Source organism: Hypanus sabinus, chromosome 6, assembly GCF_030144855.1.
Source record: "Hypanus sabinus isolate sHypSab1 chromosome 6, sHypSab1.hap1, whole genome shotgun sequence".
NCBI lineage: Eukaryota > Metazoa > Chordata > Chondrichthyes > Myliobatiformes > Dasyatidae > Hypanus > Hypanus sabinus.
The window spans coordinates 55004720-55148898 of record NC_082711.1 but is presented as its reverse complement, the minus strand read 5'-3'; the positions used below and the strand labels follow the sequence as shown (position 1 = coordinate 55148898).

At 40.3% G+C, this 144179-nt stretch overlaps 2 protein-coding genes across 5 annotated transcripts in view; one reads left to right on the top strand and one right to left on the bottom strand.

The window, feature by feature from the left end:
- Positions 1–44395, bottom strand: part of hacd1 (3-hydroxyacyl-CoA dehydratase 1) — a 72440-nt gene extending 28045 nt beyond the window's left edge. The window contains exons 1-5 of the mRNA XM_059972163.1: positions 44218–44395; positions 18089–18206; positions 17974–17992; positions 17800–17888; positions 16351–16472 (exon numbers count right to left, since the gene is read on the bottom strand). Coding sequence (XP_059828146.1) covers positions 16351–16472; positions 17800–17888; positions 17974–17992; positions 18089–18206; positions 44218–44330 — 461 coding nt within the window. The 5' untranslated portion in view covers positions 44331–44395. The remainder of the gene's footprint in view (positions 1–16350; positions 16473–17799; positions 17889–17973; positions 17993–18088; positions 18207–44217) is intronic.
- A 37070-nt stretch (positions 44396–81465) lies between these two features.
- Positions 81466–141415, top strand: LOC132395478 (signal transducing adapter molecule 1-like). Of its 4 annotated transcripts, none has more exons than XM_059972160.1 (15): positions 81466–81829; positions 109069–109153; positions 110979–111054; positions 112742–112837; positions 119203–119238; positions 119320–119466; positions 119622–119712; positions 120356–120545; positions 120813–120907; positions 121150–121238; positions 121624–121711; positions 129253–129307; positions 131802–131955; positions 132413–132588; positions 138687–141415. In XM_059972160.1, the coding sequence occupies exons 1-15, from the start codon at positions 81790–81792 to the stop codon at positions 138883–138885; spliced, it is 1617 nt and encodes a 538-aa protein (XP_059828143.1). In that variant the 5' UTR covers positions 81466–81789; the 3' UTR covers positions 138886–141415. The 4 variants fall into 4 exon arrangements, with proteins under 4 accessions (XP_059828143.1, XP_059828141.1, XP_059828145.1 ...); XM_059972158.1 differs by having other exon boundaries at positions 132410–132588; positions 138687–141406; XM_059972162.1 differs by lacking the exon at positions 119203–119238 and having other exon boundaries at positions 138687–141409.
- The last annotated feature ends 2764 nt before the right edge of the window (positions 141416–144179 follow it).

Below are 144179 nucleotides of genomic sequence, written 5' to 3'. Positions count from 1 at the left end.
TGCCGCCATCAAAGGAAATTAGGAGAAAATGGGGAATTAACGTTCGGGACCATGACAATAGCCCCCCACCACCAGGTGAACCACCAGGCTTGTCCAGATTGTCTTGATGGAAATCTCAGATGAGAGAAGGGTCCAGGATAAAGGGGCGGGGAATCCAGGTGCGCTTCTCAGGACTGTATCCCTCCCAATCAACCAGGTACTGGAGGCCCCTGCCACAGTGGCGCACATCCAGAATTCACTGGACTGTGTAAGCTGGGTAGCCGTCAATGATCTAGGACAGCGGAGGGTGTTCGGCAGGAGGGCACAAAGAGCTGACAGATACAGGTTTCCGTTGGGAGATGTGGAATGTGGGATGAATGTGCATGGGTCTGGGCAGTTTGAGACTGACCACCGAGGGGTTAATGATGCTCTCAATTTCGAATGGCCTGAGTTTCTTGGATTCATTCTTGAGGGGGATGTCTTTTAAAGAGAGCCAAACCTTCTGACCAGGCCAATAATTAGGTGCAGGAATTCGGTGGCAATTGGCAATCCTCCAGTTGCAGTCTGCTGAGGGGAGCAGGGCCGCGCGTGCATCCTTCCAGATCTTGCGGCACCAGTGGAGATGGGCCTGAACAGAAGGCACAGCAATGTCATCTTCATGGGCAGGAAACAGAGGGGTTTGATAACCGAGGGAGCATTCAAAGGGAGACATTGCGATCGTGGTGCTGACCAGGGAGTTGTGGGCATACTCCACACAAGTGAGATCGGTGCTCCAGGATGAGGGGTTGTTGGCGGTTATGCAGCGCAGTGCTGCTTCCAAATCTTGGTTTGCTCGTTCTGTTTGACCATTAGTCTGCGGATGGAAACCTGACTTACTGAGGCTCCAAGGGCTTGACGAAAAGATTTCCAAACTTGTGAGATGAATTGGGGACCCGGTCAGAAATAATGTCAGAGGGAATTCCATGAAGGCAGAAGACATAATGTACAAGGAGGCTGGCTGTCTCACGGGCTGTAGGGAGTTTGGGAAGAGCTATGAAGTGCTCAGCTTTGGAGAAGCAATCCATCACGGCGAGTACGGCAGTGTTCCCATGTGAAGAGGGTAGTCCAGTAACAAAATCCAGAGCAATGTGGGACCAAGGGTGGCTAGGGACAGCTAGGGACAAAGCAACCCAGCAGGTGGTTGATGGGAGGCTTTTCCATGGGCACAAACAGAACAGGCAAAGATAAAGGAATGGGTGTCAGTGTCCATGGAGGGCCACCAGAAATGTCTCTTCAGAAGGGACAGAGTTCAGTCGATTCCGGGATGGCAGGTGAAACAAGAAGTGTGCCCCCACTGGAGAACCTGAGACCGAGCTGAATCAGGCACAAAGAGGCGACTGGGGGGTCCATTGCCTGGGTCCAGTTGAGTCTCTCTGACTATGGATTTGATCTCCCAGGTGAGGGCAGCCACCACACAGGATGGTGGAAGGATGGTCTTGGGGTTGGGAAGGCCCTCCTCAGAGACATATTGAAGCGAGGACGATAGATAAGTATGACTCTGAAACGGCAAAAAAAAATAATGCCCAGCAGGCTTGGTGGGAATTCAGGTGTTTGGTGATTTGGATATAGGCGAGGTTCTTGGGGTCTGTCCAGATGATGAATGGATGTTCAGCTCCCTCCAGCCAGTGCCTCCACTCCTCCAAAGTGAGTTTGACAGCCAGTAACTCCCGGTTCCCAACATCGTAGTCCCGTTCGGCAGGGGATTGGCGGCAAGAGAAGAAGGCGCACGGATGGAGTTTTTGGTCTGGGCTGGAGAGTTGGGAGAGGACCGCTCCCACACTAGAGTCGGAGGCATCGACTTCCACAATGAATTGATGAGAGAGGTCTGGTCGGACCACGACTGGAGCAGAGGTGAAATGCCTCCTCAACTCTGAGAAGGTGGAGTCCGCTTCGGGGGTCCAGTGGAAGGGGGTTGCAGGAGAGGTGAGTTGAGTAAGGGGCACTGCCACCCGGCTGTAATCCCTGATGAAGTGACGGTAGAAGTTTTCGAACCCCAGAAATCACTGGAGTTGTTTGAGCGTCGTGGGTTTTGGCCACTCCGTCACTGCCCAGATCTTTTCTGGATCCGCCCTCACTTGCCCGCTCTCAATGATGTACCCAAGGAAACTGACAGAACGGGCATGGAACTCGCATTTCTCTGCCTTAACAAATAGCTTGTTCTCCCAAAGCCTCTGAAGAAACTGATGGACATGGTGGGTGTGTTCCTGAAGACTGTGGGAGAAGATTAAGATGTCGTCCAGATAGACAAAAACAAAACAGTTAATAAAGTCCCTAAGGACATCATTTACCAGGGCTTGGAAGACGGCAGGGGCATTGATGAGACCAGATGGCATGACCAGATATTCAAAATGATCAAAGGGGGTGTTAAAAGGGTGTTCCATTCATCTCCCTCACTATCCTGACCAGGTGATAGGCATTCTGTAGATCCAATTTAGAGAAAATTGTGGCTCCGTAAAGGGGCTCGAAAGCAGAGCTGATAAGGGGCAGGGGATACTTATTCTTTATGGTGATGCTGTTCAGACCACAGAAATCAAAGCAGGGGTGCAGTGAGCCGTCTTTCTTCCCCACAAAGAAAAAAAACTGCACCTACAGGGGACAATTAGGGTCGAATAATACCAGCCGCAAGAGAGTCACTTAGGTAAGTCTCCACTGCTTTCCTTTCTGGTCGGGACAGGTTATACAGCTGACTGGTGGGTAGAGGGACTCTGGGGAGGTCAATTGCACAATCATAAGGGCAATGTGGAAGCAGGGAAAGAGCCTGTTCTTTGTTAAACACTTCCCCCAGATCGTGATACTCTACTGGAACCTTGGACAAGTTGGGGGTTTCAGAGGCGGACGAGGTCGTGGTGAACTTTACTGGGGAAAGGGCTGATTGTAGACAAGTGGAGTGACAGAACAGACTCCAGCTGACTATCTTCCTGGTGGACCAGTCAACATGGGGGTTATGACAGCTTAACCAGAGGTAACCAAGAACTATAGGAGCTTGAGGAGAGGAAATTAAATTGAATCGTACCTGTTCCCAATGATTTCTGGAGAGAAGATGAGACAGGGGTGGTGTGCAGTGTGTAACTTGGGCCAGTCGTCTACCATCCAGTGCCCGGGCTTCCAAGGGGTACTTATTGGCTCATGAGGAATTCTGGCCTGGAAAGCTAAGTTTTCATCCGAAAGGTTTCCCTCAGCGCTGGAGTCCACTAGTGCTAACAGAGGCAGGGACTGTTGGTTGTAACACAAAGTGGCTTGAAGCTGCATCTGGGGTCGGGGGACAGAAGGGAATGTTGTCTGGCTCGGTGCTGAAGTAAAACTTAGAAGACTTATCTTGACATGAAGAGACTGAGTTTCACAGGTAATTCTCGGTACTGAAGCAAAGCTTAGAACACACAGTTCTAAGCAGCAGGAAACATTAATTTCCACACAGCCAAAACCAACGATCTGCAACTAGTGATTGTAAAACCGAGGTTCTTATGCTGCAGGTCTTGATGAAAACCAGGTGTGTCGCCAAAGGAAATTAGGAGAAAATAGGGAATCGGGACTGTGACACATCTACCCCAACTAATCAACTCCTCACACAAATGCAATTTGACCTTTTTCCCAGATACATTGCAACATTTTTCATTAATCCAATAAAGGACTTGAATGAAAACATACAGCAACCATGGCACCACTTGCCTAAGCCATCTTTTGGTAGCAAATTGTGGCTCAATAATATATCAAAACGCTCATACAGTGCTCTCATCATTTACTTTCTGCTTTGTGGAACAACTTTAATCAAATTACTTCAAACATATATGTATATTTTAAGACATCTTTAATTCATGCAATACCTTCCAATCCTATTCCTTAATTATGAAGTATTCATGCACCTTTTCATCATATTTTCATGAAATTAATGCAGTAATTTCTCAAGGCTTGACTATTTTACTAACTGCATTCTGTGTTATGTATACCTGAAAATACTTCTGCCTATCATTAATTGGCAAATTGCATAACTGCTGATTGCCTAAAACTCTCCTTCTTAATCTATTCCACTGAAATCTTTTCTTTCTCCTCATTTTATATTTATAGTCCAAATGTATGTACACTCTTCTACCCACTCACAGTCACAACAATACTCAAAAAGATCTAAGAACACAAAACAGAAAAGCCAAGAGAGAGCAACAGCAAAAAATTAGTCCCAGATGAAAAAGGCAAGTTCCTGCTTGGAATATTACAGTTACCATTAGGGAATTGGGAAGCACAGCACAGCACCTGGCCCTGCCACAAGGTCAATGTAATGTCATACCAGACAAGTAAAATTTTCCCACTGATACTTCTTCATAGAAGTGCTCTATAAATAAAGCTCCTCAGTAAAATTTTTATATTTAATTTGCAAACATTACAAACCTTCTTAAAATTATATTATTTACCAATTAGCAACCATAGTGCTACTAAATATAGCACATTAAACAATGTTTTGCAAATGTGTTCTCCCAGTTAAAACATGCAGATGTAATCATTTGCGAAGAAAGTCTAGTGTAACAGTAATACTTCAGACTGCCTCAGAGGCTCAGAAGAAATGTTTGAAGTGCATTCCATGACCAAAACAGATGGTCTTTAAAATGGCAGCAGCTTAACATGAAACTTGAAGGACTACTATTTCAAGAGCTAATTACCAGAACCATCATGTGGCAAGCTTTCACAAATCCACATTATTTTGAGTCTTAACATATACACATCTATTATAAAAGACAAACAACATACATCATAATTTAAGTGATCAAATCTTGGAAAATTATTGCATCACTTCATAAATACAGCAAGTTCATTCAAATTAGTTCAGATACGTCTACTCTAACTTTTTTGTACATGACAAACTTACTTTGTAGGCATTGCAATATTGTGTGTGGGAAGTGATTTAAATTGTGCTGCAAAACCTTTTCAAATGAATGCTCTGTAATTAGTTTACTGCATTTGATAACAGATTATAATACATTGGAGGTTCTGATATTCATGTTTAATTTGTCATTACTTTCTCGATCATTCTCTTAGATACTGGTTACAAAGCATTCATCTAAAAAGAATAACATTGGTGCATTCCCAGTGGGTGGCAAAGAGGAGATACATCTCTACCAAAGGAGGTGTAAGGCATTTCTGCCTTTGGCTAGCCTGGAAGTCACCCTTGGACAAGGCGTAGTACCTGATCAGGTCATGTGAAGCCATGGGAGCAGGAGGTGGATGGTCGTATGAACAGCTGGTGCATATCACAAGTGCTGGTTTTATGACCACTGATACCAGGTTGACCACCTCTGAAGAGTATTGATAATGGCTGGGGTCACCTGTCTTGAAACGACACTGCCCAGAAAAAGGTAACGGCAAACTATTTCTGTAGAAATATTTGGCAGGAATAATCATATGACACTTTGCATAACGATGACATTGCCAGTAGTTATATCATGCATTACTGATCATCTAAAATTTTTTGTTATCTTCCAAAGTTCCAATTCTGAAACAATTAACAATTAATAAATGCAGGCTATTCATTTCCAAGATCTACTACCTAATTTATTCATAACTCTGATATCTTATTAGTTCTCAATACCTAAAAACATTGCATCCCCTAACTTAATCCATTCTCCCACTAACGAGTCTCCTCTTTCACCAACCTTCGCTAAACAGCTTTACTTTGTTCTGGATAACACTGATTTGCAACCATTCTGCCAATGTGCACAAGTTGCCTTTCATACCTTGTGCTAACTACTTCTCAGCCTCAGATCTCCTTTGGCTCTTGAATTCTACCTCTTACTTTGATGACTTTTTCTTTACTTAATCAAGTATAGAGAGCAAGGTCTTTTTTAATGGAAAATGCTGTTGCTTTTCCTCTTCTGTCATATCCATGGAGTCAACTCTGGTAAGTATCCATATACCCTTCTCACCATGCATGCTTGAAAGTATATGTGACAAAAACCAATAATATTTCTTGCATGCCTACACTTACACCTACACTTCTTCATTTATTTAAAAAAAAAGTAGGAGAACAATAAATTATCTTGGCATCTCTAAACAGAAGAGCCAAAGGGCATATAAATCACAGTGACAAGTAGATTAAAGAAGTTGTTTTCAAACATCAGCTACCGATTGGGACTGTGTGAAGATGTAGCTCACTCAGATTCCCCAAATGAGCACATAGGGCATCAGTTCACTGCAGTTTGGCATTTGAAGAGCAGCCAAACGTGAATCAGGAGTGAGAGAAGCCACAGCTCATTCAGATTCACCAGTTGAGCACACAAAGCATTGATTCGCGGGAGCTTGGGATTTGAACAATGCAAATTAGTGATCAGGATTGATGGCAAGAATAAATAAAAAGGTAGGGGTAAGTGGTGTGACCATTGTTGGAGTGGTTATTCGAGGCTTTAGCTCTTCGAGGCTTCGGCAAGTAGAGAAGACAAAAAAACTGTGGATAGATTTTTTTCCCCCCAGGTTATTTATTGTTTCCTTCTATATATTTGCACAGTTAGAACAGTAGGGATGTGAGGCAAGGCAGTTGAATGCTTCCCATGTGGGAAGGCAGGGAGACCTTCACGTGCAAGAAGTGCATCCAGCCGCAGTTTCTAACTCCTTGTTGGGAGGCTGAGGGGATGATAGATTGGGTATAAAGAGAGGTAGTTACACCCAAGGAGCAGGACACAGGAGACAGGTAGGAAGGGGAAAGAGGTTAAATGGCCAGTGCAGAATACTCCTGTGGCCATCTCCCTCAACATCAGGTATACTACTTCGGACTCTGTTGGAGGAGTGGGATAATCAAGCAAAGTAGAGTCATAGTGGTCAGCTCACTGGCGCTGAGTCTAACTGTGAGGCAAAAGGGAAAGGGGAGTGGGAAAAGAGGTGAGCTGTGGTGAAAGGTGGTTCTGTGTATGAGAATGAGACTCCCAGATGGTATATTGCCTCCTGGGTTTCATGGTCTGGAACATCTCAGCATTCTTGAGTGGAACGCCAGAGCTCATGGTCCACATAGGTATCAATTCCATAGGTAGGAAGAGTGACAAGATTCTGCAAAGTGAGTTCAGAGAGTTAGCTGCTATGTTAAAGGGCAGGACTTCCAGGGTTGTGATCTCTGGATTGCTACCCATGCCATGTGCTAGTGAAGCCAGAACTAGGAAAATCATACAGTTAAACACATGGCTAAGGATTTGGTGTAGGAGGGAGAGCATCAGATTGTTAGATCATTGGGCTCTCTTCCAGGGAAGGTGGGACCTGTATAAAAGAGACAGTTTGCACCAACACTGGATGGGGACTAATATCCTATTTGGTAGGTTTGCTAGCACTGCACGGTAGTGGGGTTTAAACTAGAATTGCAGGGGAATAAAAACCAGAGTGTCAGAACAGATAGTACAGAAGTTGAGGAGACAAATGCTGTTAAGACCTCAGAGAAAGTCAGTAATCATAAAATTGACATGGTGTAGATAATCTTCTGAGCTGTGTATATTTCAATACAAGCATTACAGGAAAGGCAGATGAGCTCAGGGCATGGATCAACACCTGGACTTATGACATTGTAGCCATCAGTGAGACTTGGTTGCAGGAGGGGCTCTAAACATAAACCAGGAAATTATAGGCTGGTGAGCCTGATATCAGAAGTGGGAAAGTTATTGGAAGATATTCTATGTACTTAGAATATGTGAGTATTTAGATAGAGAGGGACTAATTAGGGATTGTCAATATGGCTTTATGCGTGGTGTGTCGCTTCTAACCAATGTTATAAAGTTTTTTGAGGAAGTTACCAGGGAAGTTGATAAAGGCCAGGCAGTGGATACTATCTACGTGGACTTTAGCAAGGCATTTGACAAGGTCCCATATGGGAGGTTGGTCAGGAAGGTTCAGTCACTTGGCATTAATGATAAGGTAGTAAATTGGATTAGACATTGGGTCTGTGAGGGAAGCCAGAGAATGGTAGTAGTTGGCTCCATCTCTGACAGGAGGCTTGTAATTAGTAAAGTGGCACAGGGATCATTGCTGGGTCATTATGTCAGCGATCTGGATGATAATGTGATTTATTGGATCAGAAAATTTGCAGATAACACCAAGGTTGGTGGTGTACTGGACAGTGAGGAAGACCATCAAGGCTTGCTGTAGGATCTGGACCTGCTGGAAAAATGGGGTGAAAAATGGCTGATGGAATTTAATGCAGCCAAATGCAAGGTGTTACACTTTGGTAGGACCAACCAGGGTTGGTCTTACACAGTGAATGGTAGGGCATTGAGGAGTGTGGTAGAACAAATGGATCTGAGAATACAGGGCAATGATTTATTGAATGTGGCAGCACAGGTAGATATAATTGTAAAAAAAGCTTTTGGCATATGGGACTGAGTACAAGAGATGTGATGTTATGTTAAAGTTGCATAAGACATTGTTGAGTCTTAATTCAGAGTATTGTGTGCCATTTTGGTCACCTACCTACAGGAATGATGTAAATAAGGTTGAAAGAGTACAGAGCAAGTTTACAAAAATGGTGTGAGGACTTGAGTTAGAAGACTGAATAGGTTAGGACTTCATACTTTGGTACATAGAAAATTGAGAGGAGATTTGGTAGAGGTGTTCAAAATTATGGGGGGTATTGATAGTCTAAATGCAAGCAGGCTTTTTCCAGAGGCTGGGTGGGACGACAACAAGAGATCATGGTTTATGGATTAAGGGTGAAATGTTTAAGGGGAACATAAGGGGAAAACCTCTTCTCTCGGGATAACAAGCTGCCAGCTCAAATGTTGCATGCAAGCTTGATTTCAACATTTAAGAGAAGATTGGATAGGTACATAGATGGGAGGGGTATGGAGGACTATGATCCGGGTACAGGTCGATGGGTCTAGGCTGTTTAAATCATTCAGCATGGACTAGATGGGCTGAAAGGCCTGCTTCTGTGCTGTACTTTTTTTTTATTATTCTACTGCTCTACATCTTTGAAAATACAATAACTCATCCTTGATGATAGTGACCATAAATGATGTAATTTATACAAGATCATGCAGGTACAAGTGGCTTTGGTTTAATTATCGAGCAATACAGTGCAGTGTAGGCCCTTCCAGCCACACCACAATCTGATTAATCCTAACCCGATCACAGGAAAAATTATAGTCACCAATTAACCTACAGTCTCTGCACTGTGGGAGAAAACCAGAGCACCCAGGAAAATCCCATGCATTCCAAGGGGAGGATGTACAGTCCTTACAGAATGGCACTGGAATTGAACTCCATAATGCCGGAGCTGTTATAGCATCATGCTAACCCCTAAGCTACGATGGTGGCTACCATTTAGAGAAGAAGATTTTTGGTGCAATGTATTTTACTTAAAATTAGCCTGTCCCACCTGGAAAGTGGGATCTCATATGCCAGGTTGCTATTTATAGATTTTAGTTTGGCATTTAACATAATCATAAACTGTTGGCAAAACTGACCTCACTGTGTCTCAACGCCTCCCTTTGTAATTGGATCCCAGACTTCTTAACAGAAAGACCACAGTCAGTCCATTTGGGCAGCAACGTCTCTTGTCCTATCACGCTGAGCACTGGCGCTCCCCAGGGGCATGTGCTCAACCAGCTGTTCACACTGCTGATGCATGACTGTGTTGCAGGATTCAGCTCAAACTGTGTCATCAAGTTTTCAAATGACACAACAGTGGTTGACCTCATCAACAATTACGAAGTTTCGGAGCACAGAGAGATAATGGAATGACAAGTGTGAGAACAACAACCCAAGTCTCAAAATGGAGAAAAACAAGGAACTTTGTGAACTTTAGGAAGGTGCAGATGAACAATCCTCCTCTGTGTATACTTGGCTACTCCATGGACAGAGTTAAGTGCATTGGGAGTTCGCATCATAGATGACTTCACTTGGTCCCTCAATATCACTTCCCTGAACAAGGAGGCGGCACAGCAATGCATCCACTTCCTGAGGAGATTGAGGCGTGAGGCTCCTCCCCCCTCATCTTAACTGAGTTTTACAGTATATGATTGAGAGCATCCTGACAAGCTGGAGAGAGACAAGAATGGACAGGATGGGAAACAGTTTCTTCCCTTGGACTGCTGAGCTTCTGAACTCCCTGCACATTGCATCTGAAGTGTCACTGGATAACTTATACTGTGCCCTGCAATATTTAACTTATGCACTTTACTTTGTTTAATTATGTGTAATTCATGTGTAAATTTAATTCTTACTTCCCCAAGCTATTGTGTGTTATGTGTACTACTGTGCTTTGCACCCTGGTTCGGAGAAGCGTTGTCTCATTTGGTGGTACACATGTATGTAGTTAAATGACAATAAACTTGACAACATAAAGTTTGCATAAGGACTTTGCATCCATAGCTCCTGAAGTGCTTTACAGATGATACCATTCCTAGCCATAAAACAGCAAATGTTACATTGATTCATCAATAACTTCTTTATCATTCCAGTTCTTGTCATAACTCGTTTTTCTTACTATGTATGCAGAATTATCCTTCAATATTGCAACAACGTACAATCTCCCCATTCCGCTCTTTCTACCGCTCCCCATTTCAATAAATAATGCTTCTGAAAACTACTCATTCATTCCTAATGCAAGCTCATTCACACATTTTTCCCACGGAAATGTAACAAATGCATATTTCAATTAACTGTATCACATTATTCCAGCCATAAACATTCTTTCCATGCAGGGAACTGTTAATCATGCATTTCTTGCAAGTTTATTATTTGCCTGTTCAGCTCCATAAATAGTTAATGTTAATTGATTAATCTCCAAACATCGTCATTTTGAGCCTTTCAGTTTAACTTTATCAGTTCCATCTGTTTTATTTTTCTTCAGTATTTTTAGTAATATTATGCCAAGTTTCCAACACATTCTGATTTGGCTACTGTTATTTTGAAGTGGTGATAGAATGGGTGCTGCCTTTTGGAATTTGCTCAATGTCGGCATAGAATGTAGGCTCCTAGCCACTGTGAGGAAACACCTCTACCAGCTGTACCTTTGTGCTGCCCTGTTCCCTTGTTTCCTTTGCTGTATTCCCACTCTCTACCTGTCCTCAATTCAGACCAGTTAAAATGTTACAGCATTTTCAGTCATTTTCACATCTTCAAAGGACAACACCATTTGACTGAAAGAGGAGACCATAAGATGTCTCAGTTGTGAGCATTCCCATTATACAAGAAAATGTATAAGGCAATCAATAATATATTTATCTTCAACTCCTCCTTCCATTCTCCAGCCAACATCGACACCATCAGTAAATGACAGTAGCCACTTAACCTTAACAACCAGTACATCTTTGGGATGGGGCAGGAAACTGAAGCATCTAGGGCAAGCTAATCTGGTCACAATGAGAACATACAAACTCTAGACAGTAGCAGAGGTCAGGACCACACCCAAGTTTCTAAGCTATGCAGAACAACTTTGCCACTCAATACCCAATTAATCAGATCCCATTCAGACTATACTCCCATCCTCAACATCTTCACTGCTTATCTTCATCGCAAATTTTTCCCGTTTTTTTTCTAATTCACAACTAGTGATCAAACTGTCAGTTGCACCTTGTAACTAAATGGGGTAGCATTATTGAGGATATCTTTGTTACAAAGCAAATATCACCAATACTAGATTTCAAATGTAGTAATAGATGTCATCAGCAAAATAAGAGACTTTATTGCAAGCCAAGATAAAAAAAAACCTTAGCTAATTTGAAATTAGTGAAATCTATTTCACCAAAAATGAAAGGCTGCTCAATGGTTTTAATGAAATACAGAGATCAGAACAGGTCAGATAACCAGATTGTTAAGAACTGAATTTTGATATCCTCCTCACAGATGTATGCTTAAAATTTTGCATGGCTAATTCTGCTCATTTTTTATTATGTTCCAGTTTTCTCCTCTGAAGATGGCACTTCGAGCCTAGGATTTAATTCTATAACTAGATGTAATAATTTAGAACTTTGGCCTAGCAGCCCAGCTGAGAACGATCATAACAGCAGCTAAAAGTCACTATATATTGATCTGCTAACTGCAATAGATTAGAGTGACTGCAATACAAAAAATATAACTTATGACTTTTATATAGAAACACAGCACAGGAAATACATTACCTACTAGGAAACGAGGGACAGAAATGATTTCTAATAGTGAGCCACATTAATATTTTTACTTTTCTCCAATAATCTGAGGAGAATTGCAAAGTAACTTCTATTAGATATACAGCCTACTTGGAAGAAAATGAATACATTAAAAGGCTGAATTTATTCTCACTAGATTTGCCTTTGTAAAGAAGAGTCATATTAAACGTAAATATATCTTTGAAAGTCCGGCTGAAACTCAACGCCCACCCAGATTGCTGATTGCACTGAAAATGAAATCTATAGTTACTGGTGTTTAAATATGTATTTAATGTATTGACAGTTGAAAGTCTACTTAATTCATAACATCAGAATTAAGTTTAATAATAAAGTTCAAAATTGGGATCAAAATAGCATAACAATATAGTAAGCTTTCTTTGGAAGCCTACAACGATGCCAAGCTTTTTGCAGTTAAGTCTTCCATTCAACAGTAGTGGGCCTTTCCGTCTGAAATTTTCCAGTGTCATACTTTTCTCTCCCTGTAGGACTTGAAATTTAAATTATGAACAGAAAATCCAAAATATATTCAACAGGTCAGGCGCATTTGTGTAGAGAGAATGAGTTAACTTTCTAGGTCAATCACCCTTTGTTAGGTCTAAAAAAAGGACAGTACAAATGTGTTTAGATTGCAGAGATCTGGAAAGTTGGAGAAAACAGAGGGGATATCTCTCATAGGGTTTGGACAAGATTTGTCTGGGTAACAACTACTTTTGTTGATGGCAGTGAGGTGGTAAGATTAAACAAGGTAACAGGAGTAAACAATTCTACTTCTGAGTCTGCTATGCTATTAACAAGATCATGACTGATCCAATTTTAGTACCAACCCCACCTTCTTCATTCTGCAGCTATCAATTCATTTGTAGTTCAAACATCTGACTACATTCATTGACCTAGCCCCTCAGCTCTCTCTGTAGAAAAGCATTCCAAAGATGTATGAACATAACACAGTACAGTACAGTAACAGGCACAGGCATTTTGGCTCATAGTGTTGTGCTGATCTAATTAAACCAGTAATTAAAAGGTCAGCACAACGTTATGGGCTGAAGGACCTGTAATGTTCTATCCCTGTGTTCAAATGCTGAACTAATCCCTTCTGCCGAGACATTGCCCGTATCCTTCCAGTAATGCATGAGATTCTGCCGATGTGGAAATCTAGAGCAACACACTTAAAACGCTGGAAGAACTCAGCAAGTCAGGCAGCACCTATGGAGGGAAATGAACAATGATTCAGATCAAGACCCTTCATGAGGACTGAAAAGTAAGGGGTCAGAATGAAAAAGGTGGGTGAATCTAAGAGAAGAGGGGAAGGCAGGTGGGTGGGAGAGGAGGGATAAGATGGAATGATGCGAAAATCTAGGATGTGGGAGGAGGAAGAGTAAAGCGCTTACAGAAGAATCTGACAGAAGAGGGCAGGAAACAATGCATTAAAGAGGAAGAAGGTGGGGAACCAGTGGAAGGTGATGGCCATCTAGCAAGGGCAGAGGAGAACAGAAGGCACAAGGGTACCACCAGAACAAAGAACAGCAAAGCTTAGAGATTCTGGGAGGGAGAAAAAGCAAAGGAAACAGGGAAATCTGTTACTGCTACTGGAGAAATCATTGATAAGGCCATAAGGTTGGAGACAACCAAAACCAACTATAAGCTGTTGCTCCTTCACCCTGCATCTGGCCTTATTGTGGCAGTAGAGAGGCCATGGATGGATATATGCCATGTGTGAATGAGAAGTGGAATTGAAATAGGTGGCCGTTGGGATATCCTGGCTGTTGAAGCGGACAGGACGATGTCTCAATATTATTACCAATGTAGAGGAGACTCACATGAAGTGCTGTCTTATCTACACAGGACCCTGAATGGTGGCAAAGGAGGTGGTGTCAAGATTTTTAGCAACTGCGGAATCTCTTGCTTCTGTGTAAAATAGTTATCCACAACCCTTTTGCACCGTAAATGTGGTACTTAACATTTCAACCCTGGGGGAAACAAATGCCAGCTACTCTATCAATTCTTCTCATAATCTTAAATCCTCTCTGCTCAGATCTCAGCTCAGCTCTGACTGCTACAGAGAAAACAACTCGTTTGTCTAACCTCTCCTGATAGCACATCTCCAAGAGCTTCTTTGCCACTTGTGTGAGACTCCACTGTTGATAGTTTCCAAGATTATCCCCATGTCCTTTCTTGAATGACAGAAGAACCTCGGGGACCTTATCAATGACTAGAGAGGACACGAAGGTCATGGCCAAGGCCCCAGCAATTTCAGCTATTGGTTCTCTCAATAAATGGGTGTACATCCTATCAGGTCCTGGAGACTTCCTTACATTTTTCCTCTTTAATAGATCCAACATTAACTAATCCCTCATCTCAAAATGCCCTAGCACATTAGCATGTGGAGAAAAGCAACAATGAAGAAAATCCTCCTCTGCTCTGAAATGGATGACCCCTTAATTCAAAGCTTTTTGAGCTCTAGATAACTCAGGAAAATGGAATCTCCTCTGCCTCGAAATTGTCAATCTCCTCAGAATCATACATTTCAAGCTCTCCCTCTCATTGTGCTGTACCTCAACAAGCATAGTCTAACCCTGCTCTATTAACCACTTTATCAGGTAATCATGTCAGTGTACCTACCCTACACAACCATCAAAAGTACACAATTTCTTAATGGAGGTTGTTCGAGGAAGGTACACTAGTTTGATTCCTTAAATAAAGGGGTTGATGTATACTTGTTGAAGTGTAGCACAATATGTGTTGACCTTGAAATGCAGAGCAAAGCAGTTGATGGAATTTTTACATAAAATAGAATGGTAGTGAGATTACACATGGAGCGATGCAATCTCATTATTATTCCCTTTTATTTAAAATTTCCATCAAGGGCTTTATGCTGCACCCAACAGTTCCACTACTTTATCTGTTTTTCTCTCTCTGGTGGCATCTGAAGTGATTGTTACTTAGATAAGTTTGGTCTCCCTCTATCATACACCTACGACTCAGAACACACTTATCTTCGTCATTGTATTCTAGCAGTTTCTAGAGTAGGTTAAATGGTCAGCACAACATTGTCAGCCAAAGGGCCTGCAATGTGCTGTATATTTCCATGTTCATTATTCCTCATTCTGATGAAAGATCACTGACCTGAAATGTTGACACTTTTTCCACTCTCCACAGCTCTGGCCAGAGTATGTGCGACACCTTTAATTTTTTGGTTGAGAAATACCCTCTATTTGAATCATCTGTTTCTCTTTATGAACACGCACCAACAACACAATTCTGTATACAAAAAGTTCAGTCTTTTTATAGCTATATTGAAACTGTATAAAGTTTTAACCTATTTTATTGGTTATATGCAAATATGATCTTTAGAGTAGATATAATGCATTCATACATGATTTCATTTCACAATGCTCCTATTATAATTAGCATTTTACTCATCTTATTATGAGCAATTCCACTATATCACTTTTTAAGCCTAAAATTTAAAAGATGGATTTTTACAACTGTGACATTTTGTCTTTAGTCCAACTTAAACTATCTTCATTCATTTCAGGGATGTAAAAGAAAGAATAATATTATGCCAATTCCCGGATCAATAGAATGGTTTGAAAATAATCTATGCAATATTGTTTTGCGCTGAATTACTCACGCAAAGAAAAACTTGTTTGTCTGAACAAAATATTTCTGGTTCCAAGGAAAACTCTTTGCTTACAATTCACAATCCAGGCATAAGGTGTGAAAGGATTGCATTTATTAATATAAAAGAGTAAAGCAAGTTAGCTGTTAAATAATTCACTGTTCCTACAATTAATAAATGGAGGTTGACAGCTATAATTTTCTTACAGATTTGAGACATATATTCACACAAATTGATCCTTGAGTAATTCTAAATAAACCATTTCAGCAAAAAGAAATTCAAAGGACTCACAGCAATACATGAAGGATATTACAACTGTATAGCTGTCTCACCTCTATATCACTCAATAATAATAAAGCCATTTTAGCAGAAAGCTATTCTGTAAGCATCCCTGATGAAATGTCAGAAATAATCTAAAATTCCATTTGAAAGAAAACAGGTGCAGGTTAAGCAATTTCAGCTCATGACTCTCACATAACGTAGCTACTTCCTTTTACTTCACAACAGCTAGGGCTCCATTAGTAACTGCAGCATCCAGCATAACACATGCAAACCTTTACTTCACACACATCGCAAAGCTTTGCATACATCATCACTTTCTCCCACCTGGCCCATTTAATGAAGTAAGGCAAATGGTTGAGCAGATTGAATGTGTAATAAGAATATCGGGTAATCTCTGTCACTGCCCAAGTGACCAGGAAAAGAACGACACTCTCTTCATTCTGTATCTGCAGATTTTTATATGAAAAGAAATACAAGTTCAGCTAGAAATCATGTAAACGAGGAAGGATTTATTTCTATATTGAGAAATTAGTAACTTGAAAGAAATATTGGTACATAAATTAAATCACTTGCAAAGCGTATGCCACCAAAATCATAATTTCAGCACATTATACTGAATGTGCTGATGTTGTAACATTTCACTTCATATGCTGAATGCTTCCATAATTATATTTACTTAATTCAATCAAAAAGATTTAAGTTTAGCAAATGTCGGAAATGCTCAGTGAGTAAGGCAGCATCTGTGGAAAGAGAAACAGTTTATAATTTAGGTTGAAGATCTTTTATTAAAACTGGGAAAGAGAAAATAAACATTAGTTTTAAACTGCAAAATGAGAGCAGGAACAGGGAGGTGAAAGGGATTATTTGGGATAGGATGAGGCCAGGGTTGATGTGAGCTTAAGTTGTGGTCGATAGGATAACGGTGGTAATTACAGTGTAATGAATACAGATAAAGGAAGGCAGAACTTTACAACATGCAGAACTAGTGACCATCCCAGCTGGACAAGCTGAGCTATTGGAGAGGATACAAACAAAAATGGCCTACTCTAATATAGGTAGACAAAGTAAGTTACTTAAAGTTATAGAATTTGATAGAGTCCAGAAGAGTGCAATGTGCCTAGATGGAGGATGAACTGTTGCTCCTTGAGCTTATTTTGGGTCTCACTATAACAGTGCAGAAGGCCGCAGACAGATGGTTCACAGAGAGATTCTGCATCTCTTTCCCAATCTGACAGTCGCAGTTTATTAACTGATACATGAATGATACAAAACTTGGAAGTGTAAATGATACAAAATTCAAGAAGGATAAAAATTTACTGCTTCAAGATAAAGTACTTCTTCCCCAAAAGCACATAAGATCCTAGCCTAAAAATAAGCATAGGAATAAGGAAATCACAATGAATATTTGTGAAAGATTATTTGGATTAGTGTCCAGTTCAATGCTCCATATAAGAAAGGAGGTCTTAAGAAATGGTGGAGAAACTGAATGGATTTCCCTTGTAAAAGCCCAACATGAACTTGATGAGCTATTTTTTCTCCACCTATCCTACGATCCTGTAAACCACAAGAGCACTGCTTTGAAACTAAGATTCATAAAATATGGCCCTGACCTACGGAAGTAGTGTTATACCAACAGTAAGGAACAGAAGTGGAGCATGCTTGTCTCTGAAGCAGTAATTCACATCTGCTTCCTTTTCTTCCACTGAACAGCAGAACCACAAGTAGCAGGGGCAGGACTAACAGGCAATTCAGTTCTTAACAAGTTAAACTTACAGGTCTTATACTGTGAACAACAAGCCACACCATGAAAATCCTGGACAGGACTTGGACCCCAGTAACAAGCACTGAAGTTCGTACTATACCTAGAAAAAGAATGAAAAATAACTATAAATTTAATTATAACAAAGTTCCATATTAAATACAATATCAACTCTACAAGTTACTTACCTATTCCACAGTGCACAATCTGAGGAGTAGCAAAAGAAACAAAGAATAAACTTAGTGCAAACAGATAAAATAGGTACTACAAAAGCCAGCAGCAAACGGCAACAACAAGCTTTACCTCTAGCAATGCAAAAGTCTGGAAGAACTTGAGTGTCTTTTGTATATTCCTGTACAATCCCTTGTGTGTTCTTTTTTGGTAAGAAAAACGTATCATGGCCACAGCCAGTACCAGCCACCTTGCAAGAGAATGACATTAATATATAAATAAGCAGCATGGTAGAATTTTGAAAAGAATAACACTGTTTTCCTTTTCTGAAACTAATAGCTGATAGGAGAAGAATTACACTGTAGTGAGAATGTAATATCACATTACAAACACATTCTATTATGGCATCCTAAGTTTCAGAAAAGGTCTCCAAATAAAAGCAGTAATCATAAAAGCATACAGCATGTTGGCAACTATATTTATATTTGGGGTGGAAGCAAGAAGCAATGATTCATATTAATAGGAGTAGAAAAGCTCTTAGCTTAATTGTTAATTTGCCAGTGACCCATTACTGCTGAACTGTGGTTAAGAAGGCATATGGTGTATTGGCCTTCATCAATCATGGAATTGAATTTAGGAGCCGAGAGGTAATGTTGCAGCTATATAGGGCCCTGGTCAGACCCTACTCAGAGTACTGTGCTCACTTCTGATTGCCTCACTACAGGAAGGATGTGGAAGCCATAGAAGGGTGCAGAGGAGACTTACAAGGATGTTGCCTGGATTGGGGAGCATGAGTGAACTTGGCCTTTTCTCCTCGGAGTGACGGAGGATGAGAGGTGACCTGATAGAGGTGTAGAAGATGATGAGAGGCATTGATCATGAGGATAGTCAGAGGCTTTTTCTCAGGGCTGTAATGGTTGCTACAAGAGGACACAGGTTTAAGGTGCTGGGAAGTAGGTACAGAGGAGATGTCAGGGGTAAGATATTTTACTCAGAGAGTGGTGAGTGCATGGAATGGACTGCCAGCAATGGTGGTGAAGGCAGATGCCATAGGGTCTTTTAAGAGACTTTTGGATAGGTACATGGAGCTTAGAAAAATAGAGGGCTATGGGTAAGCATAGTAATTTCTAAGGTTGGGACATGTTCAGCACAACTTTGTGGGCCAAAGGGCCTGTGTTGTGCTGTAAGTTTTCTATGCTTCTATGTAACTTGAATAAATCACAAGGTTTCTTATTGCTTCAGTTGACAGTGATTGATGTAATTGCTTCAAAATCTTCTCTTTGCAATACACTTCAAGAAGAAAAACAGAGTATATACTCACAATAAGTAACATGTAACAAGTACTTCTCATTTCAATAGAAAATAGTGATAATACACATCATTAGAACTTAAACTGACAGCAAACTAAGCCAGAGCATTTCAAAATCTACCTCAATTTTCAATGCGCCACCACAAATCTCAGAGTTAAAATTCCACAAAACCACCTGCTTGGACTCTGGTGATGTTGGACTATGGATTTTTCAGACTTCATGTAAAATTCCAAGAATCTTTAATTCACTTGAAAAAGATAGATTGTGACACAATAGCATTCCAGTGATACAGCCAAGCTAAAAAGAGGACAGCTGACAGTACTAAACAAGTTTAAAGGAAGCACAGGAATGACCTTGTGCAGGAATGAGCAGGAAAGGGAGCGTGCGCAGTGACTGGGAGGGAAGGAGTGGAAGCTGAGTCCCACTGAGGGGAAGGAGAGCACTGTCATTGGAAATTGGATGGAGCCAGGGTGAGTGGAAACTGTGTCATCCAGTCACTCGTATGCCAAATTGTCAGGATTTCCAAATGGTCATATGGCAGGTTATTAGAGTTCTGCTGTGCTGTGCTTTCTAAAGACATAATGGTTTGGCCTGACCTCCTTCTGCTTATAGCTGAAGCCTAAGAAGAATCCAACTGAAACCACATCAATATCACAACTCAGAAATAAACACAAATGTGGTCAAATAAAAGTTCAAAGTACATTCATTATACCTTGAGATTCGGCTTCTTATAGGCAGCCATAAAGCAAAAAAAAAACACAAGAGAACCCTTCAAAGAAGAAAACCGCCAAAACTCAATGTGGAGGAAACAATTGTCCAATAATTAACGTAAGCAAATAACATTCAGAACTGAAGTTCATGAAAGTGAGTCCACAGCCACAAAGCCAATCATCATTGAGCCGATCCAGGAGCCCATTATTTAGAGGTCACAGCCTCAGTTCAATGCGGAAATGAGTAAACCTCACAGAGTGCCGAGCTGAAGGTTGGCCCCAACTCCCTTATCTTTTCAATCTGGCCTGGTGCTTAAATTGGCCGGGGCGCAGGACATTCCTTGTTTGTTGGGCCCAGGCCCGGACCCCACTAACTCGACTCTGCCTCACCTCATATGCATCCATGTACAATCCAGCAATGGTCAGACACTAGCCCTTTCCCCGCTCTCGGGCCTGGGCCCTGCCGCCTTGACTTGGCCTGTACCCGCCACACTGCAGCCATGCTGCACCTTCCAGACTTCAGTTCACACTACAAAAATGTCAGGTCGTACAACTGCAAAAGGAATGTTACAGGCTATTGATTGCAGTGATCAGTTCCAAGAAAAAATGTGATTAATAAAGTAGTTAGTAGTTTTGTCTGCTGTCAGCAAGTTATAGCTGGGCTTCACCAGCACCACCTGACACCGAATATCCACAGAAGCTGCTAATCTTATTCAAATACATATGGAATGGTAAAGGAAGATTTACAACACTGCTGTCTGGAAGAAAATACTGAAATGATGAAAAGAATGCACCTTCATAATAAGACTGTCTCCAAGAAAAGACAAAGGATCTTAACAACATCCCTTTCTTCCACATGGAACACAACCCTACTGCTCAGATTGAAATAATAGTGTTCAGAAGAAACACCAGTGTTTTAATACTATCAGTTTGTACTCCTTCCCCATACATTATCCAAGACTAACTTTCCTCTTGCACAATGCCCTCACATCAACTTTCTCCACCTTGGTTGATGTGCTTCATTGTACCTACCTCCAAATAGTGCCATGATACAATTTCACCCAATTGCTTAGGACTGTCACCAGTCATTCCTTTGAGAGAAAAAGTATAAACATATTGCCACAAAACCGCAGAGCACATTTTATGAAGGCACTCTTACCCGATACTTCAAAAACATAGCCTGGTAAAAATCTGTGCAACACTTACAGTGTCATCAGGTCGATTTGCCTGTTCTCCAAATAGGAACTGTAGATTCTAATTCAATATGTTAGAAGACAGCATTGATTCTTACCTTCCCTCATCTCTGCTCCTCCATTCCCATGTACCAAAGATAAGAATAGCACTCTAGCAGCCTGGGTTTATGTGATGCTGAGGAGTGAAAGTACAGTATAGCTCAATATAATGCCTGTAAATGATTTAATGAAAGGTTTTTTTTTGATGAAAGGGTAGAATCTCTTACTGCAACAATTAGAATAAGATAAGCCTTAGACCGGGGGTCGGCAACCTGCGGCTCCCGAGCCATTTGTGGCTCTTTCACCTCTGTGCTGCGGCTCCCTGTGGCTTTGGGAAATAATTGGTCAGTATTTAATTAAAATGTATTTTATGTTAGTTTGTTAGCTTTTGAAATGTAATTCTAAATTTGAAGATTATGGTGATCTTGTACAATCTAAGTGTGGCGACATCCGAAACGGCTCACAATTAGCCAGCATTCCGGCTAAGGGAGATAGCCTACGGGGGTTTGTGAGTACGCGTCTTTTGCAGCATCTGCGTCCATGGGGGCTGGGTTGAGAGAGGCTTAAAAGCAAGGCTGTTTAGTTCGAATAAAGCTATCTTTGACTGCAGTTTACTGACACCGCTACAACGTGTTTTTATCGCTGGCTGTCCAGACGGAAGGTGCTGAAACGCTTTGTCGCGTGTCTGGAAGAAGTGAAAACTTTCCTGGGCAGCAAAGGGCTCACCTTTCCTGAGCTGGAACAGCCAGAGTGGCTGGAAAAGCTACACTTCATGGTAGACATGACAGCGCACCTGAACACGCTGAACACAGCTCTTCAGGGGTAAGGACGTACAGCCCTGCACATGTTGGAGGATGTTTTGGCATTCGAGCGCAAGTTGACAGTGCTTGCCAGAGATTTACAGAAAGGCACTTTGTCTCACTTCCCCAATTTGAGAGAGTTCAAACAAGGTCACGACATGATAATTTCAGAGTATTTACATTCTGCAATCATCGCAATGCAAACATCGTTTGGGAAACGCTTCTCTGAGTTCAGAGAGGAAAAAAACACATTATCCTTCCCGGTCACTCCCTTAAGCATCGATCCTTCCCTACTGAATACGACTGCATTGGCAGGTGTGAGTCAACCTGATCTTGAGATGGAACTGGCCGACATAGCCGACAAAGACATATGGGTGTCCAAGTTTAGACGCTTGACAGCAGACCTTGAAGATGTTGCCCGTTCTTGCTCAGAAACACAAATGGAGTGATATTGAAAACCTTCCAAAACCGGACAAACTTGTGTTCGAAACATTTATGTAAACATTAAAAAGTATGCGCTTTGAGTCCTGTCGATCTTTGGATCCACATATGTAAGTGAGCAGGTGTTCTCCAACATGAACTTTATTAAAAACAAACATCGCGCATGCCTCACAGATGACAGCTTGCGATCCTGTGTAAAGATGAAGGTGACGTCATACAGCCCTGATGTGCAGACGCTGTGCGCTGAGGTCCAGGAGCAGAAATCCCATTAACCAAGTATGATAAATATTTTAATTGCCTATTATTTTATGTGTATTCATATTTTTTCATTGTTCAGTGAAATAGTCCTTTTATTTTTCAGGCTGACAGCTGGCTGATGTTATTTTTGGTTTGCTGCTGGCGGAAAATTTAAGTTCGGCGTTTTTCATAAATACAAGAAGGACTCAAATAGACATTGAGTATTTTACTTTAAAGTAACTTTCAACCCAACGTCTTTTTTTCGGAGTTCAAAATGTTTTTGTTGCATGCAGAAATGTAATTTCGTTTTCTCTGCAGGAGTTCATCAATTTCATAAATGCAACACATTATAGTTTGTTTATACATAGCATAAAGGCAAAAAAAACGTTGTATGCAGTGTTATTTCATTTTAAATGTCAAACGGGTTTTGCGGCTCCCAGTGTTTTCTTTTCTGTGGGAAACGGGTCCAAGTGGCTCTTTCAGTGGTAAAGGTTGCTGACCCCTGCCTTAGACCCAAAAAGAGATTGTCATATCCTCATTTTGTCTACAGGTGGCAGTAGTAGAAAGGAATTCACATATCCTACATTTATGAATGATGATGAGCAAGAAAGTATTATAATTCTACATCTCCCTGCTTCCACAACTTCACTTCCTACTGTGTAGGAAAACATTAGTGTTTTCACCCACTATTTGTAATCCTCATTCATTCCTTTCTTTTCCCTACCTATATCAATCCATTCTACATTTTTCTTCGTCTTCTTATGTGCCTTTCCTTCCTCAACATATCTTGGCCCAGCTATTCAATCTCATTTGATCTGACTATTTCATTATTTATGGTTTAGTAGAGACACAAGCATGCAAGTGATTGAAAGTAAAGCAGCAAACAGACGCTGCTCAACCCATTAAGTTCCACCAGCAGATTGCTGTTGCTACATATAAAGTTTAGTATACAGACTCCACAGAACATGTAAAATGTGACTTGACTTACAGTAACTGATAATTTAGACTTCATACCTTTCCTTGCAACTGATCATGTTTCCATCAGATTCAGAATTCTACAAAATTGCTCAGAAAGCTTAATATTATTTTCATCTGACAGTATTTCTTCCACTAAAATTTCCAAATTGACTTTATACACACACAGTATTAATTTCATACATTAAATTTCATTCTGCATCATACAAAGTCTTGCTCAAAGATCTTCCTCCAACAGTCATCAATTTTACCTGAAGCCAAATGGATGGGCTAGGACCCAGTGGAGACAAGCGGCCAGCCAACCAATCAGAATAACCAGTGAGACCAAAATAATTACGAGCACTCGGCAGAATCAACACTCAGTTGTCCACTCTTAATGTCACCTTGACTGGTGACAGAATGATTGTGGCCCAACCTCCAGGCGCTGTGAAAAACTCTACAAACAAGCATATTTGTACAAAGCCAGGGTATTTTGAATTAATTTCATATATTTAATTACAGCAGAACTATTTTTTTCCAAATCAATATTAGCAGAGCTCTTATGCATTTCTGTGTGCATTTGATGGAACATGTAAATTATAAAAGAGCTCTGACTGTCCTTGATCTGGTTTTGTAGACACACCAGACACACCAAGGCCCTAATCCCCTCGTTTAAGGTTATAGCAGTAAAGAGGTTGAGGTACCTTCACTCCATTTACACTGAACGGATTCACTGGAATATTTGTTACATTACTGTGTAAACTCCAAAACAAAGAAACAAAGAAAATTACAAAGGAGTTGGAGTTTCTGGCTGGGGTGGGGGTGCAGGGAGGAAGGGTGGAGGGTACACATCATTTAATGGAAACTGAGGCATCTCGGAAGGGAATTTAATTACATTATAATGTGAAGGGATAGAAGTTCAATAACAGATATTGATAAGAAGTTAAGAGAAAAGATTTGAAATACATTTGAGGAGTGGTTTGGGGAGTTAATAGTAACAGTTGTGGAGAGATTTGGTAAGAGTAAAGTTTGCACTCAGATGCAGTGACCACTCAGGGTCCAACCAAAGATGCACTGATTCATCTTGTAAGAACTTTTATGATTGCAAGTCACTGCTGGATGCCAACAAGAAGAAGTTCTGCAGAACTATTTCATCAGCAAGTTGCTTGAGAGCGACGGAATTGGACTTATTGTGTGCTATTGTTGTGTTGTCGCCTGGGCTTGTTGTGCCTCATTGTGCAGAGATGGTACACAAACCAAGAACTGAGCGAGTGATTGCCTTGGATGTATTTATTGTATAGAAGAGTGGAAGTCCAGTTCACTGATTCATTGGCATGTCAAGGCCGACAGCAGGTGGGGATGGGTAGTTGCACTGCCTCATTTGTGGCAAGGACTATCCCTCAGCCATGGGGTTGCCTCAAATGCAATGACCTGTTTCAGTCACCCGGGGAGAAAGAAGGGACGTCTTTTGGGTGCAATGGAATTCATGTCGGGTTGGAGGCTGCACCCTCCCCGCAGTGCTGCCCTCTGCTGTTCATTCAGTGGATGAACAAGCTAACCAGGATCATCTCCACTCAGGGACTAGGGTTGTATTACTTTTCTTCTTTCCAACTGTATGTTTCTTTCCAAAGTTGTAACCATAGGTGATGGGAGCTGTTGGTGCCAGGTACGATGGCTTTTCACACACAACAGTCTCTAGAATTTAAAGGGAATGGAATACAAAACAAAAAAACATCGAGTAAGCAGCAGTTCTTTGGGCTAAAATGCCTTGTTATTAAGAGAGATCAGAGGAGAATGGCCAGACTAATTCAAGCTAAGAGAAAGAACAACAGTAAGTCAAATAACCATATATTACAACAGTGGTGTGTAGACGAGTATCACTGAACACACGGCACATACATGGAACCTTGAAGAGGATGGGCTACAGCAGCAGAAGACCACGTACACCCAGTGGCAACTTGGTTTGGTACAGGTTGTATGCAATGTCAAAAACGATCAATTTTTGTGTGACATTCACTTAGTGTTGTAGTGTTGTATCCATTTCATATTTTTAAAAACAAAAACCTTACGTCCAAATTCCATAAACAAGTAAAACATTTCATTTGTTTGATGAAACAACTTATGCATCAAAGTGCTTTTTGACTGTCCATTCTTCAAATAGATTTTACATTTGGTCTTGTGTTACCATCTTCAGTAACTGTTCTCACTTCTCCTTATGAATCATACAGGCACACAGCAGAGAAACTGACCAGACCAAATGCAATGCCCATCTACATTAATCCCATATCCCTCAGATCATGCTTTCATATCCAAGCACCTGTCCAAACACTTTTTAAATGCCTCCTTAACCACCTCTTGCAGCTCAAAGCCAATAACCAGCACACTCACTCCCTCTCATTGAAAACTATAACCTCAGGTCTCTTGTAAATGTCTCCTCTCTCACCTTCAACCTACATGCTCTAGTTTTAGATTCCTACACCCTGGGCAAAAGATTCTGTCCTCTATCCTATCCAAGCCCTTCACAATCTCCTATATTCTTATAGGCCTTAAATATTGCAGAGAGAATCAAGCTGCTTTATCCATGCAATACTGCCTTCCATTCTAGTCAACATATTTCCTGGAATATCTCTATCACTCAATTGCGACCATATCCTTCCTTTAGTGCAGTGAGAAGAGGTGTATAATAGAACCATAGAAAACCTACAGCATAATACAAGCCCTTCGGCCCACAAATTGGTGACGAACATGTCCCTACCTTAGAAATTACTAGGCTTACCCATAGCCCTCTATTTTTCTAAGCTCCATGTACCTAACCAAAAGTCTCTTAAAGGACCCCATCGTATCCGCCTCCACCACCGTTGCCAGCAGCCCATTCCACACACTCACCACTCTCTGAGTAAAAAACTTACCCGACATCTCCTCTATACCTACTCACCAGCACCTTAAACATGTGTCCACTTGCGGCAACTATTTCAGCCCTGGGAAAAAGCCTCTGACTATCCACACGATCAATGCCTCTCATCATCTTCTACACTTCTATAACATCATCTCTAGTCCTCAGTCGCTCCAAGGAAAAAAGGCCAAGATCACTCAACCTATTCTCATAAGGCAAGCTCCCCAATCCAGGCAACATCCTTATAAATCTCCCCTGCACCTTTTCTATGGCTTCCACATCCTTCCTGTAGTGAGGCGACCAGAACTGAGTACAGTAATCCAAGTGGGGTCTGACCAGGGTCCTATATAGCTGCAACATTACCTCTCGGCTCCTAAATTCAATTCCACGATTGATGAAGGCCAATACACTGTACACCTTCTTAACCACAGAGTCAACCTGCACAGCTGCTTTCTGCATCCTATGGACTCCGTCCCTAAGATCCATCTAATCCTCCACACTGCCAAGAGTCTTACTATATTCTGCCATCATATTTGACCTACCAAAATGAACTACATCACACTTATCTGGGTTGAACTCCATCTGCCACTTCCGAGCCCAGTTTTGCATCCTGTCACTGTCCCACTGCAACCTCTGACAGCCCTCCACACTAACCACAACACCTCCAACCTTTGTGTCATCAGCAAACTTACTAACCCATCCCGCCACTTCCTCATCCAGGTCATTTATAAAAATCACTAAGTGTAAGGGTCCCAGAACAGATCTCTGAGGCACACCACTGGCCACCAACCTCCATTCAGAATATAACCTGTCTACAATCACTCTTTGCCCTCTGTGGGCAAGTCAGTTCTGGATCCACAAAGCAATGTCCCTTTGGATCCCATGCCTCCTTACTTTCTCAAAAAGCCTTGCATTGGGTACCTTAGCAAATGCCTTGTTGAAATCCATATACACTACATTCACTGCACTTCCTTCATCAATGTGTTTAGTCACATCCTCAAAAAATTCAATCAGGATCGTAAGGCATGACCTGCCCTTGACAAAGCCATGCTGACTATTGCTAATCATAATATACCTCTCCAAATGTTCATAAATCCTGCCTCTCAGGATCTTTTCCATCAACTTACCAACCACTGACGTAAGACTCACTGGTCTATAGTTTCCTGGGCTATCTCTACTCCCTTTCCTGAATAAGGGAACACCATCCACAACCCTCTAATCCTCCAGAACCTCTCCCATCTCCATTGATGATGCAAAGATCATCGCCAGAGGCTCAGCAATCTCCTCCCTTGACACCCACAGTAGCCTGCAGAACCTCTCATCCGGTCCTGGTGATTTATCCAACTTGATACTTTCCAAAAGCTCCAGCACATCCTCTTTCTTAATATCTACATGCTTAAGCTTTTCAGTCTACTGTAGTCATCACTACAGTCACCAAGATTCTTTTCCATAGTGAATACTTAAGTATTCATTAAGTATCTTTGCTATTTCCTTTGGTTCCACACACACTTTCCCACTGTCACACTTGATAGCTCCTATTCTTTCACATCTTATCCTCTTGTTCTTCATGTACTTGGGGTTTTTCCTTAATCCTGCCCGCCAAGGCCTTCTCATAGCCCCTTCTGTCTCTCCTAATTTCCTTCTTAAGCTCCTTCCTGTTAGCTTATGATCCTCTCGATCTCTAACATTACCTAGTTCTGAGCCTTTTGTAAGCTTTTCTTTTCTTCTTGACTAGATTTATTACAGTCCTTGTACACCATGGTCCCTGTACCCTACCATAACTTTCCTGTCTCATTGGAACGTACCTATGCAGAACTCCACACAAATATCCCCTGAACATTTGCCACATTTCTTCCATACTTATCCCTGAGAACATCTGTTCCCACTTTAGGCTTCCAATTTCCTGCCTGATATCCTCATAATTCCCCTTACTCCAATTAAACACTTTTCTAACTTGTCTGTTCCTATCTCTCTCCAATGCTTTTGTAAAGGAGATAGAATTATGATCACTATCTCCAAAATGCTCTCCCACTGAGGGATCTGACACCTGACTAGGTTAATTTCCCAATACCAGATCAAGTACAGTCTCTCCTCTTGTAGGGTTATCTACATATTGTGTTAAGAACCCTTCCTGCACACACCTAACAAACTCCACCCCATCTAAACTCCTCACTCTAGGGTGATGCCAATCGATATTAGGGAAATTAAAATCTCCCATCATGACAACTCTGCTATTATTACACCTTTCCAGGATCTGTTTCCATATCTGCTCCTCGATATCTCTGCTACTAATAGATGGCCTATAAAAAACACCCAGTAAAGTTATAGACCCCTTCCTGTTCCTAACCTCCATCCCCAGAGACTCCGTAGACAATCCCTCCACGGTGTCCACCTTTTCTGCAGCCGTGACACTATCTCTGATCAACAGTGCCACACCCCCACCTCTTTTGCCTCCCTCCCCTTTCTGAAAAATCTAAAACCTGACACTTGAAGTAACCATTCCTGTCCCTGAGCCATCCAAATCTCTAATGACCACCTCATCATTGCTCCAAGTAGTGATCCACGCTCTAAGCTCATCTGCTTTGTTCAGAATACTCCTTGCATTAAAATAGACACATCTCAAAGCTTCGGTCTGAGCGCATCTCTTCTCTCTCACCTGTGTATCCTCCCTCTCACTCTGCCTACAAGCATTCTCAATTTGTGAGCCAACCTCCTCTTCCCCAGTCTCCTCAGTTTGGTTCCCACCCCCCAACAATTCTTGTTTAAACTCTCCCCAGTAGCCTTAGCAAACCTCCCCGCCAGGATATTGGTCCTCCTGGGATTCAAGTGCAACCTGTCCTTTTTGTATAGGTCATACCTGCCCCAAGAGAGGTCCCAATGATTCAGAAATCTGAATCCCTTCCCCATGCTCCAATCCCTCAGCCACGCATTTATCCTCCACCTCATTCTATTGCTATTCTCACTGTCACATGGCACAGACAGTAATCCGAGATTACTACCTTTGCGTACCTGCTTCTCAATCTCCTTCCCAACTCCCTGTAGTCTTGTTTCAGGACCTCTTCCCTTTTCCTACGACTTCTGGCTGTTCTCCCTCCCATTGCAGGATACCTTGGATGCGATCTGAAACATTCCAGACCCTGGCACCTGGGAGGCAAACTACCATCTGTGTTTCTTTCCTGCGTCCACAGAATCTCCTGTCTAACCCCTAACTATAGAGACCCCTATCACTACTGCCATCATCTTCCTTTCCCTACCCTTCTGAGCCACAGGGCCAGACTCTGTGCCAGAGGAACAGCCGCTGTCGCTTCCCCCAGGTAGGATGTCCACCCCCTCCCAAATACTACTCAAACAGGAGTACTTATTGTCCAGGGGGACAGCCACAGGGGTACTCTTTAGTACCTGACTCTTCCCCTTCCCTCTCCTGACCGTGACCCACTTGTCTGTCTCCTGTGGCCCCAGTGTGACCATCTGCCTATAACTCCTTTCTATCACCTCCTCGTTCCCCCGGTCATCAAGCTGCATCTCCAGTTCCCAAACTCAGTCCCTAAGGACTCAACACACCAGGTGCAGATGAGGCCGTCTGGGAGACTGGGAGACTCCAGGACCTCCCGCATCTGACACCGAGCACAGAAAATTGGTCTCACACACATACTACTTCCTTTCTGCAATTATCACAGTTAAACCTACCTTGCCTCATCCAGTTATCTTCTAAGCCCATTCAGCCAAATCCTTATCACTCTGCTGCCTCTCACTCCGCTGCCCGCTCTGAATGCTGCCTGCTGGATATGGCGGTCTTTTAAACTTCTCCCGTTTTACTGGCTGACATCATGCACCTGCGCAATCTTGCCTCTCTTTTACCACGAGTAGTAAAACTGCCTTCACTCCAGAAATCCTTAGCCATTTATCCACATATTCTATATACCAAGTAAAAGCTAACCAATGTTTTATACAACTGCAGTATGACATCCTAACACTTACAGTCAGTGTCTAGTCCTACGAGGAGAAGCAGACCAAATGCTTTCACTACCTTATCTATTTGTTTTGAAGTTTTCAAGAAGCTATGAACCTGCCCACCATGTGTCTCTCCAAATCAGGGGTTCCCAACCTTTTTTATGGCATGGACCAATACCATTAAGCAAGGGGTCAGCGGACGCAAGGTTGAGAACCTCTGCTCTGATTCAACACTCTTAAGGTCCCAGCAAGTTACTCTATTTATCCTAACAGAATTCATTATTTCATGCTTGTATGGATTAAATTTTATCTGCTGCTACTGCACCTTATTTTTTATCTGATCCAGATCCTGCTGTATCTTTGTTCAACATTTTTTGCTATCTATGGCTTGCAACTGTATTGGTGAAAAGAATCAGATGTTTGATAAGAATCTGTACTTAATGCGTATTGCTTCCTTTGTCACCAGTGATACAAACTGAATTGGTTTAATATAATGAGTTGTGCATTTTGTCATATTTATCCATCTTGTTTTGTTGCAGTGCTGATATCAAGAGGGGAAGAAAATGAGAGCTTCACACAGACTAATATTTTAAGTCTTTGTCACTCTCTCTCTCTTTGCATTATGATAAAACGTTATGAGTGAATACACCAAGCATCCTAGAAGTATACCATTGAAAAACATTGAAGAAATAATCAAAAACTGCTGGTTGAAGACTTGCATTCGTTACTATATCTTAAAGTACTTCACTGAAGCAAAATTTGAGAGAACCATAGATGTCATTAAGATCACGGAGATTCTTAACAAGGAAAGACATTTGTGAGTTTTAATACAAAGGAATAAAATTATTTGAATCATGTAAATCGGGTGAAAAAGGAAATTTGAAATTCAAGTCTTAAGAGCAAAAATCATAGAGGAATTTTAAAGAAAGAATACAAATATTAAAAATAATCATATGTTACAGTATCAACAATAATAAATAATAATCAGGTCCAGAGATGATCAGAAGATGGAACTTTTATAATTAATACCCTGACTGATAAAGACAAGCAGGCCATATAATACCAGAAGACAGGAGTAGAATTAGGCCATTCAGCCACTCGAGCCTGCTCTGCCATTCCATCATGGCCGATTCATTATTCCTCTCAGTCTAAATATCCTATCATTTCCTTTTGTCTTAAAGATTTGAGTGACATCTCCAATTTTCCAGTCCAATCTTGAAAGATAATTATGAATGCATCCACAATCTCTTCAACTGCCTCTTTCAAAGCACAGGGATGTAGTACATCTTGTTCAGACTTTTCAACTTCCCAAGCACCTTCTCCATAGTAATAGCAACTAGACTTACTTCTAACACCTGACTCACTCAAAATTCTGGAACGTTGCTAGTGTTTTCCACAGTGAAGACTGATACAAAATGGTTCAATTTTGTTTGCTATTTCTTTGATTCCTCCCCCCATTACTACTACTCCAGTGACATTTTCCAGTGGTCCAATATCTACTCTCACCTCTCTTTTGCTCCATATATTTGAATAAAAAACCTTTTGTATCCTCTTTTAATGGCTCGCTTACCTTCATATTTCACCCTTTCTCTCCTTCTGTTGATTTTCAAAAGCTTCCAAATCCTCTATCTTTCTATTAATTTTTGCTATTTTAATGCCTCACTTTTCCTTTCAGGCTGTCTTTGACTTCCTTTGTCAGCCACAGTCAAGTCGTCCTCCTTTAAAAATACTTCAACTTTGGAATTTATCTATCTTGCACTCTCCAAATATATCTCGAGAACTCCAGCTATTGCTGTTTGTTCATTCTCTCTCTCTCTGGGTGAATTTGAATATGTCTCCCAGGTATTCTACAAACTCCCTCTCTTTAGATCCAGCACAAACCTGAATTTCCCAATATACCTGGATATTGAAATCCCCTATGACTATCATAACATTGCCCTTTTTACACACCTTTCTATCTCCCATTGTAATTTATACCTCACATCCTGGCTACTGTTCAGAGCCCTATATATAACTCCCATCAAGGAGATTTTAACTTTGCAGTTTCTTTACTGTATCCTCAAGGATTCCACATCATTTGACCTTATGTCATGTCTTCCTCAGGATTTGATTTCATTCTTTTTACAAATAGAGTCACCCCCCCCCCCCCACCCGCCTACCTTCTTGTGCTTTTGATATAAGGTATATCTTTGGATGTTAAGCTCCCATCTGTGATCTTCTCTCAGCGAAGCCCAAGATATCATACCTACCAATCTCTAGTTGTGCTTCAAGATAATTTATCCTTACACTGCATGCATTCAAATAAAACACCTTCAGTCCATATGCCTTCCTTACCACCCTATCCACCTATGTTGCCACTTTCAGAGATCTATGGACTTGTTCCCCAAGACTCCTCTGTATGGACTTGCCACTTGCTGTATACTTTTCCCTTATACTTGTCCTCCTAAAATACAATAGCTGTCATCTGTCTGGATTAAACTCCATTTTTCCATTTCTCTGCCAAAATTTCCTGCTGTACCATCTATATTCTGCAGTAGCCTTTTGCAAACTTCCATTATGCCATCTACAACTCATCCAATATTGATGTTACTTATGTACCCAATAATCAAACAACCTACTCCTTCACACCAGTGGAATCCAAGTGGTAGAACACTGCTTAGAGTTAGACCTCCAGTCACAAAAACACCTTCTACCCTGTTTCCTCTGGCCAAGCCAATTCTGAACTTATTTAACAACTCACTGTGGAACCCATGTGACTTAGTCCTCTGGATAAACAGACGGTGAGGACCTTGTCAAATGCTTTACTTAAGTTCTTGCAGACAAAATCCTTTGCCCTACAATCATTTGTCTTCATCACTTCCTCAAAAAAACTAAATCAGATCTGTGTGGCAGGACCATCACTGCACAGATCTAGACTGAATATCCTTGATAATTCAAAACACAAAATGCTGGCAGAACTCAGCAGGCCAGACAGCATCTATGGGAGGAGGTAATAACGATGTTTCGAGCCGAAACCCTTCATCAGGAGTGAAGTAACATGGGATGGTTGAGGGGGGATGAAAAGTGGGGGGAGGGATAAAGTAGAGAGCTGAGAAGTGATAGGCTGGAGGGAAATGGGCTAGGGGGAAGGTGGAGAATTATGGGAAATAAAAGAGAAAGAAAGGTAGGGCTGGGGGGAGATTATAGTGAGGGGGGAAAAAGAGAGAGAAAGAGAACCAGACTAAAATAATCCCAAGTTACTTCACTCCTGATGAAGGGTTTCGGCCTGAAACATCGTTATTACCTCCTCCCATAGATGCTGTCTGGCCTGCTGAGTTCTGCCCGTGTTTTGTGTTTTTTATTTATTTCCAGCATCTGTAGATTCACTCGTGTATCCTTGATAATTCCATGTTCTTTTTTCAAGTATGAGTAAATCCTCTCCCAAAAAATCTTATCAAATCACTTCTTTACCACTGATGCAAGTCTCACCTTTCTATGATTTTTTGCTTGCTTACTCTCACTTTTTTTAAAAAAAGTAACAAAAGTTATCTGTTGCCCACAGACACAAGAGATTCTGCAGATGCGACCTGAACTGTTGAGTTTCTCCAGCATGTTTTTTGTGTGTGTTGGTGTCTCAACCATGGCTATTTCTGGCATCCCCCTGCATTTACATGGGATCATAGTGGTAAGCCATGAGTGAAACTGGAGACCAATATATGATTATTATAGGTTTGGAAACAATTTGTCATTTGTTCTACTCAGGGTAGGTTTAAAGAAAAAAAATCAATTCTAATACTGACGTTGTCTATATTTGAATAAAAAATTAAAATGGGTTTAGGGACTGGTGTTTTTATTTATTAGCAATACAGTGCAGAATAAGCCTCTTCTGGCTCTTTGAGCCATGCTCTCCCAGCAACCCAACAATGCCAATTAACCCTACTCTAGTCATGGGACAATTTACAATGACCAATTAGACTACCAGGAAGGTCTTTAGACTGTGGGAGGAAACCGGAGTATGTGGCGAAAACCCACACATTCCATGGGGAGGAGACTCCTTACAGAACGGTGCCAAAATTGAAATCCCAAACTCCAGAGATGTACAAGCATCACGCTAACCACCACACTACCATGGCACCCAATAATAATAAATAATAATAAAGGAACTGATCCTGAATCTAAGGAACATTGGAAAATGATTACCAATGCATCCGCAATTTCCTGAGCCACCTCTTTTAGAACCCTCAGATGCAGACCATCTGGACCCGAGGATTTATTAGCCTTCAGTCCTATCAGTCTACTCATCACAGTTTCTTTCCTAATGTCAATCTGTTTCAATTCCTCTGATACCTTATGACCCTGGCCCATCCATACATCTGGGAGATTGCTTGTGTCCTCCCTGGTGAAGACAGATCTAAAGTACGCATTAAATTCTGTTGCCATTTCCCTGTTTCCCATAACAATTTCTCCCAATTCATTCTTCAAGGGGCCAACATTGTTCTTAACTATCTTCTTTCTCTTCACATAGCTGAAAAAGCTTTTGCTATCCCCTTTTATATTCCTGGCTTGACTGAGCTCATACCTAATTTTTTCTCTCCGTATTGCTTTTTTAGTTAAGATCCAAATTAGAGGGTACAGTACAAATTCTTGCACCCCAGCACAATATGAAGGGTACAATACAGAGTTGGTGGTGCAATTGTTTAGCCGATATACAAAATAAGGCCATAAGATCCACTGGGCCCATCTTGAAGGTAGCCTCAAGGACTTGGCCACAATTCTTCTGTATGACATTCGTATTAGAAGAGATCATTATATTGTTCCTTGTCGAAAAAAACTGTATACAAATGTGTTTTCTTAAATTACACTAGTGACTTAAATTCAAAGGAAATTCATTGGATGGAATGGGTTTGTGGATATGCTGAGACTGTGAAATCAGCAAGTGTTATGACCTTACTTAGTAATTCTATATAAGAGCTTGAGATATTTGGTGGGTAAAATGTATGTGTTTAATAGATCTACATTGGAAGAAGATGGTGCTGGCCAACAACCTGACCAAGGGAGACATCCTCCAGATGGTTCACAAAACTACTTCTTTCACTTCTTTTTCTTTTAAATGTGGTTCTACTACTGTTGGAGCCTGCGATCTACATTTTGCTGGTACGGTTTCGGGATGCAAGAGTGACTTGACACTTTGCTGTCTCCGAAGGAAGTTAGTTGAGGTTCCAAGCAAAGTGTGCAGCATCCTGGAAGGCCGTGAAGCCTGGAGACATGATCAACTCCATTTCTCTCTGATATCGATGACTAAGGCATTGCAGAAATTTGAAATCAACAAGGCTGAGAGCCAATGTTCTCTCCAATTTGTAATGACTAGTGTGCATGAAATTCTTGTGCTGTGCAATTTTTTTGCCCCATAAAAAATGTGCACACTGAATTTTATATATAGAGGAATGCATTTTAAAAGTAAGCAAAACACTGTCTATAAGCATTTTGATCTCCTTGGGGTTTGATCATTTTTGCTCTCATTCAGCTGAACTCCCACAAAACATACATAGCAGGCCTATAGTGGGTAATTAAGGATTCTCCTCCCGGAGCTTTAGTACAACGTCCATATGTGATTTGCTTGCTAAATAACACTTCAAAAAGTCAAATTTCCAAATATTACTCCACTTCTTCCCACTTGCAAATTCTCCAGCAATTTTTGCATCACAACAATACATGCAGGTAACACCAGTTTTTGTATTATACAAAAATATTGGATTTTTGTATTATACAAAAATGGATTTCTTGTGGCTGCACGTTCCTGACCTCATGAGCTTTCAGTGTAGTGGTTTCTACTGTTTCATTAAGCTATTCCACTTTAAATGAACTAACTTTTCTTCTGCACTTCATGCCCCTTGCTTCTTTGGAGTTTGTTGTAGTATATATATATATACCAGCTCTAAAACCTTCAGACAAATCATTACAAACTCCTCATTATCAACACCGTCTGCATCAAAAAAACAGAAAAGGAAATGTGATTGTGTACGATCATGAAATATACGTAACATACCAACGAGGTAGAGGGTGACAATCTTTTGAGCGCAGTTTATCTTCCTTTATGTGCTAGTAGCAAAAGATATGTGCATCCACAAGCATACACCTCAGAGGGATGAGAGTTGAATGTGGGCTGGTGTTCAGTGTCGAGTACCTGTGGGTGATCAGTGCACCTTTCCCTCTTGCTTGATGCTCCCAGAGGAAGGTGTCTGCATGCGATGGCCTCTCTCCCTCCCTCTCTCTCACCTGCTGCTCCCAGAGGAAGAGTCAGCATATGAACAGTCTCTTTCTCTCTCGATGCTGCCAGAATACTGGATCTTGGACCAAGTTTAATCAACATGGTTTGTGGACCGGACTCTGTATTTCATGTTATGGTGTTTCTGCTTTATTTTCTGTTGCTATTTTGTGCACCTGGCTCTGCAGCCTGCAGATAATGAAAACACAGTGCCTAGTTGGGCTGAACTGAGAGCCCTGAATATGCCTGAACTCGTTTGATGACTTTGTGGTTTGGTGTTTTATATTCTGTGTTTTTCACTCTTGTTTGTAACATTTGAGTGATCTGTTTTGTTTTTGCATGTTGGGGTTTGATATTTTTCTTTGAATGGTTTTCTTTGTTTCATGGTTGTTTGAGGGAAGATGGACTTCAAGCATACATACTTTGATAGTAAAATCTGAAAAATCAAAACTGACAAATGCTGAAAATCTATAATGAAAAGACACCAGGGTGGAAACATGTAGTAGGTCAGGGAGCATTTGCGGAAAGAGACATTGTATTAACATTTCAGACTGAACATCCCTTTATCAGTATTTTCTTAGGAATGTACTCTCTCCATATCGTGCAGTACTTTTTTTGTATCTTTTCTCAAATTGCAGTAACAACGTTTACATTAAAAAAAAGCAATGAAACTAAGTAGACACTTAGTAGACACATTACGGCTCTTGGGTTTTTCTTTTGATTCTTTTCTGGAGTTACCACACATAACAGTATGGCCAGCACAGCAAAGGCTGTGAATGTTCTGGAAGCTTTGAAAAACAGTAGGATAGATAAATTGACAGTGCCACATAGGATATAATCCAGGTATTTCAGGAAGCGTGGGAAAAGCTGCCGAACACTTAGCAATGATCTTTGCATACAACTAATAATAATACTGTAATAGTAATAAGCACTTTATTGATCCCAAAGGAAATTATTTCATTACAGCAGCAACACTTAAAATCACACGTAGCAATAATAAATGAATATATTAACTATTAATAAAATACAGAATAATATACACAATATTAATGTACCAATGTGCAATACTGTATGAAATAGTAAAATAGAGACTACTGAACTATGATGTTTGTTCTCTTGTCTCACAAAGATGAACTGTTGTACATGTTTATTGCATTTGGTAAAGATTTTCTGTGATGATCCTCGTGACAGCGGAGCTGAATGAGTCCGTTTGAAAGGGTGCTCCGTTGTTTATTCAGTGGGTCATGGAGAGGATGAGCCAGATTGTCCATATGGATAACAGTATGTTTAGTGACCTTCTCTCCACCATTAACTCAAAAGAGTCTGGGTTGTAGCCAAGGACAGATACAGTATTCTTGATGAGTTTATTTAGTCTTTCTGCATCACCAGCACCGCTGCTGCTCCCCCAACATAGCACTGCAAAGAAGTCTGCACCCACTACTACAGGGTGGTACAAGACCCCCAACATCCTGCTGCACATATTGAAAGATCTTAGCAAATGGAGTCTTCCCCTTCTTGTAAACAGCCTTGGTGTTGGCTTTCCCATCAACTGTTACCGAGGTGAAAACACAAGTATTTGTACTCCTCCACAAATGCAACCTCTTCTCCCAGAATGTATACAGGACTTGCCACAGTCCTCTTCCTCCTAAGAACAATCACCATCTCCCTGGGTTTGGCCACAGTCAGGAGCAGGTGATTCCTCCCACACCACTCCACAAGCTTGTCCACCAGTCCTCTGTACTCCTGCCCATCTCTGATACACTCAACCACCGCAAAGTCATCAGAGAATTTTTACAAGTGACTAGACTCAGATTTGTCCTGAAAGTCTGTGGTGTACAGTGTGAACAAAAACAGAGACAGGCAGTCCATTGTGGTGGCACTCACCACCATCTCAGACAGAGAACTACCCAGCTGTACAAACTGGGGTCTATCTGTCAGGTAGTCAGTAATCCAGGAGATAGTTGATTTATCTATGACCATTCTTTGCAGCTTCTTGCTCAGAAAAAGTGGCTGGATTGTATTAAAGGCACTAGAGAATTTTTTTTAATGGCCATAGAGTAATACAAGAGGGTGGAAAACTGTTATTTCTTTGTTCAAGAAAGGCATCGGGGATAATCCTAGGAGTTGGAGACCAGAGTTTCTGTAGTGAACAAACTGTTGGAAAAGTTTCTTAGGAACAGAATTTATGAGCATATGGAGAAGCCGTCTTATTAGGGTTAGTCAGCATGCCTATGTGAGGGGCAGATCATGCCTCATGAGCCTAATTGACTTCTTCAAGGAAACTACAAAAGAATTGATGTGGATGTGGTGTGTATGGATTTTATTAAGGTATTTAACAAGCTTTTCTATGGTAGGTTCATACAGAAGATCAGGAGGCATGGGATCCCGGGAAATTTGGCAGTATAGATTAAAAATTATCCTGCCCATAGAAGGCAGAGGATTGTAGTAGACTGAAGGTATTCTATCTGAATGTTGTTGACCAGTGGTGTTCTGCAAGGATCTTTTCTGCTATCCCTGCTCCAAACCAAAGTTGGACATGCACACTGAATTGTAAGGCACTGATGAATGTGGTATAGCAGAAGGACACGGGAATAGAGATCCATAATTCCTTGAAAGCGGCATCAGAGGTAGACAGCATCGTAAAGAGAGCTGTTGGCACATTGGCTTTCATAAATCAGAGCAGTGAGTAAAGGAACTGGGAAACTCTGTTGAAGTTGTACACGACATTCATGAGGCCAAATCTGCAGTATTGCATGCAGTTCTGCTCACCTGTCTGCAGAAAGATATCAATAAATTTTAAAGAGTACAGAGCAAGTTTACAGAGGAAATTGTTGCCAGTACTTAAGGTTCGTAGTTCTAAACAAAGGTTGAATACACCATAAGACACAGAAACAGAATTAGGCCACTTAGCTCAATGAGTCTGCTATGCTATTCTATCATGGTTGATTTATTATCCCTCTCAACCAAAAATTCCTGCTTTTTCCCTAAACCTTTGACACTCTGACTGATCAAGAACCTATCAACCACTGCTATAAGTGTACCAAATAACCAGCTTCAACAACCATCTATGGCAATGAATTCCACAGATTCACCATTATCTGGACAAAGAAATTCCTTGTCTGTTCTAAAGGATTGTTCTTCTATTCTGAGTGTATGCCCTCTGATCTTAGATAGACCCACTATAGGGAATATCTCCTCCATATCCACTAGATAGGCTCAATAGGATTCAATGAGATCCCCCTCATTCTTCTAAACTCCGTGTGTACAGGTTCAGAGGCATCAAGCGCTCATCCATTAACCCTTTCACACTGGGACCATTCTCATGAATGTCCTTTGAACCCTCAACACATCCTTTCTTTAACAAGGGGCCCAAAATCGTTCACACTATTCCAAATGTAGTCTGATCACTTAGCACTTGATTCCATGGTGCAAAGGAGAATGACTGGAGATCTTATAGAGGTATACAAAATGTGAAGGTATATATGCATTAAGTACATATAGACTTTTTCTTCCCATAGGTTGTGTGAGACTAGAGCAGAGGTCATGGGTTTAGGGTGAAAGGTGAAATATTTAAAGGGAACCTTGGGGAAAACTTCTCTCAGATTATGGAAGTGTGGAATAAGCTGCCAGCAGAAGAGTTGGATGCAAGTTTGGTTACAAAATTTGTAAGTTTGGATTGGTACACAGATGACTGGGTATAGAGGACTATGCTCCCAAGTGTGGGTAGATAGGTCTATGCAGAAAGATAGGCCAGCATGCACTAAATAGGCCAAAGGGCTTGTTTCTGTTCTTTATGCTCAATGATTCATAGGTGTAAGCATTTAGCCTGAGGTCAATTAGGTACACCTCCTGAATACTAATGAACAATTTGCATATGGAACTATGAAAGTACTTTGTTATTTAAGAGACATTTCTATCTATAATATTTATATTCAAAGAAATCAACTCTTGGAGTTATTTACAAATCCGTCTTTGGGCCTTTGATCTACTGAGAATTTTCTAAAAAGAGGTAATATCAAGCAATTTTGCACTCCCTCAGGATTTCACAGGGATGAGGACCAAGGTTTTCATGCTCAAGCCTCTGGAATAGGAATTGAACTGGGAACATTCTGAGTTGAAAATGCTGTTAACTGAGCCACATCCTAGATTCAGGCTCCCCAATTTAAAACTAACAATAACCAACCATATGTATTGCATCTGCCTTCTGGCAAATCCTTCACATTTGAGTCATGCAAGATCAATCCTGCTATGTATTTACCCACTATTTGAGAATGACTAGTGCATTGAAAATGTTATGTTTATAGTAATGCTCTGGTCAGGTTCACATTGACTACATTTGGGCCACAGTATCTGGAATATCAGGTTTTAATTTTATACCTAGACACCTATCAGAGTGATACATTGGGTGCCAACTTGGCAAATTATTGACATGGATAGAAAAAAAGTGTAAGTGGCAAGAAATTGTGTGAGAATAATAATTATACAAATTGACAATTGCATCAGCTTCAGTTCTGCAGGAATCTATTTGGGGTTGCAACCTGGAACTTATTTATAAAGAAATTAGGTGGTGACATTAAAAACCTAAGTATCAAAATCACTGGCACAGAAGTAATGCCACTTTAGCAGCATGAATGGGATAATTCACTTAGAAAAAGGGACATAAATATACCAAATGAATAAGCAAAGTTTTGGTAGCCACGTTTCAATGCTGGCAAAGTTGATGTCTTCCATTTAAATGATTAAAAGAAGCAGAGAGTGAAGATGAAAAGACTAATGTTTGCATGTGGAGTTCAAGAAAGTTCATGTTCAAAGTAAATTTATTTTCAAAGTGCTCTCCGGAGATTCATTTTCTTGCAGGCAATCACAGTCAATACAAGAAGCACAATAGAATCAATGAACTACATGCAAACAATGATGGATAAACAACCAATATGCAAATCACAACAAATTGTGCAATTGAAAAAGAAAATCAAAACACTTAATAATAGTAAATAATATTGAGAACGTGTGCTGTAAAATCCTTGAAAATGTACATCCATCGTTTGTTGAATCAATTCAGCGTTGGGATGAGTGCCTGATGGTTGAGGGGTAATAACTGTTCCCAAACCTGGTGGTGTGGAATCCAATGCTCTTGTACTTTCTTTATGCTGTCGTTCTGCAAAACAACCCATGTTGTGAAATCACGATGGCCACGTTTCAGAGAGGATTTACTGGGCTTGGAAGGAAATGCAACAAGAATCTGTGGCAACAAATTCAAGGTTGTGAGGCAAGATCGTACAAACCAAGATTTTAGTAAGTTTCAGAGGACAAAGTAGAACTTTGATTTAAGTCTTCATGATATTAAAGAGAACTGATAAATTAGAAAGATAGAAAATTCTTTCTGCCAGTTCAGGAGTCATGGATCACGGTCATTGTAGAAGAATGAAAAGACAGAAAATAAAAACAGGTGAAGTTGAAACTCTTCCATGCAATAGCAAATGATGCAATGTGACTTGCTAATGTTTGTTAACCAGATGTTGTAAGGAAATGGGACAAAGATCATTTGTGTTAAATCCTTGAGTTCTCAGCAGTCTCTCCAGATGTTTATTCCACAAACCATATTGTATTGTTTTCCCTTCAAGATTTATTCCTGAGTATTTCTTTATGACTTCATTAATCTTCTACAATTACCTCTGTTGATTCTTGGTAAAATGTCTTCCTTACCTCCATTCCTGTTCATCCTTATGTTTAAAAGGCACTGCATAAATCCATTTACTGTAATTATAATTAACCAACTTAAAAGTTTGCATTATTTAGATTGGCTTGGCCATAATGGCTTAAGTCACCTGGACCAGATGGACTACATCGCAGAGTCCTGAGAGAGGTTGCTGAAGAGATAATGGATGCATTGGTCATGATCTTTCAAGAATCACTTGATCCTGACGTGGTTCCGGACTACCGGAAAATAACAAATGTCACTCCACTCTTTAACGAAGGAAGACAAAAGGGAGGAAATTATAGGCCAGTTAGCCTAACCTCAGTGGTTGGGAAAGTGCTGGGACTTCATTATTAAGGACAAGGTTTCAGGTTACTTGGAGACTAATGATAAAATAAGTGAAAGTCAGCATGGTTTCTGTCAAGGAAACCTACCGGACATTGAAGAATGTGATAAGGTGGATGTGGAGAGGATGTTTCCTCTGGTGGGTGATTCAGAAGTAGAGGGCACAGCCTCACAATTGAGGGACAACCTTTTAGAACAGAAGTAAGGAAGAATTTTTTTAGCCAAAGAATGGTGAATCTGTGGAATGCTCAGCCAGAGACTGTGATAGAGGCCAAATCCATGGGTATATTCAAAGCAGAAGTTGATAAAATTCCTGATTAGTGGGAGAATCAGGGGATATGGTGAGAGGGCAAGGTGATGGTATGCATTTGAATGGGATCCAGGATTAGCTATGATAAAATGGCAGAGCAGACTTGATGGGCTGAATGGCCTATTCTACTCCTATGTCTTGTGGCTATTTTCTTTAAACACATCAGCACATATTGGTATATAATACTCTAACCAAATGTAATTTAGTTCTTATAATGTAATTGTATTTCACATTTGGGTAGCCATTGCTTATATCCAAGTTTTGGTCTCTGATATATTATGGAAAACTCATTTCATTAAGTTCAGCTACTTGAGAAGCCAGAACTTGGTTTTATGACTGAACACAATGTCACTTGAGTAGATCTCAAAAAGACCACCTTACGCTGCAAATGAGACGAAATCATATGCAGTTTTCTAATAAAATGTTAAACATTTCGTTAAAAACGACCACGCGACTTCACTTCATGAGTACAAATAGAAAAACTTCATAACAAATATTTGTTAACTCCAATTTAAAATCAAAATGTACTTTAATAACGTTGTTAAACAGAGTAACATTTCTAAAGTGTCTCCTCCAGTGTCATTACTGAACACCCAATACTACAACCGTATATATAGTCTGCAATGTAGGATGGGGACAAATAACATATGCACACTGTAACCATTAGACAAATGACAAACGGACTCATGTTTAGTGTCCTTTTTATAGACCCTGCGTACAGATAACGCACTGCTTCGCAGAGAAGTACATTCTAAGCAAGCCGGGGAAATCCGCCGAGGAAAGCAGAACGACCTCCCTTATGGCATGCCCTGTTCAACAGTGTCAATCTATACTTAACAGCAGTTGCGATGAAAAATGACGCACCATCTCTAATTAACCAAATATGGCAATGCGAGACGACCAGTCACTTCTCCATTCAAGACCCACCAACAAAATCGCACATTGATTTTGCTTGTTTAAATAAAATAAACACTAAAGTTAAAGCAGGCCAAACTTCGGAGAAAAGTTTGCAGAAACTCTTGACCCTTAAGGCAAATTTGAGCTGAAAGAACATTGCTGCAAAATAGTTTAGCCAAACCTTTGCAAATGGAAAAAGGCCATTGTAACTTAGCGGTGCAGTGAAGCAGGCAGACTCTTACCCAGCTGTCATGGTAATATTATAGAACGTGAGCCAGGCAGTAGCCAGCGGACTCAAATGCTTCTTTTTACTTTCCTTCTCTTCCACCAAACCATCTTCCTCACTAGGCGCCATAGTTCGATCTGACTAAATGAAGAAAGTTCAGAACAGCTGAAGCCGACAGCAGCCCCGCGCCTCGCTCCCGCTCGAGGACAACCGTGCGCGCGCCTCGCTCCCGCTCGAGGACAACCGTGCGCGCGCCTCGCTCCCACGTAGAGATACGTGGCCGCGCGTTGATAGAGCAAAATTTCCCAAACTTTTCTAACGGCGCAGGTTCCACTGTATTCACTCAACAATATCTAACGTCGCTGATAAATTTTTGAAAATATTTTAATCGAAAATATTTCAATATTATTTGCAAGCTGCGAAATCTGCGTTTGCAATATTGATTGCCAAGACACACCTAAAAGTTAAGAAATTATGTTGCAACTTAATAAAACAATAGTAAAAAGTATTGCATTAACGGTGGCCTTGCTATAAAAAGGATGTAGACTTGTTGGATAGAGGGTAGAAGAGATTCATCAAGAATGGAGTCCACCCAATAAATTTATAGGAGCAGAATTAGGCCACTCAGCCCATTGAGTCTGCTCTGCCATTCCATCATGGTTGATCCCAGATCCCTCTCAACCCCATACACCTGCCTTCTTACTGTAAACTTCGATACCCTGACTGATCAGGAAACTCAAGTCTTGCTTTAAATATACCCACGGTCCTGACCTCCACTGCTGTCTATGGCAGAACACTCTGCAGATTCACAACCCTCTGGCTTAAAAATTTCCTCCTTACCTCTATTCTAAAGGGTCACCTCTCAATTTTGAGGCTGGGCCTCTAGTTCTGGACACCCCCACCACAGGAAACATCCTCTCCACATTCACCTTATCTAGTCTTTTTAACATTCAGTAGGTTTCAGTAAGGTCCACTGCAGGAATACGTAGCCTTTCCATGTTTCCTACTGAAGAGAATAAGCTTTCATTTATCCATGTTATACAGCATCTGCCTGTTGACCAGAAAGAACTACAAATTAGCAATCAAGAATGAGGCAAAGTGGTGAAAACAGACAAAGCAAAAGTCTCTGTTTGTTCTTGCAGGAATGGAGGTGACCATTTTGTTAGACTGTTCATACAGTCGCCATTTTGTGAACTATTTGGAGAACAAATTCTTGCTTCAAGATAATTTGATCACAGCAACCAGGACGTGGACATAATGAGTTTTCTGCTGAGACAATTCTCAGATAAGAAGCACTTTATAATGTAAAATGCAGGCTTGCAGAAGGAGCAGCCTGTTATCTAGTTGTCTGGGCCCAGTGTTTGGCTCGCCTCATTAGAATGGGTTGAACCAGTCTGAATTGGACAGAATAAAAGAAATCACCGAAGGCACAAGGCGGAAGGAAGAACAATAAAGCAATACTGCTTGTAGCCTTGGGCCACATCCAATGAGAAACTGATACAGGCCAGTCAGATGACCTTGAGCAAACTAAATTGAAGAATCACTGATTGATCTGATAAGGAAAAGAGTAAGAATGGAGGATTTTGGGAGCACTTGTAGTGACAACTCTCCAGAAATCAATCATCATAGATGTAGAGGACCCCATGTGGGAGATGGAGAGGAACACCTAGCCAGTGTAGACTCTTTTTTTCCTGAGTATTACCTCTTCTCTTCTTTGACTGTTCATTGAGTTCCACTCTCTGCTTGTTGTTTGTCAACCAGTTTTCAATCAATCCATGTCATCCTTTTCTCTTTATGGAATGATATTTACCTGAAGTCTTCAATCTCTTAAAGTGCCTTCTACTGAGCCAAATAGAATTACACTTCAAGTACTTGTTTACAGTACATCTGTCAAATCACTGCTTACCATATTCATAAAACACTGCAGCACAGAAATAGACCCTTTAGCCTATCTAGTCCATGCTGAACTATTAATCTGCCTAGTCACATCAACCTGCATCTGGTTCACAACCATTCATACCACTCCCATCCATGTAACTATCCAAATTTCTCTTAGGTATTGAAATTGAACTCACATTCACCACTTCCCCTGATAGATTTTTCCACACTCTACCACTCTCTGAGTAAAGAAGTTTACTCTTATGTACCCTTAAACATTTCACTATTCACACTTAACTCATGGGCTCTAGTTCTAGTCTATCAAGACCCCAGTCAATAAGCTTGCTTGCAATTTCTCTAATTATATCCCTCATGATATACCTCTCTCACATCTCCCCTCATTCATCAACACTCTAGGGAATAAAGTTCTAACGATTCAAACTTTTTCTATAACTCAGGTCCTCAAATCCTGACAACATCCTTGTAAATTTTCTCTACATTCCACCAATCTTATTGATATCCTTCCTATAGTAAGATGACCAGAACTGCACACAATGCTCCAAATTAGGCCTCATCTATGTCTTATACAATTGAACATAAGATCTCAACTTCTGCACTCAATAATTTGATTTATGAAGGCCAATGTTCCAAAAGCTTTCTTCATGACCCTATCTACTTGTGATGCCATATTCAAGGAATTGTGGACCTATATTCCCAGATCCCTTTGTTAAACCACACTCCTCAGTGACCTGCTGCTCGTCATGCAAGTCCTACCCTGGTTTGTTCTCCCAAAGTGCAATACCTCACTCTTGTCTGTAGTAAATTATATCTGCCATTTTCAGCCCATTTTTCAAGCTGATCCAGATGCTGCTACAAGCTTTGATAGTCTTACTTGCTGGCACTACACCCCAATCTTGGTGTCATCCGCAAATTTGTTGATCCAGTTAACCGCATTATCATCTAGATCATTGATATAGATGGCAAACAACAATGGGCCCGGTACTTATCTCTGTGGCACACCACCAGTCACTGGCCTCCAGTCAGACAGGCAACCATCTATTACTTTGGTTTGGCTTCTCCCTTGAAGCTAATGTCTAATCCAATTTACCATCTCACGTTGAATGCCAAGCGACTGAACATTCTTGACCGACCTCCCATGTGGGACCTTGTCAAAGGTCCAGAGTAAATTTGTTATCAAAGTACATATATGACACCACATACAACCCTAAGATTCATTTTCTTGTGGGCATACTCAATAAATCCAATGACCATAATAGAATCAATGAAAGACCGCACCAACTGGGCAGACAACCAATGTGCAAAAGACAACAAACGAAAGAAAGAAAGAAAGAAAGAAAGAAAGAAAGAAAGAAAGAAAGAAAGAAAGAAAGAAAGAAAGAAAGAAAGAAAGAAAGAAAGAAAGAAAGAAAGAAAGAAAGATGAGAACATGATATGAGGAGTCCTTGAAATTGACTTGAAAGTCCATGGGAAATTTTAGAGATCGGGCAATTGAAGATTAGTGAAGTTATCCCCTTTGGTTCAAGGGTAATAACTGATCCTGAACTTGGTGCTTTGAATCTGAGGCTGCTGTACTTTCTTCCATAGCGCAGTCACGAAAAGGGAGCATGACCTGGGTGGTTTGGGTCTCTGATGAAGGATGTTGCTTTCCTGCAACTATGCTTCATGCAGATATGCCACCCGGCAGTTAAGGGGGAGGGGTTAAGGGGAGGGGGTAAGGGTTATATACATTGTTTTTTCATACCTTACTTTGTAACCATTTAAAAATGCAATAAAAAAAAAGTTTAAAAAAAAAGGCTTTACCAATGATGGTCCACACTGCAACCACTACTTTTTGTAGGATTTTCTGTTCAAGGGCATTGGTGTTTCCATACCAAGCTGTGATGCACCAGTCAATATACTCTCCACACATATCTATAGACATTTATCAATTGCTTTGAGAGAGAAAAGAGAGAGAGAGAGAGCGTCCAGAACCCAGAGCCCTCCGACAGATGATCCACTGCTCCCAATGTTCTGTTTCCTCCCATGATGTGGGAATCAGTGCAGCAGCATAGAATCAGCTTGTCCCCAGGACCACAAAGCCTCAGAGCCCTGAAGGCATGCTCATCTTCTAGGCAGTGTCCTTGGGATATTGAAAAATGGCTGGTCGGTGAGCCCCAGAAGCAGGTCCCATCACTGCATCTCTTCTTTCAGTTTGTCCTGACGAAGGGTCTCAGCCCGAAACATTGACAGTACTTCTTCCTATAGATTCTGCCTGGCCTGCTGAATTTCACCAGCATTTTGTGTGTGTTGCTTGAATTTCCAGCGTCTGCAGATTTCCTCGTGTTCACTGTAAAGAACCTGGATTTGAGTGTAACTCTAGGTCAGGATTTTTGAAAGATAAATTTGAATTTAATCTATTAATTTTCTGTGGTGTTATATATAATTGATGTATAAAATTATATTGTACTAATCTAAGTCGGACATTTATTGTATTTATCATACTATCAAGACATAGTCTTGACCAATTTTTTTCATTTTTTTAATATATAACACCACAGAAAATAAATAGATTACATTCAAATTTATCTGACCAATGTTTTCGATGTAATCAAGAAATTGGTACCTTTTTACATTTTACTTGGTCTTGTTCTAAAATTCAACATTATTGGATAAATTTAAGACTTTTACTGGAACAAATTATTGGAATACAACTACCAGATAGCCCAATATTATTTTTATTAGGTGATATTGAAGGGATAATACCGAAACCTAAATTGAATAAATATCAGAAAAAAATTATAAAATTGCATTGGCAGTAGCCAAAAAAGCTATTGCAGTTACTTGGAAATCAGATTCATATTTAACTATGGATTGTTAGAATAATGAAATATATAGCTGCATTCCACTTGAAAAATTACTTATAATTTAAGAAATGAATATGATACATTTTTGAAAATTTGGCACCCCTATCTACAAAAGATAGGATTAAATATATAGGTCCTTTGAAGATAAAATTATAAGTTATTTGGGGAAAATAAAAACTAAAGTTATTTTGAACTCCATGGAGCATGTGGGGATCCTCCGATATCCAGGCAATCTTTCTTTATTTTTTTAAATTTTTTTTTCTTTTCTTTTTTTCAGATAGGGATCTAAGGGGGGGGGGGAGGGTTGAGGGGAGGGGGAGGGTCAATATTAATTTTTCACTATTCTAATATTATATTCATTTTATGTAATTCTCTTAAAATTTTAATAAATAAATAAAGGATCTTTGAAAGAACTTCACCCACCTTGAAAAGAAAAAAGAGACACATTAAGGTAGAAATTAAACTGTTTTCACAGATGAACTCGAAGAAGTCAGTGTCTAGCACCATCATAACTCCACCCAATGTAGAATAAAGTGTAAAAGCTTCCAAAAAAAATCAGGTAAGTGCAAGATCATAACAAGGTAGAATGTGTAGCCAAGAGTCCGCCTGATTGTACAAGTAGTCCGTTCAACTGTATGATAACAATACAATAGAAACTGTCCTTGAGCCTAGTAGTATGCGCTTTTAGGCTTTTGTATCTCCGCCCAGTGAAAGGGGGGTGGGGGGGAAGACAGACTGTCCGATGTGGGTGAGGTGTTGGATTATACTGAGGCAGCAAGAACTGTAGACAGAGCTCATAGGAGGGAGACTGGTTTTTGTAACATGCTGAACTGTATTCACAACTCTCTGCCGTTCCTTGCAGCCATATGCAGAGCAATTGCCATACCAACTTGTTATGCATCGAGGCAGAGTGTTTTCTATGATGCATCAACAAAAATCTATAAGAATTGTCGGGGATGTGCCAGATTTCTTTAGCTTCCTGAGGAAGCAGAGGTATTGGTGAGCTTTCTTGGCCATGTCATTGATGTGATTGGACTAGGTAATATTCGTATGCATGAACTTGCAGCTATTAACCCTCTCAATATCATCAGCATGTTGCAAGGATGTGGCTGCAGGGGGAACCCTAGTGCTGGACACAGGCATAGATGCAGGATTGAGAGACATTAGCACAGTCGCGAGCGTGGAATAGGTATCAAGGAGAGTCTTGACACAGAGACAAGGTTCACGTAGAGAATCCAGGAAAACGATGCAGTACTTAGAACGGACAGTCCAAAAGAACCATGAAATGAGGTTACTTATTTAAGAGTCGACCAACGAACTGGCAGCTCCTTGTTGTAATTCCAGAGTCCTTATCCTACATTCCCTGATGGAAGGCAGGTGTATGTAATAACTGGAACTGGGAATGATCGGAAATTAGATGAGGGGATTGAAGCCCAATTACTGAGGTAATAGCAAGGTGGGGAAATACCAGACAGGACTATGATGCAGCATTGATGTAGAAAGGAACATGTGCACAACCCCCTCCCCTGTATGAAGTTAATGACCAGCTCTTTTGTTCTGTTGACATTGATGGAAAGGTTGTTGTCATGACTCCAAGTCATTAAGCTAAGCCTCTTCTGCCTGTATTCTGACTCATCATTATTAGAGATGTGGTCCACTACAGTCATGTCATCTACAAACTTGTTGATGCCGTTAGAGCAGAATTGAGCCACACAGTCATGAGTGTACAGGGCATAGGGTGCTGAGAACACAACTCTGTGGAACTCAAGTGTTTAGAATAACTGTGGCAAAGGTTTTGCTGCCTATCCTTACTGATTGTGCTTTGTTGGTCAGTATGTCAAGGATCTAGATGCAAAGGGAGACAATAACTCCCAGTGTCTAGAGTTTGGTGATGAGTTTGCTTGGAATAATAGTATTGAAGACAGAATAGTGGTATTGTCGTCAATAAACATGTCACACTGTTGGGTTTCAGTGAGAGTTGCATGCCCTTATGAAGGTGTGGACTTTAAGAATCAAACAACAGGCTGCAATAGCACATTCAGTGAAAAGCTGTTTATTCTGTGCCAGATGTAGAAAACTTTCAGAAGAAAAGCAAAAAATATTTACAGTACAAAAAAACCCCAAAAATGACAAAAGCAAAAATGCATATGTATATATTCTATCAGACTTTTAAGATATCAGTCTGAAGTAATACCCCTCACCTTACCACACACTCTCTTCCACATGACTTATGCCAAAATGAGCCAAAACAATTACACAAAAATCAAAACACAGGAGTTAACATTCTTCTTCACAATCAGAAATGTCTACAAATACATTCAGGACAATAAGATCACAAAAATGTTGTGCAACAAAATCTACGGACAGCTACTGCACTCTCTCCGTACTAATCCCAACCTCAACATCAACATCAAACCTGCAGATAATGGAGGTGCTGTTTGGTGGACTGACCTCTACCTTGCTGAGGCCCAGCAACACCTGTCAGACACTTCCTCTTACTTTCCATTTGTATAGGATCCAACTAAGGAGCACCAGGTCATTGTCTCCCACACTATCACTGACCTTATTGACTCTGGGGATCTCCCATCCACTGCCACCAACCTCACCACAGACCTCCCGTTTCAACCTCTTACCCAATATCCATTAACCTCACTGTCCAGGTCGACTCATTCCTTCTGCTTGTTCCTGCCCCACTGAAATTATATCTGCTGGCTCGACTCAGTTTTATTCCCCCAGTTCAATCTCTACCAACCTACATCCATGACACTTCACATGATCTGGATCTTTTCAATGATTTCAGGTTCCATGGCCTTGAGCAACTTATTTTCAATTTGGATGTCCAGTCCCTATACACTTCCATCCCCCACCAGGAATGCCTCAAAGCTCTCAGTTTCTTTCTGACACCAGACCCATCTAGTTCCCCTCCACCACCTCTCTCCTCCATCTGGAGGAACTTGTCCTCACTCTGAATAATTTCTCCTTCAGCTCCTTCCATTTCAATCAAAACAAGAAGGTGTAGACATGGGCAGTTGCATGGGTCCCAGCTATGCCTGCCTTTTTGTCGGCTACATGGAACCGTTTATGTTCGAAGCCAACACTGGTATCACTCCCCAACATTTCCTACACTACATCGACAACTGCATTGGTGCTGCATGCTGCACCCATGCGGAGCTCATTGACTTCAGCAACTTTGCCTCCAATTTCCATCCTGCCCTCAAATTTACCTGGTCCATTTCCAATGACCCCCTCCCCTTTCTTGATCTTTCTGTCTCTATCTCTGGAGACAGCTTAACTACTGATGTCTACTATAAACCTTCTGACTCTCACAGCTTCCTGAACTATACCTCTTCCAACACTTTTATTTGTAAAAATACCATCCCCTTCTCTCAATTCCTCCACCTCTGCTGCATCTGCTCTCAGGATGAGGCTTTTCATTCCAGAACTAAGGAGATGTCCTCTTTCTTCAACAAACGGGGCTTCCCTTCCTCCAAAATCAAAGCTGCCCTCAACTGCAACCCTTTCACTTTGTGCACGTCTGCTCTTACCCATCCTCGTTGTGCCATCCCAGCAAGGATAGTATCTTCTTGTCCTCACCCACCATCCTATCAGCCTCCACATCCAGCACATAATTCTCTGTAACTCCTGCCATCTCCAATGGGATCCCACCACCAAGAACCCTTGCACTCCTCTTCCCCCCCCCCCCCCCATTGCACTTGCTGCTTTCCGCAGGGATCACTCCCTATGCAACTCCCTTGTCCATTCGTCCCTCCCACTGACCTGCCTCCTGGTACTTATTCTTGCAAGAGGAACAAGTGCTACACTTGCCCCTACACATCCTCCCTTACTACCATTCAGAGCCCCAAACAGTCCTTCCAGATGAGTAAATACTTCACCTGTGAGTCTGTTGGGGTCACCTACTGTATCCAGTGTGGTTTACTGTATATTGGTGAGACCCGATGTAGATTGGGAGACCGCTTCACTGAGCGCCTACAGGAAAAGTGGGATCTCCTAGTTGCCACCCATTTTAATTCTACATCCCATTCCCTTTCCCACATGTCAGTCTGTCTACTATCCCATTGAAGCTACGCTCAGGTTGGAGTAGCAACACCTTATATTCCATCTGGGTAGCCTCCAACCTGATGGCATGAATATTGATTTCTTGTACTTCTGGTAATAACCCCCTCCCCCCCCACCTTTACCTTTCCCCATTCCCATTTCCCTCTCTCACCTTATCTCCTTATGTGCCCATCACCTCCCTCTGGTGCTCCTCCCTCTTCTTTCTTCCATGGCCTTCTGTCCTCTACTATCTGATTCTCCCTTTTCCACCCCTTTATCTTATTCACCAAACAATTTCCCAGCTCCTTACTTCACTGTTTCCCCCCTACCCCCGTTTCACCTATCATCCTGTGTTTTTTTCTCCCCTCCCCCCAACTTCTAAAACTGACTCCTCATTTTATCCCCCAGTCCTGACGAAGGGTCTCAGTCTGAAATATCGACTGTACTATTTTCCAAAAATGTTGCCTGGCCTGCTGAGTTCCTCCAGCATTTTGTGTGTGTTGCTTGGATTTCCAGCATCTGCAGATTGTCCCTTATTTGCCATCAACAGCTAAACATTTTCCAGGAGCCAGCACTCTTCCCCTCCCCCGCAATGATCTCTTCCACTGAGCCAGCGCAGAGCATGTGCCGGCAGAAACAGGCACCCTTTTTAAGACACCCTACCCATCAGTCAGGTCCACTCCCTGAAACTGGAAGCAAGAACAAACAGGACGTGTCAATGAATGCCATGTCCTGGAGTGTGCAAAGGGACCATGTTGCATGTTAGCCTCATGTATGCATCCAATAAGCATAACGTCAGCACTGCCAGACAGGGATAATGAGAATTATGTTGCTACGGGTAGGGTGGGGGGCGGGGAGGAAGAAATTACTTGTAGCAGACCTGCTCTGTCACAAAACAATAGTCTTTACTGTCCCGATGCTCCAGAAATGAGTGTAGGGCCTGAAAGGTGGCATTTGCCATCGACCTATAAGTAGGCAAATTGCAATGGTTTGAGGTTACCTGGAAAGCTGGAGCTGAAGCACTGCATGACTGTAGATGTTGGAGCCACTGGGCAGTAGTCATTAAGACACCCAAGTTATCTGCAAGCACTATGCATCAAGGTGTATGCCAGTTTCCCAGCACAACTTCATTGGCAGTAATGCATCTCTTTGCATCTAATATGATAATGACTCCTTTTAGCATTGATTCTATTTACACTCTTGTTCTTTGGAATGCATCTTGAGAAACAAGCAAGGACAAGTGTATTAAATATATATCTGTCCATTTTAGCCTACAAAGTGCTCTCTCCAGAATAAAGTTGTGCAATGCCTAAGAGGCCATCGCAGGTCTTGCACTTTTAGAGAGGAGTAATATGAAATTGCCCTTACTGTGGAAGTGTGAGTTCATCACCTCTCCACTTGGAATAAATAGACATGCATGTGGTTGTAGATTTCCTGAGCTTCACTCTCAGCTCTGCAGCAGGAGTTCATCAGCAGATCTGCTTCCTAATCCCCGTTGAAATCAAAGATGATTTCTATTAAAAGTGCTATTAGAATCAGGGAGCCAGAAAGTAAAAATACCATCAACATTTTTCTGATGATCTAAACCAATCATCAGCATTCATATGTTATGTATCAAATCCCTTTGATGATGCCTTTATTTGGAGACCCTTCAGTCCTGTGAAACGTAATTGACCAGGCTGAAGCATGAGGAAGCTCAGAATCATCCATAATATGGTTTCCCTACCTAGGTGAAGGGAGTCCCTCACACACTCTGGCTGGCAAAGATTAAAGATTAGCTTTATTTGCAACATGTACATCGAAACAACCAAGCATACAGCGAAATGCATTCTTTGCAGCACATCAAATCTGCGACGATTATGCTGGAGGAACCCTGCAAGTGTCACCACACTTCTGGAAGCAACATAGCATTCCCACAATTTAGCAACCCTAATCATAAGTCTTTGGAATGTGCAGGAAAATCAGAGCACTCATAGGAAGCCCATGCAATCATGGGAAGAACATCCAAACTCTTTAAAAGGCAGCAGAGAGTTATTGCTGGCATTGTGGTAAATTTTGTTTGTTTGCTAAACAGTACAACAGTTTCAAAGTTCAAAGTAAATTTATTATCAAAGTACATACATGTCACCATATAGAACCAGGAAATTTTCCTTGCGGGCATGCTCAGTAAATTCAAAAAACATAATGAAAGACCACACTCAATAGGATGGACAAACAACCAGTGTGCAAAAGACAACAAACTGTGCAAATATAAAAGAAAAAAGGGAATAAAGATAATAAATGAATAAGCAATAAGTACCAAGGACAAGAGATTAAGAGTCCCTGAAAGCAAGTCCATAGGTTGGGGGAACAGTTCAGTGATGGGGCAAGAGAAATTCAGTGAAGTTATAGAGCTGTTAGTTGAGGGGTAATAACTCTTCCTGAACCTGGTGGTGTGAGCCCTGAGGCTCCTGTATATTTCTTCTTGATGACAGCAGTGAGAAGAGAGCATGACCTGGGTGGTGGAGGTCCTTGATGATGGATGTCGCTTTCCTGCAACAGTGCTCCAAGTAGATATGCTCAATAGTGGGGAGGGTTTTACCCATGTTAGACTTGGTTGTATTCACTATTTTTTCTAGGACTTTCTATTAAAAGGCTTTGGTGCTTCCAGGCTGTAGTCTATTTGCTCTCTACTACAACTCTATAGAAATTTGTCAATATGTTATATGACATGCCGAATATTCACAAACTTCTAAGGAAGTATAGATAATATTTTGCTTTCTTTGTAATTGCACTTACATGCTGGTCCTCTGAAATATTAACACCAAGGAATTTAAAGTTGCTTCTTCTCTGATCCCCTGATGAGGACTGGCTCATGGATCTCCGATTTCCTCTGCCTGAAGTCAATAATCAGCTCCTTGGTCTTGCTGACATTGTGAGAGATGTTGCTGCAGCGCCACTCAGTCAGATTTTCCATCTCCCTTCTATATGCCACATTTGATTCGGACAATGATAGCAGTGTCATCAGCAAACTTAAGTATTGTCATGGGAGCTATGCTTAGCCTCACAGTCATAAGTACAAAGCGAATAGGGCAGAGGGCTAAGCACACAGCTTTGTGGTGTACCTGTGCCAATGACAATTATGGAGTAGATGTTGTTATCAATACGGACTAAATGGGTTCTGCAAGTGAGGTAATCGAAGATCCAATTGCACAAGAAGGTCTTGAGGTCAAGGTCTTGAAGCTTTTTGATTAGATTGAGGCAATGATGGAATTGAATGCCGAGCTGTAATGGAGAAAGAGAATCTTGATGTATGCACCTCTGCTTTCCAGATGTGCCAGGGTTGAGTGAAAAGCAGGAGTTGATATATTCCATCACCAGCTTCTCAAAACACTTCATCACTGTGGATGGAAGCGCTACTGGACGATAGTCATTGAGGCAGGTTACCACAGCCTTCTTCAGCACTGGTATAATTGAAGCCTGCTTGAAGCAGATGGGCAACTCAGACTGCCGAAGCAAGAGATTAAATATATCAATGAATTTTCCAGCCATTTGATCAGCACAGGTCTTTAGTACATGGCCAGGTACTCCACCTGGTCTGGATGCTTTCCACCAGCTCACCATCCTAAAGGATGCTCTCAAGACAGTTTCAGGGACTGTCATCAGAGGTTGTGGGAGTTTGTGAAGGTTCCTTTGGCATTAAAACAAGCATAGAAGGCATTGAGCTCATCTGGAAGCAAAATCTTGTTGTCATCTATGTTGTCTGGTTTCACTTTGTAATATGTGATAGCATTCAAGCCCTCCCAAAGCTGTTGAGCATCCTTCAGCAAGTCAAGTTGAGTCCAGAATTGCCACTTCACCCATGAAATAGCTTTCCTGAGATCATACCTGCATCTCTTGCATCTTTCCTGGTCACCAGACCTGAAGGCCACTGATCTGGCCTTCAGCAGATTGTGGATCTCATGGTTGATTCGGGGCTTCTGGTTGGGGAAGACACTGGATGATTTTGTGGGGACATACATGTCTATGACTGTTCTTATAAAGTCTGTGACAACCGTAACCTCTTAAACAACAGTTTACTTCTGACTGAAAACCCTCCTTTATTACATAACAAATATGGTCAATGGTTAGAGAAGATTCACAATTCAAAATTCAAGAATCGAGATTGTTTATTGCAGTAAAGGAGAACAAAATAATTGTTACCTTAGATCCAATAATAAGCATAACAAACACAATAAAACAAAACAAAAAAACACAATAAATATAAATATAAAAGCAATCTTATAAAACACAATATACAAGTCACTGTCATCAATGTAAACTGACTATATATACGATACCTAAAGTGATGTTTGGTGATGTGTATGTAGTAATGGTGGTCAGGGATGAGTTAATGGATGGAGGAGTTGATCAGTCTGTTGGCTTGTGGGGAAGTAACTGTTTTGGAGTCTTGTGGTCCTGGTGTGGTGGCTGCGTAGTCTCTTCTTTGATGGGAGTGGGACAAACACTCCATAAGCAGGGTGGGTGGGATCCTTAATAATATTGCTGCCCTTTTTCCAGATTTGTATTTATCTGTAGTGTATGGTTTGACTAACGATATACCTAATGAACCACTCCTCAGAGGGATCGCCATACTGTTGTCTAGTCTCTTACCTTTGCTCTATCTCGTACTTTAAGCCATTTCATAATATCACATGGAATAAATCAATTTAATGAAGAGTAACCTCTGTGAAGTTGAGCACATCAGGAGAGTACAAAAATAGATAGTGCATTCGATATATCTAACTTAAGATGCGTGCAATTTATGCATTTATCTGACTGTCTCTGTCATTGTTACAAAAAATAGTCTGGAAGCTTCAGCTGCTCGCTATTGAATTGATCACCAGAATTAATAACTGGCTGTAGCAGAAACACTGAATTTTCATTTGGTACTATGGTTGTGGGATTACTTATTTCTTTCTCTTATTCATTACTTTCACAGTTTAGCGCAATGTATTTCAGTATTATTGTTTCATTTGGTTGACTTCTCATTTTCCCATTTTAATTCAATGCCATATAAAACAATAGATGGTATCTTCTGTGTGAGACTGTGCTATGAGATTACTATCATAGGCAGAGATAGCTGCACCAATTCAATTATATTTTTCATGTTGTTCAATCACCTCATTTGGTCAAAGGCCACCTCATTTGGATCTTAGTTGCTGATATGGTTAAAAATAAATAGCAATGCAGTATTAATATTATTAAATGTGTGGATGCAAATAGTTTTTAAGGTATGCTATCAATCATGCTTGGAAATTTAATTCATCCTTGTATACTGTACAAAAAGGACACTGTCTATAGTACTATTGCTAATACCCGATTGCACAAACTGACAAAATAATTGCATGATTGAGCATAACAAATGGCTAAACAGACATATAGATAGTTTTCATTCAGATTTAGGCATTAGTCATAAAAAAGCAAATCATGCATGAAAATGGAGGAGACATGAAATAAAATGTCATCAAAGTAACATTGATGCTTAACTCAAATATAGTCTTTTTAGGAACTGTTTCAAACCGACTAGTCATTTTTATGCTGATCCCATGGGAAATGGTCAGAGAATAAAGATCATCTCTCCATGGAGACCACAGAGATGCCAGAGAAAAGGCACCATGAAGGGGAAGGCATGAGGAAATGTAGAAGAAATGAAAAAAATCACTTTCCAGGGTATATGACCACAACCCGTGATCCAATGCTGTGACCAATATCTGTGTCATGTTCTTCCCCAAACTATTAGAATATTAGAAAGTTTTTGACAAGAACAGTCCATTCAGCTCAAGAAAGCTTGACAAATTCCTATTCATGTTGTATGTTGAAATAACAATCGAGTTTAGATTTAGAAGTCTCTAAGAAACTGAACTCAATTACACAACTAGGTAGTTTGTTCCATGTGTCCACAACTTCCTATGTAAAGAAATGCTTCCTGATATTAGTCTGAAATCTCCCTTTAACCAATCTCCACCTATGGCTCCATGTCCTTGTTGATGGATTAATTTTGAAGTAGCAGCTGACATCAGCCTTACTTATACCCTTAATGATTTTGAACACTTCTACCATGTCCCCTCTCATTCTAAGTCTACTTAGGCTAAAAAGTTTTAAATCTTTCAATCTTTCTTCATAGCTCGTACCCTGCAGACCTGGAAACAGTCTTGTTGCCCTTCTATGAACTCTCTCCAGTGCGTTCACATCCCTCACAAAATATGGAGACCAAATTGGACACGTACTCAAGGTGTGTCCTCACAAGTGCATTATCTATCTTAAGGAGAACATCTCTAGACCTGAACTCCACTGAGCACATTATGTAGCCCAACATTCTATTAGCCTTCGAAATCGCTTCTGGGCCTTGTCCATTAGTTGATAGTGATGGGTCTACCAGGACTCCAAAATCATTTTCAAACTCAAGACTCCCAATTGAATATTTATATCTAATATTTCTAATTCCTATATGTAGTATTTTACACTTAATTACTTTAAATTTCAGCTACTATTTATTTGCCCTCAACCTGGATTTTGTTTAGATCTAACTGCATTGATTCTGCTGCCTGAATGAATTCATCCCATCCCCCTTTTTTGTGTCACTGCAAACTTTACTAGTTAACTTGTTATGTGCTTATCCAAATCATTAATGCAACTTAGAAACAGCAGCAGCCCCAAAACCGATCCGTGCGGAAACCCACTTTTAACATCTTCTCGGTGTGAAAAATGATCCTCTCACCATAACTCATTGTTTTCTGCTTTTGAGCCATTTCTGCACTCAGTCACACACCTTACCTTGAATCCCTACCTCCTGTAATATGATTGTTATCCTCTCGTGGGGTACCCTGTCAAAAGCCTTCTGTAAGTCCAAGTAAATGATATCAACTGCTCTATTGTTATCATAAACTTTAGTTGCCTCTTCATAGAACTCCAGCATATTAGTAAAATATGATTTTGGCTTTCTGAACCCATGCTGGCTTTCTGCTAGTGTGGCAATTCTTATCAGCTGCTTATCCATATCATTTTTTATTATTGTTTCCATTATCTTATCTATAATACACATTAAGCTTACTGGTTTTTAGTTACCGGGGTCAGTGCGGTCACCTTTCTTATACAACAGGACAACATTAGCCCATTTTCAGTCCTTAGAGGTTTCACCAGTCTTGACTGACTTTTGAAAAATACATGTTAGGCGTTTGTTTATATAATCACAGACCTTGTTACGTACCCTTAGATATATGTTGTCTGGCCCTGGATATTTAATAACTTTCAGCCTTTTCAGCTGAAGCAAGCCCTCACTTTCTAAAGTCACTAAGTCACTTAAAGCAACCTTATTTTTCTCTATACTTACTGGCATACTGTTAACATTTTTGTAGGTGAATGCTTTAGCAAATTATGAGTTAAGAATATCTGTTATGTCCTTCTGTGCATAATTTATCATTCCACTATTATTCCTAATGCACTTAACTTCGTCCTTGACTTTTCTTTTATTACTAAAGTATTGAAAAAAATCTCTTGGAGTCAACCTTAACATTATCAGAAATATCCTTCTAAACCTGCATTTAGACAATCTGAAGTTTCCTCTTGAATATAGCTCTCATATTTTCATGTGCCCTATGGTTAACATCATTATTATTTTTTCTGCATTCCTTTTCTATCTGATGTTTCTTCAATAATATTTTATGCTAGGCTTCATTAACAGGGAGATTGTGTTCAAGAGTAGAGAGGTCATGTTGCAACTGTACAAATCTCTGGTGAGACCACACTTAGAGTATTGTGTTCAATTCTGGTCACCTGATTATAGGAAAGATGTGGAAGCTATGGAGAGGGTGCAGAGGAGATTTACCAGGATGTTGCCTGGTTTGGAGAACAAGTCATATGAAGCAAGGTTAGCAGAGCTGGGACTTTTCTCTTTGGAGCGTAGAAGAATGAGAGGGGACTTGAAAGAGGTCTACAAGATTATGAGAGGCATATTTAGGGTGGGTATTCAGTACCTGTTTCCCAGGGCACCAATAGCAAACACCAGAGGGCATATATACAAAGTTAAGGGAGGGAAGTTTAGTGGAGACATCAGGGGTAAGTTTTTTACACAGAGGGTTGTGAGTGCCTGGAATGACTTGCCAGCGATGGTGGTGGAGGTTAAAACATTTGGGGTAATTAAAAGCTTTTTGGACAGGCACATGGATGAAAAAAATGGAGGGTTATGGGGTAGTGTGGGTTTAGTACTTTATTTTAAGGATTATATGGGTCAGCACAACATGGAGGGCAGAAGGGCCTGTACTGTGCTGTAGTGTTCTATGGTTCTATGGTTCTATTTATATACTGGGTCAGAAAACAATCATTCAATAACTCAAAACTGTGAGATATGAGCTAACTGGCCTCATAGACATCACAACTTCTTGCAATTAGGTGCATAACATAGAAATACTGCAAATATCCAATTAAAATGATGTTCTGAGTAAAACACATGTTATGCAGATGTTATGACTAAAACATTTTTGCTGCTTTGGGAATGATCTATTTTGTATGTCAGCCATTCTGCTGCAGAATTTGCTTTATTTATAATTGATAAACATAGGCGGTTGTTTGTAACTGTGAAAATCATGTATTACTGGGTCTAGGCAACTATCAGATGTGCTAAGATGACTTGCACACAGAAATGCCCAAACTAATTTCATGGTGATAGCATGACCTGGAAAAAATCACGGATGTGACTAACTTGGGGAATGCTGCAATTTTATATAAAAATACTTACAGATAAGAAGCAGAAAGACTGTTAAAAGAAATAGGTTCTATTGCCGCCTGCTGTAGATCTCTTCTAGTAGTTAACTCATTATATACTTACAGTCAATGGTAGTGCTAATGGCCCATTTTTGATTATGTGTATTGAAGACATCTTACATTAATACATCACTACTCTTAATACTTCTTCTTTCTCTTTCACTATTTTTATTAATCTCTTACATGAAAGAATGCAGGGTACAGTAAGATATATAATATTATATATATCGATTACAATGTATTGAAATCACAGATGAAGTGTAATTACTCCATGTCCATATAGATTAAATTTAAACATAAAATTGAAAAGAAATAATTTTATTATACAAAAAAATCTAAACCCACTACCAGAAAAAAAACAGCTGTTTGGTTAAAAAAAAAGAGAAAAGGAAAAAATCCTTAACATATAGTAAAACATACTATGAGCCAACATCTGTGCTTAATAGTAAATCAATGATTTTGAAAGTAATTCAAAAAAGGTCCACACAATGTTTAAAAATCTTGTCTAGGTTCAGAAATTGAACAGCAAATCTTCTCTAAGTTTAAGCAAGACATGACATCATGTAACTACTGAGTATGAGTGGGTGGAGTGGCATCCTTCCACTTAAGCAACAATGCCCTCCTGGCTATAAGAGAAATAAAGGCCAAAATATGTAAATCGTGTCTCTCCAAAATAATATAATTTCTTCCAATAATACCAAATAAGGTAGTCGAAGGATTAGGTTTAAAATTTACTTTAAAAAGCACTGAAAAAGTTTGAAATACTTCCTTCCAATATTTTTCAAGACTCAGACAAGTCCAAAACATATGGATTAGTGAAACTTCTCCATTTTTACGTCTATCACATTCGGGAGATATATCCGAATAAAAACGAGACAGCTTATCGTTAGACATATGGGCTCTATGAACCACTTTAAATTGTAGAAAGGAATGATGGGCACATAACAATGAGGTAATAACCCATTTAAAATTTTCATTCCAAGTGTCCTCAGAAATTGAAATCTGTAAATCTTGTTCCCAAAGATTCTTAATTTTATCTAAAGGAATATTTCTCATTCCCAACAACATACCATAAATATTAGATATAGATGCATTGTAGAAGGGTTTCAAATTAAAAATTATATCAAGTAAATTTTTATCTGGACTTTTAGGAAATATATGTACTTGAGAACGCTACACAAAAGGTCTCTAATTTGTGAATATCGAGAAAAGTGAGTTCTCGGTAGACTATAGTTAACTGACAATTGTTCAATTTCTCTTCATGAGAGACTATCTCCAACAAACAGATCTTGAAAACATTTAATACCCAATCTATTCCATTCTTTAAAAACTACATCAGACATAGAAGGTTTAAAAAATAGTTAGAAAAAATGGGACTGAGAAGTGAAAAATATTTTCTAAATTGTACCCAAATCCTCAAAGTGTGTTTAACTACAAAATTATTAGTTAAATTACTTAAAGATAAAGGAATTGAGGATCTGAGAAGAGAAATGATAGAAAATTTATTAACAGAGTTAGTTTCTAAAGAAACCCAGACCGGACAGTCCTCTCGATTAATATAATATTATTAAAACATAATATTCTGTATATTGACTGCCCAGCAATAAAACCTAAAATTGGGTAAGGCTAAATCTTTATTCTTTTTAGATTTTTGAAGATGAACTTTATTTAATCAAGAAATTTTATTATTCCATATATAAGAAGATATAATAGAATCCAAAGAATCAAAAAAGTATTTAGGAATAAAAACACGTATGGCCTGAAATAAATATAAAAATTTTGGCAAAATATTCATTTTAATAGAATTGATTTAGCCAATCAATGATAAAGAGCGGGGTGACGAACTTGATAGTACCTTCTTAACATAATTCAGAAGTGTAAAAAAAATTCTTTAAAAAGGATTTTATAATTCCTAGTGATTGTTGCACCCAAGTAAGTAAAATGATTTCTTACAATTTTAAAAGGAAGGTTAGTATTAACTAATACCAAATTATTCAAAGGAAAAAGTTCACTCTTATGAAAGTTAAGTTTATAGATAAGAAGCAGAAAACCTGTTAAAAGAAATTGGTTCTATTGCTGCCTGCTGTAGATCTCTTCTAGTAGTTAACTCATGGTCAATGGTAGTGCTAATGGCCCATTTTTGATTATGTGCATTGAAGACATCATACATTAATACCTCGCTACTCTTAATACTTCTTCCACAGTGTACCACATTGGAGGAATACTGATTCAGCAGGTGAGGGAGAAATTCAGACGATAGTCAGCAGACTTCCTTCATTCCATATGCTCTTTAAGGTCTAGAGTTAGTTTTGATAACTGTCAATGTTCTGCCTCTGGAGGTGTTATTTGTTTTGTGTTCAGTTCATTTTGCACATCAGTTGTAAGCTGTTTTTTAAATCATTTCAACTTGAAGCACACAGGGTAGCTTCAACTCTCAATCTGCTCTTGAAACAGCAATATCTGTAAGTCTTGACCTTCTTGATATTAAAAACTTAGTGGATATATGTTGAAGGAAGCATGATGTTTATCATTCATCACTATGAAGCTATTGTTGCACCACAAATTTACTCTAGTCCACAGCATAGATATTGATGCACCATCAATAACTCTCAGAGACGTGAGGCGAGATATAGGCTTTTATTGGCTGGAAGAAAGAACAAGCAGCAAGTGACCACCACACAACATCCTGGAGACTGAGGCCAGGGCTGTGCCTCCAATCGCCTTTATACCAGGGTCTGTGGGAAGAGCCACGGTCTGTGGGAGGAGCCACGGTCTGTGGGAGGAGCCACAGGAGCAGTCAGCAGGGGGGGAGGGGCGTGTCCAGACAGGTATATGTAGATCACCACAGATATAGAACTTTGCATGTATGTATTACACTGTTTAACACTAATTGTGAGAATAATCGATATTAGTATATTCAGACACACAATGATTCTGTATTGAATCTAATATGTGTTTTACTTAACTTTCTGCAGTTTCAGAAAGTTTTCTCCTGAAATACCCTGAAGAAAGCTTCTGACTTGGGTGGTATTTGAGAAGGTATTTAATTCCCTGCCTAGTTTTGTGCACAACACACTGCAAGGGCAGTAGAATGAAAAGATAACTCGTATTCAAAGGCATCGCCATGGACTGACGATGTGTTGGATTGCTATATGCTACAACGCCAGCTTCCAACCCCAGCAGCATCAATCAGTGAGCCCTGGAAGTCAGGTCATAATGTGGCACATCAATCATATCTTCGCAGCAGCCAGGCAAAACCATGATTAGCATAGCTGTTGCATGGGCTTTTGCAAGAATGAGAGGAGCCAATGCTAAGCATGAATTTGAAATGCCAATGGAAAAAGTTCATTTGGACATAAGAGAGCTCACACAGACATGGAGAAAGCTCAAGGAAGAGGGTGAAGCTAAGGCTGTATGAAGCAACAGCTGACTTAGCGGTTGTCGTGTATTTAATATTTGAGTAATATTGTAAAATATGTTGTTGATTAAGTATTCCTTGTTTATTTAAATAATTAATTATGGCTTATATGTAAGAATAAGTGAAATGCATACTGCATATTACTGTCACTTGATACGTGCACACCTCACTAATAATAAAACAAAACTAACATACTCACATCTCTTGGCTCCTGTGTCTTTCTTCTAATTAGTTTACTGTTTTCAATTGCTGACGAGGTATATTTAAAACAAACTTGTGACAACTACCTACCTGTTGAAGTACATCAAAATGTTTGAATGTCAAAAAACAGTGAGAAACAACGAGTAAAAAAAAGCACACTGGGCTGAAAGACAGTGGAGTCAGAAAATGGACGATTTTGCAGGTTCATAAACAGTGGGTACTCGGTAATAATAATCATTAAAATGCAGAGTAGATATGGCTTGCTATATTGGAAAGATAGATGTGTTCTATTGCTCAGTGGGTAACTGGCTCAAGTATTAATGAGTTAATTGAAAATTTTTTTGAAGCAAATGAAATGCCCAATGAGAAACGAGTACCAATTTTATTGAGTGCATTGGGTTTAAAGGCATACAGTTTGCTTAGAAGTTTGACTGCTCCAACCAAACCAGTCAATATGAGATTTGCTGAATTTGTGAAACTAATGCAGGAATATTTTAGAAACAAAAGCATTGTTGATTGCAGAGTGCCTTAGGTTTCATAAGTGGAATGAAAAGGAAGGGGATTCCATCTCAGCACATGTAGCTGAATTGAAGGAGTGGTCTGAACATTGTCAGTTCAATTATGGGCTTAATGATGCACTGAGAGATCACTTAGTCAGTGGCATCTTACAAGAAAGCATTCAAAAATGGCTCCTAACTGAAGTGCAGTTGAAGTTGTTGTATCGATGTGAACAGCAGACTGAGATGCAATTGACTTTGCAGTCAGGAATGAAAGTGAATGTCAACAAAATTTCAATGTCTAAGCAGAAACTGGCTTGGCCGAACAAATTGTGTTACCGCTGTGGCAGGGACTCTCATGTACCAGCCCAATGCAGGTTCAAAGGTGAAACTTGCAGAAAATGAAAGAAAGTAGGGCACATATAAAGATCATGTCAGGCAGACAAAAATAAATGAAGTGCACTGGGAGCAGAACGAAGTCAAGCTGTAGTTTCAAAAAGAGCAGTAAACTACATGCTGCTGATGAAAATTTAATAATGAAGAGAGTGACACAGGACTGAATAGGCTGGAGATTTATAATACAAAAACTAACAATAGACAAGCAATATGGTTTACACCAAAAGTGAACAGCAAATTAATTAAAATCGAATTGGACACTGTTTCAACTGTTTCAGTCATTCCACAAAATGACTTTGAACAGCATTTGAAAGATAGCACCAAAAGTCCAACTAAGAACTTATTTTGGGGAAAGGATAACACTGTGGGAATGACAAAACTAACAGTGAAGTGCAACAACTCGCAAGCCATATTGTGAGTGTGTGTGGTAAAAACAGGAGGGCCAGTATTGTGGAGGTATGGGTGGCTGAAACAACTACAACTTGATTGGAGATCCCTTCACCAATTACATGCCATATGACCTGCAATAGACTCAACTGAAAGCACATTAAGGAAGGTACTGGATTATACAACAACTGTCTCCATGCTGCATACTCTGAACTATTGCCCAAGAGAGGGCAGACAGGTGTTTGCGCCAACCTTTGTGCCTCTGGTTGGAAATCATATTGGAACAAGGAAGGACTATGCCACTCAGAGGAAGTGTGGAAATGCCGAAAGCGTTGGTCCAACTACAATAGTTTTTATAGGTAACGTATCTGAGAAAGCCTCTGATATGTTAATCAGGCAGTTATCTACGGAATGTGGCTTGGTTTGAAACTGGAAACGAGTTCAAGGAGCTTCAGGAGAGTTGCAAGCATTTGGCTTTTGTGAGTATAAGGAACCAGAATCTGCTCTGTGTGCATTAAGGTTATTGCGTGAACTTCAAGTGGGAGACAAAAAGCTGCTTGCAAAAGTAGATGTAAAGACCAAAGCCCAGCTGGATGAATAGAAGGTGAAAAAGAAAGGAATCAATGGTGATACAGACAACGATGTGTATGAGAAAACCAAGAGGAGAGATTAGATCATAAAGGGAACATAAGAAGGATTAATAAGAGAATACTTCAGTGAACTAACTGACCTTCTCAAGATCAAGATGCACAAACTAGAAGAAGAAAAAAGAAGAAAGATGATCAGAACTGTCAGAACTGCTTCCTGCATTCCCAGAGTAAATTCCTACAACCACCATGAAGCAGGCCCCAGAATAGAAACATAGAAAATAGGTGCAGGAGTAGGCCATTTGGCCCTTCGAGCCTGCACCGCCATTCAGTATGATCATGGCTGATCATCCAACTCAGAACCCTGTACCTGCTTTCTCTCCATATCCCCTGATCCCTTTAGCCACAAGGGCCATATCTAACTTCCTCTTAAATATAGCCAATGAACCGGCCTCAACTGTTTCCTGTGGCAAAGAATTCCACAGATTCACCACTCTCTGTGTGAAGAAGATTTTTCTTATCTCAGTCCTAAAAGGCTTCCTCTTTATCCTTAAACTGTGACTCCTCATTCTGGACTTCCTCAATATCAGAAACAATCTTTCTGCATCTAGCCTGTCCTATCCCTTTAGAATTTTATACGTTTCAATAAGATCCCCCCTCAGTCTTCTAAATTCCAGTGAGTATAAGCCTAGTTGATCCAGTCTTTCTTCATATGAAAGTCCTGCCATCCCAGGAATCAATCTGGTGAACCTTCTCTGTATTCCCTCTATGGCAAGAATGTCTTTCCTCAGATTAGGGGACCAAAACTGCACACAATATTCTAGGTGCGGTCTCACCAAGGCCTTGTACAACTGCAGTAGAACCTCCCTGCTCCTGTACTCAAATCCTTTTGCTATGAATGCCAACATACCATTTGCCTCTTTCACCGCCTACTGTACCTGCATGCCCACCTTCAATGACTGGGGTACAATGACACCCAGGTCTTGTTGCATCTCCCCTTTTCCTAAATGACCACGCTTCAGATAATAATCTGTTTTCCTGTTCTTGCAACCAAAGTGGATAACCTCACATTTATCCACATTAAATTGCATCTTCCATGAATTTGCCCACTCACCTAACCTATCCAAGTCACCCTGCATCCTCTTAGCATCCTCCTCACAGCTAACACTGCCACCCAGCTTTGTGTCATCCGCAAACTTGGAGATGCTGTATTTAATTCCCTCATCTAAATCATTAATATATATTGCAAACAACTGTGGTCACAGCACTGAGCCTTGCTGTCCCCACTAGTCACTGCCTGCCATTCTGAAAAGGTCCCATTTACTCCCACTCTTTGCTTCCTGTCTGCCAACCAATTCTCTATCCACATCAATACCATACCCCCAATACCATGTGCTTTAAGTTTGCACATTAATCTCCTGTGTGGGACCTTGTCAAAAGCCTTTTGAAAATCTAAATATACCACATCCTCTGGCTCTCCCCTATCCACTCTACTGGTTACATCTTCAAAAAATTCTATAAGATTCGTCAGACATGATTTTCCTTTCACAAATTCATGTTGACTTTGTCCGATGATTTCACCTCTTTCCAAATGTGCTGTTATCACATCTTTGATAACCGACTCTAGCATTTTCCCCACCACTGATGTCAGACTAACTGGTCTATAATTCCCCGGTTTCTCTCTCCCTCCTTTTTTAAAAAGTGGGGTTACATTAGCCACCCTCCAATCCTCAGGAACTAATCCAGAATCTAAGGAATTTTGAAAAATTATCGCTAATGCATCCACTATTTCTTGGGCTACTTCCTTAAGCACTCTGGGATGCAGACCATCTGGCCCTGGGGATTTATCTGCCTTTAATCCCTTCAATTTACCTAACTACTTCCCTACTAACATGTATTTCCCGCAGTTCCTCCATTTCACTAGACCCTCGGTCCCTTACTATTTCCGGAAGATTATTTATGTCCTCCTTAGTGAAGACAGAACCAAAGTAGTTATTCAATTGGTCTGCCATGTCTTTGTTCCCTGTGATCAATTCACCTGTTTCTGACTGTAAGGGACCTACATTTGTCTTGACCAATCTTTTTCTTTTCATGTGTCTATAAAAGCTTTGACAGTCAGTTTTTATGTTCCCTGCCAGCTTTCTCTCATAATCTTTTTTCCCTTTCCTAATTAAGCCCTTTGTCCTCTTCTGCTGGTCTCTGAATTTCTCCCAGTCCTCTGGTGTGCTGCATTTTTTTTTGCTAATTTATATGTTTCTTCTTTGGACTTGATACCATCCCTAATTTCCTTTGTCAGTCATGGGTGAACTACCTTCCCTGGTTTATTCTTTTGCCAAACTAGATTGAACAATTGTTGTAGTTCATCCATGCGATCTTTAAATGCTTGCCATTGCATATCCACCATCAACCCTTTAAGTATCATTTGCCAGTTTATCTTAGCTAATTCACATCTCATACCTTCAAAGTTACCCTTCTTTAAGTTCAGAACCTTTGTTTCTGAATTAACTGTCACTCTCCATCTTAATGAAGAATTCCACCATATTATGGTCACTCTTACCCAAGAGGCCTCGCACGACAAGATTGCTAACTAACCCTTCCTCATTGCTCAATACCCAATCTAGAGTGGCCTGCTCTCTAGTTGGTTCCTCAACATGTTGGTTCAGAAAACCATCCCGTGTACGTTCCAAGAAATCCTCTTCCTCAGCACCCTTACCAATTTGGTTCACCCAGTCTATATGTAGATTGAAGTCACCCATTATAACTACTGTTCCTTTATTGCACGCATTTCTAATTTCCTGTTTAATGCCAAACCCAACCTCACTACTACTGTTAGGTGGCCTGCACACAACTCCCACCAGTGTTTTCTGCCCCTTAGTGTTACGCAGCTCTACCCATTTCGATTCCATATCCTGCAGGCTAATGTCCTTCCTTTCCATTGCATTAATCTCCTCTCTAACCAGCAATGCTACTCCACCTCCTTTTCTTTCCTGTCTATCCCTCCTGAATATTGAATATCCCTGAATGTTGAGCTCCCATCCTTGTTCACCCTGGAGCCATGTCTCTGTGATCCCAACTATATCATATTCATTAATAACTATCTGCACATTCAATTCATCCACCTTGTTACGAATGCTCCTCGCATTGACACACAAAGCCTTCAGGCTTGTTTTTACAACTCTCTTAGCCCTTGTTTGACTGTTTCACACTACAAGTCTCACCTCCTGAGCAGAGTAACTTCCTTGTCAGGAAGGATGTTATCCCATAAGAATAAGAAATTGTACACAGCGATTAGATATTTAGGCCTGAAGGAGATAATTTAAAATTGACTATGCTATGGATGTTTATATAGTAGTTGTATTATATAGTATTCTGTGTATATAGTTGAGATGTATTCTATATTGAGTTAGAGTTTATAGCTAAGCAGGGAGAGTGTTGTGTATTTAATATTTAAGTAATAGTTGAGTAACATCATAAATATCGTGTTGATTAAGTGTTCTTTGTTCATTTAAATAAATTGTTATGGGTTATCTCTACGAATAAGTGAACTGCATACATCAAGATGCTACAAAGTGATACGTGTTCACCTCAGTTAATGTAAAAGATGAAGTTAGACGCATTTTGGGCTCTGTTGTTTTCCTTTCAGTTAGCTTTTGTTATGTTTTGGCATTACAAAACATAACAGTTGTCTCTCTAGGAAGGAGACTGAAGAACCGAGCACTGATGCAAGTCCTCGAATATGACATGTTTGCTTAACAGATGATGAAAGCAAAGCAGGAAACAAAGATAGGAACCAGCTTCCTGTCAGGCTTCACACTAAATGTTTACCAAGTCCTCCTCCTGCACTTGCATCCTCTGCTTCATATTCAAACCCAAAGAAAGATAAACCCTCACCCTCATTTAAGGTAAAAACTGAGAAGTGCCCAAAGCCCCAACTTGGGAAAAACATGGGTGTTCACTATTCAATAAGAGCACACAAGGGCTGAACTGTGCACCAAGTGTACCACTGGCTCACCTTTCAACAGAATCTACTGCAGATAATGGTAGACATGAAGCCAATTTGAAGCGGCAGAACCGAGGGGAGGCAAAGTTGAGGTAGCAGGGTGCTGGCCTAGAGCGAGGAACAAGCCAGTTGTTTGACTGATTTAAACAATGAGCCAGATTGAAAAGGTCAGGGTGTCGGGGATGGAGGAAGGGACTGGACAGTGTTCAGCTTTCTGTTCAAAGTTTACTCATCTCTCCACTGAAATGAGGCTGTGGCCTGCAACCAATGGGCTCCTGGATCACTTGTAACTGGCTTCGTGGCTGTTAACTCTCTTTCATGAACTTCAGTTCTGAATGTTATTTGCTTACTTTTATTGTTTGCTTGATTTTTTCCTGGGTGTTTGACAGCCTTTTTAAAAATTGGTTCTCTAGTGTTTTGTAGTTGCCTGTAAAGTGATGTATAACAAGGGTATATATAGTATACATACGTCGATAGTACATGGATTTTGAACTTTCTGTGAGATGCTGAGTCCGGCCAGAGAAGCCCTGGGGCACAGTCAGCCCAAATATAAACAAGGCAGTCATCTGGAGAGTGGTGGAGAATCTGGGGAGAGTAGCAAGAACTGGAGAAACAGTAACAATATATTACACATCACAAATAGACATATAATGGTCTCCAGGAAACTGAGCCAAGAACCTATTGACACTTCAGAAGAAGTACACCCAGATACAGTTACAAATTCAGGGCCAGCATCTGGGGCTTCTGGTTCCAGCACACTGCAGTGGAGCACGGTAGGAAGCTAACTGAGCATGTAGTTACTTCCCCATACATTCTAAAGACATGTTCCAGGATATCAGAAGTTACCTAAGCAGAGCTGGTGGATTTGTTGTGATGTCAGTAAGAGCAGAGGTCTGCTTACCTCTGCCAGCCCTCATTGACTGCAATCATATTCCCAACTTCAGGGAGGAAATCGCAACCCCTGGACCTGCATGCGGTTATCCATACCATAAAGACGTAGCTGACAAGATTCTCCAACTTGACTCTTCTGCTGAGTTTCTCCTGTTGCTTGTCAGAGACACGATCAATACACATAGAGTATGCTGAACAGTGCAATGGTTAGCACAATGCACCTTATGCTCAACAATTGGACATATGTTGGGTCATAATGGGTGGTCTGCCTTGATGGAGTTCATCAGACCACTATCAGTGCATTTCAGACTAATGTCTTGGAGAAGGCACCCAAGTCATTTCAGACACTGTGAGAGGAGTATCTATACCGAAGAGAAGTTTGCAGGAGTAGCCAATCCAGTCGAAAGTAACCTCAGTGAACGCTGTACCTTTCTTGACTCTGAGGGGCTACAGTGAGTTGGGGGACAAATTAAGAGACCAAACCTCACTTCAAAGTAAATTTATTATCAATGTACATCCACGTCACCATCTACCACCCTGTGATTCATTTTCTTTGGGCCTACTCAATATACACACAATGGACTAATAACCATAATAGAATCAATGAAAGACTGCACCAACTTGGTTGTTCAACCATCAAGCAAAAAGCAACAAACTTTGCGATTACAAAAAGAAAGAAATAATAATAATAAATAATAAAAAAATATTGAGATTATGAGGTGAAGAGTCATTGAAAGTGAGTCCATAGGTTGTGGGAACATTTCAGTGATGGAGTAAGTGAAGTTGAGTGAAGTTTATCCTATTTGATGGAAGAGCCTGATGGTTGAGGGGAAATTACCGTTCCTGAACCTGGTTGTGTAAGTCCTGAGGCTCCTTCCTGATGGCAGCAATGAGAAGAATGCTTGTCCTAGATAGTGGGGGTCCCTGATGATGGATGCTGCTTTCTATTGACAACACTTTATGTAGATGTGCTCATATTTTTGTATCAGGCTGTGATGCAGCCAATCAATACACTCTCTGCCAAACATCAATAGAAGTCTGGCAAAGTTTTTGATGTCATGCTGAATTTTTGCAAACTCTCAAGGAAGTAGAGACACTGTTGTGCTTGCTTCATAATGGCACTTAAATGCTGAGCCAGACAGGTTCTCCAGAATAATTTAAAGTTGCTGAACCTCTCCACCTCTGATGAGGACTGGCTGATGGACCTCTGGTTTTCTTTCTCCTGATCTCACTAATCAGCTTGTAAGTCTTGCTGTTATTAAATAAGAGGTTGTTGTTATGGCACTACTCAACCAGATTTTCAGTCTTCCTCCTATGTGCTGATTCATCACCACCTTTGATATAGCCTACTACAATGCTGGCATCAGCCAAGTTGAATATGGCATTGGGGTTGTGCTTAGCCACACACTCATAAGTGTAATGCGAATAGAGTAGAGTACCAAGCAGAGCTCCAATGCCATATTCAACTTTGTACCTTGTGGTGCACCTGTGCTAATGTGTGCTTGGCTCTACCTGTATCTCAGGTTTTACCAGCTTGAGCTGAGAAAAACGTAAAAATGATAGGATAATAACCCATGAGAGATTTTCTGTCTCCCATCAGGTGTGTCCCCAGGTGGCAGGGGAAAGCTTTGCAGATATGCAGGCAGGTGGACCAAAACAGAAACAAATTCATTTGTATCCATATTGGTCATTGCTCTGATCGGCGTCTGTTCTCCATATTGGGGCGGCTGAAACCAAAACCTGACTGTAGGTATAAAAAGCAATACCCTTTCACCTTAGAAGTGGAGAGATGTCGATATGACAGCATAGAGGGACAAACAACATTAACAGTTTATTGCCCAATATTCTTTCATGCAAATAAATTCCTTCAACATCTAATAAAGCATCGGCGTACTATAATTAACAATAAAAAAACCCAATTACCATTATCATAATAAACTGAGACATTTTCCAGAGCAACTCTTTAAGCCCACTACACTTCTTCATCAGTAAAGCTGAAGCAATTAACTCAAATAGTAGAACAATTTTCAAAAGATATAAACATGAACTTTGGACAAGTGCAGAACATTGAACATAACTGAAGGTGCAACAGAGCAAACACAATGTGAAACAGAGCAGTAAGGTACAATAAAACCAATGGATGAATATGAAACATAGAAGTATCAGGTACATCAACAAGCAAGGAAATAGATTGTTGTGTGATATGGGGAAAACTTTCAAAAGCATTTACTTAAAGGCTTAACAAAATCTGCCAAACAGAGCTCAATAGCAAAAATACAACAAAGGCAATAAAAACTTTCACTATACTCATATTAGCATATTCTTTTGGCATAATATCTTGGTCTGAAACCACTCTGGAAAATTTACAAAGAAAAAATAGAATTGAAATGGCAAATTTTAGAAAGCACTATGTACATTTGAATGTGCTTAGATTAACACTAAAGTGAGAATGAGGAAGAGGAATAACAGACATAAACAGTTAGATAAAACTTTTAATGATATATTTTCATCAATGAAAACAGGATTCAGCACTTCATGCGAGCATATGCAATTCTGATAGGAAGTGTACATATTTAAACTTAAAAGAATGCGCAACCCAGAAAAGTGAAGAAATTATCATTAGAGAAGAAAGAGTTAACCAATGGAAGAGCATGACCGTCCATGGAAGACATCCCAATGACTTGAGCAGACGAGATGCCGACAAGGAAGTGTTGAACACCTGGTCACCCCAATCCCAAACTATTCCAGCTGCTACCATCCAGGAAATGGTACATCAGCATAAAAGCCAGGAACACCAGGCTCCAGGACAGCTTCTACCACCAGGCCATCAGACTGCTTAATTCATGCTGATGCAAATGTATTTCTATGTTATATTGACTATCCTGTGCTACATAATATTTATTATAAATTACTACTTATAATATTTATGGAAACGTAACATTAAGATTTTTACTCCTCATGTATATGTAGGATGTACATAAGCAAGAAAATCAATTCAATTCAGTTCAAGCCACATTGGGTTTGTATGTGGAAATACAGAAGGGCCAGCATTGTGGAGCCATGATTGGCTGATACAACTTCAACTTGATTGGTGATCCATCAACCATTTGCATTCCGCATCTCTGCAGTTGAGTTAACTGAAAGTGAATTAGGCAAGGTACTGGATGATGCCAGTATTCAAGAATGTCAAACTTATCAAGTATAAGATAGGGTTAAAGGAAAATACCACACCTAAATTTTGAAAAGCTTGTTTGGTACCTGATACCATTCATGATAATATAGTCAGTGAACTAGATTGCATGTATATTCCTAAACTGATAGATGAAGATTGTAGCTTGCTTGATGCTCCTATTTCTATGGATGAAATAAGAGAGGCTATCTCATCAATGAATTCAGGGAAAGCTCCTGGTCCTGATGGTTTTATTGTAGAATTTTTTAAAACTTTTTCTTTATTGCTTTCTCCTTGGTTATGTGAAATCTTTAATGATGCGTTTGTTAAGAAGAGACTACCTCAATCGTTTTATGAAGCTACTATCTCTCTAATTCTTAAAAAAGATAAAGATCCTACTTTATGTGCATCTTATCGCCCTATATCATTATTAAATGTAGACTCTAAGATTCTTACAAAAATTTTAGCCATTAGATTAGAAAAGGTATTACCACAGATTATTTCAGAAGATCAAACTGGTTTTATTAGGAATCGGTATTCCTTTTTTAATATTAGAAAATTGATTAACATAATTTATACTTCATCACCTACAACCCCAGAATGTGTTATCTCATTAGATGCTGAAAAAGCCTTTGATAGAGTTGAATGGACATATTTATTTAATGCATTGAGAAACTTTAATTTTAGTCCTAATTTTATATCATGGATTAAATTAATATATTATAAACCTGTTGCTTCTGTTCTTACAAATAATTATAGATCCTCTTTTTTTCAATTATCTCGTGGTACGAGACAAGGTTGTCCTTTAAGTCCTTTATTATTTAATATTGCATTAGAACCTTTAGCTATTGCTATTCGTGAGTCTCCTAATATTTTTGGTATTATCCGTAATGAGAAGTTATACAAATTATCGCTTTATGCTGATGATTTGTTGTTATATATTTCTAATCCTAGTAGGTCTATTCCTGCTATTTTATCCTTGTTGGCTCAATTTGGTAGCTTTTCTGGTTATAAGCTAAACTTAGATAAGAGTGAGTTATTCCCTTTAAACGCGCAAACCTTATTGAGTGATAGGATGCCATTTAAAGTTGTTACTGATAACTTTATTTATTTAGGTATAAAAATCACTAAGAAATATAAAGATTTATTTGGACTGAATTTTTTACCTATGCTTTATCAAATTCAACAACTTACTACAAGATGGTCTCCCTTATTTTTATCATTAGTTGGTCGGATTAATGCCATTAAAATGATGATTTTACCGAAATTTTTATATTTATTCCAAGCTTTACCAATTTTTATTCCTAAATCTTTTTTTGATAATATTGATTCAAAAATTTCCTCATTTGTGTGGCAAAATAAAAATCCTAGGTTAAGCAAAAGGCAATTACAAAAGTCTAAAAAAGATGGTGGTCTAGCTTTACTTAACTTTAGATTTTATTATTGGGCGAATAATATTCGTAACCTAATGTACTGGAAACTAGATTTGGATTCACCTGTGTGCCCACAGTGGGTAAATTTGGAATGTAGTGAGGTTAAGGGATATTCTATATTTTCAGTTCTTGGGTCTTTTCTTCCTATTGATTTAGCCAAATTCAATAAACAGATATCTAACCCTGTTGTTAAACATACACTACGAATTTGGTTTCAATTTCGCAAATTCTTTAATCTGAAAAACTTTGTTCTGGACAGCCCTATTTTATGTAATTTTTTTTTCAAACCTTCACTGACAGACCAAGCTTTTAGTATATGGAAAAGGAAAGGTATAAAATGTTTTCGTGATCTTTTTTTTGAAGGTACTTTGATGTCTTTTGATCAACTTTCCAACAAATTTGAATTACCTAAATCTAATTTTTTTAGATACTTACAAATTAGAAATTTCTTACATAAAATTCTTCCATCTTTTCCTAATTCAACTCCATCGGATTTTTCAGATTTGATTTTTACTTTTAATCCTTGTCAGAAGGGATTAGTAGCTTTTATTTATAACATGATTATGAAGATACAGCCAGAAATATCGGATAGAATTAGACAAGAATGGGAAAAAGAACTTCGATGTAATATATCAACAGATAAATGGGAAAAAATTTTACAAATGGTTAATTCCTCTTCTATTTGTGCTAAACATGCTTTAATACAATTTAAAATTGTACATAGAGCTTATATGTCTAAAGATAAGCTTGCCCGATTTTACTCGCATATCAATCCTCAATGTGACAGATGTCACTTAGAAGTGGCTTCATTGACTCACATGTTTTGGACATGTCCCACTTTACATAACTATTGGAAGGACATTTTTGATGTCATTTCCTCAGTATGGAATATCGATTTACAACCCCATTTTATTACTGCAATTTTCGGTATACCAAATGAAGATGGCAATCAGCTTTCCCCTTCAATCAGACGAATGATTGCCTTTGTAACATTAATTGCCAGAAGGTCTATATTACAAAACTGGAAAGAAGTAAATCCTCCTACTACATTTCAGTGGTTCTCCCAAACTATTTCTTATCTGAGTTTGGAAAAAATTAGAAGCACTATCTTTGATTCTTCAATTAAATTTGAAGAAACCTGGGGACCATTTATTCGACACTTTCATATGAATTAATTTGGCCTATTTCAGATCCTTTTCTCTACTTATCCTTGTTCAGGTATGGAGTTCCGGAGTTCTTTTCTTGACACCTTCATATATTTATAAAGTGCTATTATTACCCATGTTAGTTTAGTTTAATATTTTTTTCAATATGTATTTTTTCTCATATATAATTTCAATTTTTTTTCTTTTTTGATGATTATTTTTGTTTTTTTTTCATATATATTTATATAGACTTGATTGATTTATGTACCTTTTGTTGATTGATGTTTAATAGGATATTATTATCCTATTACTAATGTAATCTCAAGTTTATTGAATTTGTAATCTATTCATTATTATGTGTTGTTTTTTTTATATATGAAATTTAATAAAAAGATTGAAAAAGAAAGAAAGATTGCATGTAGGCTGAAGGAATTCTTTCTAACATTGAGTGGAGTCCATAGGCAACACCACTGGTCCCTCTAGCCAAGAATAATGTGTCTGTCAGGATCTGTGGTGATCTTAAGGTCTCCATCAACCCAGTAATGAAAATAAATCAATACCCTCTTTGCAGGACATTGGATATCTTTGCAAACCTTTCTGGAGGGAAACAATTCAGCAAAGTGGACTTAGTTGAAGCCTACCTACAAATGGAGTTGGAAGAAGAATTCAAAGTGGTTCTCATCATGGACACTCACAAAGGGTTTTATCGCTATAATAGGCTTATTTTTGAAGAAGTATCTGCACCTGCACTCTGGCAGAAAGCTATGGACCAACTGCTGCAAGGTATCCATGCCCAAGGATCACTCAAGAGTGCTGAGAAAATTTTAGCAGTGGTGGGTGCCCCACAGCCAAAGGATATGTCATTGCTGCAGTCCTTTTTAGGATTAGTCAGTTACTCTAACATGTTCCTGAGAAATCTGGGTACTGTATTCCACCCTGTGAACGCATTGCCGCAGGTTGGGAAGAAGTGGGATTAGGGAACACAGTGTGAGGTGTCTTTCCAAAAGGTAAAGGAAATTATGACATCAAACGTGATCAAAAGTGGATACCAGGACAGAACTGGACCTCTCTCCTACACAGTGGAGATTTGTGTCTGATGTCATCTGGAGATGACACATCACTCAGTTGAGGTGAGCAAAGTCAATCGTTAGAGAAGAAAGATGTCCAGAGATGTCAGAAACACTTCCTGCAGTCCCAGAGTCAACCCCTACAACCACCTCGGAGAAGTCCTCAGAACATGAGATTGTTTCACAGCCCTCAGTCTCACCTGCCAAGCAGAGTGATCCCCCTTGTCAGGGAAGACATTATTCCACAGGAGTAAGTAATCCATCACAGCAGTTAAATTTTTGGACCCGAATGGGACAATTTAAAATTTACTATGCTCTGGATGTCTATGTAATAGTTGCATTATATCGTTGAAATGCATTCTATATTGAATTCGAGTATATAGCTAAGCAGGAAGGCAGTTTGTGTATTTAACATTTCAGTAGTATTTGAGTAACTGTAAATATATTGTTTTATTTAGCAAACTTTTAGTTTACATAATTCCTTACATTTTATATGTAAAGGTATATGATTGGTATACATTATTACGCCTCCACATAAAGCACGTTACTAAAGTAAAGACTATGTGTACACATTCTCCCAGGCTCCCATGTTTTAGGTTTGATTAGTTTCTGCAGGGACAAAGTACAACAGGGATGGCTGATGCAAGTATCAGTCCATGAAGCTCTGGAGTGTAGAGTGAGAGAGCAGAGGAGAGTCAAGTCAAGTCAAGTCAAAGTTCAAGACCAAAATAGGAAAGGACCAGGTCAGTGAAAGTGTAAGAGTTTCCTAGGCTGAAAAAGACATGTTATATTCAATGGTTGGATGATGGTTGACAAGAAGATATTGGTAGGACAGTTCCTACAGAATGTGGGGTGGGGAAAATGTAACAAAATAATCGTGGAAGTTTATGTTAATTTGTTTATGTTATTTTAGTTTGTTCTGTACTGTGCTGCTGGAAAAAATATCATTTTTTTCATTGCATTTATATCCTGGATGCATGGTCTATACATATCAGCTGTGAGGTGAAAAAGGCACAATAGCACCTCTTTCACCTCAGACGGTTGAAGAAGTTTGGTATGGGCCCCCAAATTCTAAGAACTTTCTATAGGGGCATGATTGAGAGTATCCTGACTGGCTGCATCACTGCCTGGTATGGGAACTGTACCTCTCTCAATCACAGGACTCTGCAGAGAGTGGTGCGGACAGCCCAGCGCATCTGTAGATATGAACTTCCCACTAATCCACATGTTAAAAGGCCTGAACAGATTAGATATGGCAAAGTTATTTCCTATGGTAGGGGAGTCCAGGACAAGAGAGCACGACTTCAGGATTGAAGGACGTCCATTTAGAACAGAGCTGTGGAGAAATTATTTTAGTCAGAGGGTGGTAAATCTGTGGAATTCTTTGCCATGAGTGGCTGTGAAGGCCAAGTCATTGGGTGCATTTAAGGCAGAGATAGTTTCTTGATTAGCCAGGGCATCAAAGTGTATGGGGAGAAGGCAGGGGAGTGGAGATGACTGGAAGAATTGGATCAGCCTATGATTGAAAGGTGGAACAGACTCGATGGGCCAAATGACCTACTTCTGCTCCTATGGCCTATTCAGGACATTTACAAAGACAAGTATAAAAAGGGCCCAAAGGATCATTGGGGACCTGAGTCACTCCAACCACAAACTGTTTCAGCTGCTACCATCTGGGAAATGGTACCGCAGCATAAAAGCCAGGACCAACAGGCTCTGGGACAGCTTCCACCAGGCCATCAGACTGCTTACTTCATGCAGACACAACTGTATTTCTATGTTATATTGATTATCCTTTTGTACATAATATGTATTATAAATTACTATAATTGTTTACTGCACATTTGAACGAACACGTAATATAAAGATTTTTACTCCTCATGTATATGAAAGATGTAAGTAATAAAGTCAATTCAATTCTATATACTGTATGTTTGTATATATATAACAATTAATTAGAATTTGAGTTTGTGGATTGATTTGAGAAATCATAAGCTGAGAATGAGCTAGAAAAAAATCCTACATAAATTTAGCATCAAAAGACAAAAATGAAGCATACGAAAATATAAGGAGGCGGTTTAAACTGAAAGGAATAAAGCGTTAGACTCCGATGGATAGAATAGGGTTAGGACGAGGAGAGCAAGGGGCGGGGTAGTCGTTGACTCTTCGGGGTCATACACACATGTTACTGTTTAATTAAAGAGCGATCACTATAGTTATGTATGAACAGGTGTAATGTTTCAGTGTTGCTCCTTACAATCTGCCTGTTCGAGGGGTTGCACGATTACGTTACTGATCTCATAGACTTTGAGCTAGTAAATGGGGGAAAAATCTGAACTGTGATCATAGTACAACGATATATACAAAAATCACTATTAGTGGTTTTGGTAGATAGATATTTGCCGATATCAAATAAGAATCTATCGTGCCCCTGTGCTCCCCTCTCCTCAGGCAGTGCGGCAGGCGGCCTGATTTCCCAACATGCTGTGTTTCCATGTGAGACCTTCTGGGTTTCGGCATCTGGACCGGGCTGAGGGCTCGGAGCCGATGCTGGCGGCTGTGGAGGGATGGCGCGGAGCTGGTGTCGGCGGTAGGCAGGGCAGGGCAGGGCAGGACAGGACAGGACAGGAGGCGGCTCGGCCGGAAGGGAAGGTCCGCCGCGGCCGGGCTGGGCTGGGCTGGGCTGGGCCGGGCCGGGCTGCTGCAGGCGTCGGCGGAGTGAAGCCGGGGGTCTCACTCACTCACTCTCACAGCGAAACGGGCGAGTCCGGCTGCAACAAAGTGAACGTACGCTCACCGAGAGATTCGCGCTTCAGACATGCCTCTCTTTAACGCCAATCCATTCGATCAAGATGTTGGTGAGTGTGCGTGTGAGGGGGGAAACTGCTTTTTTACTGATAGTGTTTGTTCCAATGCTGTTTTGAAGTCGGTGGTAAGGGTGTACAATGCCCTCCAGGCTTTTGTTATTGAAAGATTCAGGCTTTGTTAACGCTGACAGATATAGGCCTTTTGTTTCAGAGGGTAAATCATAATATTGATGAAGTCCTGCTGAATATTCGGCATTTTTTCCGAAGTGTAAATATTCATCGTCACCAATCGTAAATAATTTGTGAGGACAGAGTTAATCAAATGTAAGGTTAAATGGTTTGATAACTAATCTCAGTTATCGTGGAACTTTTGCTTTTATGCACTATCAATTTAAAACCTCGTTTAAATTAAAGCCGACTTACTGTTTTCGTAAATGCCAATTGTTCTGTAATTATCATGAAAATCACAGCGTGACACAGGTTCTCTGTTGGAGGGTATTTATTGTGTAGAGGAGAAAGTAACTAACTGAAATGTGGTTTATTATTTACAATTGATGCTTCAACATCGATTTGGGTATATTAAGTAGTATGCAAATTTCATTCTCAAGGAACTTACAAAAATAAGCACGACGGATAACTTTAGAATTACTAATGACTGACAAAGAAAATTAGTTATTATTCATCATCATCTTAGATTTTGGGGAACAAACCACAATTTCTCTCAACTAAAATTGGATGCTTTCTTTGTTGATTTATATTATGTTACCCCGTTAACGTAGAATTCGGCTGAACTATAATAACACGGCATAGTTTTCTTGAAGCTTGCTGTTTACGAAATGCATTTTGCTATTCAGCAATGTTTTTATCTATTGCATAAATATAAAATTCTTAAGGCATTATATCAAATCCGAAAGTAATGGCAAGAGGTGAACCCATGATAACGTAGTTTTACCATATTTGTGGTTCAGACTGATTGCACTGAATTTGGAAATTGCTATTCTTATATAGATAATGGTTTGTATTTGCTTTACATTTTATGCAAGGTAGAATAACTCTCCAAGTTTAATGTTTTCACTTTGGGACAGATGAGAAGTGGGTGTAAGATAATAAACTGCAGAGTTTCAGCATTAGGAAATAATAAATGTGACCCTGGGAGCTGGATGATCATCTCCCATTAATAAGAAAATGTAATAAGTTGTATCTACAGAGGGCATCTCCCAATGTTATATAAGAATATTGCAAATTGCGATATTTTCACAAATGCACACGTGTTTGTGATGTATTTAAATGAACTGGATAAAAGTGTAGTGGGTGATTTTAATTAAGTTTGCAGAAAATACAAAAAATAGTAATGTCGTGGATAGTGTAGAAGACTGGCAAATGATACAGTGGTATATAAATTAGATGTAGTTATGGTCAAAAAAAGGTCAGATGTAAAATGTGGCTTTCTGAGAGATCAAATGTAAAGAGACTACAGCATTAATGGCAAAATGCTTGATAGTGTTGATGTGCTGTAGTCCAAGCCCATGGTTCCCTGAAAGTGGCTAAGCACGTAGATTAAAGAGCATATGTCATGCTTCCCTTTACTACTCAACGAAGTGAGTTCAAGAGTTGGGAAGTTTCTAAAACTAATTAGACACAATCTGGAATATTGCATTCAGTTTTGTTAACCCCATTATGGGAAGGTTGTGGAGACTTTGGAGAAGGTGCAGAAGAGTTGACCAGGTTGCTGCCTGGATTAGAGGGCATGTGCTATAATGAGAAGTTGGACAAACGGGTTTTCTCAGAAGGCTGAGAGGAATGTGATATAGGTTTATAAAATTGAGAAGTACAGATAGAATAGGCAATCACTTTGTTTTTTTTCAGGTATTGAAATACCAGACAGCATGCATTTAAGATGAGTGGGTCAGTTTGAAGGAGATAAACAGGACATGTTTTTTTTCCATACGGAGTCTTTGGTATGTGGAAATGCATTGCCTGGGTGGTAATGGATGGAGGCATTCAAGTGGCTGCAGGAAATGAAGGATTGCATAGGCAGAATGGATTAGTTCAGTTGGGCATTTGATTTCTAATTTCATTAGTTTGCACAATATTGTGGTCCACACGGTCTTTTCTTCCGTACTGTCCTGTGTTCTTATTGGGATAATTGTGAATGAAAAGAGGACTAAACATTAATTCTAACTGGACTATTTATTGCTTTTTATTTAATCTGTATACTATTCTGGTCACTTGCTCTTTTTTTTATCTCTTAGCATATATCAGACACAACATGTTTTGGAGTGTCAGCTCAGTCTTTTGTTTCTGTAGACAAGGTTAGTTTAAAGATAACAGGTGGCTAATTCCAATTACGTTAGCATTGGTAAGGGACACAATACTTGATAGGGCTCTTGTTAACTCGTAATCATTCCCACAATAAATATAGCACTCTATCCCTATCAAAGCAATGTTTTATTAATATTAGATGTTTATGGATTCATGGACCGCTCAGAAGTCCAGAGCACAACATCGACAGAATACTTTCAGAGCAACGTAAACCAAACTCCAGTATTGATTGATGGGGACTTTGGTATCATTCACAGGCCAACATTGATTATCCATCCCTAATTGCCTCTGAGAAGATGGTAGTGGGCTGTCATTTTGAACTGCTGCAGTTTCTCTATTGAAAGTATTTCCACAATGTTGCTGGTGAGGGAGTTTTTCGGATTTAGATCCAGCAATCGTGAAAGAATGGAAATGTATTTCTCAGTCATTACTGGCTGATGGGTGATGGTATTCCCATGGGTTGTGAGTTTGTGAGGAGTTGTCAGAGTAACAGTGACTGTATTGAATCACTTGCAATGTTCAGCATTTGACCTTTGGTAGCCAGCCATGCTATTAACGTGGCTGATCAAGAAGAGTTTCTGGGCAAAGTTGACTCCATCATATTAATGGGGATTTGGTAATGGCCATTGAATTCCATTGATCTATGTTAGGGTATAGAGCAGAGACAAAACCCAAATTGGACAATACTAAATTGGCTGTTGGAGAGTAAATCTTGTTTGGTTGCTCGTTCTATCATTAACATTATGCTGATGATGTGAGTGGGCTGATAGGGTGGTAGTCAGCAAGATTGGATTTGAGATGACTTTGTGAATGAGGCATACCTGGGCAATTTTCCACATTGTTGACTAGGTGCCAGTACTGAAATTCCTCCTCTTCATTGTTCTCAATGGATATACCTATATTCTGAAGCTGTGCCCTCTGGTCCTAGACTTACCCACTATAGGAAACATTCTCTCCACATCCACTCTGCGTAGACCTTTCAATATTTGATAGGTTTCAATGAGGTCCCCTATCATTGTCTAAACTCCAGTGATAACAGGCCCAGAGGTGTCAAATGCCCTTATATTCCCAGAATCATTCTCTTGAAGCTCCTCTAGACCCTCTCCAATGCTAGCGCATCTTTCCTTAGATAAGGAGCCCAAGCCTGCTTACAGTCCTCCAAGTGAGATCTGACCAATGCCTTATACAGCCTTAGAATGGTATCTTTGCTCTTGTATTCTAAAAATAATTGCTAGCAATGCATTTGCCTTACTCATCACCTGATAATCCGCCAAATTAACCTTTAGGGAATCCTGCAAAAGGACTTCCAAGTCCCTTTGCTCTCCTGATTTTTAAATCTTCTCCCTTTTTAGAAAATAGTCTGCAGATTTATTCCTTTTACCAAAGTGCATGACCTTGCACTTCCCTACACTATATTCCATCTCCCTCTCTTTTAGCCACTCTTGACTTCCAGTCAAGATGGTACCTGTATACAACGCTTCTTTGGTTGACATCATTTGGATAGATCATGGGACCATCTTTTTCACTTTTTCATTTTTTTCTCCTCTTGAATGTGATGCTGGAACTGTTGGAGACTGTGTTTTGCTCTTTGGAGATTGTTTGGATTATTTTTTTATACAGGGAGGTGGGATTTGAGGGTTGATAATCATTTTGCTTTTCTTTCTTGGTTTCATGGCTACACCAGAGAATTAAAGAACTTCAGAGTTGTATACTTTGATAATAAAATGAAACTGAACCTTTAGAACCTTTTTACTCTTTATGTATCTGAAAAATCATCTTGTGTTCTCTTATTTTGGCTACCTTACCTTCATATTTCATCTTTTCTCTTATGGCTTATTTTAGTTGCCTTCTGTTGGATTTTAAAAGCTTCCCAATCTTCTAACTTCCCACTAATTTTTGCTGTTATTTGCCTTTTCCTTTGCTTTTCTGCTGTCTTTGTCTTCCCTTGTCAGCCATGCTTGCCTCATCCTCCCTTTAGAATACTTCATCTTTGGAATATATCGCTATCCTTCACCTTCCGAATTGTCCCCAGAAACTCCAGCCATTGCAGTTTCACTGTTATCCCTGCTAGTGACCCCTTCCAATCAGCTTTGGCCAGCTCCTCTCTCATGCCTCCAATTCCCTTTACTCCACTTTACTGACGCATCTGATGATATCTCGTCCCCCTCAAAATGCAGGGTGAACTTCATCATATTATAAATACTGCCTCCCAAGTGTTCCTTTACCTTGAGCTCCCTTATCAAATCTGGCCCATTACACAACTCCCAATCCAAAATTGCCTTTCCCTTGTGGGATCAACCACAAGTTGCTTAAAAAACTCTCTTGTAGGCATTCTCCAAATTTCCTTTCTTGAGGTCCAGCACCAACCTGATTTTCTCAACGTACCTGCATATTTAACTCCCCCCCCCCCCCCCCCAACTATTGTAATATTTTCCTTTTTACATGCTTGGCAGGTTTTTAACAGCTAAAGTACATAATTGCTCATTATGTTGTTGTTTATAGAACCCTTCTCAGAATCAGGTTTATTATCTGTGTTTTATATGATAGGAAGTTTATTGCTTTGCAGCAGATTCATAATATCACATAACATTTCAAACTAAATAGTGTAATAATATTCACAAACAAAAGAAAATCCGCAGATGCTGGAAATCCATGCAACACACACAAAATGATGGAGGAACTCGGCAGGCCAGGTAGTATCTATGGAAAAGAGTATTGTCAATGTTTTGGGCTGAGACACTTCAGCAGGACTGGAGTAAAAAAGCTGAGGTGGTGGGAGGGGAGGGAGAAATACAAGGTGATAGGTGAAACTGGGGTAGGGTTAGAGGGGTGAAGTAAAGAGCTGAGAAGTTGATTGGTGAGAGGGAGATGCAGGGCTGGAGAAGGGGGAATCTAATAGGAGAAGACAGAAGGCATAGAAGAAAGAAAAGGGGAAGAGCGCCAGAGGGAGGTGATGGGCAGGCAAGGAGATAAAGGTGAGGGCAGGAAAAGGGGATGGGGAAAGATGAGGTAGAGTGACCATTACTGGACATCGGAGAAATCGATGTTCATGCCATCAGGTTAAGAGGCTACCCAGATGGAATATAAAGTGTTGCTCCTTCAACCTGAGTGTGGCTTCATTTCAACAGTAGCAGAGGCAACGGATTGACATGTCAGAATGGGAATGGGAAGTGGAGTTAAAATGGGTGACCACTGGGAGGTCCCACTTTTTCTGGCAGACAGAGCATAGGTACTTAGCAAAGCGGTCTCCTAATCTGGGTCTGGTCTCACCAACATTGTGAGTGCAATAACATTCATGGATTAATTAATGTTCATGATTAAATCAGGTGGTGGAAAAGAATCTGTTTCTGAATTGATGAGTGTTGGTCTTCAGTCTTCTGTGCTTCCTCCCCCATGGAAGTACTAAGTAAAATCATGTTCCTGGTGATCAGAGTCCTAAAGTAGAAGTTGTTTTGAGGCAGCACCTGTTGAAGATGTCTTTGATGATGGGGAGGGCTGTGTCTGTGGTGCAGCTCATTGGGCTAAATATGGCCTCTGCATTAGTCAGATCAAGTGCAGTCTAGGCAACTAACTTGCAGAACATTTGTGCTCTCTGTTCATAATGACCATCCCCAGTTCCTGTTTGTGTGCCATTTCAGTTCTCCTATCCATTTGTTCCAATTTCTATCTTTGCCGTTTCATTGTGTTCCTGCTTATCACTTCTGGCAATTGTCTTCACTGGCTCCCTTTCCTCCCCTACTCTGGGGTCCATTGTTTTTTTTTGTCTGCCTTCATATGATACGTTTACCTCTGTCTCACATCCCCTTCTTTCACGTGGCACAAACTATCTTATTATTTTAATGTCTCTTACACTTCCATCCCCACCCTCAGTTCACCGATCACTTTTGGCCTTGTGTCACCAGTCCCGTCTCTTGATGTTTACCCTCTCCACTTTAATCCCATTTATTTGTCCTTAAGAGTAGTGTTGGGCCAACTTCATAACCACTGTCGTGAGGTTTCTCGTATGTTGTTATCACTGAGAGGATTCTGGGTCATTTCAGAAGACAGTTAAAAGGTAGCATGTATAATGTAGACTTGGTAAAGATGGTTACCAAGTGGAGGTTCCTGATTAGTGAGGTTGTCAAAGGTTATGGGGTTGAGAGTAGTTACAGATCAGTCACAATGAAATGCTTCTATGGGCTGATTGGCCTAACTCTGTTCTGTCTTCTCGTCTTGTATTTCTAACTAATCTAGATTCTACTTAATCCTTCATCACCATCCAAAACTCTGCTAATTTGTGTGTCGTCTGCAAATGTACTAATCAGCCCACTACATTTTCATATAACACACAGAAAGGCCCCTAGGCCTAATTCTTCTATGCTGACCAAGTTGCCTAACTGAGTTAGCCTACTTTTGGTCCTTTTCCCTTTAAATATTTCTGATTTATGTACTGCTTAAATATCCTTTAACCAATTTGATTGTATCCACTACCCAATGTAACTCATTGTATTTGTAATGCTGCCTTGTTCACATCTTTCCTCCACTGGGTGATTTTTTTTGAAGCATCTCTTCCTCAATTTAGTAAACTGAAGGGAATACAGATCAATTTTACAAACCTATCTTAATGCACTAAACCATATCCTAATATCTTTTTTCCTGACACTTGCCTGAGATGTATTGCAAATTAGTTGTGATCAATTTTCTGAGCTCCGTACCCAAGGAACTCAGGGCTCTGGGCACACAGCTTGCTGCTTTTGATCTTCCGTCTCCCATGACACACCAATTTCCTGCGGCGTTACCAACCTCGAGTCTGCCTGCCTTCAGAGCCATGAAATCCTGGAACCCTGAAGGCGCACTAGTCTTCCAGGCCGTGTCCTTGGCATTTTGAATAACGGCCAGTTGTGAGACCCCAAGAGCAGGTCCCATTCCCGCAAAGACCCAAAATCAGCTTGTAACTCTAGGTCAGGGTCTTCAAAAGAACCCTGAAAGAGAGAAATACAGATTAAAGATAGAAATAGAGCTGTTTCTGAAGATGCAAGCAAAGGAGTCGCCATTAGGTGCCATTGTTCTCCTAAAACTCTGCCTAATGCTCTCATAATTTGCCCTGCTCCAATTTAATACTCTCCCACAAGGTCCGTACTTATCCTTAGCTATAGTTATCTTAAAACTTAAGATTCCCTTACAGTTCTCCCACAGAAAGGTCAGTCACCTAGCAAGGCTCATTACCCAACAGTACAGACCCTCTTTTTGTTGGATTATCTACAGATTGATTTAAAAAACTCTGCTGGATGCACCTAACGAATTCTGCTCTCTCAAAACCCCTTGCTAAGGAGGTCCCAGTCTCAATTAGGGAAGTTGAAGTTGCCCATTACAACAACCCTTCTTCGCATTTTGCACATTTTCCTAATCTGCCTGCATATTTTGTTTCTCAAAGTCCTGGTGACTATTGGGGCCCTGTAGTATAATACCATGAGTGATTGCACCTTTCTTATTTTTGAGTTCTACCTTTATAACTCCATTATGTCCCTTCTGTGTGTAACTGATACTGTCCTTGATTAATAGTAGAAAACTCTATTTCCACCCCCCCCACCAACTCTCGCTAACCTCCTCTATCATTTGTAAAAATTGCAAACACTGGAATATTGAGCCTTCCTGTCCCTTTCTCTACTTATCACCTTATCCATAATATTCCTAGAATTAAAATACACATGTCAGCCCATCAGTCACATTTGTCTTTTTCCTTGCCCCTGTCTGTTATTCCTGGTTATTACATCTGTGTTCCTTTCAGTCCATCCACTTTCTGACCTGGTGCTTTGGTTCCCATTCTCCTGCTAATGGATACCATGAAACATTATCTTTACTAGCTTGAAAGATTATTTAAACATCTTGTTAAAAAAATTGTGTAGCCATATTTCCATAAGTAGAGCCATTAGTACTTGCAGAACCTCTGTACTTGGATAGGAAAATAATTGAAGGATATGGGCCTAATGCAGGAAAATGGGATTAGTGTAGACAGGCATTGTGATCGGCATGGATGAGGTGGGCCAAAGGGCCATTTTTCTGTTCTTGTTTCTTATAGAAACAAGATTGTACTGTTTTAGTTTGATATTGACTCTTCATCAGCTGAACTGGATTTGTTATGCTTTTTGTTTACAGGACAAATGTGCACAATTTTCCACTATGTCAGGTAAATGCCTGTTGTCATAAATCTACTGAACAGCTTGGCTAGAAGCTCTTGTGTTGGCCTGTAAGTTATCAGTTACAGCTGGATGTTGTCTGGTCCCATTACCTTTGGTGTGTCTATTGCTTTCAGTTGTTTCTTAGTACCACATGGAAATCAGGGGTTACAAAGCTGAGAAGACTCATCCACTTGGGATTTCTCACTGAATGATGTTCCTAATATTTTAGTCCTACATTCCATTTTGCTAGTAGACTTTGACTTGTTCTTTAACTCAGACTAACACAGATTGCCATGAGCAACTGTACTCTTTTTTTGTTGTTGGAAACATACCCAGCAACAATCACAGACATTGGTATGGAGAAGATGAACTCTGGAGAGTGAACAAATTGTATTTGCTCATGTATGTCCTGTGGGCAGTTAGAATAGCTTATTCATCTTGGAGCAGCTAAAGAATTTGGAGATTTTTTTGTGCTGTCACTGTACTACTTTATTAACCAGATTTGTGTTTCTCTGCTTTCAGTATCAACTTGAAATCCTAGTATCCTTAAAGTAAAAAGGTAGTAAATTGGCAAATTTTTGCAGTCTTATATGCCCCTCTTCCACCTTGGTCCTGTAAGTTATTTCACCCAAGTACCATTTCAATTTAAAACTGGTGAATTTTTTTTTTCTTTGTCTCATGGACTGAGGTACAGTAAGAAACTTTGTATGAATGGCATACAGAACAGATATTTTAATCACATCAGTATGTTGAGGTAGTGCAAGGGAAAACATTAACACAATGGAAAGTACAGTTACAGAGAAGGTGCAGGCAGCTATTAAGCTGTAAGACCACATAGAGGCAGATGGTAAAAAATGCTTAGTAAAGATTGGAAAAATTAGTTTTGTTGTATGAACAAATCGAAACGCACAATGACGTGTCACTTTTTTGTGTCACTTTTTTTTGTCACATGTCAACACAGTCTGGGAATTGTGCTTCAGGCAGCTCACAAGTGTTGTCATGCTTCCAAGGCCTACATAGCATGCCCACAACTCACCGTCTATGTAACCGGAACCTTGCATCTTTGGAATGTGGGGGGAAACTGGAGCACCTGGAGGAAACGCATGCCATTACATGGGAGAGTAAACAATTCCTTACAGATAGCGGCAAGAATTGAATCCTCATTGGTGATTGTTGGTGCTGTAAAGCATTGTGCTAATTGCTACATCCCATGCCACTGCCATGCCACTGATCAAGGCTATCAGCACATTGATTGACACTCTTTCCATTGCACATTGCTGGCAATAAATTTGGTTTATAACTACCAACAGCGCGGGAAAATGTTTTTTTTTCTCACCCTTCCAGGTATTTTTATTCAAAATTTATATCATAGTTTTGAATATCCTAGACTGGGTGTTGAACCTATGGTGCACATGTCCAAGATAGCATGTGAATGCGTTGCCACCCTTGATTCTTTACACTCCACTCATAATAAAAGGATGCATTGTGATTAGCTTTACTGTCAATGAAGAAGCAAATTATTTTTTATAACCTAAGAGCAGTGAACTGCTTGAAGAGGGAGCTTCTCACATCAGCTGGATAGTTGTGAGAACAGATGACGATGGATGACATGTTTTGAAATCCTTGTAGACCTGAATAATAATATTGTTCAATGTCTTTTTAAAAGATTAATGTTAATCATTTTGAACAGGTTTTCTAAAATGCTTCATGTGTTTCAATTTGTCTTTGTTATATTTTTATTAAATAGTAAAACAATGAATATATGTAAATGAGCAATGAGGCTAATCTTTTGAAGTCCATAATTATTGTGACTAATGCATTAATCAATGGTATCCTCTGCTGAAAAGTACCATGGCATGTGCTGAATTTTTTTTAGATTATTGCCAGTTTGGGCTTTCGAAAGGGTTCAGTACCCCTGTCTTGGGAGGTAGTAGCAAAAGCATCTGAATAAATAATTTAACGTATAATTTTGGATGTAGCAGAATTAAATCATGAAACTCTTATTTTTAAAAAAGAAATGTTATTTAATAAGAGACATGGAGAGCCAATGCCAGAATATAATGCTAAATCTTCTATGCAACACTAATCAGGGCTTGGCTGGAGTGTTGTATTTAGTTTAATACTCCACACAACAGAAAGGATGGCATTGTCTTTTGCAAGGGTGCCGAGCAGACTATTTGAATGGTGCTGTGACTTTGGTTTTATGCAGAGATTATAATTTCTTATGCTGTAGATCACTGGTATCTAGAATGAATTGTTTGACATTAGAATAGATTCATTTATAATTTTCCAAAGGGAACTGTACAACTATTGAAAAGGGAGAAAAATGCTGAGGCAAGAGCTGGGGAGTGGGAATGCTTGAATAGTTCTTTTCAAGGAGCCAGCACAGGCACAGTGGGCCTGGTAACCACCCTTTGGAACAACATAAAAATAAAACATTGGAGGAACTTAGCAGGTCAGGCAGTATCTATGGAAAAGAATAAAGATGATTTGGTTGAGAATCTTCAGGACTGGAAAGGAAAGGGGAAGAAGCTAGAATAAGAAGGTGGGAGGAGGGGAAAAAGGACAAGCTAGACAGTGGTAGGTGGAACCAGATGAGGGGGGAAGATTGGCGTATGGGTTGCTGGGAGGTGATAGGTGGGAAAGGTAAAGGGCTGAAGAAAAAGCAATCTGATGGGAGAGGAAAGTAGACCATGGAAGAAAGGGTAGGAGGAGGGACAGCAGAGGAAAAGGTATATGAGGGGTGCCAGAGGGAGAATGGAAAAAGAGGGGTTGTGGGGGGAGGTGTCAAGTTGCAGGAAGTTAGAGAAATCAATGTTCATGCTGTCAAGTTGGAGGCTGCCCAGAGAGAATGAGTTGTTGCTCCTTCAACCTGAGAATGGCCTCATCGTGGCAGTAGAGGAGGCCATGGACCGGCAATTCAGAATGGAAATAGCCTGCTTGCATTTACCCTGTCTGTACCCCTCATAATTTTGTATACCTCTATCATATCTCCCCTCATTCACCTAGCTCTACAGAATAAAATCCTAACCTATTCAATCTTTCCTTGTAACTCATGCCCTCAAGTCCTGGCAACATCCTTGCAAATTTCTCGGTACTCTTTGAATCTTATTGATATCTTTCCTGTAGATAGGTGACCAGAACTGCACACCATACTCAATAATTTGATTTATGACCTATGTACCAAAAGCTCTGTTTACAACCCTAGAACATCTGCAGATGCTGGAATTCAACCCTATCTACCTGTGACAACACTTGCAAGGAATTATGGATCTGTATTTCCAGATTCCTCTGTTTTCAGTGTCCTACCACACGCTATGTAAGTTCTACAGAGGTTTGTCCTCCCAAAGTGCAACATTTCACACTTGTCTGCATTAAATTCCATCTGTCATTTTTTTAGCCGGTCCAGATTTTTTAATTTGGCAGTGTGAGGACCAGTTCTGTCAGATAAAGGAGGGTGGTGATGGAGGGGAACTGGTTAGTTCTCTGGAAACGGGCTGTCTACTGATGTCTTTTATAAATCTACCAACTCTCACAGCTATCTTGAGTGTACGTCTTCCCACCCTGTCATTTGTATAGAAACTAAAGGCTGACCACCAATGACGCTTTCAAGTTAGTTGTTGAGTATATTTCCATCTTTCTGTTAATCCTGTCTCATCTCTTTCTGGCAGCCCCCGCTGTATAAAGGGAAGGCATTTCTATGTTGATTATACAACCTACAGTCATTCTTAGCTATCTGCTCTACAGGAAGCAAGGTTGGTGGTCTCACTTGACTACAACTGCCTCAGGCTATACTTGTTGGACTTTCTTTAACTCTTGCCTTTAACACAACTTCCACACTCCCTTCTGTGCGTCCTGTAGAGGACAACTTGTACTTCACTGATTATCAGTAGCACAGTCTCTGAAACTCTGACAGTTTCCTTGGGGACAGTTGACTGTTGATAACATGGGCAAAATGTGCAACACTTCTGGTTAATAATGGCACAAGTACCACCTCTTCTAGGAAACATAAAGTCGAGTGCTAGTGAATTTTAATAGGCCACAATGCAAATTGCCAGCTTTTCCATAGTAATGTCATCGATGGCCTGGCTTGTAAAATGTAGTGCTAAGGTTGTATCATTAGCCAATTCCTCCAGTAGCACTGAGGCCATGTTGATGCTTTCATGAGCCTGTCTGGCAGGTTCCCAGAACGGGAACACTACAATCCAGAAACACGCAGTCTCCATAGTCCTTTGATGGCAGTCCCATAGCTGTGGTATATAGATCTGGTGCATCTATGTAGGCAACAGCCTTTCCATGGTTTTAGTTCAGACCAAAGATTCCATTTATGAAGTGGATGCGCCTGGCAGGCAGTGATAGGCCTGTTGGCCATATACCCAGTAAATACTGTCATGTACCCCGTGACCGGATTACCCAACCAGCAGAAATGGATTACACGTTGAAGTCTGGTATTACTGTAACTAATAGTGTTTATTAGTAAACTAAGTAATACAATACTATAAAATGCAAATATATGAAACAGGTTAGCAATGATATATAGAAGTGTGGAAATAGCAATCAAAACCAAGCTCTTTCAAAGCCTAGGGGTAAATGGATAGTCTTAGGATGGTGAAGAGTTCAGTTCAGTTTAGGTCGAAGTAGTTCTGGAGTAACGGTGCAGGGGAGAGAGAGAGAGAGAGGTGATGCAGTTGCCGTCGAACCTTCCGTTGTCTTCCTGATCTGTTCTGGTCACCGAATGTGACACCGTACAACTATCCTTCATTATTATGGATTATAGGATTATAGGAAAGATATCAACAAAATAGAGAGAGTACAGAGAAGATTTACTAGAATGTTACCTGGGTTTCAGCACCTAAGTTACAGGGAAAGGTTGAACAAGTTAGGTCTTTATTCTTTAGAGCGTAGAAGGTTGAGGGGGGACTTGATAGAAGTATTTAAAATAATGAGGGGAATAGATCGAGTTGACGTGGATAGGCTTTTTCCATTGAGAATGGGGGAGATTCAAACAAGAGAACATGATTTGAGTTAGGGGGCAAAAGTTTAAGGGTAACACGAGGGGGAATTTCTTTACTTAGAGAGTGGTAGCTGTGTGGAATGAGCTTCCAGTAGAAGTGGTAGAGGCAGGTTTGGTATTGTCATTTAAAGTAAAATTGGATAGGTATATGGATAGGAAAGGAATGGGGGGGTTATAGGCTGAGTATGGGTCAGTGGGACTAGGTGAGTGTAAGCGTCAGGACGGACTAGAAGGGCCGAGATGGCCTGTTTCTGTGCTGTAATAGTTATATAATTATAGGAAGTTCAACTGCTTGAGCAGAACGGGAGGGAAGGTAGCCTTGCAGGAGAAGCCAAAGAAATAACATGTGAGTTTGCATCAGTTGGTATTTGAGAATGGACAGAATGAAAATTATCCAAGTTCTAGAATATAGTTTGGGAACAGATTATTTAAGGTAAATTGTGTAGTTTATGGTACTGGTGGTGGTGAATACAGAAGCTGTTAACAAAGTTGCATTGGCCCAAGGGCATCTTCGAGTCCAGTGGCCAGGTAGTCTGCAAGCAAAAACACAGACATTTCCATGTTTTATCTCTGCCGTATTCACCATTCCATTTCTATGTCTGTTGACGTGAATCAAAAATTATAAAATCATAAATTTAGAATAGCATTATCTAAGATGTCTACACCGTTCAAAACAAAGAATTATTAGTCACGTGTGTCACATGAGCCATATGGATATAAAGCAGGTAATGTTAAAACCAAAGTTTACAGTGAAAATTAAGCAAAAGTTAGTTTGATAATAATTAGCCAAAATTTGGTCATAGTCCATGTGGTTAAATATAAAACAGGAAAAAAAACATTCCACTTATATAGGACAGCTATTGCAATGCTTTTAAAACAATGTATAGTATTGCTTAGAGGGTATAGTGGAGCATCCAAGAAGTCTCATGCAAGTATTGTCCTCATTCTCCTTAACAGCTTTAATCCTTTGATGTAATTGCTATTGGTAATATTGTAAACACTTGTAATTTTACTTAACTCTTCTCATCTCACATAAGGAATAGTATATATTTTCAACTTAGGATGCAACTTATTTACAATGATAATTATTTAGACCGGCATCCTGCTTCCAATGTTAATCGGGAATACTTTTGAAAGCAATTACGCACGAGTTTTATGTATTCATTAACGTGATTGTCTTCTGTCCAGCACTTTATGCTCATCTACAGTGCGAGGAGAGCATTTTTTTTAGAGCTCCAACTAAATCAGTTGAAGGTGCATTTAAATCAACAATTTGCTCATCCCCTTTGCATCTCTCCATCTTCCGTGGAGCTATTGGGAACTGATGCTGGCTTCATCAAGGACTCAAGTGTCACCTGGCATGGGCCTTGTTGAAACCATGCCTAGGGAAGGCAAGGATACATCATTTAGTTCATCCTCAGACTCTTTGCTTCTTTTCAAACACTGAGGTAGAACTACAATAATTTGCCTGTTCTTTCTGTGTCTTTTCCTCTTTTAACTTTTGTTCACTTTCTCTGCTATTTTTTCACAGGATTCACTGAGCTGCTTTTGCTTTTCACATTTATGTTGAACGATCAGTTTTCTCACATTTTCCTTTCTCAAACAATATGTTTGCAGACACTCAGTCCATTCTACCCATATGACATACTTAATGCTTTCAAACATGCACACTACCAAAGTCCTTTAGAGATCCAGGACAGGGGACTTTCACACTGCCATTCACACAATCAGAGTGTACACACACCTAGACATGCACATTTTGGAATTCCTTTTTTTTTAACCACACACTTACTGAAGTTTTTTTGTGCTTTCTGTGGGACACCACCTGGACACAACGGCCTTTTTTTTTAAAACACTGCAGCTTTCCTATGTCGGTGGCTAAGGTGTTGGCATACCTTGACTACTCCATATAGGAGGAAATTTGTGTTCCCGCAGCAGACACAGTTCCTTGCTCAGATATAAACAGCCGAGAATTTAGGACTGATTGGCTACCGGGGCTGAATTGCTTTATCCAGTATAACAAAGCCAAAGGTTAGCCATTTCTGTGTGACCTCCAGGTAACTGTTATTGCTGATAATAAAATAAGGTTAACTGGACCCATAATGCACATGTAATCATGGCTCAATCACCTTTTAGTTTATTTGTGCCCAAGGAGAGCAGCATGGCCCCTATCACCACACTGTTCTGAAGTCTGAACAGAAAAATGCTGTTTTTATGAATAATTTGCTTATCACTTGTGAATATTAACCATTTAATTGTGTATGTTTGAATTTCTTACTTGCAAGATCATTCACCATTCACAATAGAGATGCTACAAGTCAGTAGAAACTAAAAGTTGACAACCAATGACATTTTGAAGTTAGTAAAGCAATTGTCCTATAGTTGGTTGTATTTCACATCCTTCCTTTGATCTTGTCTCGACTGTCTCATCTCGCTATGTTCTTCCAGGTTGACAACACGTTGCCACAGTCTCGCCTATCTCATCTGCAGTAAACAAAGTTGGCTTTGACTGTCGGACTTCAAAGGTCTCACTTGAATCCTCAAGGCTATTCTTGCCTGGACTTTGTCTTTAAACCCTTGCCTTAACACAATTTGTACATCTTCATCTGACTATCACCTTGCAGTGGATTTATGAAATGAGAAAACACTGGAATGTTTGTCCAAGACAACTTAAAGTTGGTAGAGACTTATTTTTCTTGAGGATATGGAAGCAGCAAAATTTAAATTTTATACTATTCTCTATATTAGCTTAATTGACTAACTTGTCGTTGTTGCTATAGGAGAGGAGTCTAGAAATTGTTGATGTATCTGGAGATCGAAGCCTTGGGGGGGGGGGGGGGGGAGGGGAATTGAGCCCTGATGTTGAACTTTGTACCTGGGATCTCGGCGCTGTGGGGATGGTCAGGCAGTGGGTGTAGTGGTGACACAGGAGGGAGCTGGAAGAATGCGGACCTAAAGAGAGCAAGTTAATTTTTTAATATAAGAATTCCCAATACAGAGTTAGATAGTGCTTTGAAGTCACATCTACAATGGCAAGATGAAAGCATAGTTAATATTGGAGTGCCGAATGGGAAGGGTTTAATTTAATAGCCCCAGTGTACTCCCCAAGGAATGAAATCCTCTGTTTCTGATTTGTATAAGTAGCATCCCACAGACTGTCCACTGTGATTACAAGTGCCTGGTCAGAACCACAAGCTAGTGTTCTTTTGTTCTGAAATGATTCCTTTTGCATTGCGCTTAGGGCAGGGGTCAGCAACCTTTACCACTGAAAGAGCCACTTGGACCCGTTTCCCACAGAAAAGAAAACACTGGGAGCCGCAAAACCCGTTTGACATTTAAAATGAAATAACACTGCATACAACGTTTTGTTTTGCCTTTATGCTATGTATAAACAAACTATAATGTGTTGCATTTATGAAATTGATGAACTCCTGCAGAGAAAACGAAATTACATTTCTGCATGCAACAAAAACATGTTGACCTCCGAAAAAAAGACGTTGGGTTGAAGGTTACTTTTAAGTAAAATACTCAACGTCTATTTGAGTCCTTCTTGTATTTATGAAAAACGCCAAACTTAAATTTGCCGCCAGCAGCAAACCAAAAATAACGTCAGCCAGCTGTCAACCTGAAAAATAAAAGGACTATTTCACTGAACAATGAAAGCATATGAATATACGTAAAATAATAGGCAATTAAAATATTTATCATCCTTGTTCAGGTTGACTCACACCTGACAATGCAGTCGTATTCAGTAGGGATGGATCGATGCTTAGGGGAGTGACCAGGAAGGATAATGTGTTTTTTTTCCTCTCTGAACTCACAGAAGCGTTTCCCAAATGATGTTTGCATTGCGATGATTGCCCAATGTAAATACACCGAATTTATCATGTCGTGACCTTTTCTGAACTCTCTCAAATTGGGGAAGTGAGACAATGTGCCTTTCTGTAAATCTCTGGCAAGCAACGTCAACTTGCGCTCGAATGCCAAAACATCCTCCGACATGTGCAGGGCTGTACGTCTTTACCCCATTGAAGAGCTGTGTTCAGCGTGTTCAGGTGCGCTGTTATGTCTACCATGACGTGTAGCTTTGCCAGCCACTCTGGCTGTTCCAGCTCAGGAAAGGTGGGCCCTTTGCTGCCCAGGAAAGTTTTCACTTCTTCCAGACACGCGACAAAGCGTTTCAGCACCTCCCCTCTGGACAGCTAGCGATAAAAACACGTTGTAGCGGTGTGCTACACGCAGTCAGTAAACTGCAGTCAAAGATAGCTTTATTCGAACTAAACAGCCTTGCTTTTAAGCCTCCCTCAACCCGCCCCCCATGGGCGCGGATGCTGCAAAAGACACGTACTCACAAACCCCCGTAGGCTATCTCCCTTAGCCTGAACACTGGCTAATTGTGAGCCGGTTCGGATGTGTCAGGAAATGGGTCGCCACAAAGTCTTATTTAGATTGTACAAGATCACCATAATCTTCAAATTTAGATTTACATTTCAAAAACTAACAAACTAACATAAAATACATTTTAATTAAATACTGACCATGTAGCGGTGTGCTACACGCAGCGCTAAAATTACGACACGGAGTCGGTAACTGCAGTCGAAGGAAAAAACTTTATTCGAAATCTTCAGCCTCACTTTTAAGCCTCCCTCAACCTGCCCCCCATGGCGCAGAGGCTCCAAAGCTCTGTGCTCGCAAACCCCCGTAGGCTATCTAATTGTGAGTCGGTTCGGATGTGCCAGGAAAAGGGTCGCCACAACCAATTATTTCCCAAAGCAACAGGGAGCCGCAGCACAGACGTAAAAGAGCCACATGCGGCTCCGGAGCCGCGGGTTGCCGACCCCCGGCTTAGGGGAAATGAGCTTCCTGTCTTGCAGGTGTGTGGCTAATTTGTTCATTTCTGTCAGTGGATCAAGAAGACTTGGGAGAAGACTTTGCCAACAACACTCAAGAGGGAGATGCCCCTGTAGTTGTTAGCACTGACAGAGGACTTCATGCAAGGAAGCTGAGAAGTTCTGGTCACCTCACTACAGGAAGGATGTCAAAGCCATAGAAAGGATGCAGAGGAGATTTAACAGGATGTTGCCTGGATTGGGGAGCATGCCTTATGAAAACAGGTTGTGTGAACTCGGCCTTTTCTCCTTGGAGTAACGGAGGATGAGAGGTGACCTGATAGAAGTGTATAAGATGATGAGAGGCATTGATCATGTGGATAGTTGGACTTTTTCCCAGGGCTGAAATGGTTGCCACAAGAAGACACAGATTTAAGGTGCTGGGGAGCAGGTACAGAGGACATGTCTAAGGGGAATTTTTTTACTCAGAGTGGTGAGTGCGTGGAATGGGCTGCCAGCAGTGGTGGTGGAAGTGGATATGGTAGGAACTTTTAAGAGATTTTTGGATTGGTACGTGGAGCTTAGAAAAATAGAGGGCTAAGGGTAAGCCTAGTAATTTCTAAGGTTGGGACAAGTTTGACACAACTTTGTGGGTCAAAGGGCCTGTGTTGTGCTGTAGGTTTTTTATGTTTCTATGCAATGTGTGCAGTAGGATAGTCATCCAGTGTTTGATTAGGTCCCATCATTGTCTGGTGTCTTCCCTGAGGCCAAGCTGCCAATGGCTTTGTGGATCTCCTCTAAGGTTGCTTCTACATCCAGTTCATCCATTGTTGGTGCCATCCATGGTGGTGACAGTGTTCGCTCTGAGGTAAGAAGGTCAGAGTAATATTCCACCCAGCTCTCTACATCTGTTTCCCCCTATATGTGATTACAGTTCCATTTATGGACGAGGGAGCAGTCTTGCTCTGAAGAGGGTGAGGACTTACTTTGATGCCGTCATACATTTCCTTTAGTTTGCCTGTCAGTGCTGTGGTGTGCATGTCTTCACTGAGCTGCATCCAGTACTCAATGCGCCAGTGCCTGGCAGTCTGCTGAACTTCATTTCTAGCAGCCCTGAGGATCTGCAGATTCCTCTCAATTAGCAAACACTTGTACTCAGCCAGGGCAGCATGTTTGACTTCAATGTCGGGGCTCATCTCATTGGATTTGGCTCTATCCAGTCATTTGTTTTTGAGCACTTCTTCCCAAAGGTTGCAAAGGTTGTGTTGTAGATGTACCAAACACTGTAAATTGGTTTGTTCACTAAAGAGCTCCATTTAATTCCTTTAAACTTTATTTTGTTCATGTTTGACAAACCATTTTACCACCCAGGAAAATGGCTGCATTTTCTTGTCTATGCTTGCAACTTGTTCTCTGAGTTTAAACCAGTAAATCTATTGCTTCCAATTAAATACCTTCAGCTTGAAATAATTCATTATTTTTCTCCTCTTCACAGATATGCTTGGCCTAAGTATTTCTATAATTTTCTGTTTTTACTTAAGTGAATTTGCTTTATTAAATTAGCACCTCTTTAGGACCTTGTATGCACTTACTTAAGCATGGTGTTCATATCTTAACTGTTAGTGGCCTGAACGAAGAATGACACCTCAAACTACCGGTTGGCATTTTTTTTTTTGCTTATCAAGGTATTTTAAGGTCAGAGGCTTTAAAGTCAAAGTTGTGAACAGCAATGTGAGATGGTAGATGGTATAGGAATAAAATGAAAATCCTGAGGCAAGGTCTGAAGACGGCTATCTTAGATTTCCAGTTGTTTAACAAGGTACCATAGATTCCGGACTACAGAGCACACCTGATTAAAAGCCGCACGCTCTAATTTTAGAAAGAAAATCAATTTTGTACTTGTACAAGCCGCACCGGATTTTAAGCCGCAGGTATCCCACGTTGTAATATGAGATATTTACACAGAAAGATATTACACGTGAGGATTTTTTTAACTTTTAATTAAATCTGTATGGCAACATAAACAAATACATATTGCAAATGCTTTTTTTCGAACAGTGCCTGTAACACAGCTACTTTTAAATATACCTACGTATCGATAACACACAAATTACGTTGCGTATACTTTTTTACTGAACAGTGCACGAACAACATTCCAATATCTCCTAACGACTGGTAAAAAAATATATATACTGCAGCCTACCAGGAAAAGTTATTGATCGCCTTTAACTTAAAAGCTGCATCATATGCTTTTCTTCGAGTGTTTTCCATGTTGATGAGGGTGAGTACAAATGACTGATTTACAATAATTTAATTGTGAAAGTGCGCTTGATTTATCGTACAATTTCACTGGACCTCTGTGAACTACTCATCAATTTTATTGGTCTTGCTATGATCCCAGCCCCCTCCTTTGTGAGAATTGCAAGAGCACCCGTCGAAGGGGGGGGGGGGGGGGGTCAGTAGACCCAGTCGGAGAGAGAGGGAGAGAGAGAGAAACGTGCTGTTACGAATCCAGTAACTAGAGAACTTACCCCCAAAGATAGGGAGGTCCGTTGAAGTCTGATGTCACTATTTTCAAATGTTTTTATTGATAAAGGGACACAAAAGTAGGGTTAATACAAACATTCAGAGACAATAGTCGCTGTTGTTATTCTGTATCCCTGGTGGGACCTGCAATTTGACACGTTTCTCTCTCTCTCTCCCCCCGACTGGGTCTACTGACCCCCCCCCCCCCCCCACCTTTCGACGGGTGTTCTTGCGATTCTCACAAAGGAGGGGGCTGGGATCATAACAATACAAATTGCACGTTCCACCCGGGATACAGAATAAGGCGACAGCGACTATTGTCTCATGGAGACCACATGAAAAGCCCTCGGGCAAGATGGGCTGGTTGAGAGAGAGAGAGAGACTGCATCATCCCAACCTGACTGACTCCTGCGACCCCGTGAGGAAGTATAAAGGAGAGCCTCAGGGGGACAGCCCCTTAGACGCACCAAGAAGACACGAGAGAGTGGTCCCGCAGCAGCGGGAAGCCATTCTGAAGGAAGCCACGTGCGTTAGATTCCGGGATTGGAATTTGTGGCTGGAATCACAGGAAACCGCTTTTAACTAACATCGGGGAGAGGAAACTAACGCTCCCCCAATTTCACTGAAGATTCATCAAGACTCGGCAAGTTCTTTCTCTTCTCCCCCAATCTCTCTCTCTCGGTCACCCCACGTGAAACCCAGCGATTTCCAAAGGGCTAAGGCCGGCAGACTTTCTGAGTGACTTATATTTCCAACGGACAGTCTATTAACCCCTAGACAACAGCAGAACTCACTTAATGATGAGTATTACTATACCCGCGCTTTAGATTGAGTGTTGACGATGTGCACTATCTGAATGTATGTATTAACCCTACTTTTGTGTCCCTTTATAAATAAAACGTTTGAAAATAGTGACATCAGACTTCAACGGACCTCTCTATCTTTGCTGGTAAGTTCTCCAGTTACGGGATTCATAACAGTCTACTGTTACGAGGCAAAATGTTTTTGCCGGCATGAAAAAAAACATGCATTAGCCGCACCGTAGTATAGGCCGCAGTGTTGCTGCAGTGTTCAAAGCGTGGGAAAAAAGTAGTGGCTTATAGTCCGGAATTTACGGTAACTTTGGAGCTGGTGACAGAGGCAGTAATGAGGCCTGCACTGGAGATGGAAAGAGTATTTAATGTCACCAAACTCCAGCTGAAATTTAAGCAGAAATCCTCTGGTAAGGAGGAAGTCTGGACATGGGTCAAAACTGGAGAGATTACAATTAGTAAAGTCTCTTTCAAGGAAATGAGTTGGTAATTGTTATTCATTTATGTGTTAATGTCTTGATTTTAGTCATCAACAGTTGTCTTCTGTCTGAATTGTATTATTAACTGTTGAGGGCAATTATTGATTGAGCTGCATAACAATGACTGCAATGTCTCTTAGCAAAGTAGCTCCTGTCTTGCATTTGAATTAATAGATTAAAAACACTTTTGCAAGACCAGTCTTTGTTTATCAACTGGATTCAGTTTATTTGGTTCCATTTTGTTTTTACAAATTGTTCAAGTTGACGTGTTGTGCTTAGTAAACTGTTACCGTGTTTTTTTCACCAGTTGACAAAGTTTCAATCCATTTATGTACCCTGAGTGTTCCCTAGACATCTAGAACATCAAATCACGATATAAGGTGCACTATATTTGGTGATGAAGAGTAGACTGGAATTCTGTAGAAATGCATTGTACATAAGCAATTCTTTGAATAATAGTAGTAAAATTACATTGAGTTTTAAATATGCTCCCTTTGTATTGACTTTCTGATTACAATTCCTCTCATTACCATCTTCACTGACACTTTAGGTAAACTGATATGACTTGATTTTGTTAAGTGCAGGTTAAGTTCTGATATTGTTTAAATGAGCTTTTGTTTGTGTATGAATTGGGCATTGTTAAAAATTTTGTTGATCGTGGGTAGAAACACCTAAGATAAATCCATCCTAGATAGTCAAGTTTCCTTATAGGTGTACATTGCTGAATAGCAGTCAGTTGAATAAACAAATGCCTGACTTCCCTCCATAAACCTGAAATAATTAGAGCATAAGCATTAGGAGTAGAATTAGGCCACCCGGCCAGTCGAGTCTGCTCCATCATTCCATTGTGACTGATTTGTCGTTGTCTTCTCCCCATGACCTTTCACTGCCTTACTAATCAAAAACTCATCAACCTCCATTTTGAATGTACCCAATGACTTGGCTGCCACAGCTGTCTGTAGTAATGAATTCCATAGATTCACCACCCTTGAGCTGAAGTAATTCCTCCTCACCTCACTTCTAAAGGGGTATCCTTCTATCCTAAGGCTCTGCCCTCTGGTCCTAGATTCTGTGCAGTCTGACCAATGCATTATCAAGCCTCAGCATTACATGCTTCCATTTGTATTCTAGTTCTTTCGAAGCAGCCTGTCACCTTGGCTAAAAGCAGTTAACTTCTCCAGATCTATTATATCTTGTACTGCTGGAAGTGAAGTTAACAATCCACAATGAAATTTAATTGGACCTCTTGTATGAGGTTAATGGTTCTACCAGAAATAGAACATAGAAAACCTACAGCACAATACAGGTCCTTTGGCCCACAAAGCTGTATCGAACATGTGCTTACCTTACAAATTACCTAGGGTTACCCATAGCCTTCTACTTTTCAAAGCTCCAAGTACCTATCTATAGGAGTCTCTTAAAAGATCCTATGGTATCCGCCTCCACCACCATTGCCAGCAACCCATTCCACGCACTCACCACTCTCCCTTAAAAAAGCAACTTCTGACATCTCCTCTGTACCTACTTCCAAGCACCTTAAAACTGTGCCCTCTTGTGCTAGTCATTTCAGCACTGCGAAAAGCCTCTGACTATCCACGTGATGAATACCTCTCATCATCTTATACACCACTATCAACTCACCTCTCATCCTCTGTCACTCCATGGAGAAAAAGCCAAGTTCACTTAACGTATTCTCATAAGGCATACTCTCCAATCCAGGCAACATCCTTGTAAATCTCCTCTGCACACTTTCTATGGTTTCCACATCCTTCCTGTATTGAGGCAACTGAACACCGTACTCCATGTAGGTTCTGACCAGCGTCATATATAGCTACAAGATTACCTCTTGGTTTCTAAACTCAATCCTACCATTGATGAACTGTGTATGCCTTCTTAACCACAGAGTCAACCTGCACAGCAGCTTTGGGTGTCCTGTGGACTCGGACCCCAAGATCCTTTTGATCCTCCACACTGCCAAGAGTCTTACTATATTCTGCCATCATATTTGACCTACCAAAATGAACCACCTTACACTTATGAGTTGAGCTCCATCTGCCTCTTCTCATCCCAGTTTTGCATCCTATCAATGTCCCACTGTAACCTCTGACAGCCCTCCACACTATCCACAACACCCCCAACCTCTGTGTCATCAGTAAATTTACTAACCCTTCCCTTCGCTCCTCATCCAGGTCATTTATAAAAATCATGAAGAAAAGAGGTCCCAGAACAGATCTCTGAGGTGCCCCAATGGCGAACGACATCAATGCAGAATATGACCTGTCTACAACCACTCTTTTTTACCTTTTGTGGGCAAGCCAGTTCTGGATCCACAAAGCAATGTCCCCTTGGATCCCATGGCTCCTTACTTTCTCAATAAGCCTCGCATGGGGTACCTTATCAAATGCCTTGCTGAAATCCATATACACTACATCAACTGCTCTACCTTCATCAATGTGTTTAGTTACATCCTTAAAAAAGTTCAGTTAGGCTTGTAAGGCATGAGCTGCCTTTGACAAAGCCATGCTGACTATTCTTAATCGTATTACGCCTCTCCCAATTTTCATAAATCCCGCCTCTCAGGATCTTCTCCATTAACTTACCAGAAGAAAGACTCACTGGTTTAAAATTTCCTGGACTATCTCTACTGCCTTTCTTGAATAAGTGAACAACATCTGCAATTTATCCAACTTGATGCTTTCCAAAAGCTCCAGCACATCCTTTTAGAACCATAGAACAATAGAACACTACAGCACAGTGCAGGTCCTTCAGCCGTCGATATTGTGCCAACCCATATACTCCCAAAAAAAGGTACTAAACCCACGCTACCCCATAGCCCTCTATTTTTCTTTCATCCATGTGCCTGTCCAAGAGGCTCTTAAATGCCCCTCATGCTTTAGCCTCCACCGCCATCCCTGGCAAGTCATTCCAGGCACCCACAACCCTCATGTGGAAAAAAAAACAAAAAAAAACACACTCACACACTCACACACTCACACACTCACACACTCACACACTCACACACTCACACACTCACACACTCACACACTCACACACTCACACACTCACACACTCACACACTCACACACTCACACACTCACACACTCACACACTCACACACTCACACACTCACACACTCACACACTCACACACTCACACACTCACACACTCACACACTCACACTCTTTGTGCCCTGGGATCTATGCCTCTCATAATCTTGTCCACCTCTATCAAGTTCCCTCTCATTCTTCTACAATCCAAAGAGAAAAGTCTCAGCTCTGCTAATCTTGCCCCATAAGACTTTTTTTTCCAATTCAGACAACATCCTGGCAAATCTGCTCCGCACCCTGTCCATGGCTTCCACATCCTTCGACTAATAAGGTGACCAGAATTGAACACAATGCTATAAGTGTGGTCTCACCAGTCTTCCTTAATATCTGCATATTCAAGCATTTCAATCTGCTGTAAGTCATCCAGACAGCCGCCAAGATCCTTTTCTGTAGTGAATACTGAAGTAAAGTATGGATTAAGTACCTCTGCTATCTCCACCGGTTCCATACACACTTTTCCACTGTCATACTTGATTGATCCCTTTCTCTCGTGTCTTACCCTCTAGCTCTTCCCATACTTGTAGAATGCCTTGGGGTTTTCCTTAATCTTGTCCACCAAGGCCTTCTCAAGGCCCCTTCTGGCTCTCCTAATTTCATTCTTAAGCTCCTTCCTAGTAGCGTTATAATCTTCTAGATATCTATCATTACCTAGTTTTTGAACTTTTCGTAAGCTTTGCTTTTCTTCTTGACTAGATTTACAACAGCCTTTGTATACCATGGGTCCTGTACCCTACCATCCTTTCCCTGTCTCATTGGAACGTACTTATGCAGAACTCCATGCAAATATCCCCTGAACTTTTGCCACATTTCTTCGGTACGTTTCCCTGAGAACAACTGTTTCCAATTTATGCTTCCAGGTTCCTGCCTGATAGCTTCATATTTCCCCTTACTGCAATTAAACGCTTTCCTAACTTGTCTGTTCCTATCCCTCTCCAAAGCTAAGGTAAAACAGATAGTGATCACAATTCTATCTCCAGAATGCTCTCCCACTGAGAGATCTGACACCTGACCAGGTTCATTTCCCAATACCAGATCAAGTGCAACCTCTCCTCTTGTTGGTTTATCTACTCATTGTGTCAAGAAACCTTGCTGAACACACCTAACAAACTCCACCCCATTTAAACCCTTTGCTTTAGGGACATGCCCATCGATATTTGGGAAATTAAAATCTCCCAGCACAACAAATCTGCTCTTCGATGTCCTTGTTACTATTGGGTGGTCTATAAAAACACCCAGTAGAATAATTGACTCCTTCCTGATTCTAACTTCCACCCACAGGGACTCCGTAGACAATCCCTTCATATTCCTCCTTTTCTACAGCTGTGATACTATCTCTGATCAACAGTGCAATTCCCGCACCATTTTTGCCTCCCTCCTTGTCCTCCCTGAAACATCTAAAGCCTGGCACTCGATGTAATCATTCCTGCCTCTGAGCCATCCAAGTCTCTGTAATGGCCACCACATCATAGCTCCAAGTACTGATCCACACTCTAAGCTCATCCGCTTCGTTCATTATACTCCTTACATTAAAATAGACACATCTCAAAAATATTGCAGGAAAATGCTGACAATTTTTAAAAATATTTTTCAAGGAATTTTTGGTTCTATTTGAACTGGGCAACAGGTAATCAGCAGAGTAAATCATTTATCAAAAACTGAGCTATTGTGAAGTAGATCTGCTACAAATTAGTATTACATAAAGCAATTGGTAAGTGTTTATAGTGTGAAGGTATAGAATAACCACGTGGAAGTCAATAGACAATAGGTGCAGAAGTAGACCATTCGGCCCCTCGAGTCTGCACCGCCATTCTGAGATCATGGCTGATCATTCACTATCAATACCCAGTCCCTGCCTTGTCCCCATATCCCTTGATTCCCCTATCCATCAGATATCTATCCAGCTCCTTCTTGAAAGCATCCAGAGAATTGGCCTTCACCGTCTTCCGAGGCAGTGCATTAATCCTTTGACTTCATTCAATAGTCTATTCCAGGAAATCGATTTGCAAGTTTTACAAATATATGTATGTTTTTCACTGTTCATAGAGAAAGCAACAAGTGAGATGAATACTGCAGAGGACTGGGGCCTCATACTGGATATCTGTGACAAAGTTGGGCAGTCTCGGACTGGGTGAGTGAGAATGTTTTGGTTCCTAAATGCTGGTAACTTATTTATATCATGATTGGTGGATTAAGTCAGAAGTGGCTATTTAGGTAAAGCATTTGATTCTGATTCTGAAGCATTTGGAATCTATTTCTAAATTGAGCAATTCTAAAGCAAAGTAGGGTGTTGAATTTATCTTGGGAATGACCCACAAAGCTTTAGCAAAGCAGTATACAAGCTTTACATGCTTCATTAATTTAGAGATACAGTGCGGAATAGGCCCTAGCAACCCCCAATTTAACCCTACCCCAGACATCCCACCTCTCCCGGAGGTTCCGGGAGCCTCCTGCATAATGATATTGAGAGAGAGTGAGAGAGAGTGTGTGAGAGAAAGTGACAGAACGCACTATGGCAGAGTGTTCCAAAAAAATTAGACATAAAACGTACTTCACCCCAGACTACGCTAAAGTGTACTCCTGCCTAATAGGGGTCAAAAATAATGACAGTGTTGCTCGCTGCACTGTTTGCAACTATGACGTTTCTATTGCCCATGGTGGGTTAAATCACTGTTGAGGTGAGTTTAACAGGAGTCATTTGTTCATTAGCATAGCTAACGTTATTTAAACTAGCTGGCTAGCTGCTAAGGAACTACACTATTGCAGACATCCCATCTCTCCCAGCAGTTCAGGGGTCTCCCGCAAATTGATGGTGCGACTTCCCTGAAATGAGTTTTTGCAGGGTGGGATGTCTGCTACCCTAATTTGGACAATTTACAATGCCCAAATAACCTACTAGAATGCATTAAGTGGTAGAAGCAGTGTTAGTAGTAAATTTTTGACAAGGAAATTAAGCAAATGGAAAGAAGGGGGAAAAATGCAAAGCCATTGGATAAAAGCAGAGGATTGGAACTTTTTTATGTGTCAAAAGATGGGTTGATGCCGTTGATCTTGTGTGTTCTCTCACTTGTAACCTGGCCTTGATTTAGGTATATCTATTCCACATTGATTACAATTTTCTTCTGAGCCAGTTTCTCTCCCCCGCCCCCCCTTTTTTTTTGTTTTATTTCAAATTCTTTTACTGGGCATCAACACTCTATTCAGTTTGCTAAACCTGTGCTGGGAATTCCAGAATAATTTGGGTCTGTTGCCAGGAACTCCGTATGCACTTTTCCACTGATTTTAAATGGATTGTAGTTTGAAATGGGCTTTAATCTAGGTATTTTGCAAATTTTATCAGCTTCATTTGAAAAGATAATTATCTTAATTTAGTTGCATACCCCTGCTTTCAGTGCTAAGAGAGCAAATCATGCTCATTTATAGTCTGCAGAAATTGCAGTTAGGTTTGGATTGTAACCATTGACATGCTGGAAATATAATTGGGCACTCCTGATCGCCAATGATCATGCATTAGTGATGTGATTTTGGCATTGGTCACGCAGTCCCTATGTCATTTGATGAGCAGTGTTGTTAAGTAGGAGCTTTGTTCTAATGATTGACGTCTTTGACTAAAAATAGTGTGGGCTGTGTATGCCCTTGGGTAAGTCCTATTGACTAGCTGCTCTGCTTACCTTTGCCCTTCAACTTCATGACCACAAGTGTTCTTCCTTGGCAAACCATTATCAGTGACATTCACCTGATTGCTCGCACTGTGTTCTCCTCAACTTGACTTCCAATGTTATATTTATTTCCTTGGAAAGTATGCATTGATGGATCAGAGATTTTGCAGTTTATAGTGTCAGAGCAGTGGCTGAAAAATTATAATGAGCATGTAAAATGGCTTTTAGGAGAGGCATCTTAAGTTAAAAGTGTTAGTATTTTTAATAGAAGTTACTTACTCTGCTATTCATCATTAGGCCAAAAGACTGCTTAAGATCCATAATGAAAAGAGTAAATCACAAGGATCCTCATGTTGCAATGCAGGCACTGACTGTAAGTAGCAATTTTCTTTTTCCAAGCATTTTTTACTGTCCTTTCTTGCACACAATTTCACCCCCATTTCCACCCCCTCCCCTGGCCACTAAAGTTCACTCATACTACCTACAACCAAGCATCAAGCTCTGAGGGCAGAATTGTTTGGTACATTTGCGAATTCCTTATCACTTTGTTCATTTTTGCACATTAAGCTGGAAATGGTTGCAAAGTAGTGTACCCTGTCAAGAAGCAAGGGAAAATCACTTACAGTAGTAGTCACCAACCCGTCGATCGCGATCAACTGGTCAATCTTTGAGATTTTCCCAGTAGATCCCGAGGGGATAAAAAAGAAAAAGAAATACATAAATACTGTTGAGAGATTGTTTCCGGGTTGTGGGGTTTTAGTTCCATTCTTTCTGCCCAGTGTGCATGAGTGTAGCTCCCCCACCACACGCTGGTCCCCAACCACTGGGCCGCGAGGAAAAAATTAAGTCAGCTGCACCTTTCCTCACTCCCTGTCACACCCACTGTTGAACTTGAACCCACGCGAGGTCATTACCCAAGTGCACCAGGGATCACTGGTTGGCCTTGGATAACTGGCCACTTCGTGTGGCCAGCGAGAAGTGCCGTTGATACCAACTTGGAGCGTGGACAGATGGGCGCCGCCTCTGAGCCTGTTTAGCACACCGAATATTGTTGGGGAACCCAGTGCTAGAATATTTGTAGACGACCTAATTCGGGCTCAGGGTTTCATAAGTAGCAGAGCAGCTACCTCGCTGTGATCTACTGAAACAAACTTTTGTCGGCTGATAGATCCTACAAGGTGGAGCGGGCACGCGTCCTGTCACACTCCTCGCTCGGTCAGTCGCTCTCTCCGGACTGCGACTGCCCTGGCACAGGAACAGATGCACCTGGCCAAGGTGGCGGGCGGGTGGGAGGTTGGAGATCAGGCCAGGAGGCTGTCTAATGAGGCAATGAAGTCCTCAGAACTGCTTCTATACCCTGAGTCCAAGCACCCTGCGCTTAAATACAAACCCGCTGAGTTTTCTTTCCAGTGTTAAAAACGTGAGCAAGCGGGACAGCAGGTAAGTGCTGAGAGCCGCGTAAAGTAAATTGTGGAATAGACTGGACATAAGGAACCTGCTTTGAGTATCGCTGTATTCCAGTTGTGTTTAACACCACCCACTCCCTCCCCCCCCCCCCCCCCCCAGTCAGCTGGTCCACAAGAATATTGTCAATATTAAACCAGTCCGCGGTGCAAAAAAAGGATGGTGACCCCTGGTGTTTATGCATTATTTCTACTTCTGGGTTATGGGATTTTACTTCCGGTCTTTTCTGCCCTGGTGCGCATGCGTGTAACTAATCTATTTGGAGTCATTCTTGCCTTTCACCAAGGCTGAGGTAGGGGATCTTGGGCTTCAAAAGGTTGGTGACCTCTAACTTAGAGCATGTTCCACACTGAAATTTCTATTCAGATGTCTCTTCGTGCTTCACAGTGTAATGACAACATGTACTGAGAGTTTAGCCACCATTACAATTTCAAAATATAAATTAATTTTAATCAGTTTAGAATGTGCTTGGTTGTTATGTTGTTAAGGGAATGGATGAATAGTAATTTTATTAAAATTATTAAATATTTGTGGGACTTATTCCATAATACTAAAAAGATGCTGTACACCTTCATGATTGAGTTCTTATTTTAAAGCTGCTAGGAGCATGTGTATCAAACTGTGGCAAGATCTTTCACCTTGAAGTCTGCTCAAGGGATTTTGCAAGTGAAGTGAGCAACGTATTAAATAAGGTAAATATAGATTACATTGATTTAGTTTTGTCAACCTTGTTAATTAAACCATGTTAAACCTGCTGTAGTTTACAGTAAGTTACTCTGTTAAGTAGTGGAATATGATGGATCTATTTCCAAAAAATTTATTTTACCTTTGCCATCTCTTTTGTCCTTATTGATGTTATTACAGAAGTCTTTGTAATCAAGAACTCTGTTCTGTTTTGGTTTATTTTACTTTGGTTACTAACTCGGAGTAGCTAAATTGAGAATCCAAAGTGCAAATTTTATTAAGGTAGAACTTCCATAAAATGCAGCAGATACTATGATTCACTTTTCTTTTTGTAGTTACCTTTGGATTGCTTCATGTTATGTATTGTAGCTGGCTTTATAGAGATGGAAATGATATTTTTTAGCTCTGTATTGTTAGTGTTAGTTGATGTACTGTTTCAGATTTGATTTAATTTTCTAATAGTCGTAGTGTAATAGGACACTACAGCACAGAAACAGGCCCTTTGGCCCATCTAGTCTGTGCTGAAATATTATTTTGTCTAGTCCCATTGACCTGCACCCGGACCATAGCCCCCCATAGTCTTTCCATCCATGTAGCTTCCTAGATTTCTGAAGTGTTGAATTGAACCCACACCCACCACTTCCGCTGGCAGCTCCTTCCACGCCCTTACCAACCCCAATGGTGAAGTTTCCCCTCATGTTCCCTTAAACAATTCACCTTTAACCCATGACTTCTAAGTTGCATCTTATTCAACCTCGGTGGAAAAAGCTTGTTTGGATTTACACTTTCTATACCCCTCCTGATTTTGTATACCTCCAAAGAGATCTCTCTTCATTCTCCTGTGCTCTGGGGTATAAAGTTGCAAACTTGTCAACCTTTCCCTATAATTCAGGTCCTCAAGTCCTGGCAACATCCTTGTAAATTATTCTGTACTCTTCCAGTTCTTACTGATAGCTTTCCTGTTGGTAGGTGACCAAAATGTTTGAGTACTCACCTCCTCCACCCACTGCCATCCCAAAACTTGTTAAGTCACATACTTCACCACACACTAAACAACATGTGGCCCAATTCGTGACAGTGTTCAGTGTTGGCTGTGATTCACTCCTTCACATTTAAAAGATAATGGCTGGACTTTTTGTAGCTCTTTTTGGATGAGATGAAGTAGTATTGTTATGGCAGATTTATGGGAAATGACTACTGGATCATGATCAGTTGTCTGTTTGACCTTAACAACTGTGTTATATTAACATACTGTGGCAAATTCTGAGTGACATATTGGCTCATCTGTAGTCTACTTTTGACAGTTGGCACTTAAACTGGGATTTTTGCCATGAGGAATTCTCGGGGGGGGGGGGGAGGTTTCTGAAACCAATTTCCATCTCTTATCTGAAACTGAGTGCTGCATAGTGAGCACACTGTTTGAATAATCACTCAAACTATTTGAGTAGTTTGATAGAACATAGAACAGTACAGTGCCAGAACAAACCCTTTGGCCCTCAATGTCGTGCTGAACCAGGTGAATTTGTAATCAAATGGCTAACTAAACTAATCCCTTTGGCCTAGAGGATGTCCATATTCTTCCATTCATGTGCCTAATGTATCTGCCTATACCAGCGCATTAGGCAGTGCTTTCCAGCCACATGCCACCCTGTGTTTTTTTTTAAAAAACACCTTGCTCCTCACATCTCCTTTACAATTGCCCTCTCTCATTTTAAATGCAAGCCATCTGGTATTAGACATTTCAACTCTGGGAAAATGATACTGACTGTCTGCTCATCTTTGCCTCTCATAATGTTATAAACCAATATCAGATCTCCCCTCAGCCTCGAGCATTCCATAGAAAACAACCCAAGTTTGTCCAAACTTTTATTATAGCACACGCCTCTAACCTAGGCAGCATTCAGGTGAATCTCTTCTGCACCCTCTCCAGACCCTCGACATTCTTCCTATAATGAGGTGACCAGAACTGTATGCAATACTCCAGATGCAGCCTAACTAGAATTTTGTAAAGCTGCAACATACCTTCCTGACTTTTGAACTTGATGCTCAACTAATGAAGGTAATCATACCATATGTCACTTAATCACCCTATCACCTTTGTAGCTACTTTCAGGGAGCTGTGAACTTGGACTCCAAGATCCCTCTGCTCATCAACACTGTTAAGGGTCTTGCCCTTAAACAGTGTACTGTCTCTTTACATTTGCTTGACCAAGGTGCAACACTTCACATTTGTTTGGGTTAAACTCTTATCTCCCTTTTCTCCACCCATATCTGCAACTGATACCCTGCTGTATTGTTGGCCAGTTGTCTATGCAAACCACAACACCACTAAATTGCATATCATCTGCAAACTTACCAACCCATCTTTGTACATTTTTATATCCAGGTTATTTATATGCATCACAAACAGCAGAGATCCCAGTACAGATCCCTGTGGAACAACACTAACATAGACCTCCTACTAGAATAAGTCCCTTTGACTACAAATCTGTTTTCTAAGTCCCTTTGACCAGAAACCTATTTTCTATTGGCAAGCCAGTTCTGAATCCAATCGACGAATTCACCATTGGTCCCATGCATCTTAATCTTCTGAATGAGTCTCCTCATGAGGGACATTGTCAACCGTCCATGTAGACATCATCCACAGTTCTACCTTCCATTATTCACCATCACCTCCTCAAAAAACTCAAATCAAGTTAGTAAGACACAACTTGCTCTGCATAAAACTAAGCTGGCTCTCCCTAATTAGGCCATGTATTATAAATCCTATCCCTCAAAATTCTCTCCAATAACTTGCCTACCACTGATGTGATTCTCACTGGTCTATAGTTTCCAGTATTATTCTTGGTTCCCTTATTGAACAATGCTACAATGGTAGCTACTCTCCCTGAGGCTCTGGAGACTTACCTATTTTAATGCTCTTCAAGAGACCCAAACCTATTTCCTCCTTTACTTTGAAATGCCCTAGCATTTTACTGCTCTTAGCACTGATCTCTATCCTCCTTGTCCTTTTCCTTGGTAAATACTAATGCAGTGTACTCGTTAAGATCCTCATTCATATCCTTCACATTCAAGCAAATGTTCCTCCCATTATGCCACCCTCTCCCTAGTTTCTTCTTGCTCCTAATGAAGAGAATGCCTTGGGATTCTCTTTAATCTTACTTGCCAAAAAATTTTCATGGCCCTTCCTCTCTTTCCTAATTCCCTTCTTCAGTTCTTTTCTGGCTTTGTTATAATCCTTCATAGTTCTGTTTGATTCTAGCTTCCTGTGCTTTACATACATTTCCTATATCTTGATTAAATTCATCATAATGTCATAGGAAAGTACAGCACAGAAGCTGGCCATTTGGCCCATCTAGCCCATGCCGCACCATTTAAACTGTCTACTCCCTTTGACTTGGATGAGGAATGTAGCCATCCATACTTCTACCATCCATTTACCTATCCAAACTTGAAATCAAGCTTGTATGCAACACTCATGCTGGTGGCTCATGCTACATTTTCATGACCCTCTGAGTGAAGAAGTTTCACCTCGTGTTCTCCTCAAACTTTTCACCTTTCACCCTTAACCCATGACCTATAGTTGTAGTCCCACCTAACCTCTGGAACATGCCTGCTTGCATTTACCCTATCTATACCCCTCATAATTTTGTATACCTCTTACCAAATCTCCTCTCAGTCTTCTACTTTCAACTTCCTTGACATCCAAGATTCTCTTACCTTGCAATCCTTGTCCTTTCTTCTAACTGAAACATACCTGTCTTTTACTCTGTGCAGTTGGCCTGTAATCATTCACAATGAACTCTCCTGCAAGTCCCATCTTTATCTTTGTCTATAGCTACAGTGATTTAAAACTTGAGGAGTTATGCACACTGTTCCCTAACTACTCACCCACTGAATGTCTGGTCGCCTGGCTAGGCACACTATCCAGCATCATCTCCTCTTGTTTGACTAACTGTGTATTGATTTAAGTAACCTTCCTGGATGCACGGAACAAATTCTGCCCAATCTAAACCATTTGCACTCAGAAGGCCCCAGTTTATATCAGGAAGTTGAAGTTCCTCAGGATAAGAACCGTGTTATTTTTTTACACCCTTACTCAATCTGTCATCATATCTGTTCCTCACTGACCCAGTGGCCACTGGGGGAGTCTGTAATACAATCCCTTCAGAGTGATTGCAACTTTCCTATTCTTGAGTTTTACCCATATAGACTTAGTGGACAAGCCCTCCATTATATCTCTCATCCCTCTGAGTGCAGCTGTAAATTGTCTCTGATTATTAGTGCAATCCCCCCCCACTTCACCCCCTTTACCTCCCTCTCTGTCTTTTCTAAAACAATGGAACAGAAGGTCATTAAACACCCAGTCCTGTCCCCATCTCAACCAAGTCTGTTATGGCTACAACATCGTAGCTCCACGTATTGATCCATGCTGTAAATACAACACCTTTACCATAATATTCTTAGTATTAAAATATGCATTCTTCTACCTATCCATCCTATCATATCTATTACATTGTTTTTCTGCTTGTTTTTGTTTGCCCTGACGTCTACCTTCCTCTGCATTCTACCCCGGCCTCACTTTCTGATCCTGGTGTTTGGTTCCCATCCCGCTACCGAAGTAGTTTAAACTTTCCTGTAGCACTAGTAAACCTCTGTACCAGGATATTGATTTCTTTCCAGTTTAGGTGCAACCTGTCCCTCTTGTATAGTTCACCCCTCTACCCCCCCCCCCCCCCACCCTCCCAGAAGGTTCCAATGATCCAAGAACCTGAAACCCTGCCCTGACTAGTGTGTGGTACCAGGAGTAATCCAGAGATCACTACCTTGGACATTCACTCTTTGGCCTCTTTCCTAACTGCTGATATTCACTGTGCAAGACCTCTTCTTCCCCCTTGAGTCTTTAGTGCTTACCTGAGTCCCACACCTGGGTCACTTATTGAGCATCTATTTGCTGAGCTTTTTATACCTTTGCCTCCATGTGGACTATGAAGCCCATGTTCCATAATCAAAACAGCAACCAGTCTCCGTCTATTCTCGCCAAAGTAGATGAGCCATAGCTTGACAACTCTAAACACTGGACCATTCACACAAAGTGTACTTTATATTTCAGTAGCTTGTTGATTTATTCAACATTGTGCATTTTTATACTATTAAAGTACTTCCAGAAATAATGACAATGCCTTGGAATTTGCAAACTAGGTTTCTGCATTTACACACAAAATGCTGGAGGAACTCAGCGGTCCAGGCAGCATCTATGGAAAAAAGCACAGTCGACATTTTGAGTTGAAACCCTTCAGCAGGACTGGAGAGAAAAAAAGCTGAGGAATAGATTTGAAAGGTGGAGGGAGAGAGAAACACCACATGATAGGTGAAACTTGATGGGCAGCATTTCCCATCCCCTTGTCCCTCTCTCATGTTATCTCCTTGCCCACCCATTGCCTCCTTCTGGTGCTTCCCCCCCCCCCCCCCCCTTTTTCTTTCTTCCATGTCCATCTATCTCTTTCACCAATCAACTTCCTGGCTCTTTGCTTCATCCCCCCCCCCCCCCCTCCACCTTTCAGATCTTCTCCTCAGCTTTTATATCTCCAGTCCTGCTGAATGGTTTTGGCCCAAAACGTCAACTGATACTTTTTTTTCATAGCTGCTGCCTGGCCTGCTGAGTTGCTCCAGCATATTTTGTGTGTGTTGCTCTGATTTCCAGCATTTGCCGATTTTTCTCTTGTTTCTGTATTCAGTGGTTCCAGTTTGTTGATCTCCTTCCCTTATTAAGGCCCATTTATTGTAGGGATGTAGATTGTTGATTTTAATATTGCAACTGTCAATGAGAGGATCTGTAACAGTATCAAGATATTCTTCTGGAACTAACCTAATACTTCACATAAAGTCCCTCATGATGAAACAGTGGCAATACACTGTTATTTACATGATAATACCATGGCCTTTTTTACTAAGCACAGCTCTTTTGCTTCCCCAGAGGTTATGTGCTTCTGTTAATTTTATTTCATACAATTCCTGTTTAGGTTTAACAATCCAAGGTGGGTAATTTAAAATTGAGCAGAATTTTCCTTTTGATTTGAATATGTTTCTCTACCAGTGAGTGAAGTGTGAGTCAACAAAATATTTTACTATATTAAAAAAAATTGGATGAGATTTAGAGATGGGCATTCTTTCAAAAAAACTCATTTGGTTTTCTGTTCCAAAAAACCTTTAACTATGTAGTTCTGCAAATTTTGTCTAAATTTTAAGGGATTATTTAAAACAAATGGTGCAGCACTTATTAATTATAATTTAACTGGGTTAATGAATTGTGAGTTTCTACAAATTGTATTAAAGGAAGAGTCACTTAATAAAAGTAATTTGATCTGTTTAGTCACTGCAGGATACTGAAGAGCTCAGTTCGACAAAGGTCAGAAAAATATTTTCCTTTTGAAGATAAAACAGTAATTTAGAATGAGTCTTGATGATCTATAATTGATTTTTATTTCAGGGACACCCAAAAGTCTGTGAAAAGCTTAAAGCCCTCATGGTAGAATGGGCTGAAGAATTTAAGAATGATCCCCAACTTAGTCTTATATCTGCAATGATAAAAAACTTGAAAGAACAAGGAGTTACATTTCCTGCTGTAGGTTCTCAGGTAATGTAATGTGTTTCTGCAAGAGTTGCAAGCTGTATAGGTCAAGATTTCTCATCAGCTCATTGTTAATAGAATTTATGAAGATTAATTCTGTTGATTTTACGTCAACTTTTTGTTAGTAGCATTGTTTACTTCTAACTCTGTGATTCTGATAGGCTGCAGAACAAGCAAAAGCAAGTCCTGCTCTGGTAGCCAAGGACCCCAATGTAACAGCAAACAAAAAAGAGGAGGAGGACTTGGCAAAAGGTCAGTATTTTCTCTGCCTATGTAATAGATAAATTTAGAAATACGCACTTCTCTGTTGATTGTTAGGAGTTGTCAGCACAATTTCATTTTAGATGGATTAAAAATAATTAAACTTGTTCAGCATATTTAATGCAGAGCAATGTCCTAAAACATCTCAGTATAGTTTAGACTAATATTAAAGCAGAAACTAATGGGGAAAATCTCATCAGCATGTCTAAAACAATTCAAAAACAAAGCTTTGAAGAATAAAAAGTGTAGAAATGAAGAAGGATGTGACAAATCCCAAAATAATAGTTGTCGCAACTGCACTACCAGCCTTTGGAAGGTTGTGACAATGGTCATCTAAAACCTGTCTTTTGAGATCAAAGTCCTGATGATTGGAAGTCTGCAATAGATTTAATGTGGGAGTACATATGAGAAGGAGTTAAATAGGAACATGAAAATAAACAGGTGGAAAAATACTCAGTTCTGCTGTTTTAATTTTTCACCATTTGTTTTCCTACATGGTAATTGTAAGTCACAACAAATGTGGAGTTATCATCTAATAATTATCATCTTGGACTGTAGCAGACCCGAATCTGGTAAGACAAAAAACCTGCATGGTTTGATTGAGCTATATTTCAGCATTTTCTGCCTTTTGTAGCTATTGAATTATCATTGAAAGAACAAAGACAGCAGCAGATCATGGTTTCCAGTCTGTATCCAAGCACATCAAGCCTTACCTCCAACAAACCTGAAGGACGGAAGGTGCGAGCCATATATGACTTTGAAGCAGCCGAAGACAATGAGCTCACCTTTAAAGCTGGAGAAATAATTACTATCCTAGATGACAGGTATATGGAAATAATTTTCTTTCCTTATTATGAACTTTAAATACGGGATGCAATTCATCTTAAACCTTCAATATATAGTTCTGTGCAAATAAATAAAGACAAAGTAGATGTTTGTGCAATTAAATATGGTTTGTTAGGAGTATATCTATGTAATTCAGTGAATAAATGTTGAAAATAGTTTTATAGATGTACAATATTCAATGGGGTAATGATTTGAGATGATCAGTACTGAACTGCTGTAACCCTTTGTTCATCAATGTTCAATAGTGATCCAAATTGGTGGAAAGGTGAAACGTATCAAGGTATTGGATTATTCCCATCCAATTTTGTGACAGCAGACTTAACAGCAGAACCAGAGATGTGTGAGTAATTATTATATGTTAAATAAATTCAATGGTAGTTTTTGTGCTTTAAGAGTAAAGTATTTTATAAGCACTAAATTTACTAGGTGTATTAAGATGACAAACTTTGTGCACAGTATATTAATAGTCGCAGTTAAAAATATCCTCTCAATTTGTGAACTTTGATTAAAAAGTCAGTTATTGTGCATTTTCATATAATTTTGAACTTTGGCTGATACTAATACTAGGATTGTTCTTCACAGTGAAAACTGAGAAGAAAACTGTACAATTTAGTGATGATGTACAAGTTGAAACTCTGGAACCAGAACCTGAGCCAGTTTTTATCGATGAAGTAAGTGATCTATGTGCTATAATGAAGTAGATTTTCAGACTATTTTCTTCCCTGTTTATTTATATCCTCTGTTGGATATGCACCTCTATTTGCTGTTTTAAACCATTTAAGTTGAGTTACCAACTAGCTACCAGTCATCAGAAAATAAACTGTATTTCAGGCCTCATCCTCTAACTCAGGGGTTCTCAACCTTTTTTATGCCATGGGCCAAACCAGTAAATGAAGTTCTGTGGCTCCCAGGTTAGGAACCCCTGCTAACTCAACTAATTGTCAATCTATGTCGTAAGATATAACCTCAATTCTGTCAACTTTCCCTGTTCCATTAATTTCTTGTACGTACATTATCAAAAGCTAATGTCCTTTCTCATTTTGTTAACTTCACTAGGAAAAGATGGATCATCTGTTACAGGCACTGCAGAGTGCTAACCCCACTGATGGTCAGCCAGACCCAACAGATCTACTGCATCTAGAAGGTAGGAAAGTTGTGTTCCTGGCTGAAGTTGCCTCATTATGCACCATTAACATAAATTGACAATTTACAAGTATTTTATTTTTTTTTTTGATAATGAAGCATTGATTTGATGGAGATTTTAAATTTGGATCTGAATAAATTTCACACCAAGTCATAGAGGTGTTGGATCTGAGGAGCAATAACTTGAAGGAAGACTCTGGCTATTTTAACAATAGAATGGAAATGAAGATTGGCAACATGGAGGGATCTGAGGCCGAGAATGTGAAAAACGGCTCTACTTGCAGTTTGAGAGCTTCAGTGTGAAGGATGATCAGGATTAGAACACAGCCAGTAGGGTTGGCTTTGTTCATTTGTGCAAGATGAGGTTTGTCATAAGACTATTTGAACAGATCATCATGATTGAGGGTTTCCATGGCAGATCATTGAAGGACAAGATGGACAATGTTTGTAAATAGAATTGATGAAATTTTTATATTCTAGAAGCTTATTCCAAGATGGCGGTGTGACGCAGTTTGCAGCGGCCACTCCGGAGCTGATTATCTGTTATTTGTGAAGTGGGGTGCTGTGCGCAATCATAATCGGACATGGGAGCACGGAGGAACATCTGGAAATCTCCAGGAAGACCTTCTTCGTTGCTGCTGTGAGGTCTGGGTCTCTGCTGGGAAGAACAGGCCCCCAGTCCTTGGGGTCGCATTGCCAATGGCCATTGGCAGGGGCATCTTAATATGCTCAGCAGAGGATGGTGCTTGGAGATGCTGTGTTGTAGAGGATGGTCAGAGGTTCGATGGACTTGGAGTCCGCTGCAGTCGGAGCACTTTCATTGTGTGCTGTGTCTGCGAGGCTGGGTTTGACGGAGCTTTCACTGTGTGTTGCGTCTGCGAGGCTGAGTCGTGCGGCGCAGTGGAAGTCCATAGCGGGGGTATTCCCTTCTGCCCCCGCATGGGATGACGAGTCTGTCGGGATCCTGAGGACTTGTGGAAACTGTGTGGTGGTTTCTTTTGAACTTATAGTCTTTTAATATCTTTGGAGTATTTGCACTGTGCCCATGGTCTTTTTTTTTAATCAATTATGCTATTGTTTGCACTGTTGTAACTATATCTTGTAACTATGTGGTTTTGCGCAGGTCTTGTCGCTTTAGTTTTTGGTCTTGTTTTGTCTGGTGCGATTGGTGCTCCTTTCCGGGGAACACGCTGAGATGGTAGCTCGATATTAATATTCAGCAGCCTCTCCGTACTCTGGATTAGGGATTGCCAAATGTTAAGTGGATTTTCAGGTGTAGTCTGTTTTGTCATGTACTTTTGTGATATCATTCTGGAGGAATGTTATCTCATTTTTTAACTACATTGTATTTGTGGTTTCTTAATGACAATAATTTGAATCTTATCTTGGGGTCAAATTGCAAAATACTGTGGTAAACTCTCAGATAACAGCTAAAGAAAATGATGACTATGGACTAGAATGTGTCACTTATCAAGAGTAAATACCACAGATTTAAGATTAGAGATGCCAAAACTCATCAGCCAGCCAGTATCATCTGCAGGGGAATGTGCAGTTAACGTTTTAGATCTCACATATGTTATGTAACCTGCTGCGTTCACTTCTTGACGACGTTCTCATTCCCAAGGATTCAAGTAAGTGGTTGTACAGTAAAGGTAACGAATTTGCATGTTTTCCTTTGATGTTATTAGGAAAACAAATTTAGGCGCACAAAACAAATGAGAAATCATCACTGAAAGCATGGTAGGGTTCAATATTTATAATACTGAAACATGTTCTGACATAGGGCAAACTTTATTATTTCATGCTGAACTTATTTTACCAGTGTTACAAACCTGTGAGTGCAGGTTAAGCCTGCACCTCCATTTAATAAGATAAGTTTTCACAAACGAGAAAATCTGTAGATGCTGGAAATCCGAGCAACACCCTCAAAATGCTGGAGGAACTCAGTAGGCCTGGCAGCATCTATGGAAAAAAGCACAGTCAATGTTTCAGGCCAAAATCTTTCAGCAGGACTGAAGTAAAAATGCTGAGGAGTAGATTTGAAAGGTGGGGGCAGGAGAGAGAGAAACACCAGACGATAGGTGAGACTTGCAGGGGGAGGGATGAAGCAATGAGTAGGAAATTGATTGGTGAAAGAGACAGAAGGCCATAGAAGAAAAAAAAGTGGTAATTTTTTTCCACTTGCCTTTCTTGACACACATTTAGATGACACAGCTTCAAATAATAAAGTCACAAAACAAAGCATTATGTAGGAACACAAACCCTTGGGGATCATCTGTAATCACTTCCATTGGAGGTAAATGATAAAGTTCTGCAAGCTTTCCGAATAAAATGTTGTTCCTTAATGCTAGTGGATTGTGTTGTAGGGTGGCACAGCTGTACTGCCTCATGCCTTCAGATTCAACCCTGCCCTCTGGTGCTTTCTGTGTGGAGTCTGTATGCTTTCCCTGTGACCATGTGAGTTTACCCCAGGTGCTGTGGTTTCTTTCCCAAGTGCCAAAAGCATGTGGGCCAGTAGGTTATTTAGCAATTGTAAATTGTTATTAGTGTGCAGGTGAGTGGAGTAATGAGAGGACTGATGGGAATATGGAGCAAATAAAATGACAGTGTAGGATTACTGAAAGTGGGTACTTTGATTAGTATGAATTTGTGGGGCTGATTCCATGACCCTGACGAACCTTCTGTAATTATTGAATTTACCTTATTGTTGTCGGCTTTTCCTCTTCATAACATGTACAAATGCTGTCTGATCATTTCCAGTATGTATGGAAAGAAATAGTCAATATTATGGATTGGTGCTACTAGAAGATTGAAAGATGTTAGTATGGATGGAAGGTTGGTTGACTGGCAGAAGGCAAAGTGTGGAAATAAAGGGGGCCTTTTTGTTTAGCTGCCAGTAACTGGTGGTTAATGTTGGGATCGCCAATTTTTGCATTATATGGCAATGATTTGGATGATGGAATTGATGGTATTATGGCCAGATTGCTGACGATACAATGATAGGTGGAGGAGCAGATATTGTTGAGAAGCAGAGAGTCTTCAGAATGACATGGCCACATTTGAAGAATGAGCAAAGAAGAGGCAGATGAAAGATCTGTAGATCATGCATTTGGTTAAAGGAATAAAAGTGTAGACAATTTTCTAAATAGGGGGAAAATGTAAAAATCAGAGGTTCCAAGGGACTTGGGGGTCTTCATGCAGGATTCCCTAAAGGTTAGCTTGCAGTTGAAATGGTGGTAAGGAAGGCAAATACAATGGTAGCATTCATTCTGACATGACTAAAATATATAAAAGGAAACAGATGTAATGCTGAAGATTTACAATTGCAAGTAAAAAGGTTTGTGAACCCTTTGCAATTACATAATTTTCTACAGTATTTACTCATAAAATGTGGTCTGATCATATAAGTCCCAATAAATAGACAAACAGAATCTGCCTAAACTAATGGCACACTAACAATTATACTACTTCTCATCAATACTGAGTACACCATTTAATTGATCACCATCTAGCTTCAAAGAAGTATGTGAACCTCTGGGTTAATGCCTTCCACAAAAGCTGTTTGGAGTCAGGTGTGCCAGTCAATGAGATCAGAGGTGTGGGTTGCAGAGGTGGCCTGACCTATGTTTTAAAAAAAACACACAAAGTCGGGTTCAGACAGAGCCTGCTCTTCTGAAGAGAGATCTGTTTATGTGCACCGTGCCTTGCATTAAAGGAACTTTCAGGGGACCTTAGAAGAATTGTAGAGATGCATGAAGCTGGAAAAGGCTACAGAAGCATTTCTAAAAACATGAATGTTCATCAGCCCACAGTAAGAGTAATTGTCTACAATTGGAGGAAACTCAGTACTGTTGCTACTCCAGTGGTCATCCTCCAAAGATCACACCAAGAGCACAACATGCAGTGCTGAAGGAGGTGAAAAGAATCAAAGGGTAACTGCAAAAGACCTTTAAAAATGTCACGAACTTGTTAAAGTCTCTGTTCATGTGTCCACTATAAGAAAAACACTGAACAAGAATAGTGTTTATGGAAAGACACCATGGAGGAAACTACTGCTCTCTAAAACAAACATTGCTGCAAGTCTCAAGTTTGCAAAAGACCATCTAGATGTTCCACAATGCTTCTGGGACAATATTCTGTGGACAAATGAGACAAAACTTGAACTTTCTGGCAGAAATGCACACAGTCTATGTTTGGAGGAAAATAGGTACTGCACACAACAGCAAAACCTCATTCCAATTGTGAAGCATGATAGAAGGAGCATCTGGTTTCTGGCTTCTTTGCTGTCTCAGGGCCTGGACAGCTTGCAGTCGCTGAGGGGACAATGAACTCAAAATTGTATGAAGACATTTTACAGAAGAATGTTAGAGTAGCGGTCCATCACCTCAAGCTTAATAGAAGTTGGATGATGCAACAAGACAATGATCCAAAAGACGAGGTTTAAAAAGAAGAAAATTTGTGTTTTGGAATGGCCAAGTCAGAGTCCAGACCTTAACCCAATTGAAGAGGGCTGTTCACTCAAGGTACCTCAGAGATACTGATGAACTATAACAGTTTTGTTTAGAGGAATGGTCTAAAATTCCTCACCCTTGTGGAAGTCTGATCGTAGCTACAACAAACATTTGGTGGAGGTTATTGCTGCTAAAGGTTGTTCTACCAGTTATTAAATACAAGGGTTCACATACTTTTCTGATTGAATTGAATTTACTTTATTTCTTACATCCTTCGCATACATAAGGAGAAAAAATCTTTACGTTACGTCTCCATCTAAATGTGCAATCATAGTAACTTATAATATTTTATGATAAATAGAGCAATTAATGTACACTCAGGTCAGCGTGAGTTAATGTAGAATATGTGTAATTGCAAAGGGTTCACAAATTTTTTGTAGTATACAAGGCATTGGTCAGACCACATTAGAAGTGTTGTGAACCGTTTTGGGCCTCTTTTCTAAGAAAAGATGGGCTGGCATTGGAGATGGTCCAGAGGAGATTAATGGACATGAAAGGCTTAACAAGTCTGGGTGGCTACGTATAGTTAAAATGCCAACTATAAATTTGCAGGTGATACATTGTTGGCAGAGTTTCAGATGATGATGAAAGTGCATATAGGAGCGAGCTATATCAGTTGAGTAGTGTTGCAGCAACAACCTTGCACTTAACATCGGTAAAGAGTTGATTGTGGATTTCAGAAAGGGTAGGATGAGGGAACACAAACTAGTCCTCATAGAGGTGGAGAGAGTGAGCAATTTCAAGTTCCTGGGTGTCAATATCTTTGGGGACCTAACCTGGATGTAACATATTGCAGCTATAATGGAAGCAGGGAAGCTGCTACATTTCATTAGGAATTTGAGGAGATTGGGTTTGTTAACTAAAACACTCAAACTCCTACAATTGTACCATGGAGAGCATTCTGAACGGTTGCACCACAGTCTGCTATGGGGGTGGAGGGTGCACTACTGCATTAGATCGAGAAGTTAGTCAGCCCCATCATGGATGCTTGCCTCCGCAGTATTCAGAACATGTTCAAGGAACAATGCCTTAGGAAGGCGGTGTCCATCATTAAAGATCCCCACCACCCAGAACATGCGCTGGTATGACACTGGTACTGTCAGGAAGGAGGTACAGAGGCCTGAAGGCACTCAGCAATTCCCCTCTGCCATCTGATTTCTAAATGGACATTGAATCATGAACACCACTTCATACTTTTCTATTTCTGTTTTTTTTTGTATTAATTTTAAACTTAACTGGACACGTGCTTGCTGTAACTCAGTTTTTTTTCCTCTATATTTATCATGTATTTTAATGTTCTGCTGTCATAAAGTTAACAAATTTCACAGCATACACCAGGGATATTAAATCTCATTTTGATTCTGACATAGGAAGAACATTTGGCTCTGGGACTGTAGTTAGAGTTTAGAAGAATGGGGGGGGGGGGGGGTTCTCCTTGAAACCTATTGAGTATTGCAAGGCCTTAGATAGAATGGATATGGAGAGGATGTTTCCTATAATAGGTGCATCTAGGACCAGATAGCACATCCTCTGAATAGACGTACATCTATTTAGAACAGAGAAGTAGAGGAAATTCATGGAAGCTAAGTCACTGGGCATATTTAAAGCAGAAGTTGATAGGTTCTTGATTAGTTATGGTGTCAAAGGTTATGGTGAAAAGGTAGGAGAATGGGATTGAGAGGTATAGTAAATAAGCCACGATGGAATGGCAGAGCAGACTGGATGGCCTAATTCTGCTCCTTTCCATTCATCGACATTCCTTAATGTCCTAACATTTAGTCTGTATGTCCTGCCCCATTTGACTTCCCAAAATATGTCTGAATTAAATTGCTTTTGCCAATGCTCCACCGACCTTTCTATCCAATTTATGTCCTCCCTTAGCCTTAGATGACTGTGCTTCCTTGCCATCCACAACAACATCAATGCTTGCAGAATACCTCCTATGTTCACGTTGAAATGTTTTTCCTTCCTGAAAGTTATCCATCTTTCTTTTTTTTTGACTAACTCACTGATGCTATCTACCATGTGCTTCCCATCTTCGATACTCTATAGTGAGTCTAACAACAGCTCAAACTGCAATGTATTCAGATAGGAGCTGAAGTGGGATACATTTCCTGCAAACGACAGAAACATTGGATTTGTCTCTGATCTCCCACATTTTGCAGGATGAGCATACCACTGCACTAGCTCCTGTATCCTTTATTACCAGTCCTTTCTACAAATAAAGGAAAAATTAATTTAAATTGATCGCTAATAGTTCTCATTACTGAAACCCATCACTCAGCAAAGCCTGCCCTGTAACAATGCAACCCGTCACAAAGACTGATAAAGTATGTGTGCAATTCATCTGCCTTTTTCATTTTTGATAATTAATTGCCTAGAGTTGCTTTCTGTTGCATCAAAGTGCTCTTATTTAAAGAGATTGAGTAGAGACTCGTTTTGTCCCCCTTTTAGATTGCCATCTGGCTTTATCTTGTACGCTAACGTTTAATTCATTATTAATCTCTTACTCATTCTTTGGCATTTTATTATATTGTGTCCAATCTTATGACCTGTTTATCTTAAAACTATTATGTGCTTTTTGATTGCTATCTTTAACCATCCCACTTGTTAAAACCTCCTTTGCAGCTCTTCCTCGATGAAACTTATCAGTGTATTCTGAAAGGTGCCCTTAAATGTCTGCTGTTAATTAACAGATAGATCCCATGACTTAATTATCCATTTTCCATCAATTCTACTTTTAGAGCTCCACAATTTCCCATATTTAAGGATAATACTCAATGTCTTGGTCCCATTGTTCTCCCACTGAGACCAAATGCAAATTGTGTGTTAATATAATTGTTGCTGCTTAGAATACTTTCACAATCAGGTCATCGATTCCTATTTTGTTGCACAAAGCCAAACCTAATGTAGCCTGTGCTCTGTTAATCAGTTAGCTTTTTGTTCAGTATTTGCGTAAATAATTATACATTGACTGGTGTGATGTAGTATACTCCTATTTTCCCTATCTTGAATCTTTTTAATTTCGCAGGTATCTGTCACCAAATGGGACCACTTATAGATCAGAAGTTAGAAGAAATTGACAGGTAAAAGTTGTTTTATTCTATTTGTTTGTAATGTATATCAGAGGGAGGGAATATTCCTTGGAGTTCTAAACATTAGGTATGGAGCCCTAGAAATCTCTGGGTTTCACATCAAATGTGCATGAAAATGCTTTGATTGCCAACTACCATCGTCTCTTGGCTGATAAATTAATAGTCTTACGTAATGAAAATCACTTTAAGGAATCACTGAAATTAGCAAAGGCATTGAATGTAGGAGACTTGAATGTCCTTCAATAAAAATGTTGCGGAAGCAGTACTCTTGTCCAGGCCAAGAACTGAAGCTTATCACCTCAAAGTTAGGCCTGCACCAGATGGTGAGGAATATTGGCCACTTCGCCTGTCCACTGTCAGTGTTGATGCAATGCTTCATTCTGAAGCATTGACAGTTTTGTTTCTTTTCTCTAGTTACTGGTTCTCTACATGCTGATTTCCTCCAGCACGTAGTGTGTTGGAAGAATAAACATGCTTGACATAGTTCTTGCTAATCTACCTGTGATTGTGCATCCATTCACAATTGCTCTACTGCAGGTGACAACCACACTACTAGTCTTGTCATTGTAATGGGGTCACTAAAATCCTACTAAGGGGGTTAAACACAGAACAAATTCACCACCTCAAATTTGGGCTTCCAAGAAATGCTGAAAACTTTTATCAATAGCAGAAATGTATTTTACCAGAATCCATAGCCTCATAGTCCACTATTAAAGATGGGGGATAAACTCTGGTTCATTGACCAGAAGGAGATGTCATGGTTGTTGTTTGAGATCAATCATCTCAACCCCGGGACACCACTGCAGGAGTTCTTTCAGACAGTGAATTAGGCCCCAGCATCTCTTGATGAATCATTACATGGTCAGAAGTGGGTTGATCACCTTACCTATTTTGATCGCACAACTCAAATATGTGACTTTTACTGCCAAAAAACTTCAAGGGCATGGAAATACCACCACCATAGTTTCCCTCCAAATCCTAACTTGAAAATACTTTGCCACCTCTTCACTATTTTAATGTTGGAATTCCCTATGCAACAGTACATTGAGAATACCTTCATCAGAGGGCCTGTCCAGTTCGAGAGAGTGCTCTCGGTGAGCTGGTGTCAGCCAATTAGAAATGAGCATTAAATGCTAGTGGCATCCAGATCTTAAATAAATAAATAACAAAATGCTGTTTCCACTCGTTTTTTGACTCATAATTTTAAAATTTATGGTTTGAAAAACATGCTAATCAGAGTAATCCGAGCACAAGATTGGGATACAGAAATAAGTTGATTATTATTTTACTTTATTATGGGAATAATCTATCATCCTCTGTCATATCTTGTAAAACTAAATTACAGGCTGTTACCTTTGGATACCAGCAACTGGTTGCTCAATATTAATTTAGCTTTTTTTTTGTGTCCAAGTATAGTTTTTTTCTTCTCCCCATCATTCTTTCATAAGCTATCATATGCTCAGTGTTTTTTGTATTTTACAATGATACTGATTGAGGCTGTCCGTTGGTGGGGGTTGACCATGGATATTGCGTCCTAGCAGCCTATGTCATACATAAGCCAGGGTGATATGAAATGGAGAACAAGCTGTTGCCCATGTAGCAGGCTCGCCCTCTCCACACAACTGATGAATGCAAAGGAATGGCAGAAACCGATACAGTTAGGCATCAGTGGTGCTGTCGGAGTTGGTCATCAGGGTTGAACTCAGCATTGCACTGCCTTATGGACTCCAGCTCTAGATTTTTCCTTTGGGTTTACTCCCAAAGCCTTTGTCATGAGTGGGTATAACTGCAAGGCAGCTGAAGTTTGAGATCAGAGTTTTCCTTCTAGGTGAGCTGCCAACCGTGGCTGATGAGACCTATCTGCCCGAAGCAACTTGTTTAAAGGCACCAATGACTCGCCTTTGCCCCTCTCCTGTCCAATAGCAATAGTTCTGCTGGTAAGCCACACGTGTAAGCCTGGAGCTGCACTTGGTTGTCAGAGGCTATTTGACAGGTGCCCACCATTGGGAGCATTTAAGTATTTAGTAGGTATTGGGAACTCAGCCACACAACCCTTCCCCCGGCAATGACAACCTCGAGGAACAATGATTTTGCTACTTTCCTGCGATTCACAACAGCATCTAAAGTAGTGTCAGGACTGGCACATTGACATGACCTATGAGAAGTCTTCTCTGTGCACTCTTAACCTTCCTCAACTTTGGCCAGATGCAAAACCGGTATTTTAAAAACAAAATTGTTTCAGCTTTGTCAGAAATAAAATGTGCCATGCTGTCCTATAGATGGCGTCCTTGATACAAATATCTGCTCTGTTTATGATCTTTTAATTATGAATTATGATAAGATTCATACTGATGCCATCTCTGGGCAAGAAATATTGCATGGGCTTCTCTCTGAAATAGAGCTTAAATTTATGGCCCATTGAATTTCATTGTATTATTTTAGATACAGTATTACCTCATACCTGTTTACTACTTTCTGGTTTTAGGAAGCATTCTGAACTGTCAGATCTAAATATGAAAGTGATGGAGGCGCTGTCTTTGTATGCTAAATTGATGAATGAAGATCCTATGTATTCCATGTATACCAAACTCCCAAATCAGCAGTATTATGTGCAACCATCGTCTGTAGCAGTCTCACAGGTATCTTATTAAAAATAAGTTTGCAAATTATTTTTCTTGATATTTTTAACCATCAAACTCTGTGAATTCCTTAAAACTGAAAAGAAAAACTTATCTGTGCATTGAATGTCCTAGCTGCGATTTCGTCAGAGAATTTGACCACTGAAGATTTCTTGCAGCAAATGAAGGATGTGACAGCTTTTAACTAATGACATAAATGTTCTAGAGTTCATGAAATAAGTGCATACAACATTGTGAAAAGTTGAAATGTTCTTTGTCATAAACCCTCTGGTCAGATTTTTGAAATCAAATGGAATTTATCATTATATCATTACAGTAGAAAATATTAGTTGTTTCATGAGAAATGGGGAAAGCAAAATATCAATGGTTTCCCCTGCAAAAGGTAAGAGTTTGTTTGCTGCTTCTGGCAACTTTGAACACTCAAGGCTATTTGATGGCATGTGCTTGACTTTAGCAGGTATATTCAGGACAGCCTCCCAGTGGCACTTACGTAGTATCTGGAACACCTCAAATGGCTTCAGTCCAGGGTTACAGTCTTGCAGCTGATCACATTCCATCACTTAATCAGACTGGTCTTCCACCAACAGCAAGTTCAGCTATGTCTACCCAGCAAGCTGTGACATCTTATACTAAGTAAGTATGTATGTGGTGTTCTGTTATCATCTGAGTTATTCTGGACCCCTTGCAGAATTAAATGATTTTCAGTAGCTGTGTACTTTAACATCTAAACTGAAACTATTCGGCGATAAAATCAACTTTTAATTACTTAATCATTATTAACTTGTAGAATAATTTTCTTTGAAAGGAGAAGCCAGTAGTTTCCAGTCATTTAAATAAATTCAGCGTTACAGGAGACCCCTAATAAGCTTGCCAACAGGAAAAAATCATTTACATATGAAGTTCAACATGGATAAATATGAAGTCATAGATGTTTGGAAGAAGAATAAAGACCTTATTTATAACTGGGAAGATGCGGCTAGAGATACAAGGAAAACTTGGAGTGGCAATCAGGCGAAGTTGCACCATTGATTAACAAGACGACAAAACTGAGATGAAAGATGATTAACTAAGCCTCGGTGAGATAATGGAGGGCTGAATATAGTTTCACTAGATCCCGTAGGGCAGTTTAGCAAATGCCTATGAGTTCCAAGTAAGTGGCAAACTGGATCCAAAATTTACAGAGTGACACGTTGCGAAGGATAATGTGATAACTAGGCTTTTGTAGACCAGTATAGCACAGGAACTACATTGTTCCTTTGGCCCATGATGTGCCAATCTAATTAAGCTAACAACATCTAATCCTTTCTGCCTGCATATGGCCCACACCCCTCTATTCTCTGTACACTCACCTGCTTATCTAACTATCTATTGAACACCTCCATTGTATCTGCCTCCACCACATTCTGACAGTGCATTCTAGGCACCCACCTCTGTATAGTAAAAACAAGACTGCCCCATAGAAAATAGGTGCAGGAGTAGGCCATTCGGCCCTTCGAGCCTGCACCACCATTCGGTATGATCATGGTTGATCATCCAACTCAGAACCCTGTACTTGCTTTCTCTCCATACCCCCTGATCCATTTAGCCACAAGGGCCATATCTAACTCCCTTTTAAATATAGCCAATGAACTGGCCTCAACTGTTTCCTGTGGCAGAGAATTCCACAGATTCACCACTCTGTGTAAAGAAGTTTTTCCTCATCTTGGTCCTAAAAGGCTTCTGCTTTGTCCTTAAACTGATCTCCTTTTGAATATTTTCTTCTCTCTTTCTTTAAATGCATGCTCTATCTCAATATACATTTAAACTCTGGAGAAAAAGCTTTTGACAATCTGTTTTATCCATGCCTTGGATAATTTTTATAAACTTCTTTCAACTCTCCCCTTAGACTCCCTGGGCATGATTCCTCATAGCTCAGTAATGGGGGAGAACACTAGTCGAGATTTACAAGAAATCTAGCATGGAATTCGGAGGGATTTTATTTCCTCAAAAGTTGACACAAATAGTATTGTGTTTAAAGGAAGTCGGACAGGTGAATGAGGAAGTGATAATATGTAAAATTCTGATAATTGGCATCAATTATTTTGAAATCAAAGTGGTCCAGTATTTGGCTCTCTTATTGTTCTGGAGTGTGAGAAGTGTCTGTAATTGGAATTGAGGGTCTAGATTGTGTGCTAGTTGTGTGCTCAAAGTGGGGTCAGCTGAAATCCACTGGGTTCTATTTTCAGCTCCCTTTATGCTCATCAGTTACTGAAAAAGTTATACGTCTGTGTAATATACAAAATAAGTGTGATGTGATGGAATAAAGAATTATATAAAAATATACTATGCAGATGGAATAAATTTATAAATACCAGCATGTTTTTACAGTGTAAGCAGCGTACAAGATTGTGGTTTAACGTGTTTAGAGTGCATTGCAGTGACTGAAGTAACAGATGGTGTGAAGTTTTTCTTTGTTCTAATAGCCCTATAGTGCATTCAAGAAGGGAGCTTTTGGAAGCCAGCTTTTTACTGGCTGGCTTACCTTCATATTTCACTTTTACTCTCCTTAAGACTCTCACTTGTCTTCTGTTAGTTTTTAAAAGCTTCCCAACCCCCTAATTTCCAGCTATTTTCTCAATATTATATGCTCTCTCTTTTGCTTTTTTGTTATATTCCACTTGTCAGCCATAGTTGTGCCACACTACTTAATCTTTAGTGTATACCTATCTTTTTCCTTTAAAATCCTCACAGAAATTTCTGCCATTGCTGTTCTGCCATCAATCCTGTTAGTGTCCTCTTCTAATCAACTATGGCCAGCTCCTCTGTCATGTGCTCTACAATTCTATTTACTGCACTGTAATACTGATACATCTGACTTTAGCTTCTTCCTCTCAAGCTGCAAGGTGAATTCTATCACGATTACTGCTTCCTAAGAGTTCCTTTTATCTTAAGCTCCCTAATCAAATCTGGCTCATTACACAACTCCCAGTTAGAATAGTCGATCCTTTAGTGGGCTGAATCACAAGCTGCTCTTAAAAAGTCATCTTGTAGGCATTCCCTCTCTTGAGATCCAACACCAACCTGATTTTTTTCCCATTCCACCTGCATATTGCAATCCACCGTGACTATTGCAACGTTAGCCAGCCAGTGGTGCTGTGGACTTTGAGGCATGAATAATCTTGAGTTTGTATCTGGTTGGCTGCTTGCATGTTTTCCATCTGTGCTGGGTTGAGTAAGCTAGTAACTCAGCCTTGTATACTGTAATTAGAAAAAAACTGTCAAATCCTATGCAAATGGCAAAAATGCCACCTTTTGAGCTACGAGGCATGGAAAGGAATGACAGTTGCAATATGGCCCTTTTTACATGTCTTTTATCTCCCAGCATTACTTGCATCTCACATTTGAAGGGCTGAACCATCTGAATCTATTCCTTGTGGTTTCTTAACTCTTCCCACAAGGATTCTACAACTTCCGATCCTATGTCACCTCTTTCTAAGGGTTTGTTTTCATATTTTTTATTACCAACAGAGCCACCCCATCCTCTTTGCCTACCTGCTTGTCCTTTTGATACAAGGTGTATCCTTGGATGTTAAACTGCCAACTATGATTTTCTTTCGGCTATGACTTGGGTCGCAACTTCATATATGCCAATCTCTTGCTGTGCCACAAGATCATCTATCATATTCCGTACTTTGTATACATTCAGATATAACGCTCTCAACTCTTGTTTCCGTCACCCTTTTCAATTATTCCCCCATGTTGCGTTTCAACTCGACTGCAATTTTGCCCCATCATCTGTCTGTTCTTCCTCAGGATCACTGATCAATTCAGTGTATACTTTCACTCGTATACCAACTGCCCCATCTTCCACTCTGTCACTCCAGTTCCCACCCCCCTGTCAAATTAATTTAAACACTCCCCAACAGCTCCAGCAAACCTGCCCACTAGTATTCTGGTTTCTGTTGGGTTCAGGTGTAACCCATTCTTTAGTACACCAGAAGAGATCCTGATGATCCAGAAATCTGAAACCCAGCCACACATTCATCTGCCAAACCATCTTATTCTTACCCTTACTGACACGTGGCACAAACAGCAACCTAGAGATTACTATCTTTGAGGTCCTGCTTTCAGCTTTCCACCTTACTCCCTATCTCCCTATATTATACCTTGAAGACTTATTTTCTCTTTTCCTACCTATGTTGTTGGTACCAGTATGTTTCACGACTTCCAGCTGCTCACTCTCCCCCTTTAGAATGGTTTGGAGACAATCTCAGAACATACCATCCGGGTGTATCTTTCACGTCCACAGAATCTCCTGTCTGCTTCTCTTAACTATGGAATCCCCTAACACTACTGCACTCCTCTTCTCCCCCGTTGTTTTCTGAGCCACAGCACCAGACTTAGTGACACAGACCAGGTTGCTAGGTCAACACTCAGTCCCCAACTCCCCCAGCAGTTTACCTATTGTTGAGGGGAATGTCCAGAGGGGTACCCTGCACTGTCTGCCTATTCTCTTTTCCTCTCCTGTCAGAGTGATCATGATGAGTCAATGGAGAAAACACACATTTTTCTTCAAGTTGGTGTGCATCTCCTCCTTTTTGAGGACTTCCAGCTATAAGATGTGACTGCACCAGGACACTAGCTTGTCTATTTCCTGTTGCTCCTTGACTTTGTCACCTTCAGTGTTTAGTCCAATGATGGTGTTGTCCACAAATTAGATGATTTCTAATCTAACATCTCATTCGATTGGAAGTCAGCTGAGGCTGTACAGAATATAAATAATGACTTGAGCTGAAAGGCTAATTTTTATGTTGTAATATCCTGAATATGAAATATTTTCAATTAAGAATTACAGTACCTGGCTTCAGGTTGGTTGTTTCAGTGTGGAACAATCTACTAGTAACATTGAACACTAAAGGATAGTCATATGATCTACATCACAAGTGGAAAACGTGCTTATAAGAATAGCTGTTTGTGCATTGATTTTGAAAATTTGTCCCTTTTTAAACTAAATTTTGAATTCAAGGTGTTCATTACAAATCAGTAGATTTATGCAGATAAAGTGCAAAGAAAATACATAAGCTGAAGTACTTTAATTGGTGTAATAGTTTTAGGCATATAGATATAAAAAATGTAACTGCAAATTCAATAAATATCACTTTGTTTATAATTAACTTTTAACCAAAAACAGTGATATCAAAACATTTGAAACCTAGTGATGGTACTATGTTTTAAATGTTTGACCTGCATACGTTCACTGCTGAATTGTGTACTTTAGTGGTCGCCAACCTTTTTAAGCCCAAGATCCCCTACCTTGGCCTTAGTAAAAGGCAAGATCGACCCCAGATCAATTAGTTACACGCATGCGCACCGGGGCAGAAAAGACCGGAAGTAAAACCCCGCAACCCGGAAGTAGTAGAAATAATGTATGAACATCAGAGGTACCCACCTTTTTTTTGCACCACGGACCGGCTTAAAATTGACAATATTCTTGCGGACTGGCCGACGGGGTGCAGGGGTGGGGGTGTTAAACACGATGGGAATACAGCGATACTCGAAGCAGGTTCCTTATGTCCAGTCTATTCTGCAGTATAGTTTTTGCGGCTCTCGGCACTTAACTTCTGTCCCGCGCTGCTCACGATTTTTCCACTGAAAAAACCCAACGAGTATGTCTTTAAGTGCAGGGTGCCTGGACTCAAGGTACAGAAGCAGTTTTGAGGGCTTCGTTGCCCCATTAGACAGCCTTCAGGCCCGAACTCCAGCTTCCTGCCTGCCCGCTGCCAGATGCTTTGGCCAGGTGCGACTGGTTGTGGGTAGGGTGAGAGGACAAGGTCAGGGCCGGAGGTCCCTGTACCGGGGCCACAGCGGTCGCAGTCCAGAGAGAGTGAGCAACCAAGCGAGGAGTGTGACATGGCGCCCCCCCCCCCCCCCCCGGTAGGATCTATCAGCCCACAAAAGTTTGTTTCAGTAGATTGCAGCGAGGTAGCTGCTCTGATACTTACGAAACGCTGAACCCAAATTAGGTCGTTTGCGAATATTTTAGCACCAGGTTCCCCACGAACATTCGGTGTGTTAAACGGTTTAGAGGCAGCACTCCAGGCCAGTAGCGATGGCACTTCCCGCTGGCCGCCCGAGGCCAACCAGTGATCCCTGTGCAAGGGTGTCACTGCAGTGAGGCGACTGATGACCTCGCGTGGGTTCAAGTTCAAGAGTGAGCGTGACAAAGAATGAGGAAAGGTGCAGCTGACTCATATCGTTCCCTCAGGGGCCGGTGGTTGGGGACCACCGAAGTACACTGTGTAGTGCGGGGGAGCTACATGCATGCGCACTGGGCAGAAAGAACGGAACTAAACCCCCGCAACCCGGAAACAATCTCTCAACAGTATTTGTGTATTTATTTTTCAATTTTTTTTTGGGATCTACTTGCATACTTCCATAATCTGTTCACTGAATAGTTCTTGGAATAAAATTACTCTAAAAGCAAGTATCCAACTGTTGTCATTAATACCATTTAAACGTGGCTTGTTGCAAGTTTGGTCAGTTAAGTTTTATCAGTCTATAGTATTTAGCCAACTTTTCGAAAGAGGAGGTTGGCTAGGGGAACTGTGGATATCATCGGGGTACAAACCCACATTCTTCAAACATCTGTGTTTGAGTCATTTACCTCATTACAAATCTATTTTAGCTGTTTACCTTGCATGTTAAATAGACCTCAGGTTTTAAAAATCAATTCAATTTTTTCTCTCTTTCAGTGCTATGGCTGCAAGTACATACATAAGTCAGGCACCTGTCTATAGTCAAACTCCCCCTTCAAATGTCGACATCTCTAGTTATCAGAGTACAGGATCAAATGGACAACAGATACCAAGCTACAGTGTTTCCTCGACAGCACATGGCCAAGAATCTAGCAGTCAACAACAATCACCTTACTCACAGAAAGCACTTCTATAGAGGATATGACATTTCTCATCAGATTTGTCCTTTAACTATTAACCCTTAACGCTGGTTGAGAATGAACAGGCAGTGCTTTAATTCACAGCAATTAAAATGTCATCAATATGCACCAGTTGCACTGAACTTTTGTTTCTTCGAACAGAACCACCTAATTCTAAAGAAGGACAAATGGTAAGATACCCCTGAAGAAGTATCATGATGTCCCATTTCATGGGATAAGATGGAACTGATAGCTGTTGTGTACATAATGTTGGTTTATTGCATTAGTATTAAATTTGATAGCCATAAGTGAAAATGTGAAGATAAACTGTTGCAGTTGATATAGAAATTTAATTCATGGTGGATTTCAAATTAGATTATCGATTTTTCTAGTAATTTTAATTTATATATATTTAAAATAGATAATGTTTCATCATCCTTATGATGTGAAGGATCAAATCTACATTGCCACATTTTGCACTCCGATTGGGAAAAAAAGGCTGCCTAGATGCCTGCAATGATGCTTTGCTCATTCTGGTCTAAAAGAGAAAGCCCAAATGAGTTACAGGACTTTCTATGCATTTTGTTTTGCACCTTTTTCACCTCCAGTGATTCTGTTTTGGCTTCTTTGTTTTAAACATTGTTCTAACTTAAAATGGGATTTATTTTTCAAATGAAGAGTCAGAACTTATTTGTGACTCATTACAACCATGTGCAGTTTAATGCTCAGCAATATGATGTTCTGCCTTCATATAATGATTTTGACGTTTGCATCCTCCAAGATGATAGTCGATACTCCAAGTTCGGAATTTGAAGGTAGTGAAATGTTTTTGTTTTCACTCCCAGCTTGTCTGGTATCTCCAAGCCTGAACTTTTGAAACAAAGCAGTTCTGAATTGTGTTACTGCTCGTTTCTTGCCAACTATCAGTGACAGAAATCACTAATTTTTAAAAACAAACACATGCAATTGATACTATATTAAAAACTGTTCACTTTATTTATCATATGTCTTAATGGCCACATAAGTGCACACAACTGATGCTATTTAGAATAGCCTTCTGCCTTCTATCCCAGTTAAGTGTCCTAAATAAACAAAGAGAATCCAGGCGATTAGTTTTGTTCTTTAAGTGTTATCCCAAATAAAGTGGCTGCTCCAATTATCCAGAATCCACTGAACTAGTGACTTTTTCCATGTAACTCTAGGTCCAAATGCCCACCCACCAAAGGCAAAACTATGAAGCAAAACCTGCTGTTAACACTGTTTTGTAATTGGAGTCAATCCTTTTTCATTGATTAGGGTTGTTGGATCTTATTGCTTTTGCAATAGCTGGAAAAGGTGATGTTTAGAATTAATTGACAATATTCCAGTACTAACTTTCTTGGCCTACTGAATTCTGTCACTAAGTTAAAGCAATGTGACATACCCCTTTTGTAAGAAGTATCAGTACTGTTTAGAAACTTCCCAATCTGTCTTTTGAATTTGAGTTCTTTACTCACTGTTCTCAATAAAGAGTATTATCTATTTTCAGTGCATAAATGAAGTTGGAGGGGAATGAGGAGAGGCATAATCATATTTGCAGACCGGTGGCAATTTTTTTTTCTCTGGAATTGCTCTTTAAAGGCACTACTCTCATGTTAAAGTGACACCATCATATTTCTGTTCCAACATCATTTATCATTCTGTATGTAAATTTAGAAAGTTGTTGGGCAACATTTAACGAGATGGTGCTGCTTCAATCTAGTATCTATAACTGGAGGTGTGAAATTTGCAAATATTTGCTGCATTTACACTTTTTTAAATTCTTGAAGTTGATATTGTTTGATCTGAAAATGGAAAACGATCATATTTTTCACTCAATGTAATGCAATACCAGCCAAATGTAATTCAAAAAAGTACTTTGGTTAATAAATAGTTTAACAGATGTAAACTTTTTTCCTGGTTCATCATTAAATCTACAAAAATCATCCATGGTCCATAACTCTGTAAATATAATATAAATGTTTACCATGTGCTAATTGTAAAATGCTGGTTCATTTGTGTTCAGTTTCCCATTTACAGAAGTAAACTTGTTAGAAAATGAGCAAAAGATCTGTATGCAAGATGTTAAAACCATTTTATTGATGGATACCTGAGTATGTTTTGTCATATAGAGTTTTAAACGATGCTTATGCTGATAAGATCTGAAAGCGTGTTTGTATAATCTTTGACTTGTTAGCTGTCAAATAAGTTGTAACAAGAATGGCTGAATTCAATGCAAAAATTATAAGGCATCTCATAAGATTCTATTCTATTGCATGTCATGGGATCATAAAGTGAAAATACTGAATCTTCATTGAGAGGGTTTCACAGTTGACCTGTGACCAATTAAATAGTTTAAATAAATAGTTTAACAGATACTGTTCTGATGTCAGTGAATTGAAATAGTTTTGTCAAAAAGTTTAATAGTTTTGGTCTTTGAGTTCCACTATAAACTACCAGAGACTTATTTTGTTTGTTCTACAGCCTCTCAGTCTTTTACACTTAGGTTTATAATACACTGAGATGATCTTCTGAGGTCAGCACTTTCTGAGAATGAATTTGCAAATGACTTTAATTAAAGCTCCACAGTTGATATTGAAAAGGAATTTTTTAAAGCATTCATTTCTGGAGGACCAGCATATAAAAGCAAGGAGGTGATGCTTATGCTTTATAAGACACTGGTCAGACTGCATTTTGAGTAATGTGAGCATTTTGGGGCGCCATACCCAAGGAAGGATGTGCAAGCATTGGAGGGGTTCCAGAGAGGAGGTGAAAAAAGTTAACATATGAGCATTTGATGGCTCTGGGCCTGTACTCATTGGAGTTTAGAAGAATGGGGGGCAGGGAAGAATCTCATTGAAATCTACTGAATATTGTAAGGTCAAGATGGTGGATATTTCCAATAGTAGCAGAGTCTAGGAGTAGTGGGTACAGTCTGAAAATAGAAGGACATCCATTTACAACAGAGCTGAGGAGGAATTTCTGAGGAAAAATCACTGCCTTAATCAGCTGTGGAGGCCAAGTCACTGGGTATATTTAAAGTGGAAATTTTTTTTGTTTAGTAAGAGTGTCAAAGGTTATGGGGGGAGGGTAGGCAGGAGAATAAGGTTGAGAGGGAAAATAATTCAGCTATAATCAAATGCAAAGCAGACTCAATGTGCCAAATGACCTAATTATGCTCTTGTATCTTATGGTATTATGAAAGCTAATTCAGCAATTGTTGAAGTGCAATGGTCTCAGAGTGTGGGTTTTGCTAAATGAGGGTAAGTGTATTATATTATTTTAATTTTACCTTATGGCCAATTTTATTAACATATACAATTAAGTCCACGCTGGCAAGTTTTGCGATGAAGCTTGAAGTTTCAGATGAGAGCATAAACAAGATTAATGGAGGCGGCCCATCTTTATGCCAATCGAGTCTCATTTAAGGTCAGTTAATTTCAATGGCTGGACTAGAGTTGTAAACAGCAAAACAACAAATAAGGCAGAACCTGCAAAAATAGACTGCAGCTAGTTAATTGCATGTTGTCTACATTGAGCAAGTGGTAATCTTTTAAAAGAGAAATCGTGAGATTTCAGAGCTTTTCACCTTTATGATAGCAAGTCTAATAAACCATTGAGTGTAAGGAATATCAAGGCTTTAATAACAAAAGAATAAAGCACATGGCAGCCTGAAGCAACTGAAAATGAGTAAGTGTTTCAGGAATATAGCAAGCAAAGGATTGGGTGTGTAGACAAAGAAATGAGACCAGAAGAACATTGAAATATTACATGAAGCCAAATTTAAGAAAACCTCAAAGCCTTTTATAAATTTATTAAGGGTTATTGGTGAAAGAGGTAAGGCCTGTTAGGGACCAAAATAATAATCTATGTTAAGCCTCAGATGCAACTGAGGTTTTAAATATTTGTCACCTGTATTCACTGAGAAATAGTTGGAACATTCAGCATAGGAGATTGAAATTCTAGAAAATGCTGTACTTAAAAAGAGCTAATATTGATACCTTAGCAGACTTAAAATGGAGAAATCTGCGGGACCCAATAACATGTTTTTAATTGAACGTTGTATTTTCCAACTTTGGGTAAACCGCTGTCACTATTTTCCATTATCAAACCTGTGTATCTTTCACAACATGCTTGTTTCAAATTTCATGTTAGTGGTCAGTATTTGTGCTCCTCACTTGATTTGTCGTAACATATCTCCATATATGGATCGTACATCTCACACCTCCCCCTCAGAGTTTATTGGAAGGGGCCCTGATCCAAAACGTTAATTGGTTTCTCATTCCAGAGACATAGGGAATGCTAATGCGGGAATTCTAGAAGCTATTGTCATTAAAAGGAGCAGATGTAGGATTTTAACCCGAAACATCAACAATTCCTTTCTCCGCACAGATGCAGCTTGAGCCACCGAGTTCCTCCAGCAGATTGTTGCCCTCATCCCACAGATGCAGCCCACCGAGTTCCTCCAGCAGATTGTTGCCCTCGTCCCACAGATGCAGCTTGAGCCACCGAGTTCCCTCAGCAGATTGTTACCCTCGTCCCACAGATGCAGCTTGAGCCACCGAGTTCCTCCAGCAGATTGTTACCCTCGTCCCACAGATGCAGCCCACCGAGTTCCTCCAGCAGATTGTTACCCTCGTCCCACAGATGCAGCTTGAGCCACCGAGTTCCTCCAGCAGATTGTTACCCTCGTCCCACAGATGCAGCCCACCGAGTTCCTCCAGCAGATTCTTACCCTCGTCCCACAGATGCAGCCCACCGAGTTCCTCCAGCAGATTGTTACCCTCGTCCCACAGATGCAGCCCACCGAGTTCCTCCAGCAGATTGTTACCCTCGCCCACAGATGCAGCTTGAGCCACCGAATTCCTGCACCAGATTGTTACCCTCGTCCCACAGATGCAGCTTGAGCCACCGAGTTCCTCCAGCAGATTGTTACCCTCATCCCACAGATGCAGCTTGAGCCACCGAGTTCCTCCAGCAGATTGTTACCCTCGTCCCACAGATGCAGCTTGAGCCACCGAGTTCTCTCAGCAGATTGTTACCCTCGTCCCACAGATGCAGCTTGAGCCACCGAGTTCTCTCAGCAGATTGTTACCCTCGTCCCACAGATGCAGCTTGAGCCACCGAGATTCTCCAGCAGATTGTTACCCTCGTCCCACAGATGCAGCCCATCGAGTTGCTCCAGCAGATTGTTACCCTCGTCCCACAGATGCAGCCCACCGAGTTCCTCCAGCAGATTGTTACCCTCGTCCCACAGATGCAGCTTGAGCCACCGAGTTTCTCCAGCAGATTG

Coding starts and splice junctions, on each gene's coding strand:
- LOC132395478 (XM_059972158.1), top strand. CDS start 81,790: ATGCCTCTCTTTAACGCCAATCCATTCGATCAAGATGTTG. Junction 111,055..112,741: donor TTGCAATGCAGGCACTGACT/GTAAGTAGCAAT, acceptor CTTATTTTAAAG/CTGCTAGGAGCATGTGTATC. Junction 132,589..138,686: donor GCTGTGACATCTTATACTAA/GTAAGTATGTAT, acceptor TCTCTCTTTCAG/TGCTATGGCTGCAAGTACAT.